The sequence below is a fragment of the Homo sapiens genome, chromosome 1 (genome assembly GCF_000001405.40).
Source record: "Homo sapiens chromosome 1, GRCh38.p14 Primary Assembly".
In the NCBI taxonomy this organism is placed as follows: Eukaryota; Metazoa; Chordata; class Mammalia; order Primates; family Hominidae; genus Homo; species Homo sapiens.
This window is the reverse complement of record NC_000001.11, coordinates 162902994-163047172: the sequence shown is the minus strand read 5'-3', so window position 1 is coordinate 163047172 and position 144179 is coordinate 162902994. Positions and strand designations below refer to the sequence as shown.

The window sequence follows — 144179 nt, the reverse complement described above, 5'->3', positions numbered from 1 at the left end:
CAAATCAAGGTGTCAACTGGACCAAGCTGTCTCCAAAGCCTGTAAAGGAAGATGCTTCCTTGTCTTTTCTAGATTCTGATGGTTGCCAGCAGTCCTTGACATTCCTTGGCTTGTAGATGCATTGCTCCAATCTCTGCCTCCACTGTCACATGGCATTCTCCTTCTGTGTCTGTGTCCACATCTTTGTCTTCTTATAAGGACACCAGTCATATTAACTAAGGGACCACCCTAACCTGGTGTGATCTCATCTAACTTGATTACACCTGCAAAGATCCTAATTCCAAATAAGGTTACATTCAAGATGCTGGGATTTAGGACTTAAACATATCTTTTTTGAGGGCAGAATTCAACCCACAACAACTGACTAGGTCATAGCTTCCTACTTATAGAGGTCAAGCCTCTCTGACCTGGGACTAACAGCTTTTTGCTGGGACCACTGATCAAAGGACAATCTACCTCCAATTTTATACTTGTGTTACAGTCTGTGAAATGAGACAAACAGAACCTGTGCAAGGTTTGGAGAAATTAAAGGAAATCGTGTTAGAGACAGTCCAACTAAAGTGATACTTTACAAAGCTGAGTCTGATAGAATAAACTGTGGTCCTATATTTGCAGGACTGTCAGCCTGGCTTTTTTAGCCATGTAAAATGTGTTACAAAGTGTTTTTATTCCTAAAGAAGTGGTCCCACAGGGGAGATTAAAAGCAGAATTTATTATCATCATTATCTGAAACAATGTAGCCACATTGTCACTAGGTAGTGCCTTTAGAATGTCATTGTTGTTTTGTTGTGTTGGTTTTCTGTTTTGGTTTCCAAAGCTGTCATCTAAACAAAAACATTGCCCTCAGGAACATCCTGTAGTTTGTTTCATGACTCGTGGGGCTCTAGCTTGTCAGAAAGCACAGTGCAGTGACTAAGGGAACAGTAAAGCACATTGGAATGGACTCCAGTCTAAGAATTTGGACTGTGTTGGAGCTGCCATGAATTTACCACATGACCTTTAACAAGTTCCCTTCCTCTTCTAAGCCTGTTTCTCTATCTAAAAATTAGGACTAACACTTAACAGCATCATGCAAAACTGATTCTTCAACTTAGGCTCTAACCCGGAACTTGATGGTAGTTAGCAACATGGTATTTGTCTTTCATTATTGCCCTAAATATACTCTCACCTCATTTATTCTGTGTAATTAATCACTAATTCTTCTTTGTACAATTTATTAACTTTCTTAAGGGGAAGTTGACATCTTACTTTAAAAAATCAACCTGGACCATCAAGCATATCCCCCCATATATCTCAATATCTGCTATCACTCCCCAGTCCTCAAATTTCACCCCATCCATATAAGAATGCCTCAATACCAAGTGTTCTCTGAGCAAAGTGAACTATATTTTAAAAAATGAAGTTATAATAAATTCTTAATCCATTCAGTTTACTGTTATGTATCAAAAGGCTCAAGGCAGTGCTTCTCAATTTTTACATGGCTCCGGGACTGAAACCTCTATCTTCCCACTTAAAATAAAGGGCACACCCATGGGAAATTTGGCAACATTAAAAAGTCTCCCAACTTTGTTTTCCATCCTCTCCTCCATGCCCTTTAGATATTCTGATGCCCCTTTAGCCTTTAGCCCCATGAAAATCAGAAAAGAACTTGATACTATTTATTTACTTTTAAAAATGTTGCTGAGAACTTACTGTAGTACTGGGATTACAAAGACCAATCAGATATCATATTCAAATCAAGAAGACCACACAGTCTAGTTGGAGCAAGGAGTCAAGAAAATTAATAAGGTTCCACAGGAGTGGGACAGTTGAGGGCTCAGATAATGGTCGGTGATTTGCCTCCAAGGATGTGACTCTTGCATTGAGTTCTAAAACACAGTCAGATGTTTCCAAATGTGTAAGCTAAATAGAAAAATGTTTCAGACAGAAAGCATTCCACGGGAAGGCAAAAGGCATTGAACTGCATGTGTATTCAGAGAGTGGTGAACCATTTAGATCATGAGGCAAGAGTAGAGCAGCAGGTTAGTCTACAGGGTTTGTCTAACAGACACAGCAGGCTAAGAAACATGGGCTGGGCATGGTGGCTCATGCCTGTAATCCCAACACTTTTGGAGACTGATGTGGGCTGATCACCTGAGGTCAGGAGCTTGAGACCAGCCTAGCCAACATGGCAAAACCCTGTCTCTACTAAAAATACAAAAATTAGCTGGGCGTGGTGGTGTGCACCTGTAATCCCAGCTACCTGGGAGGCTGAGGCAGGAGAATTGCTTCAACTTGGGCTGCGGAGGTTGCAGAGAGCCAAGATCATGCCATTGCACTCCAGCCTGGGCAACAGAGTGAGTCTCCATCAAAAGAAAATAAAAGGAAGGAAGAAAGGAAGGAAGGAAGGAAGGAAGGAAGGGAGGGAGGGAAGAAAGAGAGACTTGTTCCTTGTTCACCTTCAGGTTTTATGCTTTAGAATGATATCTCTGGTAGAACCGCAGTAAGAGAATAAGAGTCGAAGCCAGAAAACAAGTAAGAAAATGACATACATCTGATCCTTATTTGGAAATAGCATCTTATTAGTGAGGAGGGTAAGGAGAGAAAATAGAGGGAACGGGAAGTAAGAGCCAGTCACAAAGCTTTGAGTGATCTTAGGTAGGCACACAGGGGAAGCATTCTAGGAACTGTCCTGGATGCTGATTTTACTTCTGGACAAATTGAGATTGAGTTGTCTGAACATCATTGAGTGGAAATACTCATGGGGTGTTGAAATTTGGGAGAGAAAACAGGATGGGAAATCTTAATATATGTAGTATAAAAGTTATCTTCTTCCTCTCATTCCCTTTGCTCTTTCACTTTTCTAAATCTGTTCATCTTTACAAAGATCCAGATAAAGTTTCATTTATTCTTGAACTTTCTCTCAAATACTCCAGTCCATACTGATATTGCTATTCTTTAAATTCAGTTGTGCTTATAACCAATACTATGGCAAAGTACATCCTTATTATTTAATTATATTGTATATGTTCATACAATATATGTGTACACATATAATTTATTAATGCATACAATACACACATTAGTAAAAATATGTATATTTAATTATATTGTATATGTTGATTTTGACTTTCTGTAAGCCACCTTTGGCAACAGGCTCAAACCCTAACATTTATTTTCATGGCTTAAGGCAAAAATACAAATGGCAGCACACATATTATGTGTCTAAATCAGCCTCTGGTCCACAGACTCCTAGGGGTCCCTGAGTCCTTTTTAACTCTGTTGACATTTAAACTGCTACTGCTGCTTGCAAAGAAATATAGTATAAAAGTGCTGATATTTTTGCATGAATTGAGGCACTAAATTGTTCTTGTAGTCATATCCTTTACTCACAGAAAAGAAATAAAAAGGTTTCTCTAAAAATTTTCCTTGGTAAAAACAGTAAATAGTAAAATTAATTTTATTAAATCTTAATCTTTGAGTTCTTGTATTTAAAATATTCTGTAAGATCTTTTAAATACACTGTAAGATGAAATGGAAACTTCTCATAAAGCACTTTGCTGCAGCCTAAAATACAATGTTATCTGGAGGAAAAGCACTTGTGCAATTGCTTGAGTGGTGGGTGACCTACTCCTCATCCCCCATTTTTAAGAAACATTTTTACCTGAAAAAAGGACTGACAGACAAACTATAGCAATTCAGACTTGAGTATTTGTTGGAAATTTTCTCAAATATGAACGAAATGAACCTATCACTTCAAAGAAAACAACTGATAGTATTTGTTGCCTAAGATAAAATTGGACCTGTTAGTAAAAATAAAATTTTAGAAAACTTGTATCTGTTACCATGAGCTTGTCAGCTTCCCTATACTGAATGACTTTTCTGATGAGATGAGTGGTTATATTAGTGTTTTCTTTTCTTTCAGTGTTGGTACTTAACAATTAATGGATTTTTAAAATATTGTACTGCCTAACAATGAATTATTCAAAAAGGAAATTAAGAAAACAACTTCATTTATAATAGCATCAAAAAGAATAAATACTTAGAAATAAAATTAATACAGACATGAAAGGCTTATACACTAAAAACTAAAAAACACTGATGAAAGACATTAAAGCAGACACAAATACATGCAAAGATATCCTGTGTTCATGGATTGGATAAATTGATATTATTAAAATATCCATACTACCTAAAGTGATCTACAGATTTAATGCAATCCCTATCAAAATCCCAATGCTAGTTTTTACAGAAATAGAAACAACAATCCTAAAATTTATAGGATTTTAGGAACTATCAAAGGAACTACTAAAGATCCTATATAGCCAAAGCCATTTTGAGCAAGAAGAACAAAGCTCAAGGCATCATACTTCCTTATTTCAATATAGATTACAAAGCAACAGTAATCAAAACAGTATGATACAGACATAAAAACAGGCAAATATACCAGTGGAACAGAATAAAAAGCCCAGAAATAAACTAACCTACACATATACAGACACGAATTCTGAGAAGAGTGCCAAGAACACATACTGGAAAAAGAGTAGTCTCTTCAATAAATGGTGTTGGGAAAATTGTATCCGCATGAAAAAATAAAATTAAATTAAACCCTTATTTTACAACCTTACAACATAAACAAAAATCAATTCAAAATGGATTAAAGACTTAAACATAAAACCTGAAACTATAAAACTCCTAAGAGAAAACATAGGGAAAACCTTCCTGACATTGGTCTTGGCAATGATTTATTGGACATGACACCAAAAGCACAAGCAACAAAAGCAAAAATAGACAAGTTACATTAAACTAAAAAGCTTCTACGTAGCAAAGGAAAAAAATCAACAATATAAAAAGGCAACTTATAGAGTGAGAGAAAATATTTGCAAACCACATATCTGATAAAGGGTTAATACCAAAATATATAAGAAACTCATGCAACTCAATAGCAAAATAATATTAATAATAACCCAATTTAAAAAATGGACAAAACAAACTGAATAGACATTCCCCACAGAGGACATACAAATGGTTAACAGGTACATGAAAAGGTGTTAAACATCACTAGTCATCAGGGAAATGCAATTGGAAACCACAATGAGGTATCCCCTCACACTTTGTAGAATGGCTATTATCAAAAAACAAAAGATAATAAATGTTTATGAGGATGTGGAGAAAAGGAATCCTTGTACACTGTTGGTGGGAATGTAAATTAGCACAGCCATTATGGAAAGCAATATGGAGGTTTCTTTAAAAAATTAAACATAGAACTACTACATGATCCAGCAATCCCACTTCTGGGTGTATATCAAAAGGAATTGAAATCAGAAGCTTAAAGATATATCTTCATTGCCATGTTCATTGCAGCATTATTCACAACAGCCAAGATATGGAATCAACCAATTGTTCATTGACAGAATAATGGATAAAGAAAATATAGTATCCACATACAATATTTAGCCTTAAAAAGAAGAAGAAAATCCTGCCACTTGTGGCAACTTGGATGAACCTGAAGGATATTATGTTAAGTAAAATAAGCCAGATACAGAAGAACAAATATTACATGATGCCACTTACACGAAGAATCTAAAATAGTCAAACTCACAGAAGCAGAAAGTAAAATGGTGGTTGTCAGGAGACAGAGGAAAGGGAAAATAGGGAGATATTAGTCAAAAGGTACGAAGTTCCTGATGTACAAATTGAGTAAGTCCTAGAGATCTACTGTACCATATACTGCCTATAGTTAATATTATATTTTATACTTAAAAGATGCTGAGGGTGGATCTTATGTTGTGTTCTTATCACACACATGCAAATACTAATAATAAATAAAAAGGTGGGAGAAATTTTACAGGTAATGGATAGGTTTATGTCACAGATTGTGGTGATAGTTTCATGGGAGCATACTTATCAAGTTGTACACTTTAAATATGTACCACTTTTTACATGTCAATCATACCTCAATAAAGCTGTTTAAGAAATATTGTGTAAGGAAATATATCAATGTTTGGGAGATCTGTGTAACTTAGTGAACCAATATTTACCAAACAACTAATTAATGCATAATGTAACAAGTATTAAAATTTATTTCACATGGTTTCAGAATTTACATTGGGAAACATCTTTAAGAAATTACTATTTGTCAGTATTGGTGTGGAAGCAAAAAAAAGAATATACATAATTATGTAAAAAGGCTATAAAAATATTTCTTCTTTTTCCAACTATGTATCTGCGTGAAGCCAGATTTTCTTCAAATATGTCAATTAAGACTACGTATCACAACAGATTGAATGCTGAAGTGGACAGAAAAACCCACTGTCTTTCTTTAAATCAGGTGATGAAGTTGCAAAAATGTAAAACAATACCACTCTTCTTTCTAACTTTTTGTATTGAAAAATATAGTATCTTTCATAAGAATATGTTATTTATATCAACTATAAGTTCTTAACTGCTTTTTAAATAAATAAATTATAAATACTTAACATATTTAATTCTGCTTTTTAATGTGATAAATATAAAGAAATATTACCCACATATATACAAGCTCTTTGGGGGTCTTCAATAATGTTTAAGAGTATAAAGGGGTCTTAAACCCAAAACTTTCAAAACATCCAGCCAACAAACTATTAGATAGAATATGTTCTATTATCCTATCTTGACAATTCAGAATTAAATTTAAAATTCTTCTACTCCTCAGAAAACTACCTTGGACTACGAGGGTGTGGGGTGAGCCAGCCATTACCCCCACCCTGAAGCCTGTCCCCCTTTTCTTCTCCATGGACTACAAGGGGTCTTGAGGGCATGCAGGTGAACACCCAGATCACAAGTCCAAGCAGATACCCACCTGCTGCAAACAGCTACCTATTGGCCACCTTTTGGGCCTAGGGGTATGCATATCTACAGCGACATCCACTTTCAGAAGGACAGACACTTTGAAGAAACCTATGTAGGCCCTGGAGGCAGGATTTGGACCATTTGGGCAAGAAATCCAGGGTTCCAGGTACTCATGGCTTGGTCAAAATAGAAGGTTCCAGCTGGGCCCTTCTCTACCTTGTAGATTCTCCATTCCCAGAGGAACATAGTCAGAAAAGGGCCATAGTGGAGCCCTTTGAATCAACAAAAGACCTCTTCCCTCTGTTTCTTGGGTCTAAAGGCAGTACTCTGTCAAATCCTTTATCAACTCTGAACCACAGTTTTCTCTCTATAAACTCAGATGGTCAGAATAAATTCAATCTCATACCAATCCTTCAAGAGTCTGTCTTGTTCCTAACCCAAGGAAGGTAGCATTAAGTTCTTGCTGAGTAATCAAAACTAATTTGTAAAGCATAAAACCCTCTAAAAATTGGATACATTAAGTGAGCTTGATAGAAGGGAACCCTTTCCTTCCCAACAGTAAACTAAAATGGGGAACTCTAAAGCCACTCTAACTCTTCCTTTTTACTAATCTTAAATTCCAGATATTAATGAGAAAGAGTTCGTCCTTCCCGTAACGTTTTCTCTGTGAGTCCTGCCTGTCAATGGAGTCTTAGTAAAAGCAAGTATAGGGTAAAAATGTGTCATCTGAAGGGTAATAAAATATGACTAACCTCATTCAGCCTTTATACATTCTACTTTAACAGTCTGTTATGGCTTCAGCTCCTGGCCTGGAGTGAGAAAAATAATTCAGTTGCATATAAAAGCAATTTAGGGAAATGATCAGTTGCATCTATCTCCACCTCCTCCTCTGAATTCTTCCCCTAACTCATTCTCATAAATCAAAGTTAAACTATTTCCTCTGTGCTTCCATAACACCTTATACCTCTATTAATAGCATACATTGATTTTTTCTGCTTGTTAGAGTTATTTTTATATGCCTTTCTCATCATTACATTATTAATTTCTTTAGGATGATGACTGTGTTTTCATGATTCCTATTCTTCCCAATGAGTTGGAATGCAATGATGTTTATTGGCTTGAATTAGTCACATAATTTCCACTGATTGCAACTGTGAAATATCTGGAAGAAAGTGATGAGGATGTTGTTGCACATTAAATTATGTCAAATAATTACTCTTGGAGATGGTTCCATTTTGCCTACTTGGCAAATATCTATTCATCCTTTAAGACTCGGCTCAAGGATCTCATCTTGCCCCAGTACAATCAACCACATTGCCCTTTATACATTTTATGCTCAGGTAGCATTGGATCCTCTGAAATAGTACCCCCTCAACACCAGGCTTTTGGAAGAAATATTTGAGTTAGAATTTAAAGCTAAATCTTTCTAGAAAGATGCTTCATAACAGCCTTTTTGCTGCCTGAGTTCAACAGAACTCAGCTCTTTGAGGTGTTTCATGCAAAAGGCATCTATAGTCAAGTATGAGTTGAAGACTCATATTATATCTCCCTAAGAGTTTTACCACATAGAATAGTATTGTGAAAAGTCTGCTTAAAGAAAAGTAAGGAGGACTGTTTAAATTTATTTGGTCAAGTCTTTTATACCCTTTTGGCCTAAAGGTTTTTTTTTAATTTTTTTTGTTGTTGTTGTTTTTAATGTTTTTCTTCCTTACTTTGTATCTTTTAACATACTAGGGAATGTCAGTACTGTGGAAAATACTTTGGGAAATGGACAGGAAAAAAATAAACATCTATTGCTAATGGTTCTATGGCACCTCCCATTCATACATCAAAACCCAATAGTAATGATAGGATCAAATGTGATTTCGTGGAAGTTGACAGGTGATTTGTCTAGGTTCCTTCTGGGTGGTATTTTTAAATCATCTCACTAAGTAATTTATATAAACCTAGACTTATTTCTGTTTGCAAGGACCTTGCAAAATGGTAGTAAAGTATTACTTTCTTTATTTTACAGAAAGGAAAAAGAAGATCTGATAGGGTTAAGTGACTTCTCCAGGGCTCCACAGTGGCAAGTGGCAAAGGCGGGGTTAGGAGACCAGACTTCTGACTTTACGGGGCTATGCCTGTGTTTCATGCTGCTTCCCCCTAGTCTGATATTGTAAAGGAGTCACCAAATCTATGTCTCCAGCTGAGATGAGAAGAAATTGGATTTCCTGAGAATCATGATAGCTGCCTCTTACTAAACCCTGGCTATGCTCAGGCACCATTCCAAGAACTTTAAGTATATGATCTCTAACAATAACAACCTGGCAATGTAAGTATTGTTATTCTCTTCTTACATATGTGACAATGACAATTCAGAGTTGTTAGGTAACTATTCCAATTATAAACTTCAATAAATGTCAATATGTGTGTGTGTGTACACATATATGTATACACATACATATATACACATATATGCACACACATACATATATACATATATGCACACACATACATATATACATATATGCACACACATACATATATACACATATATGTGCACACACATACATATATACACATATATGTGTACACACATACATATATACACATATATGTGTACACACATGCATATATACACACATATATGTGTACACACATGCATATATACACACATATATGTGTACACACATGCATATATACACACATATATGTGTACACACATGCATATATACACACATATATGTGTACACACATGCACATATATACACATATATGTGTACACACATGCCCATATATACACATATATGTGTACACACATGCATATATATACACATATATGTGTACACACATGCATATATATACACATATATGTGTGCACACATGCATATATATACACATATATGTGTGCACACATACATATATTTATATATTCCTGCCTATGTTCATGTAAAATTGTGACAAGATTCCACCAAATTGCCCTTCAAAAAGGATTGCACAAAATCGATTGTGACTTTTCCCCACACCCTGGTAATATTGTTTATTATATACTTTATTTTTTTTCCAATTTGATGGGTAAAAATGACATCCCATCAAGGGTTCTTTAGTTTATATTTCATGAATCATGAGGTTTAGTAACTTTTTAATACATATGCTGGACACTTAGAGTCTTTTCTTTTTAACTAATATATGCTTTCCTTTGGGGTTCTTTTTCTTTGGCTATTTGTTGAAGACAACTTGACTCTATCAAGTATTTGGCAAATATTTTTGTGAATTTAAAACAAACTGAAAACAATCTAGGTTTCTATCAATGGAAAATGAATTTATAATTTATGGTGTATCCATACAATGAGATACTGCTATGGTTGAATGTGTCCCCCAAAGGTCATGTGTTGGAAACTTAATCTCCAAGACAACAGCCTTGAGAGGCAGGATTTTTAAGACATGACTAGGGATGAGGGCTCTGCCCTCATAGGTAGGTTAATGTCACTGTGGTGGAAGTGGGTGAGTTATCACAGGAGTGGATTTCTGATAAAAGAATGAGTTCAGCCTCTTTCCCCTCTTTCTTGTGTGCACTCCCTTACTCCTCTGCCACCCACCACGGGATGACAAAGCAAGAAAACTCTTTCTGGATGTGGGCTCCTTAACCTTTGACTTTCCAGTTTCAAGCACTGTAAGAAATAAATATATGTTCTTTATAAGTTACCCAGTCTGTGATATTCTAGTTCACAACTGTTACAGAAGTTATTGAAAAAGGCAATGGACTGATTTGGAAAGATGCTCAAAATATATTGTTAAGTGAACTAGAAAATGGCAGGATTATATATATAGTAGACTCCCCACTAAAGCACTTATGCATATACTTATATACACTTGTGAATTTATGGACAATAGTAAGATGTGGGTGTGGATGTTTCTAGTAGATAGAAATGGCCTTGAGGGCAAGGTTAACTTTTACTTTTTATTTTTTGCTTTTTACTTTTATTTTTGTATAGTAGCATGTATTACTTTTATAATAAAAATAATTAATAGTAACTTTGTAACATTGGCTTTGAAAAGTAATTTGCTTTTTAGGAGACACAGTAACAGGTGAGTCAGGTTCTGTCTTCTATACCATGCTGCCTCTGGGCAGAAACAAGGCTTTTCTGCAGCACATTGATGTTCCCAAGGCAGGCTTTAATGGCCCCCCTGCTTTCCATCAAACAAAGGGAAACCTCTGTGAGAGGTGGCAGAGAGCCATGGAAGGAAGGGCAGGAGGCTGAGAAAGTATCTGAGGATGAAGCATCACCAACCATGAGGCTGCACATTGCTTTCTCTTACTAATGATGATAATATCAGCTCTCATTGTCTGACAAAACTGAGGCTTTTCAGAAGCTGCATTTCCCACACTGAGGTCAAGATACTTCTATTGCCAAGGAAGGGTAAATGGATAGGAGGAGGCAAATTCTCCAGGGATGAGGATAGTGCCGGAAGTGGAGGTAAGTGAATTATGGGCTGATGATTCAGCAGCAAATCACCCATGGAAATGTCCCACCCACCTCCGGAGGCTGATTATTTTTCAAGGAACTTTGAGGGTCAAGACAACCACCTATGTTCCCAGGAGGTGGTAGAAAAATGTGCGTCTCAAACTTTTTACTTCCTAAGAATTCCTAACATTAGATGTGCCTCCCTACAAATTGAACTTGGTGTCTCATGTTTTCTTTAAATCCACATGATTTTTAAATCCTATTCTATGACTCATCTGTGTTGGTTATAGTAGAAAAATAATTTGTGTTCCCTGTATTTTCAATGATATCTGTTGAGTAGGAAAATAAGCTGTGTGTATTCCCTAAGGCATATTCAATTATTATTGGGTAGAAAGGAGGTTTTGAATTAGGCATACCTGGCTTTGATCTGCTTGTCACATATTTTTGCTCATGTTATTTAATACCTGAACTGCAACTTTCCTAACATCTATAAAGGAAAATAGTAATTTCATCTCTCTAGAATCTTATGAGAGCTAAATAGAAAAAAATATATCTCAGTACCTTTCACATAATGGGTATTAATTTAAGTGTTAAATTTTTCACTTTAAAATTGTTTTAAAATCTGAAAAAAACACCAATATTTATGAGTTCTACATTACTTAGAATTAGTTCCAGCAGTGTACTTAATAAAATAACAGTGGCTTAAACAGGATGGATTTTAATTTTTCTCTCATGTAAGAGAAATTTGAAGGATTATAGTCCAGAGCTGGTTTCAAAAGAAGAGACTCAAAATTCCTTCTGTATTTCTGATCCGCCATTTTTAGCACATTGCTTTCATGCTCAAGAGTGCCTAATGGTCCATGATGGTAGCTTCAGCTACAGCCGTCATATGCAAATTCCAGGCAGAATAAAGAAAGGTAGAAGGAAAGGGCAACACCCAATTACCCTGATTTGATCATTACCCATTATATGCTCACATCAAAACATCACATGTACCCCACAAATATGCACAACTAGTATATATCTATAATAATTAAAAATAAAAAACTTTAAACAAAGACTGAGAAATATTTTAATTAGGTACAATGCTTCCCCAAATATAGATGATATTCTGTTAGTAAGGATGAAGGAGAGAACTGATATTAAGCAAGCAATCAGTAGTCTCTGCCACAACTAGCTATTATGACACGCTAATAGCTAACGTTTATTGAGTGGTTACTATTAACATAAGCATTTGGGGCTCATGATGTAGGTACTCTCTTCTTCCTTTTAGAGATGATATAACAGAGGCTTAAAGAGGGTAAGTTAATAAGCAGCAAAGCTAGGATTTGCACCAAGGCAGGGTGTCAGGAGAGCCAACTTTCTTAAGTGAGCTGCTGTCCAGTGCTATGGCTGGGGATTCTCACATATAGTTTTAATAGATTTTCCAAATACCAATAGGAAAGTTGAAATTCTAAAGCATAAAATGGTCAGTTATTTGATGGAATTGCTGATGCCAATCAGTCGTGTGTTTGAAGATACTGGTTTTGCTAAAGTGATTGGATCTCTGGCTGGCACTTCATTCTATAACTATGACTAAAGCATAGTCAAATATAGTCTCCAGTCTTGGTATTTTGATCTTAAGGAAGAAACTTTCTCTGGCTTGAAGGCAAGTTATGTATATTCATTCAGTCTTGCATTCATTCTTTCATTGTACCATAAAGAATTTTTGAATTGATTCTATCTAAGAACCTAGGAATACAAAGATTATAAGGCAGCATCCCTATCCTTAAAGCTCATAGATAGAGCAGTTGCCTTTAAGTAATTCAATCACAACCCAAAGGAAGAAGGTGAATATAGTTAATAATTAATAATGTGTTGAATATTTTGAAACAGCTGAAAGGGAGAATTTTAAATGTTCTCACCACAAAAAATGATAAATATTTGAGATGATGCATATGCTAATTACCCTGATTTGATTATTCCACAATGTACACATGTATTGTAATATCACCTTGTACCCCATAAATATATACAATTATTATTTGTCAATTAAAAATAAAACTCAAAAAATACATTTTGTATTGCAGCCCCATACACTTCCTACTCACACAACACACTCAAAATTTTATGAAACATTTATTCTTACTCTATGAAATGTACTCTGATATTTTCTATGTATTCTATTCTGTTCTTCCTTTTAATGTGGAATGCCATAACTAAAATTAATTCAAGGTACTGATGAGTTGTGACCTATAATTTTAAGAACACACATCTATGGAAAAAGAAAGGCAATTAAACTAATAAGTTCAATATAATATGGAAATACTCTAAGAGCTGTATGAACAATGAGGCCTTGAACTGCAAAGAAAAAGACTAACTCTTCCTGGGGGATGTTGGGGTGCATTCTGAATTGAGTCTTAAGGGATAAAGGGGAAATTGTCATGTGGAAAATGGGAGGAAGGACATTCCAAGCAAAGGAAACAGCATGTGATTTGTGTGTAGGTGTGAGAGAGAATGGTAGAAAGCCAAGCAAGTGAGTCCAAGTATTGCAGGAAGGCTGGGAGAATGCTGGTTTGGACTTACAGGAAAAGTACAACTGTGCTGCGAAATGGCCTTAAGTAGACTGAGTACTTCTCAGAGTTCAGAAGTAGTTGATTCACACTCATCAGATCAGTTTCTATGTCTAGCAACAATGTGCACTGAAGACCTGACCAGTTCCAGTCAGCATTTATGTTCTGTGCTAAGGTCACAGAGGAGAGAAAGACTTGACCTTGACCTTGAGAGATTTGGTTTAAAGAAGCAGCTAGATGTACAAATAATTTTGATACCCCATGATTAGTTCTATCACAAGTTATGTACACAGAGAAGTGGGTGCACAAAGGAAAAATATATGAGTCCTGCTTGTGAGAATTGTGAATACTTTCACAGGGCTAAGTGTGGAAACAAGTAGTGGGAGTTTCAGCTTATTTTAAGAGTCAGTGCCTGTGAGATGGACAGTCTCATACACTGCTAGTGGGAGTCTAAATTAATATAACACTTATGGGAAGGAACTTGGCAATATGTTTCCATAGACATAAAAATATTCATAGCTGGCCGGGCTCGGTGGCTCATGCCTGAAATCCCAGCACTTTGGGAGGCCAAGGTGGGTGGATCATCTGAGGTCAGGAGTTCAAGACCAGCCTGGCCGACATGGTGAAATCCCATCTCTACTAAAAAAAAAAAAAATACATACAAAAATAATTAGCTGGGCATGGTGGCAGGCACCTGTAATCCCAGCCAGTCGGGAGGCTGAGGCAGGAGAATCACTTGAACCCGGGAGGCAGAGGTTGCAGTGAGTCAAGATCACGCCATTGCACTCCAGCCTGGGCAACAAGAGTGAAACACCATTTCAAAAAAAAAAAAAAATCATAGCCTTTTGCCAAACAATTGTATTTATAAAAGGCTATCTCAAATGTAATTTAAAGAGAGACCCAGTCCTCATGGGCCCTCTTCATTTCACCATGGTGTCGCATTCAAAGACATATAATCTAGCAAACAAATGTATTTGAAATTAGTGCCAGTTTTAACTACACCACTGGAAGAACACTAAAGAAGCTCCAGCATAGCTTCAGCTAGATCTGCTATCACACATTGGAACAGAAGGGGTGTACCATGTCTGTGTGTGCATCCCAGAAGAGGCCTAAGCTCCTTGCCAGTGTTAAAGGCATGAAGAGGGGGAGGCGTGAAAAGAGGGGAGAGAATAAAGTTATCCAGAAATTAAGCTAGCTTGGTATCTGTAACAGCAGAGAGCCAGAGCTGGCCATGAGAATGTGATCTCCATAGAAATTTGTCCAACACTATAGAGAAACAGCTTGTAACTTCCACAGGATGTGAAAATGGGGAGAGGAAGTCAAGAAAATCTTATCTAAATTATCCCAGGTAACATCTGGAATTTATTTGTAAAAATGGAAAGTTGCTCCAAAGTAGGAGCAGAGTAGGAGAACAATCAATTAAATGATTGATTAAATTACATTCTTATGATATAATATTTGCATTTATTGACTGTTACATTGTAGAAAAATTGTTAAGGAATGGGGAAAGCAGGGTATACAAATGAATGTTTGTAAAAATATATTTATATGTAGGAATATAAAAAATAATAAAAAGTACATAAAAATGTTAACAGTGGATATACGATATTTAAATTTCATTCTTTTTATTTTTCTACATTTTCTACATTGCATATAAGGAACTTGTATTCCTGTCTGTATTCAAAAAAATTTTTAGTCATCGGCTGAACAAGAGAAATTACTAAAATATGGAATTAAGAAATAATTACAAGGCCAAGTTTTAACATTCTAGAAGCCTGCTAGGCTTTCTAATTTCATTTCACTGTTATAAAAACCGAGGCTTAGGAAGCTAGCAAGGTAATAATTGTATTATATAAAAATGGAGCATTAAACTTTAGTTATGCAAAGTATAAAAAGGTGTTATTTTAAAAGAATCCTGTAGTCAAATACTTACTTGTATAGGTTACTTAAAAGCAGAATTTCATGGAGCCTTTATCATTAATAGTCACAATTATGGCAACTAGATCATCTTATTTTATTTTATTTTTGTCCTTACAGCAATGTTATGAGTTAAGTATTGTCTACATGCTTCAGATAAGGAAACTTAATCTTGCCATGATTAAGACATTTATGCAGGTTCACAGATAATCAATGAAGCCAAGACACAATGCTACCCTTGTCCTTTCAGCTAAGCTAAGTAACTATATCAGGGCAACTTCAGGTCATTTCCAAGAAGAGAAAGGCAAAAAGCCTCAAAATAAGCAGATGTGATACAGGCAACAAATTCACAGAAAAGTAAATCCCTTATTTGTTCCTTTCTCTGGGCAATGGTGCCAATAGAGCTGAGATATCTATTCTGTAGAGCAGTGTGGATTAAGAAGTGGAAAATTCTGTCTAAATTTTTAACACAATCCTTAGTACTTCCTACTTTTTTAATGGAAAATTTTCTATTATCACCATAGCTGTTGCATGGAGGTTTTAGAAGACAATTTAAAACCTGATAGATTGATATTTAAGTTTATAATTCACCTTGGAAGAAGTCAGAGCTGATCACCGCCACCAGTCCCTACCTTCCTCAGATTCGCTAACTGCAGTCACTAAAGCCTATTACATTATGCTCTGTCCCACTAAGTAACTCAAGCAAATCTTGGCCAGGAAAATAATACAATGGCAACCTCAACTCACTGGCCAGAGACACTATCCAGTGTGATAAAGATAGGTCTTGAGTATGACCACACGGTTGGCCCTCTATGTCTCCCACTTTCAAATGGTGTGGGCCAAGTCTTGTTTGTAAGGTTGACCTCTGACTTGCTTTTCCTGACCAAACGCAGCTTGTTTTCTAGGACTTTCGTCCACTGCGATTTACTTAGTTGAGGCTTTACTTTTTCCCCAACCTCTTCCCTGACACCATACTCAGCATATATTCTCTGTCACCACTTGACTGCCAAGGTTCACTGTATGGCTAGTATTCCCGTTAGGACACCCACACATTACCAACACTACTTAAAATCTCTCTCTCAACCTTGGAATGCCATGGTGCTTGGTCAACACTTGCCTTTTAATCTCTCTGGCTTTGAGACCTCCTGTCAGGACCACGGTTGTTCTGATATGATTTTCCCTAATGTCTTCTCTTTAGTGCTCCTCTCCAGAAATCTTCCCTGTTTGTTTCCTAAATCCACCCAAGAGAGTCCCTGCTAATCTCCGTTTGTTATTGTTTCTCATTCTCCTGCTTTCTTAATATGAGTGCAATGAGATGAGGAAGCGGGTTGGAATTAAGGAACAGCCTTAAATTTCAATCAATATTTTTTTAGCTTCCACTATGTTTCAGACATTGCGCTAAGTCCCATGGGATGTGGAAATGATTGTGGCATACTCGTACCCTTATTGTGTGGAGTTTACTGACTTTCAAGTAAGGAAAAAAATGAATAAAAGCAATTCTAAGACAAGTTGGAATGAAATATGTGCTAAACAGCAATGTGGTTTGGAAATAAATAACAATAAACAATTGTTTTATCTGTGGCCATCAAGAAAGCTTTCTGGAAAATAAAGCATTTGAGCTAAGCTTTGAAGAAGAGGCAAACTATATGCAGGTGAAAAAAAAATATTCTGGGCTCTGGGAATGGAAAAGATTAATATATGAGATAGTGTATGATAGATTTGGGGTTTAAGAATTCTCTATGTAGCAGGGAGTGAAGGCTTTTAGAGAAAAATTTGAAAGGCACCTGGAAAGCTAGCTTCGGCTCCATATTGAATCTTGTAGAATCCTAAACATTGTGGTAAGGACTCAGCTGTTTTTTCTAGATTCACTGCCACGTTTTGGGAAAAAGATGTATGTGATTTTTGCGTGATCATTTTCTAAGGCCTTTATGCTCAGTGATAGGAGTCTACAGATTTAGGTAGGTGACGTGGGAGCAAAAGAGAGTGTGGCTGGGAGCAAGGGAGACTAGAGGCAGGGCAACCAGCAAGAAGGCTGTTCTGGTAATCAAAGTGGGAGGATGAAAGTCTAATCAGAGCAGAGGCAGTGGGAGGGTAACAGCTATGACTATACTGGGCAAAGGAATCTCTATCACCTGCAGCGTAATTTAGCAGATGCTGCAATTAAGTTTGCAAAACATTTTCTATTTTGGCTGCTCATACTTATTTATCCTGGTCCCAGTTTTTGAAGGGAAATCTCATATCTGAGGCAGATTTTTGAAAATATTTTTGAAAAAATTCCACTCGCTTGATGTCAACAAGAATAAAAAACACATTTTAATTGGGAGAAAAAAAGAAGAGAGAAAAGTTTTTTATTTGTTTAAATATTGAATATCTGAAAGGCATATTTTAATATGTAAGAACCACTGCCTTAAACTGGGTACAACATAAGGAGTAAGATTTGGTGGTCTTCATTCCAAACAATAGCTTAAAATAAACAAAAATTTAATTCTTGGGGTTTAAAAAAATTGTTTGCTTGTTTTTTTTTTTTAAGATCACTGAAGACTGACCAAATAAGCTTATGAAATGGCCACTTGGTATAGATAGAACTCTTTCATTCCCAGAGAAGGAGTTAGGAACCAGTTTTGGGGTATACGGCTCTAGATGAGAAATACCCTCCATTAAGTTGGAAATGCCACAAATCCTAAATCTAGAAGGTAATGTGAGTAGGTGGATAAGAGAAATACATTAGAAACAAAGACTCACAAATCTGGAGGAAACGTTAGAGGTCATGGACTCCAATCTCTTCATCCCAGAGATGAGGAAATTGGATCCAAAGAGATTAAATAACTTGCCCAAAGTCTATTGTTAGTTTTTTGCAAAACCAGGGTGTGGATTTTCTTTATTTCCCAATTATATCCCTCTTCTGTTTAAACCATTCATCGTTCTGCCTGAAGCTTCTCAGTGCCCAGACAAGCAGGCTATTAGGAAAAGCACTTTCCATACCCAGTGACCAGCAGCTGTCGTAGGCTGGGAGTAGAGATGTGGGTCCTTAAGATGATATGAAAAATGCTAGGACTCCTCTCGATGTACAGTCTACATAGTCCCTCTCACAATGTTCCCCTTCCTCCACAGTCAGATCCCCTTTCCCGAGCTACGCCTCTATGACCTCCTGTGCTTTTCAGAGTTACCCTTACTGTTCGTTTCTATTTTAACTTGATTTCACCTTTCTCTTACTATTTTTCCTTCCACCACCCTCATGTCCAAATCCCACCAAAACTAGGACAGTATCTGCTTCCATTTCAAGAGTGACAGCTTCTCTGGAAATTTCTAGAGGCTTCTCCACACTGATGGAAAGCTAGAGTTGTAAGCATTGGGGAAGTATCTAAGCATCTGCTTTTTGAACAATTTGGAGACTGATTTCCTAGACAATGTAGGCAAAAATAAGAACATAATGAATAGACTTAAATTATTTTTTCTTATGGCTCCACTGTGAATTCCCCTGTCCTTGTTAATTACAGAAGGGCCTCCATGAATATAGGTAAAAATTATAATGTCACACTTACTCCTCCCTGTTGAGGTGGAAAAATAATATATCTATCAATGCATGCATGAAAACTAATACACTGCTATAAGTAGACAAGACAAGGAAATCAATTGCTGCAATTTTAGATGTCAGTGTTCCTAAATATCAGAATGGAATGGTGGATAAGTGAAAGAATAATGACATGTCTTAAGAAAATGAAGCATTATAATGTGCCAAGTCTATTATGCATTTTTACATACTTTATCTTATTTAATATTCATATCAAACCTTAGTGGTAGTTTATTAATTATTATCCCCCACACTTTTACAATTATTAGAAAAAAATTAAGGAGTTCAAAAATTGCTCCTACAATAGTAACTGTCAAACACGAGATTCAACACTAAGTTTATTTGATTAAAAATTCCATGTTCATCCTACATACTCTGCTGCTTCCTGGACTAAATCTTTAAGAACAGATTATAATAGTCAAAAGTTATTGAGTGTGTATTATAGTCTAGGCACTATTTTAAGTGCTTTATATGTTCAATTCCTTTAATCCTCATAACTACCCTATGAGGTACATACTATTATTTTTCTCATTTCAGAGATGAAAGAGGAGAATAAATAACTTTCCCCCAACCACATAGCTATTACATGGCAGCCACAGTACGATTTAAAATTAGATACTCTGGCTTTAAAGTAGAAATTCTTGACCATCAGATTATAATATACCATTTAATTTTATTCAATTTTGTTCTTTTCATTCCATTCTATTCCACTTATCCTCCTTTCTTTCCCTCTCTCTCCTTCTACTGGCTTTCTGTCTCTCTCCCTTACTTTTTTTCCCCAAACATTCACTGAACCACTACAATTTCCAAGGGATTGAACATAAGATGAATGATGTAAGGTTAAGGAACTCAGAGGGAAAGTGACACATAAATACATCATTTCAATGGATGCGATAAAAGTGAATACAGAGTATGTATTTATAGATATATATTATGTGAATATATGTGGAATATATAAGTATATACATGCAAGCACACATGCATATATACACACACACACACACAGAGACACATGATTGGGGTTAATCTTGTGTGGGTGGTCGATACTTAGGAAAATGCTAACTTAGACCAAACTGAAATAACTAATAATGACTCAAATCTGACCAGTCACAAGGCACTCTCTGACCCCCTCCCCATCAATCTATATCCAGCTTTACTTATCAAGCCTTTGTGGTGCACTTCTAACATTACCTCCTCAAGCTTAATTAGCATCTGTTAATTATACTTTACTATTGTCACATTTAATTCTCACAGCCTTGACAAGTAGCTATTATTTGTAGCATTTTGAAATTGAAGAAACTGAGCTCAGAGAATTTAAATAACTTGCTCAAGATCCTTGATCTAATCGATGATAGTGGAAAATCATATCTACACCATCACATTCCACCTGGCTCACCAGGGGCTTTCTCCTTGAAAAGATAAAAGAAATAAGAACCAAATTGTATTGAACCAGGACCAGAGAGAATGACTAGATGATCTAAAACTAAGGATCATTAAAGCAAGGCCAAGAGATTAGAGAGCTACAAAGTTGTTTTACATATGAAGAAACAAAACGCAAGGAAGCCTTTTCACCCTTATTGATCTGTAGATCATTCCTCTCAAAGCAAAAGATATTAATGAGAAAGAACACGTGGTACCTGGCAAAATAGAAAGGTAGCAGTCCTGTCATATTTAGAGGAAAATAGCAAGTTTGGGTTTCAGGTTTATGTAAATGAAGAAAGAAACCATCCCCAAACAATAATCAACTGGAGACCTACATTTTATAAAATGTAAGCAGCAAAACTTCCTCAGAAATCAAGTCGATGGGGCCATTTTATTTAAAATCTTAGAACTTGAGCTACTTTGAAGTGCAGAAATAGTTGTCTGCAATGGACAATATATAGATTTATTAAAGGAAATAGGCAATTCAGGGCCTGTAAGCAATGAAAAACAATATAGGAAGAAAGCACAGAATTTTCCTCATCCACAACTGGCTAAGGGTTTTCATTAAGAATTTTAAAGCAGAACCGCATTGTTTATTATTTAAAGATTGTTAGATATACATTAGTAAAATATCTTTTGTTGTCATTTCATGGTTTGGGTTTGTCCTTCTCCATTCTTTCATCTTTTCATTGCCATTGCAAAATCATAAGTCTACAAGCACTCCATGCATAATCATTATTCTATACTGGGAACTAGTTGAACCCTGCTTGGAAATTTTAGGTAACATTCTGATGTTATGAATGAGCAAACGAGGCATACAGTATCCTCAGCAGCCCATGTTTTTGGCTAAGCTTATTACTGTCTAAATGTGACCAGAGAATGTAACATATTGAACTTATGTTCAAAGTAAAAACATGTTTTCTACATGACCAGAATACTAATTATATTAGTTCGTTTTCACGCTGCTATAAAGAACTGCCTGAGGCTAGGTAATTTATAAAGGAAAGAGGTTTAATTGATTCACAGTTCTGCATGGTTAGGGAGGCCACAAGAAACTTACAATCATGGCAGGAGACACCTCTTCACAGGGCAGCAGGAGAGAGAAGAAGCAAGGAATGAAGGGGAAAGAGCCCCTTATAAAACCATCAGATCTCATGAGAACTCACTCACTATCATGAGAACAGCATGGAGGAAACTGCCCCCATGGTCTAATCATCTCCCCCCAGGTCTCTTCCTAGACACATGGGGATTGTGGAGATTACAATTCAAGATGAGATTTGGGTGGGGACAGAGCCAAACCGTATCACTAATCCAAAGGAATTGAAGAATTCAAGATGCTGTAAAGATTTAAGAATTCAAGATAGTGGAAATATTAAAAGCAAAAAAGAATCTAAATACCCAATAAGAGGGTTTAAAGACAAACCTCAGAGAAAACAGAGTTTGAAGACAAATGCAAATAAAATGAAACTATTGCAAAACTCAACTTTTACTAAAAGATGGCCCAGACTTGCTCTCCTCTAGCCTCACTGACTATGGTTAATTTGAGAATTATTAATATGTGTTAAGTTTTAAGAATTATTGTGGAAATGTGTATGTTTTGTGCTGTGTGGAAGTGTGTCTGTGTGAATGCTCTTTTCTGTAAAAAAGGAGACACAAAAGTGACTAGAGAAAGATGTCAGCAAGATGTCAGCATAAGACTTTCCAATGCTCAGTCCCCTACAGAAACATTAATTTGAAAAACTATCCACACACACAAAAAAAATGCATTCATAAGAGCTAAAGGAAATAGGTGAGAGACTACTGTACCTAGATGTAGCACAGAAATAAAGAGATACATTGAAGATGGTAGAAAGGACAGTTTTATATTGTTTGAATGACTCTTTCCTCAATTCCAGGTAACACACATAGAAAGAGACACCCTCTGTGAGGGGAAATGAGAATGAAGTGAGCATCAGACGTTGCCTCAGAGCCTAGTACCAGACCCATCCTAGTAAACCCAGTGCCATGCAGGCCACCACTGGTCCCAGACTCTAGGCCAGTACCAGAGGATTAAGCTTCCAGGCCTTTCCTGGTGCCAGACAGGATTTTGCAGCCTCAGGCTCCAGAATCCAAAGAAATTAAAGAATTCAAGATGCTGCAAAGATTTAAGAATTCAAGATAATGGAAATATTAAAAGCAAATAAGAATATAAATACCTGACAGGAGGGTTTAAAGACAAGCCCCAAAGAAAACAGATTTTTAAGACAATTGCAAATAAAATTAAGCTGTTGCAAAGGCCTCAGGCTCCAGGCTCTGCCTAGTAGACTTGGTCTCTGGCCTTCCCCACTGCTGAGTGGGGCTCTGCTGAGCAGAGCCAACAGTCTCAGGCTTCAGATCAGCCCTAGCCCAAGCTTCAAGCTCACCCCAGCACCAGGCTACCTCCCAAAGCCCTAGTCATCAGGCCAGCACTCATGGACCCAGACTCCAGGACAATCCCTGTGGATATAGGATCCAGGTCCACCCACTATCAAGCCAGCCCCTATGGCCCCTGGCTTTAAGCCTGCTCCAGGTTTCAGACCAGCCCAGGGCCATGTTGGCACACATAGACCCAGGCTTTGGGCCTACCCTAGTGCCAGGTTGGGATCCCTGGCTTCAGGCACTAGGCCAGAATGCACAGACAGAGGGTCCAAGCCTTTCCAGTGTCAGGCTAGTCCCTGTAGCTCTACTTTCCAGGCCAGCCCCTGCCATTCAATGCTCTAGTAGACTTAGAGTACAGGTATTCTGTAGCAAACCCAAGGTCCAAGTCCCTCCCAGCAGACCCTAGTGTCAGGTCAGCCCCTACAGACTGAGGCCCCAGGGCCACCCTTGCAAACCTTGGAGTCAGGCCTAACTTTGTGAACTCAGTCCCCAGGCTCATCCCAGCATCAGGCTAGCCCCCATGAATTCAGGCTCCAGCTCATCCCAGTGAACCCAGGTGCCAAGCCCACCATACCATGTCACCATCTGGCTGCACCCCGCCAACTAAGGTTCAGGGGCCACCCCAGTGCCAGATTAGCCCTCATAAACCCAGGCATCAGGCTGGCCCCTACAGATATAGGCTTCAGGCCCATCCATGTGGACCAAATTAACAGATCTATCCTAGTGTATCCAGGTGCTAGTCTCATCCACCTACTGACCCAGGTACCAGGCCAGCCTGCCTGAAGACTCCAGTAGCAAGTTTGCCCATGAACCATGCCAGACAGCCTTCTCAGAATCTCTGAACAACATGACTGGTAAAGAGATTTCCCAGACAACTCCAGTCTGCAAAGACTGAAATCAGTCTGTACTTCTTCAAATGTGTAGAAGTCAACATAAGACAAGAAACATGAAAAATCAAAGAGATATAAATAACCCTAAAAGAATACAATAATCTCTCAGCAGCTGACCTTTAGAATTGGGATAAATGAACAGCCTGACAAAGAATTCAAAATAAATATTTTAAAGAAGTTTGGTAAACTTCAAGAAAATACAGAACATTTCAGTGAAATCAGGAAAACAATGAACAACCAAAATAAAAAATTTGTCGGAGACATTAAAATAATATCTTTAAAAAAAAAAAATCAAAAAAATTCTGGAGCTGAAAAATATAATAAATGAAATGAAAAATAGAGAGCATCAACAGCAGAAATGATCAAGCAGAAAAATCTGTGAACTCAAAGACAGTTTATTTGAAAACATACAGTCAGAGGAGAAAAAAGAATAAAAAATAAAGAAATATTGCTGGATTTAAGGGACAATATCAAAAAAGCAAATATTTCAGTTATAGGAATTCAAGAGGGTGAAGGAAGAGTGAAAGAGGTAAAAAGATTATTTAAAGAAATTACAGCAGAAAACTTTCCAAATTGGAAGATATAAATATCCAGTTATAGGAAGGTCAAAGGTCTCTAATCAGATTCAACCCAAACAAGATTACAGCAAGACATACTATAATCAAACTAACAGAAAACAAAAGGAGAGGATCCTGAAAGCAACAAGAGAAAAGGAGAAAATCACATGTACCAGAGCTCCAATAAGGCTAGCAGCCAATTTATCAGCAGATGCTTTACAGGACAGGAGAGAATGGGATGATATACTCAATGGGTTGAAGGGAAAAGCAAAGCAAAACAAAACAAAAGCCAAAAAACCTGCCAACCCAGAATACTGTACCTAGCAAAATTATCCTTCAGAAAGGAGAGTTAAAGACATTTCCTGACAAACAAAAGCTGAGAGAGTTTATCACCACCAAACCTATCTCACAAGAAATGCTAAATGGAATTCTTCAAGCTGAAAGAAAAGGACACTAATAGGTAATAAATGAATGAATGAAAAAATGAACATAAAAAACACTGGGAAAATTAATTTCAAAGTCAAACTCAGAATACTCTAACACTGTAATGGTTGTGGGTAAATCACTTTAGTATAAAGGTTAAAAGACAAAACTATTAAAAATAATACATATAGTAACTGTTCAGGGATACATATAAAAATGTCTAAATTGTGACATTGAAAAAATAAAATGTAGAGGACAGTAAAAGTGTAAGTTTTTAAAAAGTGATCAAAGTTAAGGTGTTATCAGCTTAAAAGAGCATATTTTATTTTTATTTATTTTTTAATTTTTCAAATTTTTGTGTGTACATAATAGGTGTATATATTTATGGGTTACATGAGATGTGTTGATATAAGCATGAAATGTGTAGTAATCACATCAGGGTAAATGGGGTTTCCATCACCTCAAGCATTTATCCTTTGTGTTACAAACAATCCAATTATACCCTTGTAGTTATTTTAAAATGTACAATTAAATTATTTTTGACTATAGTAACCCAGTTGCATTATCAAATACTAGGTTTTATTCATTCTTTCTAACTATTGTTGAACCCACTAACCATCTCCACTTCCCATTCCCACCAGCTACTATCCTTCCCAGGCTCCTTTGACTCTCTATCTTCCTCAGTTCAGTTATTTTAATTTTTAGCTCCCGCAAATAAACGAGAACAAAAATAGCATATTTTAACTGTAAGATATTTTATAGAAGCCTCATGGTAACCACAAAACAAAAATCTATCTTAGATACAGAAAAGACGAAAGAAAGGAATCAAAACATAACACTAGAGAAAATCACCCAGTTACAAAGGAAGACAGCAAGAGGGGAAGAAAGGAACAAAGATCTGTAAAACAACCAGAAAACAATTAACAGAATGCCAGTATTAAGTTTTTATCTAACAATAATTACCTTGAATGTAAATGAATTAACTTTTCCAATCAAAAGACCTAGAGTGGCTGAATACATTTACAAAACGAAAGACCTAACTGTATGCTGCCTGTAAGAGGCTAATTTCTCCTTTAAGGACACACATAGACTAAAAGTGAAGAGATGGAAAATGATAGTCCATTCAAATGGAGACCAGAAAAGAGCAGGGTAGCCATACTTATATTAGATAAAATAGACTTTAGGTCAAAAACTGTCAAATGAGGCAAAGAAGATAATTATGTAGTAATAAAGAAGTCAATTCATTAAGAGGATATAACAATTATATCTATCTAATCTATCTATCTATATATACATACACACAAACATCAGCAATAAATATATAAAGCAAATATAAATAGCTATGAGCGGAGAAGTAGACGATAATACAATAATAATAGAGAACTTCAAAATCTCATGTTCAACAATGGACACATCATAAGAAACATTAAACACAAACTACACTTTAAACCAAATAGCTCTAAAAGACATATATAGAACATTCCCTCCAACAGCTGCAGAATAATATTATTCTCAAGTGTATTCTTGAAAATAGATCATAAGTTAGGCAAAAAACAAGGCTTAACAAATTTAAGATTGAGGGTTCTTTCTTCCCAGCAAAACCAAGTCTCTCATATTTCAATTCCTGGAAACAATTCATCATGCCAGAATAACATTTACTACCAATGCATGATATTTAAGACATTCATTTTTCCAATTCTCACATCAGAGTGGTCAGTGCTGACAATCCTTCTAGAATATTCATATCACCATAAACTGAAATGAACCATGAACAAAATGATCCTAATTTTTAAGTAAAACAAAAGTTAAGAAAGTCATACTGTGGATGAGGGTAACAGTGTTTTGAGTATATCATCATGTGAATAGACTGGAATTCATAGAATTGCATAACTGAAGGGAGTTTGCGAGTTTCTTTCTTTCATCACCATCACTTTTATTAACATCTATATTGAAATCACCACTTCAACCAGTTGGTAGTGTACATGTGTACATATGTGTGTGTGTGCATGTGTGTGTGTTGCTGAATATGCTAAGAAAGGAAGTCAAGCTTCTTCATATATATGGCAATGAATTTGGAGATTCTTGAATCTTCCAAAGGTTAGTATATTAATGGAGACTTTAATCATTTTTCTCTTTCAAGGAGTGAAAACTCAATTTTATTAACAAACAGGTACATGACCTGTTGAGTGGTTGGTGAAAAAAGTATTGAGCTAATGAGAACACACAAGCCTTTCCACTTACCAGGTGTCCTACCCTAGGCAAATTACAATATCTCTCTGGAATTCATGTTTGGATAATTGCTAAGAATCTTTTTCAATTTAAAATTCCGCTATACTATAATTTTTTATGATACAAAAATATTTTTATTTTTAACTTGTAAGTTCAGGGGTACATGTGCAGGTTTACTACATAGGTAAACTTGTGTCATGAGAGTTTATTGTACAGATTATTTTATCACCCAGGTATTAAGCCTGGCACCCATTAATATTTTTCCTAATCCTCTCCTTCATCCCATCTTCCACCCTCCAGTCTCCAGTAGGCCCCAGTGTCTGTTGCTCCCCCCCTCATTGGTCCATGTGTTCTCATCATTTAGCTCCCACTTATAAGTGAGAACATGTGGTATTTGGTTTTCTGTTCCTGCCTTTATTTGCTAAGGATAATGGCCTCCAGCTCCATCCATGTTGCTGCAGAGGACATGATCTCCTTTTTTATGGCTGCAAAGTATTCCATGGTGTATAATGTGGCATATTTTCTTTATCCAGTCTAGCATTGATGGGCATTTAGGTTGATTCCATGCCTTTACTATTGTGAATATGCAGCATACTTGAGAAGGGTGTGGGGAATGAAATAGCAGACAAGTTAGTGGGACACTTCCCAGGACCAGCAAAATGAGATATTCTATTTTTATCTTTCTAGCTCTTAGGGGGCCTTTAATTTTATTTTTATTGAATTTAGTAACTGTTCACACCTGCAAAGAGAGTCTATATGGATCAATAAAGCAAAAAACAATAATCAGATGATCCAATGGCATGTGGGAAAGCAATCTCCCCAAATGCCTTCTCTGCTCTCTCTCAGCATAATGTCTAAAATAATGAGTGTTCGCAGCATAATAGAGTCCTCCATTCTAGGAGAAAATCTGATAGCGAGTAAGTATTCTCAGGCAATGTGCTTAATAACCAGTATAACAAAGAGTCAACACAGAAAATGACAATTACTTGGCCTTTATTAATTTAAGCTGGTTTCCAGGATTCAAAAATAGTAATAGTAATAGTATGCTAGTAATAATGAAAGAACACTAACAATCTCTTTTTAAATAACTCATTAAGTGCAGGTCTCTGTTGGCTAGTGTAAATTTTTACAACTAAACACATACAACCCCTTCATTAAAGAAACAAATCATGGCTTCTTAGGAGAAATATTATATCCATGGGATATTACATTAGGGAAAAAAGAAAACAGGCCAACAACCGTTAACCTGGAAGTTTCTTGTGGAAAAGACCTCAGTTAAATTGATAAATAGTATACAGATGGGGTTTATTTTGGGTTTTCATAAAGGAAAGGCTATTTTAAAAACATTATTCAGCTGCTCAGGAGGCTGAGGTGGGAGGATCACTTGAGCCCAAGATTTTGAGGCCAGCTTGGAGGCAACATAACAAGATTGTGTCTTTAATTAAAATAAAAAATAGATCGTGCACTAAATTGGGATGTTTTTACAACCGCTTCCTTGGGAGGGGAAGCAAGTGTCCTGAAAATACAGAAATACATCAATTGAGCATTTATTATGTGAAGAACTTTACACAAATTTATTTTATCCAATCTTTATACCAAATCTATGAGATAGATACTCTGAATAATAAAATGCAATGTGTATTTAATATTTATTTTAAAAAGACTGAAATCATATCAAGAATCTTTTATGACCACAATAATATAAAAGTAAAAATAATAACAGGAGGAATTTTGGAAAATTCACAAGTACATGGAAATTAAACAGCATGCTCCTGAACAACAAATGAATCAAAGAAGTTAAAAGGAAAATTAGACATATCTTGAGACAATTAAAAATGGAAACACAACATACTGAAACTTATGGGATGTAAGAAAGCAGGTTGAAGAAGAAAGTTTATAGCAATAAATGCCTACACCAAAAAGAATAAATATCTCAAATAAACAATCCAATGTTAGACCTCAAGGGACTAGAAAAAGAACAAACTAAGTCCAAAGTTAGTAGAGTAAATAAACGATAAGGATCAAGCAGAATTAAAGTAAGCCTAGAAAAACAATAGAAAAGGTCAATGAAACTAAGAGTTGGTTTTTTGAAAAGGTAAACAAATTTGGCAAACCTTTAGTAAAAACATTTTACTAAGAAAAAAGAGAGAAAACTCAGATAAATAAAATCAGAAATCAAAGAGAAACATTATAACTGGTACCACAAAAATACAATGGATCCTAAGAGACTACTATACACAACTATATGATAACAAATTGAATAACCTAGAAGACGTGGATAAATTTCTAGACACATACTGAAGAAATAAAAGACTGAATCATGAAGAATAAAAAAATCTGGACAGACTTACAACATGTAAGGAGATTAAATCAGTAATAAAAAGTTTCTCATCAAAGAAAATCCCAGGAACTGATGGCTTCACTGTTGAGTTCTACTAAACATTTAAAGAATAACTAACAACAATCATTTAAAAACTCCTCCAAAAAAATGAAGTGGAGGGAATACTTCTAAACCCATTTTATGAGGCCAGCAATACCCTGATACCAAAGCTAAACAAAGACACTACAAGAAAAGAAAATTATAGGCCAACATCCCTCATGAATATAGATGCAAAAATCCTCAACAAAATACTAGCAACCAAATTCAACAGCACTTTCAAAGAATCATACGGCATGATCAAGTAGGATTTTTCGAGGGATGCAAAGATGGTTCAGCACACAAAATTCTATAAATGCAGTAAACCATATTAACAGAATCAAAACCTAAAACCATATGATCACCTCAGAAAAAAAATTTGACAAAATTCAATATCAACTCTTAACAAATTAGATATAAGAAGAAATATTTATTAATCCAATAAAGGCCTTGTATGACATAACTGCAGTTAACATCATACTCAATGGTGAAAAGTTGAAAGCTTTTTATTTAAGATCAGAAACATGACAAGGATGTTCACTCTTACCACTTCTACTCAACATAGCACTAGAAGTCTTAGAGCAATTAGAAAAGAGAAAGAAATAAAACCCATCGAAATTGGAAGGAACGAAGTTAAATTGTTGCTGTTTGCAGATGATATGATCTTACATGCAGAAAAACCTAAAGATACCACCAAAAAGCTGTTATAACTAATAAATAAATTCCATAAAGTTACAGATTACAAAGTCCATATATAAAAATTAGTGGTATTTCTATACACTAACAGCAATCTATTTGACAATGAAATCAAGACACAATCCTATTCACAATAGCTATGAAAATAAAATAGGAATTTTTTTTCAGAGTCCATATTTTCAATGCAATTAGGAATAAATTTAACCAGAGAGGTGAAAGAAAGAAAACTGTAAGACACTGATGAAAAATATTGAGGAAGACATAAATAAATGGAAAGATATATCACTGTTGTTAAAATGTTCATACTGACCAAAGCAATCTACAGATTCAATGCAATCCTTATCAAAATTCCAATGTCATTTTTCCCAGAAATAGGAAAACAATTGTAAACTCTGTATGGAATCACAAAGGACCCCCAAATAGTCAAAACAATTTTGAGCAAAAAGAAGAAAGCTGGAGGCATCACACCCCCTGATTTCAAAATATATTATAAAGCTATTGTAATGAAAACAGCATAGCACTGGCAAAAAAACAGACACATTGATCAATGGAGCAAAATATAAAACTGAGAAATAAATACACACATCAATTTAGTCAATAAATTTGCAAGAAAGGTGCCAAGAACATACAATGGAGACAGAACAGTGTTTTTAATCATTGGTTTTGGTAAAACAGAATATCTTCATGAAGAAGAGTAAAATTAGATCCTTATCTCACACTATATACAAAAATTAAGTCAAAATGGATTACAGACTGAAATATAAGACCTGAAGCTGTAAAACTACTAGAAGAAACATAGAAGAAAAGTTTTATGATATCAATCTGGAGAATAATTTCTTTGGTTATGACCTCAAAAGCACAGACAACAAAAGCAAAAATAGACAAACGGGATTACGTCAAACTAAAAAGTTTCTGCACAGTAAAGAAGACAAACAACTGAGTGAAGAAACAACCTACAGAATGGGAGAAAGTGTTTGCAAATCATACTGCTGATGATGAAAAGTTAATATTCAAAATATATAAGAAACTCAAACAACTAAACAACACAAAAAAAATCTGATAACAAGCAAAGGACCCAAATAGACATTTCTCTAAAAAAGACTAGCAAATGACCAACAGCTATATGAAAAAATGCTCAACATCATTAATTATCAGGGAAATGCAAATTAAAACCATGAGACATCACCTCACACCTGTTAGAATGGCTACTATAAAAAAGATGAAAGATAGGAAGTATTGACAAGGATGTGAAAAGAAGAAGACTTCTTGAATATTGTTAGTGTGAATGTAAATTAGTACAGGCATTATATAAGACAGTATGGAGGTTCCTCAGAAAACTAAAAATAGATTACCATATGATCCAGAAATCCTACTACTAGGCATATATCCAAAAGACATCAGCATGTTGAAGAGATATCTGCATCCCCATATTCACTGCAGCATTATTCACAATACCCAATACACAGAATCAATCTAACTGTCCATCAAGAGATGAATGGATAAAGAAAGTGTGCCATATATATATGTGTGTGTGTATATGAAATGTGTGTACACACACACACACACACACAAAATAGAATACTACCTAGGCTTAAAAAGAAGCACAACTTTGTAGTTGCAACATGGATGAACCTAAAAGACATTATGTTTAAATGAAATAAGCCAATGGGGAGAAATTGGGGAAAACGGTGGATAGGAGTGCAGTTACCACTCGGACAGACAGAGCAGCGTGTGGAGACTCACATCGTGAACTTTCGCTCCAAGAACTAACACAGGAACATACCAGGAAAGCCAAGAGAATTCATAAACCCTTTTAAAGAAGTGAATTGCTCATGCAGGCCCTGGGAGACAGCCAAAAAACTGTGAGTGCCCAAAGTGTGAAAGTGTGAAAGGAGAATCGTCTACCCTCCAAAACACACCCTCAATAGGGAACCTGAAGGTTCAGATCATGGGAAAAGGATTTGACCTTACCTGGACCTGAGACAAATTTTGAGAGCCAAGCAAAATTCAGGGGTAGAGGAAGCAGCAGGAAGAGCCCTGTGGGCTCTCTCTGTCCTTAGGGAAGCCATTTCTGACTTTGTCTTGCAGAGGTCCTTGGGGAGGTTTGCCAGAAACACTGGGAAAGACCATGGGGAAAAGGAAACTTCCAACTGAACTTTGTAATAATTTTGACTAGACATGGAGTTTCCTGGACAGAACTCGGTGGAGGGGTTGAATCAGGAGTGCAGACACAGCACAGAAGCCACAGCAGGAAGGGAGGTGCAAAATCTGAAAGCCCCCTACTTAATTTCTCAGCCAAGAGGCTGGTGGCCTCGGGCAAGTTTTCAGCCCTGCTCATCCACTGCCTGGAAATAATCCCAGTGTTGTTGGGGTGGGGGGCATGGTGGAAGTGAAACCAGCCTTTTGGGCTGTGTGGGAGCTGGGTGAAGCTTGTAAACAGCTGACTTCCCCCTACTTCCCTGGCCACCTGCATGACACAGCAAAGGCAGCCATAATCCCACTGGGAACATAACTTCATTGGCCTCCTAACCACACCCTCATCCCCCTCAGCGGCTGCAGCAGGCCCCACCCAAAAAGGGTCTGAGCTCAGACACGCCTAACTCTGTCCCCCCAACCTGATGGTCTTTCTCTACCTACCTGGCACCCGAGGACAAAGGACATAATCTCTTGGGAGCTCTAGGCCCCCACCCATGGCCTGATCCTCCCTATACTACCATAGCTGATGCTGTCCTGAAAGTGCTACCTCCTGGCAGGAGGCCAACCCACAAGAAACTAGTTCAATAAATAAAACCACAACTAAGGGCCCTCACAGAGTCCATTTCACTCCCCTGCCACCTCTACTGGAGCAGCTGCTGCTATCCATGGCTGAGAGACCTGAATGAAGATGGTTGACATCACAGAACTGTGCAGACAGCCGCCAGTACCAGCCCGGAAACCAATAGCTCTGCTGGGTGGCTAGATCTAGAAGAGAAATAACAATCATACAATTTAGCTCTCAGGAATCCACATCACTAGGGGAAGGGGGAGAACCTACATCAAGGGAGAACCCTGTGGGACAAAAGAATCTGAAGAGCAGCTCTTGGGCCCCAGATCTTCTCTCTGACATAGTCTACCCAAATGAGAAGGAACCAGAATAAGAATTCTGGTAATATGACAAAATAAAGGTTTTTGACACCCCACCTCCAAAAAGCTCCTAGAACTGATACATGAAGTCAACAAAGTTTCAGGATACAAAATTAATACACACAAATCAATAGCTGTGCTATACACCAACAGTGACCAAATTGAGAATCAAATCAGGAACTCAGCCCCTTTTACAATAGCTGCAAAAATAAAATATTTAGGAGTATACCTAACCAAGGAGGTGAAAGACCTCTACAAGGAAAACTACAAACACTGCTGAAATAAATCATAGACAATGCAAACAAATCAAAACACATCCCATGCTCACGGATGGGTAGAATGACCATACTGCCAAAAGCAATCTAAAAATTCAATGCAATTCCCATCAGAATACCACCATCATTCTTCACAGAAATAGAAAAAAACAATTCTAAAATCTGTATGGAACAAAAAAGAGTACTCAGGGCCAAAGCAAGACTAAGCAAAAAGAACAAATTTGGAGGCATCACATTACCTGACTTCAAACTATCTGATAAGGCCATAGTCACCAAAACAGCATGGTACTGGTATAAAAATAGGCACACAGACCAATGGAACAGAATAGAGAACCCAGAAATAAACCCAAATACTTACAGCCAACTGATCTTTGGCAAAACAAACAAAAGCATAAATGGGGGAAAAGACACCCTATTCAACAAATGGTGCTGGGATAGTTGGCAAGCCACATGTAGAAGAATGAATCTGGGCCAGGCGCGGTGGCTCGTGCCTGTAATCCTAGCACTTTGGGAGGCCAAGGTGGGTGGATCACGAGGTCAGGAGATCGAGACCATCCCGGCTAACATGGTGAAACCCCGTCTCTACTAAAAATACAAAAAATTAGCCGGGTGTGGTGGCAGGCGCCTGTAGTCCCAGCTGCTTGGGAGGCTGAGGCAGGAGAATGGTGTGAACCAGGGAGGTGGAGCTTGCAGTGAGCGCGATCGCACCACTGCACTCCAGCCTGGGCGACAGAAGGAGACTCTGCCTCAAAAAAAAAAAAAAAAGAATGAATCTGGATACTCATCTCTCACCTTATACAAAAATCAACTCAAGATGAATCAAGGACCTAAATCTAAAACCTGAAACCATAAAAATTCAAGAAGATGACTTCAGAAAAAAACCCTTCTAGATATTGGTTTAGGCAAAGGCTTCATACCAAGAACCCAAAAGCAAATGCAACAAAACCAAAAATAAATAGATGGGACTTAATTAAACTAAAAAGCTTCTGCAAAGCAAAAGAAACAATCAGCAGAATAGACAACTCACAGAGTGGGAAAAAGTCTTCACAATCTATACATCTGACAAAAGGACTAATATCCAGAATCTACAAGGAACGCCAACAAATCAGGAAGAAAACAAACAAACAAACAATCCCATCAAAAAGCGGGCTAAGGACATGAATAGAAAATTCTCAAAGGAAGATATACAATTGGCCAAGAAACATGAAAAAATACTCGACATCTAATGATCAGTGAAATGTAAATCAAAACCACAATGCAATACCACCTTACCACTGCAAGAATGGCCATAATCAAAAAATAATAGATACTGGCACGGATATGGTGAAAAGGGAACGCTTTCACACTGCTGGTGGGTATGTAAACTAGTACAACCACTATGGAAAACAGTGTGGAGATTCCTTAAAGAACTAAAAATAGAACTACCATTTAACCCAGCAATCTCCCTACTGGGTATCTATCTACCCAGAGGAAAAGAAGTCATTATATGAAAAAGATACTTGCAAATGCATGCCTATAGCAGCACAATTTACAATTGCAAAAATATGGAACCAGTCTAAATGCCTATCAATCGATGAGGGATAAAGAAATTGTGAGATATATATATATATATATATATATACACACACACACACACACACACACACATACACGCACACCATTGAATGCTACTCAGTCACAAAAAGGAATGAAATAATGGCATTTGTAGCAACCTGGATGGAATCAGAGATCATTATTCTAAGTGAAGTAACTCAGGAATGGCAAACCAAAATCGTATGCTCTCACTCATAAGTGGGAGCTTAGCTGTGAGGATGTAAAGGCATAAGAATGATATGATGAACTTTGAGGACTCAGAGGAAAGGGTGGGGGTGAGAGATAAAAGATTACACGTTGGATACAGTGTACACTGCTCAGGTGATGGGCGCACCAAAATCTTAGAGATCATCACTAAAGAACTTATTCATGTAACCAAACACCACCAGCTCCCCAAAAACCTATTGAAATTTAAAATAGAAAAAAAAAGAAATAAGCCAGGCACAGAAAGACAAATATTATAGGACCCCACTTATATGTGGAATCTAAAAAAGTTGACCTCATAGAAGTAGAATGGTGAATATCAAGGACTGCAGGTGGAAGAGTGCAAGACTGGGAGATGTTGGTTAAAGGATACAAAATTTCAGTTAGATAAGAAAAATAGATTCAAGAGATTTATTGTACAACATCATGACTGTAGTAAATAACAATGTATTTTGAAAATCACTGAGAGTAGATTTTAAGTGTTCTCACCATAAAAAAGTGGCAAATATATGAATTAATGCATACATTAATTTGCTTGATTGAGTCTACCATACATAGCTCCAAACATCATGCTTCACATGATAAAAATATACAGTTTTGTCAGTAAATATATATACAAATTTTTTTGAACTCAAGAGAAACTAATCGAACAGCCACACTAATTGAGGTATGGAGGAGATGGTCAAGCATCTATTGAAGGAATCTTATAGTGACTATTATCTTAGCTTTTTGTTTTCTTTTTAAATAGAGACAGAGTCTTGCTATGTTGCCCAGGCTGGTCTCGAACTCCTGGGCTCCAGTGCTCTACCTGCCTTGGCTTCCGAAAGTGCTGGGATTATGGGCGTGAGCCACCATGCCTGACCTCTTTTTTTTTTTTTTTTTAATGTGAAAGCAAGTTTATTAAGAAAGTAACGGAATAAAGAATGGCTACTCTATGGGCAGAACAGCTTAACTGTTATTCAAAGCAAACTGAATGAAAAGGATATTGCTGAGAAAAAAATGGCGACCAGAAAGGAAAAAAGAAATAAGGGGTAGAAAATTTTTAACATTTAATAAACCTTCAAATAGGTAAACTATGTCTGATCATCCAATCTCCCAATTTTGCTCGTTTGATGACATAACCAGTATTACTTGTTCTTAAGCCATCAAAGTCACACTTTGTCAGTTTGTCAGGGTAGAGTGTTAGCATACATATGTAGGAGGGTGAAAAAAAATTATCTTTTCAGCTGGCACCAATATTTTTGTTAGGAAGTAACAATCTTAGTTTAAGAAAATACTCCGATAAATATGTGGGGAAGGAAGCTAAAACTTTGGGCGTGGCTTGGTAAGAGATAGGATTAAAGTAAATAAGCTGCTTTTAAGGATAAATGAACAAGAAGGAGAACAGAAAATACAAGGACAAACAAAATGAAAATTTTTCAGGTGAAAAGTCTGCTACTAAGTTGGTAGAAATGGGAGGTGGATTATTATAAAATATTAAGAGATATTTTAGTAGAGTTTCAGATTTACAGGATAACTGAGGACATAGAATGTATACTTCCATATATCCATCCCCTCCATCTCCCACCTCTGCAGTTTTCCCTGTTTTCAATACTTTGACCTAGAATAATGACTGACATTTGTAACATTTGTTATAATTAATAAATCAATATTTAAGATTATTAACTATACTCCATAGTTTACATTAAAGTTCTATTCTGTGTTGTACATTGTATGGGTTTTGAGAAATGCATAGTGATATATATCCACCATTACAGTTTCACATGAAATAGTTTCCCTGTCCTAAAATCACTTGTGCTCTACCTATTCATTTCTCCCCTCCCTCTCACATCCCCTCACACCTGATCTTTTCACTGTCTCTATTGTTTTATCTTTTCCAAAATGTCATATAGTTGGAATCATACAGTATATATCCTTTTCAGACTGGCTTCTTTGACTTACCAATATGTGAGCAAGTTTCTGCCATGTCTGTGTGTGTGTGTGTGTGTGACAGAGTCTCGCTCTGTCACCCAGGCTGGAGTGCAGTGGCGTGATCTTGGCTCACTGCAACCTCCGCCTTCCAGGTTCAAGAGATTCTCCTGCCTCAGCTTCCCGAGTAGCTGGGATTACAGGTGTGCACCACCATACCCAATTAATTTTTGTATTTTTAGTAGAGTTGGGGTTTTGCCATGTTGGCCAGACTGGTCTCGAACTCTTGACCTCAGGTGATCCGCCTGCCTCAGCTTCCTAATGTGCTGGGATTACAGGCTTGAGCCACCATGCCCCGCCACCTCCATGTCTTTTCATGGCTTGACAATTCATTTCTTTTTAGCATTGAATAATATCCCATTGTATGATGTACCAAGTTTGTTTATCCATTCACCTACTGAAAGATATCTTGATTGCTTCCAGTTTTGTGTGATTATTAAATAAAGCTGCTATAAACATTCATGTGCACGTTTTTGTGCGGACAGAAGTTTCTCACTCAATTGGGTAAACAGGCATGTGATTGCTAGATCAAATGGTAAGAGTATTTTACCTTCATAAGAAACTGTCAATCAGAGGATTTTTTAAAAGAAGTTTTTTTTTTCATTTGCTCAAAGAAAGTAGCTCCACTTCGAGTTGAACAATGAGAACACATGGACACAGGGAGGGGAACATCACACGCCTGTCGGGGGGTGGGGGGCTAGGGGAGGGATAGCATTAGGAGAAATACCTAATATACGTGACGGGTTGATGGATGCAGCAAACCACCATGGCACGTGTATACTTATGTAACAAAACTGCACGTTCTGCACATGTACCCCAGAACTTAAAGTATATAATAAAGAAAGAAAGAAAGAAAGAAAGTAGCTCCACTTCAAATCCTTCCCCTCCCCCTTTCTAAAAAAATATTTAAGCAAAATTTTCTATATGTCCAAAAGCCATGTTGGCATGGATGTGTTGAAAGGTGAGAATATGGAGTAGTCTTTGGGAATGGAGGTGGCAGGAAGTGAACTGGAAACTAAGTGCCTGTCTGGATGGATACAATGTAGAATGAAGAAAGCAGGGTGTGGACATCAGGACAGCTGATGAACTTAACTAATCTAATCAAAGCAGAAGTTTAGAATCTGAGGCGGCCATGAAAATACAAGCCTTCCACCATAAGCTCAGGAATTTGCAGAAATCCTGGGAGAAAATTAAAGTTTTCTCAGGATATGGAAGAATGTTTCAGCTAACTTGTTTTCTTTGTTTTTTGTTTTGTTTTGGTTTGGTTTGGTTTGGTTTGGTTTAGACTGAGTCTTGCTTTGTTTCCCAGGCTGGAGTGCAGTGGTGCAATCTCAACTCACTGCAATCTCTGCCTCCCAGTTTCAAGCGATTCTTCTGCCTCAGCATCCAGAGTAGCTGGGACTACAGGTGCATGCCACCATGTCTGGCTAATTTTTTTTTTCTTTTTTAGTAGAGATGGGGTTTTACCATGTTGGTCAGGCTGGTTTTGAACCCCTGACCTCAAGTGATCCCCCCACCTCAGCCTTCCAAAGTGTTGGGATTACAGGCGTGAGCCACCACACCTGGCCAAGCTAACCTGTTTTCACTGGTTCTGATCAGGCCCCTCTGTCAATCCTTTTTCCACACTATGGCCAGAGTAATTTATCTAAAGTTCCAATCTGATCATATAGTTTTAGGGTACTGTCTTCCTGAAAATGGAAGTGCATGCATCTACTTGGTCAATAACCCTCAGTGACTCCCTGTGACCTAGAGACAAAGTACTGTATTCTTGGTCAGGTACATGGTGCTCCCATCCCTTTCCTGTGGCATCTAGTTCACTATCCATCTCCTACCACTCTCACACTTGGCACTGAGCACTCCATGCTGCTCAGCACTGAACATACTTAGTATTGGGCATGCTTAGCACTGAACATGTTTGACACTGAACATACTTAGCCCTGAACACTCTATGCTTCATGCTCCTCATACTCTATGCTGCTCCGGGACGTTGCAATTTTGCTCATGTTGTGCCTGGAATGTCCTTCTCACTTTTCTTTACCTGCGTAACGCTTGCTTATCTTTGGGATTCAGCTTCGACATCTTTTCTTCTAGGATATTCTAAGTGTTTTCTGCATTTTCTTTTTTTTTTTTTTTTTTTTTTTTTTTTTGAGACGGAGTCTCGCTCTGTCGCCCAGGCTGGAGTGCAGTGGCGCGACCTCGGCTCACTGCAAGCTCCGCCTCCCGGGTTCACGCCATTCTCCTGCCTCAGCCTCCCGAGTAGCCGGGACCACAGGCGCCCGCCACCACGCCCGGCTAATTTTTTGTATTTTTAGTAGAGGCGGGGTTTCACCGCGTTAGCCAGGATGGTCTCGATCTCCTGACCTCATGATCCGCCCGCCTCTGCCTCCCAAAGTGCTGGGATTACAGGCGTGAGCCACCGCGCCCGGCCTGTTTTCTGCATTTTCAAAGGCCCTTTTGGATATCTTTATTCTTTTTTTTTTCTCATGTGTTTGCTGTCCACAATTATATAGACTTCTTAAAAGTAATATCGTTTCATACCATCTTAGTATTTCTATCATGCCCAGCACAGTGCCTTATTTATGTTTGTCACTTATATGTCTTGAAAATAAAGTTAACTCAATACAGGCTTTAAGGCAGGGCTTCATTAGTGACAGTGAATTACACAGGAGGGAATTCAGACACCAAAGAAATCAGGGATTGTGCGGCTTAGGTCCTTTAGGAAGCAGATGCCAAGAAGAAGATAAAAGTCCAGTAGATTATTGGGGACAATCCTTGTGAAAGATAAGAAAGAGGAAGCAAGGAACTTTCCAGACTAGAATGCAGTTTCAATACTATGAAAATAGAGAGGGTAGGAAGGAAGATTGGGTAGGAAGATGCTCAAACAGCTTTGAGGTCTCAGCCAGCCCAAAATGAGGTTCCAGAGCAAATTATCCTTTAGAGAATTTCCACATGGCACAGAAATGAGCAATCACTAACACACCCACTATGCGCAGGCACTGGTTAGCACTGCTTAGGCAGACTGTGGCTTAGGCTTGAATACTGCAATGGATCCTGAAGGTGCTGCAGGCTGTAAACTGACTGCCCTCCGTTTGGCACATTCTCTCTAGAAGTAAGATCTGAGAGGAGCTCCATCATGGCTGCCACAGAGACTCGGAGAAGTGAGAAGAGCTAGGCAGCTTCCTCTTTATCCAAAGGCAAGTATTCACATCGTACTTCCATTACGTTGTTGGAAATACTGTGGATTTCCAAAATCTCAAAATAATAAAATCTGAAAGTTGCATATATAAATACGTACCGTAGTCAAATGTGAAAATTTTGATCATATCTGTTGTTTTTAATTATGACTTCCAAAGCCTTTGAAATAGAACATTAAGAGCTAGCTGCCTGCCACTCCACTGCCAGTCAGTTTCCCCACCCACACGAAACTGAAATCTACCTATTTATCTATTCCTTCTTTAATTTTTATGCGTAGGAATTTCTCTTGGGTGTTCGCTTCCTATAAATGGAAATGCATGAATTTTTTCTAAATTTTCAAAGTTGAATATTTATGAAAATATGTCAGTGCAAAACATGTATTAATAGCAAGATTTAAACTAAAAATAATGATGCTATTTCTATTCACTAGCTAACATCTCTTAAAGTTCCTAAACAAAGAGAAAAGAAATCATGCAGCTTGGGGAAAATTTATTTATCGGGCAAAGCATATGGATAGTGTGTGCAATCAGAGATTGTCAGAAAACACAGTGATATTCTATTTCTTCTTTTCGCACTTTTTACATTTTTGTTTTGCTACCAGCCTTGTTAATAATGGATGTACTCAATGACACCTGCCTACCTTAAAGCATTTTTGTTGTAAATATTTTAATGGCTGTTATGGAAACAGCTGTGAACAACTCATTGTAAAGATCTGGAGTTAATGATCATACTGAAGTCCATTGCCTTGGAGCCTCGCAAAGGTATTTTTCAATTGTGCTACCATCTTTTATTAATAGCCTTTAAATAGGATCACTTTGTTGAAACAGTTATATAACATAAGATTCTAGTTCATTATGCATACCAACAAATTATTAAATTAGCTTAGGCTCACTTATATTAACTGATATCAAATTGCACATGAAAAGTAATTTTCCAGACCCAGTTTCATTAAGTAATGAGAAAGGAGGCTTGAGATTTTATTCAACCTAGTAGTGTGCTAGTATCCCCTCTTTTTTAACACTTATAAATAAATGATATTCTTGATTAAAATGAAACCTATCCCTTAAGTAATTATTACTAATTATATGAACGTTTCATTTATCAATCTCTCCCAAACATGTTTCTCCTGTAATGTTTTCTGTCTCAGAAAATGACATCTCCTTCCAGAAGTTACCAATTTCTACTAATTTTTTCTGCAACATGTATCTCATATTTTCATTTTCTCCTTCACTACTACTAAACCAGTCACAAAAAATTTGTCTCTTGCCTGAACTATTGCAATAACTTTAAAAATAATTTTAATATAATGATTTCCTGCTATACAATTTCCATATAGCAGCTAGAGTAATAATTTTCAAAAAGCAAATTTATCATATCACTATTGTACTTAAAACATTTTTATGGCTTCTATTTACAGTTAGAATAAAATCCGAAATTCTTCATCTGATACCATGCTCTGTGGTATCTGGTACCTTTCTCTCTCTCCAGCATCATTTCCCACCTTTCTTCAGAATTACTAGTCTCTTGACATACACTCTCTTTCCCTCCTCGAGCCTTTCCTGCATTCTATCCCATGTGTTCTCCCTGGATTTTCCTTCTCCTTTTCTTCTCTGCACTGACTGCTACTTATCTTTTAGGCGTCAACTTCAGTGTTGCTTCTTTAGAAAGAAAATCTTCCCTAGCATGATAGAGTGCATTATTGACCTAAATTATTTTCTCCCTTCTGCATCCGTGCCCTGTCTATGTCCTCATCATGGGCAGAGAATGTTCCCTGCCTTGGACTTTGGGCTTAGCTATGTGACTTACTTTGTCTAATAGTGACAATTTTTTAGGTCAAGCCCAGGTCTTAAGAGATTTCAATGGATATGTCAGTCAGGGTTTTCCAGAGAAACAGAACCAATACTGTGTGTGTGTGTGTGTGTGTGTGTGTGTGTGTGTGTGTACGTGCACAGACACGTATACATATATATAGAAAGAGACAGAGATTGTAAGAAGTTAATTGTGGAAGCTGTGATTCTTGAAATGTTTTCAGCAGGCCAGCAGGCTGAAAATTCAGGTAAGAGTTGATGGTGCAGTCTTAGTCTGAAATCTGTAGGGCAAGACAGCAAGTTGGAGACTCCAGCAGGATTTCTATATTATAGTCTTGAGGCAAAATTCCTTCTTTTCCTGGAAACATCAATCTTTGCTCTTAGACCCCACCCACACAGGGTAATCAGCTGTACTTAAAGTCAATAGATTGTAAATGTTAATCTACAAAATATCTTTACAGCAACAGTTGTACTAGTTTTTGATCAAAAAACTGGATACCATGGCTAGCCAAGTTGACACCTAAAATTAACCATCACAATGAGTTTGTGCTTGACTCTGATACCTGTACCAACTCTATGAGAAGAAGATGCCTTGGCTAGCCCACTGGTCCACGGAGCATGAAGAACATGTGGAGCACAGCCACAGCAGTGGAGCCCAGCTTGGGCCACCCAACCCTTAGTTGACCAGCAGACACCAGAGAAAGTTCTGCTAAAATTAGTCACGGCAACCAGCAGAGCTCAGCCAGGATCAGTGGACTCCAACTGACCTGCAGCATGTAAGAGGTAATAAATGGTTCTTCTTACAAGACATGGGAGGTTAGCACAATGCAGAAAGGGAAGTCTCTTCAACAAAATGTGTCAGGAAAACTGGACATTCACATGCAGAAGAATGAAATTAGACGCTTATCTCTCATGATATACTAAAATCAATTCAAAATGGATTAAAGACTAAAATGTAAAGCCTGAAACTATGAAACTCCTAGAAGAAAACATAGGGGGAAAGCCCCATGACATTAGCCTGGGCAATGATATTTTTTATATCTCCTCAAAACACAGGCAACAAAAGCAAAAATAGAAAAACAGGATTATATCAAACTAAAAAGCTTCTGCACAGCCAAGGAAAAAAATCAACAAAGTGAAGAAACAACCTACAGAATGAGAGAAAACATTTGCAAACTATACATCTGATGAGGGGTTAATATCCAAAATATATAAGAAATTCAAACAACTCAATAGCAAGAAAACAAATAACACAATTAAAAAATGGGTAAAGGACTCGAATAAACATTTCTCAGAAGAAGGCATACAAGTGGCCAACAGGAAATGGAAAAGTGCTCACCATCACTAATCATCAGGGAAATGTAAATCAAAACCACAATGAGATATCACCTCACTCTAGCTAGAATGGCTATTGTCGAAAAGACAAAAAGTAACAAGTGTTGGCAAGGATGTGGAGAAAGGGAACACTAGTGTATTGGTGGGAATGTAAATTAGTACAGCCATTGTGGAAAACAGTGTGAGGTTCCTCAATAAACTAAAAATAGTACTACCATATGATCCAGCAATTCCACTACTGGGTGTATATCCAAGGGAAATGAAATCAGTATATCAAAGAAATATCTGCACTTGCATGTTTATTGCAGTATAGGCAAGATATGGAATCAACTTAAGTGTCCATCAGTGGATGAATGAATAAAGAAAATGTGGTATATATGTACAAGGGAATACTATTCATCCATCAGAAAGAAGTAAATTCTGTCACTTGTGACTATGTGGATAAACCTGGAGGACATTATGTTAGGCGAAATAACCCAGGCACAGAAAGACAAACGCTGAATGATTTTATTCATATGTGAAATGTAGAAAAGTAGAGTAGAATGATGCTTACTAGAGGCTGGGACGGTTGGGGGTTGGGGTGAGTATGGGGAGATGGGGAGATATGGTCAACGGATACAAAATTTCTGATAGATAAGAGGAATACATTCAAGAGATCTATTTCCCAGCAAGGTGACTATAGTTAAAGATAAATATATTGTATCCTTGAACAATGCAAAGAGAGTGATGTCGCCACAAAGTGACAACTATGCTAGATAATATATATGTTAATTAGATTTAACCATCCCACGATGTTTATATACTTCAAAATGTCATGTCGTACATGATAAACACATACAATGTTATCTGGCAATTTAAAAAAATATTAAGTGAAGAAAATGACACCGAGTTTAGGAATGAAGTGTTCCATAACCATAGTTAATTGATACAACCAGTTTTAGAATTCAAAATAGGCACCCAGCTATATACTCTTGTAACTCCTTGTGTCTTTCCATCACAGCATCTAGCACACTTGCCCAGTCATACATTTATTCATGCAAGTGATTACTGAATTCATGTCTGTCTCTCCATTATGCTCTAAATTCTGGAGGATGGAGAACAGGAACTGTGTCTGTCCTGTTCTACTCTCAGAGCCTAATGCCTGCTGTATGATAAATATTGATAACACTTGGCTGATACTGAAATGCTTCGTATTGAATGCTTTCCATCTAAGGTTCATAAAAGTGAAAAATATTGGCCAAGATATTATGGCTTTTAAGTGGAGGAACCAATATGTACACTCAAGTCTGTCTTTCCTTTTAAACAAAGACAAATTCTAGAGGAAGAAATTATGTTGTTAGTGCTAGCATAACTTCCTTTTAATGCCCTGATTAAAATAAAACTTCAAACATTCGAAGGTAATACAGCATAGTTACTATTTACAACATGGTCTCGAATGACCACACTCAGAAGATACTAAACCTGGGACATGACGAATGAGAAGATGCCACCCAGCACAGAGTGGAGGTAAGACAAACATCCCAGACAGAGGGACTAGCAAGGGCAAAGACCCAAGACAGGAAAGTGTCAGCTTGTTTGAAGAACTGAACAGAAGGGCAGTGTGGCTGCAAGAGGTTAGCAATGGGACTGTGTCCTGAGGCTGGAGAGGGAGTCAGGAGCCAGGGCCTGTAGGACCTTATTACCTAATAAGGTGTTTGGATGTTAAGCACCACAGGAGCCTGTGGAAGAGTTTAAATACTGAAGTGACATGATGGTTTTGAAAACATCACCTTTCATGTGAAGAACTGATAAGGAGGCTTGAGGGAAAGCGAGGAAGAAAGGGTCTTCAGTGCATGGTTATGGCTGAGGCAATGACATCACAACAAGGAGAAGGAATAAAATGAAAAGAAAGCAGGGCCAAGAGGAAAATCAGCTTCACCTGGGCTGGGTGATTGTATAGGTGGCTGAACTGGAGGTCCTAAACCTAGAGTGTGGTTAGGATATAGGAGGATGTATCTGGTGGTCTGTTCAGGGTTCTGGCCTTAGCCATTGTATCAGAATGATTCCCAGAAAGAAACAAATGGCATAAATAACTGGGTAATTTGAGGAGAGTTTAATAAAGGGATATTTACAAATATGTCGCAAGTTTTTTTGTAAACCAATAGAGAATAGAGCACTGCCCCAGGGGCTAAAAAGAGCTGGTTCTGTCACCACCCAAGGCCTGAAAGGGTAAGGGGAGGGGATGGTTACCCACACCTAAAGCAGGACTGCTGACAGGAGCTATAGTCGTTGGCCTTGGAAATAAGGCAGGGATGGAGCCAGAGGGATAAACACTCTGACCTCAGGTCTCTTGCAAGTGCCTCCGATGGGAGGCAGTGAGCAGAACCCTCTGGAAGTCAGAGCTCAAGGGAGTCTGTTGATGCAGCCCAAATGAGCCAGCCTCCCAGGGCACAGAGCAAGGGGAAGAAGGAGAGTATGGGGGCAAACAGAACACATTCAGTATAGCCATTATCTTATTTAACAATTTTATTCTCAAGTTGAATGTGAATAATTAATATTATCTTATTATTACATTAAGTTAATGACATGCTTATAAAAATAATAATTACAAAGCGAGAAAAGAGGTGAATACATTATCTGACAGTTTTCTAATACTTTAAGCTGGAGTAATATCCAACGTAGCAAATTGTTAATTATAGTCCAAATATAACAAGAGAAAATATACTGTACATACAGGTAACCTCCCCCTCTGGTTTGGCTGAAAATCTAGTTGTACAATTTCAGAATGCTAAAGAAAAAATAGCTCAATAGCTACACACAAAACAAAAAGGTGTCAAGTTTAGTTGACTATAGTCTTAGGTAAAAATGTAACATGGGTTTAGAATAAAAGAACTTTTATTTTAGAATTATTTCTTTTAGGGACACCTGACATTGAGATTTTGGTTACATGTCTGAGAACTCAGCCATGCTGCGCAATGAAGGGTGTAATAATATTTCTTGACCAACGCAACTGGTCTACTGACATAAACATGCACCCAACTTGCAGAACACAGAGAGCTAGTAGCTACAAGAAATGGTATTCCTGGTTAGTTCAAATTTTGTTTTATCCAAAGAGCCAAAAGTTAGCTCACTCTGGTCATTAGGATTAAGGGATGGCATTTTACAGTAAAAATGGGCCAAATTGAAAGAGCCAGTTATAGCTAGGATGACTATCATTATTGCCCAAACCAAGCACATTTGCAGGTAGAAGAGCATGGTATTAACAGTTGTTCTAGGACAACAAACATAAACTGGGACTTCCCTGTAGAAGCCGTGATGTATGGTCACCCTAGGCTGAGCATGGTAATTAAGAGTATGGCCTCTGAAGATGGACTGTGCTGGATTCAAAATTGTGAGCCATTATTGGCTGTGTGGCCTTGGGCCATTACCTCACATCTCTTTATTCCTGTTCCCTTACCTGTAAGGCTGAGATTTCTATAATAGTACCTTCCTTATAATATTGCTTAGGTTTAAATTAGTTGACACATGCATAGCATTTATAGTGCCTGATATATAATAAGACCTATGGAAACTTTTGCAATTATTGTACATATTGAATGAGCAAGTATACACCTAGGTTCTAACATTGGTTCTACCATGTGTGATCTTGCTGTGTGAACTTGGTCAAGTAAGAAGGACTCTCGGTCTCATTTTCCTCACCTGTAAAATAAGGCTAATGAGTTGGTATATGGAAAGATCTACACATACAGCAGAACAGATATCAGACATTACATGGATTTTAATTTTCTTTTTTTAAAAAATGTTTTTTCTCCTTGCTGCCTGCCTTTCTTTCTCTTTTTAAAAATATTTTTGTTCTCCTATGGTAGAAAAATACAATAAAACTAGACAGTTAAACTAGTAGGCAAAGGACAGAGAAAGGGATGTTTTGTACTTACTTATTCTTCTATTCAAAAATATTTATCATTCTACTATTTGCCAAACACCATACTGGGGCCTATGACTCCTCTGCCAACAGAAGTATTCATTTGTAGTAATCTTACCTCCTTCTAGCTAAAATTAATGCTTGCTGTCTTACAGCCACCACATTCAGAATGAAGCACAATACAGGGCTGTGAACTAGTGGCTTCTGCCTTTGGTTGCACTTGCATTGGAATCTCCTTCGAGTTGCTATTCTGAAATTCAAACATCTGTACTTCCACTTGCCCAGATCTATGAGGTCTGCCTCTTCCTTCTGTTTCCTTTTATTTATCTCTGAGACCCCTCCAGATAACCAAACACTGCATCTTGGCCCATTCTGGCCAGCCCTCGGTTATTGCCCTACCCTGACAGGTTATAACTGAACGAGTCTATTTATTGGACAAAGCCTTCTTCCCTTCTCATCTACCTCCCCCTAGCTGCCCTTCTCCTCTTCCACCCTCCATTCTGAAAACCTTGTCTTCACCAAATGGCTATTGACCATCTACTGTGCCAGGGAATGTGCTAGAGATACAAAGATGAATAAGTTATAATTCTTGACTTCAAAGTGTTCATAGTCCAAAGCAGATTTTTTTTTTTTACTTGAGGAATATGGGAGCCTATGGATGTACTTCCAAGGCCCTCTAGATCCCTTCATGTATACAAAATATGGTGATATACATACATACGTTTTTTTCTCCCTGTAAAGAGAATATAAAGATTTCATTGGATTTTCAAAGGTGCCTGTTAGCTAACAACAACAAAACAAAACAAACAAACAAAAAACACTTAAGAATCACCTGGGTCTTGGGATCTTCTGCTGCAGCAAAACTGATTTTAGTTCAGTTGTTCTCAACCATGGCTGCACACGGGAATCACCTGCAGAGCTTAAAAAATACTGGTGCCTGGATCTCAACACCAGAAATTCAGATTTTATTTGTCTAGGGTACAGCCTGAGTTTTGAGATTTTTTAAATTAATACACTTTATTTTAAAAAATTATGTTTAATAAACTGTATTTTTAGAGTTATTTAGATTTACCAAACATATTAAAAATATTAAGCTACTAGTACAGAGTTATACATGGTACAGATGGTACAGATATACCATCACTCCCTTCAGACAGTTTACCCTATTATGAATATATTATATAAGTTACATTTGTTGCAATTAACAAATCAATGGTGACACAGTTTTTAACAACAAAAGTTTATACTTAATTCAAATTTTCTTAGTTTTTACTTAATTTTCTTTTTTGTTCCAGGATCTCATCCAGGTTACCATATTGTATTTAGTCATCATGCATTCTTAGGCTATTCTTGGCTCAGACAGTTTCTCAGACCTTCTTTGTCTTTGACAATGTTTACAGTTTTGAGAAGTATTGGTCTTGTATATTATAGGATGCCCTTCTACTAGAATTGGTCCGATGTTTTCCTCATGGTGAGACTGGAGTTATGGGTTTTGAAGAGGAAGATTACAGAGGTAAAGTGCCATTTTCATCTGTTAAGGGTGTATAATGTCAACATGATAAATGTCTGTCGATGTTGATATTGATGACCTGTCTAAAGTAGTGATTGTCAGGTTCCTCCATTGTAAAATGTGTTCCCTCTGTCCATACTGTCTTTGGAAGGATGTTAACATGATCATCCCACACTTAAGGAATGGGGAGTTATGCTTCCTCTCCTCACTGGTGGAGTAATTTCTTTGGAATTCAGCACATAATTTATTTGGAATTCTGCACAGATTTGTCTCTTTTCCTCTATTCACTAGTATTTTTTTCAAAAAATTTGCTCAAATTATTCCATATTTGGACATTGGGAGCTCTTTCACATATGGATCACTCTAGCCTCCCCACTTTGCTTGTCTTTAACCTCCAATTCCAACAGTCAGAAACCTGGCTCCCACCATAGGCCATTTACTTAATTGTTTAATTCAAAGTATACATGTACAGTGGTATCAAAATTTTTAACCTGTACCTTTAATAGGAAACAGTTTTATCAACAAGAATAAAGTGCTTATCTGTAGTTTTGCCTTTAGTCTTACAAACTCCATTTATTCCTAAAGTCACTTAGGTTAGCACCTTTTCCACAGCCTCTTTAGTGAGGTTGCTTCATATATTTATAATACAGTTAGATTCTCTTGTCACAGTCTACTAGGTGATCCTAGACCGCTTAAATATTTTTTAAAATTTTTGTTACTTTAAAGTTCACTCTTTATGTTGTATAGTACTATGTATTTTGACAAATGCATAATGTCGTGTATCCATATTACGGTATCATACAGAATAGTTTTATTGCCCTAAAAATCCCCTGTGCTTCACCTATTCATTGCCATCACCTGCCACCCACCTCCCAAATCCCTGGCAACCACTGATCTTTTTTCTATCTCTATAGATTCACCATTTTCCAGAATGTAATATAATTGGAATAATATATAGCCTTTTTTTTTTTTTTTTTTTTTTTTGAGACGGAGTCTCGCTCTGTCGCCCAGGCCGGACTGCGAACTGCAGTGGCGCAATCTCGGCTCACCGCAAGCTCCGCTTCCCGGGTTCACGCCATTCTCCTGCCTCAGCCTCCCGAGTAGCTGGGACTACAGGCGCCCGCCACCGCGCCCGGCTAATTTTTTGTATTTTTAGTAGAGACGGGGTTTCACCTTGTTAGCCAGGATGAATATATAGCCTTTTAAGACTGGCTTTTTTCACTCAGCTATGTGCCTTTAAGTTTCTTCCATATATTTTCATGTCTTGATAGCTCACTTCTTTTTATTGCCGAACAATATTCCATTGTATGAATTTGCCACAGTTTGTTTATCTGTTCACATATTAAAAGGCATATTCATTACTTCCAGTTTGGGATGATTATACACAAAGCTTCCATAAACATTTATGTCCAGGAATTTGCATGGACCTAAGTTTTAAACTCAACTGGGTCAGTATTTAGGAGCACAATCACTTGATTGCATAAGACTATGCTTAACTTTGTAAAAAACTGCCAAACTGTCTTCTTAATGGCTGACTTATTTTGCATTCTTTTCTGTAACAAATAAGGGTTCCTGTTCCTCTGCTCCTTCCCAATATTTAATATTGCCAGGTTTGGGGAATTTTAAACATTCTAATAGGTGTATAGTGGTCTCTCCTTGTTGTTTTATTTTGCAATTCCCTAATGATGTCTAATGATTAAGATTTTTTATGTGAATTTTCCATCTGTATATTCTTTTTGGTGAAATATCTGTTCAGATCTTTTGCCCATTTTTTAATAGGGTGGTTTGCTTTTCTATTGTTGAGCTTTAAAAGTCTGTATATTTGGGATTCCAGTCCTCTATCAGATATGTGTTTTGCAAGTATTTTACCTCAGTCTGTTTCTTGTCTTTTCATTCTCTTAACAGTGTCTCAAAAATATTTTAATTTTCATGAAGTCCAGCTTATCAATTTTTTTCTTTCATGGATCATGTATTTGCTGTTGTACATAAAAATTTATCACCAAGCCTAAGGTCACCAGATTTTCTCCTGTGCTGTCTTCTAGAAATGTTATAGTTTTGCATTTTACATTTAGGTCTATGATCCATTTTGAGTTAATTTTTTTGAATGGTGTAAGGTTTGAGTCTACATGCTTTTTTGGGAGAATATGGATTTTCAGTTGTTCCAGCACCATTTGTTGAAAAGATAGATTATCCTTTTTCCGCTGAATTGCCTTTGCTCACTTGTGGAAGATCAGTTGACTATATTTGGTGGGCCTATTTCTGGATTCTCAAGTCTGTTCCACTGGTCTATGTGTTTATTCTGTTGCCAATATAATGCTTTTTGGAATTATTTTCAACTTTTCATGTTAATATAATACATATCAAAAGTGAATAAGGCACAAGTGTCCAACTCAATGAATTGTCACAAAGTGAACACATCTGTGAAACCAGCTCCCAAATCAGAAAACAGCATTACCAGCACCTCAGAAGCTCCCTTTCTCCCTTCAGTTTCTACATCTTCCAAGGATAATCACAATCCTGACATCCAATAGCATTGGTTAGTTATACCTTTTAAATTTTTTACTTAAATATCAGAGAATATGCATTTTTTTGTGTCTGGCTTCTTTCACTCAACATTATGTTTTTAAGAGTCATCCATATTCATGTATACAGTTTTAGTTCATTCTCACTACTGTTTAATATTACAGCAATGGGCATTTGATTAGGCTTAGTTTTGACCTATATAACAGTGCTGCTATGAACATTCCAGTATGTGTCTTTTGGCAAACAGATGTTTGCATTTCTTTTGAGTATATGCCTAGGAATGATATTGCTGAGTTATCAGAGACACACAGGGACAGCTTTAGTAGATATTGCCAAACTTTTTTTCAGAAGTGGCTGCACCAGTGTTCACTTGGCATTCTCAGTATATGGTTGGGCATAGGGCTTTATTAAAGTTCCTCAGATGATTTTAATGTTCAGACAAGTTTGAGACCCACTGTTTGAAAAACCTCCTAAAATAGATTTTTTTTCACTTTTTTTTTAACTTTTAAGTTCAGAGGTATAAGTGCAGGTTTGATACATAGGTAAACTTATGTCATGGGGGTTTGTTGTACAGATTAATTTCATCACCCATGTATTAAGCCAAGTTCCCATTAGTTATGTTTCCTGATCCTTTCCCTCCTCCCACCTTCTACCCTCTGAAAGACCCTAGTGTGTGTTATTCCCCTCTATGTGTCCATGTGTTCTCATTATTTAGCTCCCATTTATAAGTGAGAACATGTGGTATTTGGTTTTCTTTTCCTGCGTTAATTTGCTAAGGATAATGGCCTCCACCTCCATCCATGTCCCTGCAAAGGACATGATCTCATTCCTAAGATAGAATTTTCTATGTCTGTTTACTATACCACCATTCATTGGCACACACACACCTCCACCACCACCACCACCACCAAGTAATGATATATATTTTTAAAAAATAGGACATCATGTATTTTCTGATCTTAACACCTTTAAGGATTTCTACCTCCATTCATATTTGATTACAACCACACTGTCTCATGGGCTTCCCTCAAATTTATATAGATTGGGGTCCACACGCAATGTACATTCTCTAGTAAGTTCAAAAGACTCTTGACTCTGCCATGTAAAGTTGCTCTCAACTTTAATGTTACTCTGGGTGTGTCAGCAGGGACAGATTGTCCCTCATACAGATCCTGGTAGAGAAGGATCTGTTTGTATTATATTTTAGAAGGACACAGATACAAGAGTGGATAAACAATAATTGATCTTTCGAAAACAGCATTAGGTTGTGCTGTCTCTGTGGCTTAGCAACCAGACCTCGTACATGTGGAAAGAGTGTCACATGGAGACTATGAATCCCTAAGGTTGGAGACTCAGCTCACAGAAATGAGAAGGAAGGTCAGATACTGCTCAAATGCCACATAATAAAATTTTGTTATAATGGTTGCATTTCTAAGAATCACATTCTTGTTTTGCAACAGCTGGAGACGAGTTTGTTTCTCTGAAGTGAATTAGGAAGCAAAAAGAAGTATTTTTCCTGTAGTAAGAGGCATAGGAAAATGATACAGAAGCCCCCATTCCTAAGCTGTTTCTCCCCTAAGCTCTTTGAGGGGGAGATCAGATACCTTTTATTACGGAAAGAAACTGGGATGTTTGGGCTGGAAGGAGGTCCATAGACTAAATGGAATTTTATAGGACCAAAGAGTACTGTGCTAAAGCCCAAATTCTTCATTTCAGTTCAAAAACATAAAACATAATTTACATTCTCAGGAGCAAATAGTAAGAAAAAGACTCTCTCTTGTTCCCAGTTTAGTACAAACCCATTGTATTTCAGATCTTCCTCAATCAAAACCCAACTGCTATTCCATGCCTCATCTCTCTCTTTATACTTCCTCCTGCTATGTTATCTTGTCACACTACTACACTTTAACTATACATACATAGATTTGCATGATTTTGTGACTTTTCCATATTCTCTCCAATTGGAATGCCTTTCTCCTTTCTTATACCCCATTTAAATTTTCTCTATCTCTTCAAAGCCAACTCAAATGCTACCTCCTCCAGGAAGTCTTCTTCAGATTTTCCTAGCATTAGAAGGCATTTCTTTCTTTTTCTCTAATCATATTCCTTTATACTTATGTTTACTAATTATTTCATTTGGCCTCAGTTTATGGTTAGTCTGTTTATAAGCCTCTACATTTAATGTATGGTAAGCTTCTTAGGAACAAGGTTCTGTTTTGTTTACTTAGAGGTTGTATTTTCCACAGCATCTGGACAATGTCTTGGACGTAGTAAATGCCATGCTAACTTGAACAGGATTTGTCCAAGAAAAAAGAGAAGGATTTTTGGTACTAGGTTAACCGTTGTAGAGAACGCCTTGAAAAAAAAAAAATGAGGAGAAAATGAGTCATCTACTAGAGTATGGGAATGACTTTCTTTTATTGTTACTCTCACAAACACCTATTTGTGCCTATGAGATTTCACCTATGCAATATTTTCCTTCACTCATCTTCACTAGTCTCACCAAGAATAGCTAGTGACTGCATGCCAACCCCTGATTCTATGAGAATAAGCTTCCCCTATGGCTGAATATAACAGAGGTAAGGCATTGGCATGGCTGCAGGGGGGTGATAGAGAAGGATTGGGGCAATTCACTTCCCTATAGTCAGGGAAAACAGAGGGAAAGATTGATCATTAAGTAGTCTTAACGAGATTTAGATTACTTTTGTCATGATTAATCCCTAGAGGAAATAGGTTTCCAGTTCAAGAAAATAATTATTTTCTTTGCAGCAGCTGCTGCTAAACAGCAACACACACGTGCAAGGACTCTCACATGGAGAATGGCTTGGGCCTCCTCCATTGCCACCCCGCATCTCCCCCCACAACTCCTGGGTGAAAGAACAGGCAGTCGAAGATTCCATGGCCTAAATTAATTCTATTTCATCCCCAGGAATAATGAAGGCAATAGCCATAAAATTTCCATTGCATCTGGATAAATAATCACAAGAGAGAATTATAGGAGTCTCAGTAATTGTTCATGGGTTTATTTCTTTGAAGGCATGTCTTATTCTATGCTTCTCTTGCACCTGAGATAGAGGGTTGCTCGAGATAGGGGTTCCATCAACTTTTGTTAAACGTGTTGATTTATTTATTTGTTGAATATCTACTTGTCTATTGGCCTGTGGCTTTATCTACTAAATATTCCCTGTCTACTTTGTCTTTCTAAATTGCACCCATCGTTCAAATAACATTTCTTCATAAAGCCTTCTTGCTTTATTCTTAAAGCACTTACTGGCAGAATTCTGTAACTCGGTCCAAAATTGAGCAAATAGAATGAGGTCTTTGTTCTATTTAACCTCTCCAATGCCTTGCTTATTTGCCTTTCCCAACTAAACTTTTTCAAAGAGCTGACTGATTTAGACCAATGCCTCTCAAATCTGAACATGCACTGAAGTCACCTGAAGGGTGCCAGCACAGGCGTTTCTGATTCAGCAAGTCTGCTGTGAGGTGGTATATCTAGAAGTCCTAGATGATTCTAATGCCTCTGGTCCAGTGCCTACCCTTTGAGAACCCTTGATTTGGGGGAACCTTGTTACAGCATTAAAGTGTGTCAGCACCACTCTTCTTTCTAAATCTCTCGCTCACCTGCTTAATGAGACCCCTAATACCTCATAGAGATTCCAGTCTTCTCGCCACAGCACGCACATGGGGCAGGTGATCGCCTGTTGCCCTACTCCATCTCACACCAAACAGCCCCCTCCAGCTCTGCTGGGCCTTTTGTGGTTTCCTGAAGATCTGCAATGCTGTTTCAACTTGTTTGCAGTACCCGTACCTCTGGTTTGCAGTACCAGTATCTCTCCAGCTACAGAGATCTAGCTGGAGTATTCTTCAACAAGTTTTTGTTTAACCTTCAAAATTCAATTCCCACGGCCACCTCTCCTGTCTGCTTTCTCTAACTCCCATTTCTGCCTGCTTTGCCTCCCCCCACTCTCCTTCTTGAACCTCTCCACATTTGCACACATGAAGTTAACTAATTTGTCCTCTAGCCTTCGCATAACATAGTATCTGCCTCCATTTCCACTCACCACATTACTTCAGTTTTTTGTTTTTTTTGTTTTTAAGAGATGGAGTCTCGCTCCATCACCCAGGCTGGAGTGCAGTGACGACTCAATCTTGGTTCACTGCAACCTCCGCCTCCCGGGTTCAAGGAATTCTCCTGCCTCAGCCTCCCGAGTAGCTGGGACTACAGGCACATGCCGCCACACCTGGCTAATTTTTTTTTTTTTTTTGTAGTAGAGATGGGGTTTCACCATGTTTCCCAGACTGGTCTCAAACTTCTGAGCTCAGGCAATCCTCCCGCCTTGGCCTCCCAGAGTGCTAGGATTACAGGTGTGAGCCACTGCACACAGCCTGGATTTTTTAAATGTTAGTCAGCCTCCCGCTACTGAGTATGAGTTCCTTGGGGGCTGGAATGATACCTTCTGGATTTTTTAAGGGGAATGGCCATTAAGTATTAACATAAATGAACATCTGAGGTTGGATATGTGTTTTACGTTGCCCTCTTGAAATAAGATAAGCGGGTATGGTGAAGGAGTCACAGTGATTAATGGATAAGAATACCAGAAGCCATGGTCATGAGATTAGGGAAAATGTTGAAAAACTCCCTGAATAATGCCAGTGTTCATGGCTGTAAAGTTTATGACAATAAACTATGACAAACACTGTGAGAACAGTGAAAGAAAAGCCTAATACTTTGGGGTACACTGAAAAAATCAGGGTGCTGCACCTTGTGATGGCTTTTCATAATGAGCATCGAATGCCATGAACTGCACTTAGTTCTCTCCAGAAGTCACCCTTCTTCTTTTTCTCACAGAATTTCCACTGATGCCATTGCTTGAAGGGAGGCTTGGTAAGTGCTTGAAAAGAGTGTCCTCATCTTGGCTCCAGAGAGCCCACTGACAGATGACACACAAAGACAATAAAGGTGGGCTGACGTAAAACCTCACAGGACAGGAGACAGGACGAGGGCAATGTGTCTCTTTAGAAACGTGAATTCTTGAGGCTCTTCAAATACACATTTAGTGAGATTAAAAAGAACATCTCTAGCTTTTTGTAAAATGTAGAACCTTGAAGTCAGCATCTTTACTCTCAGTGTGGAAGGTGCCAAAGAAATAACATTTAACAGAAGTCTAGAAATGTCCCCTCAGCTTAAGAGAATGGGTCCAAAAAGGTGACATCGAGTCCTTTTGTCTTTTCACTTGGATCCCACATTGGACACATGGTTTGTCTGTGCTATCCACAGCAAGACTGGAGTGGGGAGGATGTGGCTGGAGCAGGGAGGATTTCTGTGGAGAAGCCTATGCTCAAATATGGATCTGCCCCTATAATGTGTTCCCTAGGCATGAAATGAGGTTAAATTCCAAAGCCTTCAGTATAGAGTACAATTTTAATGCATATACTTTAGTTGGAATGAAGAATTTGTGCAGGGAAGGGCCTGAGAGCAGATTTTAGATGGAGCAGGGCAAAGAAGAGAATATAGGTTGGGGAGAAGGAATCACTGTTTAGGGGAATAGCTCAACAAGAGACTGTGGTTGACAGAGGAAAATGCCATAACCTGTCCTAGGGGTAAGAAGGCACCTGTGCTTTCTTCTAAAGTCCTCCAATTCCTGATCTGAAAACTGGCAATGATGACCGGCTCTTGCCTCTTTGATCTAGAGATACACATTTTCTTCACACAGCGAGGGAGACATCCACTGCACAGCTACTGCCATTTTCTTCCTGGGACCCATTTCAACTCTCAAGTTCTATAACTTCACAATTCTTCAAGAGAAAAAAATAGGAGGAATAAATATTAAGTATGTGCTAATTCTTTCTGATGAGCTGAATTTGGGGTGGTGATGAGGGTTTGTAGGGGGTTGCATGGGAATGATCATTTACACTCGTAGGATATTAGAAGTGTTAAGGATTTTATTTCTGTTTTAATCCTACAGGCTTTACATTGTATATAGATCGCTGCAGAAAAAGTATGTGACTTATCCAAGATCACTAAGTAGTGGCTGTGTTTATTCTAGTTAGAAAACCTCCTGAACTCACTACCTTATGAGATTTCCATTAGAACTTTAATTGCAATTGGCTTAGAGCATTCTAAAGCTGAGTGATGAAATGGGGAGAGATAAGCTGGAATTCTAAACTACTTGGAAACCACATGATCCTTAAACAACCTTGACCCAATGCCCCGGGGATGGGAAAGGATACTGAGATCAATCGTTTTATCTCCTTTCATAGGACGCATGTGAGGGGCAGCAGTGTCCCTGATCTAAAATCCACCAGGTGCCTCAGAGGGTTCTGCAGGTCTTTTCCCAAGATAGAGCATCCCCTGGAGGTGGGAAACTTGTAATGACACCTTCCTTTACCTCACTCCCCATTAGTGTCACCTGGGGAATCCAGTCTAGGGGTGGAGGAACAGGGTCTGACAAAGGGATTTCAAAGTCTTGCTTTGAAAACAGCTTTAGAATGCTCTAAGCCAATTGCAATTAAAGTTCTAATGGAAATCTCATAGGGTAGTGAGTTCAGGAGGTTTTCTAACTAGAATAAACACAGCCACTAATTAGTGATCTTGGATAAGTGACATACACACACAGGTATAACTGGTGGCTATTTTGTCATGATGCACTTCTCTACCTGACTCTCCAAAGCCTACTGTCATAGCTGTGTGCTCTGCTGAGTCCACTACCCTGTGCTGCCTACTAGCAAACAGCAACCTGGCTTTTCAGATAGCATAGTTCAGAGTACCCACACATCTTGCCACCATGCATGGGTGCCCCACCTTGCTTGAACTTCTCCTAGGGTCCCTTTAAGGCATTCAGAAACAGGAACATAGTTGTCCAGAGCTAATCATGAAGATGGCTGTATGGCTGTAACTGAGAGCTGTGGCGGGGGACGATGAGTGGGCTCTGTGCTCAGAAGCCTCTGTAGCAGATCTGTTGTTCAAGGCCAGAAAGGGCCAGGGAGATAGGCCAGGCAGGTAAGACATTTTTGCCCTCCTTTTCCTTCTTCACCCTCATTAGTCAAAGAAGTTCTCCAAAATAGCAAACTTTTCTTAAACCAGGACTCCACATATGGGCCAGGGAACTGAGATATATCCAAAATATCAAGGGTTACCAGGTGCTTAATTTGCAATATGAGGAGGAGCTCCTTGGAATCTCATTTTCATGGGATGAGAATGGTGCTGGTATAGGTAAAAATTCATGAGAGGGAGAGGAGCTGGAGAAGCCCTTCTCACGGCAAAGCTACTGAAGAGATCTCTTTGCCTGAGACAAGGCCATAAGCACCTGGATCACTCCCAGGGCTGCAAGCTTATTCACCTCTGACTCACAGGATGACTGTGATTAAATTTCATTATCCATTCAGTCTCCAGGTCTAGAGGTTTTTGGTTTTAGGTAGACTATAAGCTTCAGCTCCTCTAAAGGGTTTTTGACTAATGTGCACTGTTATTGAATCACAGTAGATTTTCACACATTCATAATTATTCCTCTGAAGCAGCACATATTCACTGTTATCTCTGGATAAGAGGAGCAGAGAGAACAACAATGTCATTTCACTCCTTTCTTCTAAGAGATGGATGCAATTTGTGACCTAGTTTTTTGAGTACCCTGAATTCCCTTGGGGCTGAAGAAAAGAACACAGCTTTGAAAGGCTGAAGTGAGGATCAAATGAGAAAATAAAATATGTTGCCATAGACCCCCCAGGACTCCCTCACACTAATGAGGGGTGCTGCAGGGAAGTCGGGGGGTGGTTATTCACTGTGCTATGCCTAGTGATACACATAAAAACAGAAAAAAAATGTGCATATAGGAGATAATGATGAATCCTGTTATTATACTGCCTAAATTTGTAATGGAATAGATCATTTTGATTTTCAATCTGCCTGAATTCCTTATTAAGAGATGCCTAACTTATATGTCAGTTTTAAATTATGGATGCCAAGTACAGGGTAATAGTAAAATTGGGTTTCCAGAGGATGCACAAACCCATTTAAGATTTTGGGGAAAAAAAGGTTAAATAGCTACTCCTATGTTTAGGCTGAGCCAGGAATAAAACAGACAGGAAAACTGGTGTTCTATGAGTGATCAAAGAAGCCCACATGATGGGGTCTATACCCATACTCACACCATTCAACATCTCCAATCTACATTTGAGTAACTGATTTTCCAAACATCTAAATGCTACAGGGCAGTTCAGTATGGGGTCTATAGGCTTTCAGTAACCCCCTCTTCCCCATACATTCCCTCCCAAGCTAAGCTGCTTCTGTCAGTAGACATGGAAATTTTGCTGTGTAATTGGAAATGTAGAAGGAAATTCTTGTTAGAGAAAGAGGGGCGAGGTAAAGATGGAGAAAGACAGAGGAGATGGTACAGAATCTTTTTCTACATTTCTTCATCCATGAGAATGCATACCTTGACCTCACCATCCCAAATGCTAATATTTGCTGTTTTACAGTTAAGAGATATTACTAGCAGAAAGGAGATACTCTAGCAAGACCTATTCTTATGTTTCCATTTTGCAGGAGGCCGAGAAGAAGGAAGTGATTCCAGAAAGGTATCACCATTCCTCAGTTACGAAACCCAAGTGAGACCACAATATCCTGACTTCCAGTCTAGAGCTATCTGTAATGCAATAAATCTCTTCACAGGAGCATATACACTGGGAACGGGAACTCTCACAGGTAAGAAAATCCTTCAAGCTCCAAATAAATGAAATAGAAAATTTGCATGCTCAATAAGTGACAGGATAATGAAGAAACAGTTGTATTCTGTCTATACTAACACAACTTAGCAGCTTTCCAAAGTGATGGTGAAATGGCGGCAAGGTTCTGGAATAAAAAATGTATATTTTTATAAGACTAAAATATGTCTGGCCGGAACTAAAAAGCAGCATTGCAACTCCCATAAAGAGGGAATTTCATACAAGGTGAGTAGGGTGAAAGTGGGGGTGAAATGACAGATTGTGCGGCCAACTACTTATTTCTACTTGAGGATGGCCTTAACTACTCCCTCTCCAAAACTAAACCTGTTCAGTGTATCAGTAAAGCTAAATTGATCTGAGTTGCTATGGGAACACAGAAAGGAGTTCCTGGAAATGTAATAATAATTGCTGTCATCTAAAAGGGCAGTAGCTTTCTACTTCAATATCCTCCCATATGTCTGCATTAAGCTGACATTAGCAAATGGGTGTCAAAAGTCATTTGCATGCTAATTGCTAGGAGGATAACTTGCAGTGTTGGGTGCTGCTCTACTGAGCTGATTTGCTAAAGGAAAAGTTTTTCATTGTTTTTCCAGATTCAAATTCTTTTTGCATGGTATGGTTTGGCTGCCTGGGAAAGAATCCAAATGTTACCTCTCTCACAAGACACACATCTCAGGGCCCACGTAGGTCAGGGTAAGAGCTACACATTTGCATGTGGTCAGTGTATAGAGCTTGGTTTCTTAAGCTTGACAAACATCTGACAAACATTGGAAACTTCATAAGCATCTTTACTTGGTGAATTATTTGTGTTTTAGAGGAGGTAGTAGGGAAATGGAGTGTTCATGATTTCGAGAGTCAAAGAATGGAATCAGAATCACGAACCTGAAAGATGGCCTAAGGGAATCTGCTGGTTGGTCCCTTGCTACTCAAAGTATGATCCACTCATCAGCAGCACTGGCATAATCTAGAAGCTTGCCAGTGATGCAGAATTTCAGACCCTGCCCTAGACCTAATATATCAGAATCTACACTTTAACAAGATCCCTAGGTGATTTGTTTGCACATTGAAGTTTGAGAAGCATTAGTGTGGTCTAATGCTTTTACAAATAAGATGACTGAAGCCTGGAGAAGAGAAGTGACTTGCTAATGTCTTGTTGAAGATTAATAATAGCACCAGAACAAAACTCCAGTGTCTCTGAGAGTAAGACTTCTGCCATTACTCCACGTAGGCTCTCAGTAGCTGTGGTTGGGGCACGATGTTAGAAGTGGCATCCAAGACTTTCTGACTTTGTCCCTAGTTTTATGCCATCCCAAGCACTGTCCCTTTTCCAATTTCAAATTTGCACGTATTGCTGGCCCTGGTAATGTGCTCAGATTGGCCAATTTGAGTGCCAGTTTTGGGAGTGCTCCATTGTCCTGCAAAAGTAGCTGATGATAGTTGCATTCCAAATGAAAGAATAGATCTCTAGTCTTTACCTTTCCTGTATCCTCTTTCAAGGCCTCCAACAGGGGCAATCAATATGTCTTTGTGAATTACTCCAAAGAGGAATGTTTCTCCCATTTTCTAAAAGCTAGAAGCAAGGTCTTTTTCTGATAATTATAGGAATAAACAAGTGAGAACCAATAGGGAACCCAAAGAAGTATCAGATGCTTCCTTCCTCCCCAGTGCTCATAAAGCAAAGCTCTCCCTAGGCTAGAGCAAGCCTGGGTCCGTGTTCCATGTTTCACATATGAATCAGTGTAGACTGTGATTGTTTTTGCATCTCCCTTAATACCCTTTACTCCACCTCACCCAAAAGATAAGCCTATTAGAAAGTGACGTACATCCTGCTTCCAGATACAAGAGATGCCTGAGAACACAGTAATTTCCTGTAACTCTTAAAGCCTAGGATGAACTTGGCATGCCTCATTTCTACTATCCTACTTCTCACATAAATTTCTGTGTTGACTCTTCTAGGCCCATTAATCTTCACATTATTTTTGGAACATAATTCATTTAATTCCCAATTTCTTATTTTTGTTCTAGCCATTTGTTTCTGACATCTACTGCTGCATAACAAATCACACCCAAAACTTAGTGGCTTAACACAAGAATAGTTTTTATTATCTCTCATGATTTTATGAATTGACTGGGTGTCCAGCTGGACATTTCTTCTCCACATGGAGTCTGCCGGGGCTATAGTTATCTGGGGACGTCACTGGTGGGAACACTTAAGATGGCTCATTCACATGCCTTGGCAGGGCTGGGTTCATCTGGGTTGTTGGTAGGACTGAGTCTCTCTCTTTCTCTCTTAACTTGGCCTCTCTAGATGTTCTCTCTAGTAAGGTAGACTTCTTATATGGCAGCTTAGGGCTCCCAAAACCACAAAAGCACAGTTTCTGCACCTTATTATGGCTTCAGTCCTGAACAGGCACCATATTAACTCCACCATTATTGTTGGTTAAAGTGAGTCACAAGAGAAGCCCAGAGACTACCAACCACAGGATTCTCAAAGAGCTTGCAGGGAAAACCAAATTTCCTTCTTTTTGCTAATCATTGTCTCTTATCTGCTCCAAAACCAGGGGAGTTCTTAATCTAGAAGTCTGTAAGTACATTTCAAGAGAGTCTATCAATATCTAAAAATTGTATTTTTACACATATTTTGAGTCGTAATGCATAGGTGGTGCACTTTTCTAGGTAAAGGATCCCTAGAATTATTGTGCTAAACAATTCTAAAAATGAGATTCTCAAAGGGTGGGTCTATGACCCAAAGAAGGCTGCAACGTTGGAATGAATGAATCACACCTGATTCTACATGCCATCTGCCCAATAATTATGTGTTGTTGTAGGTCTTTTGAAGATACATGATATGTGCTTATAATGCCTCCCACCAACTAGTTTTGAAATTCTGCTAAGGCAAGAGTCATATCTCTTCTTTATCTCAAGACTCCCTAGTTTTTAGCACTGTCTTTTAAATAATATTAATATACGCTGCATAATACATGTAGACTGATTTCCTATGAAGGGTTTATCTGAGTCTTTGTGTAAGAAGAACATAGACACAATAACCATGACTAGCATCATTCTTACCATACATTTTCTCACCCCTTTCAGTTTAAAATGCTTTCATGTGTCTTATTTGATACTTATCTAATATGAGTCTATAAGGTCAGCAGAACAGATGTTATCATGATATTATTTTTTGTGCTAAGGAAACTGAAGTTTGCATAATCTCTCTCAAAGATTTAGAGCTAGTTAGAGAAGGAACTAGGGCTGAAGTCCAATACTTCTGATTTCCACTGACCCTGGCTGTGTAGCATGAGCCACTGCGATGAGAAGGAGTGAGCACAGCGAGATAGATGTGAAAAACCAGAAGAGCAAAAAGAATAAGAATTCAAGCTTTAGCATGCATCAGGATTACTTGGAGGGCCTGTTAAGCTACAGATTGTTGGCCCCACCAACAGAGTTTCTGACTCACTAGGTGGGGACAGAGAGTTTACATTTTTAATAAGTTCCTAGGTAATGCTGATGCTGCTGGTCTGGTCTGGGGACCACATTTTGAGAGCCACTGGTCTAATCTGTAGTCACATATGATAAGAGAAACTTCCCTGAGCCTAGTGCTTCCATTAATATGAATTCATTGATGGTCCGAATATGGTTGTCACTCATTTCTGGTCTGTATTTTTTACACTCAAAAGTGAGTAATTAGAAACTCTCCCTCATCCAAAATGAACACATACCAGCACCCTTACATACCACCCTCTGCTCTGAAATGAAGGAGATCACCCTGGTAGTCAGATGCCACAAAAGTCCTTCACTTTTCATTGCCCTGAGTCAAGAGGAAAGGTCCATAAAGGAAAAGTTAATAACATGAACCTTTTAGAATGGGGAAATGAGTGTATGCATCATCCACTTACCGCTGACAGGGAATAGTTAACTGCATCAGAATTTGAGAATTATGTTCATCAGGTTATTTGGATCTTAATAATAACATAACAGAATATATCAAGGGCTAATTTTTTAAAAATACATATTTACATGAAATTATTTTATTACCAGTTTTGTAGAAGAAATGTATCCTCTTTATTTCTTAATAAGCATATTTAGGTGCTCTCTTACAATCCCTCCAGAAGCAGGTCTTGCACAATCCCCATCTTTGAATTCAAAAAAAATTCCTGAAAGACTTATTGAGGCTGGTGAACTGATAAACTCTTCATTAATGAAAAGGAGAAATGAAATTGGCCCAGTGACATGGCATTATGGAAACCTTCCTTTTTAGCCTTAAGGTCATCTTGCAGAGCACAGAGCATACTTTGAGGGGCAATGACTGTCCCTTGCCCCTTTAAGGGCTCAGGCTGTCACAAGATTGTGGAAAGCATTTATCATTTGCATTGGGAAAGGTTAATGTATTCTTCCCAAATATAAGCTCCTGTTTATGCAAAACCATGTCTCTCCTATTTGCCCTGCCAGAGCTCTGATCCAAGCTCGTATTTGAAAATTGATGGTCTCAGGTAGATATTAAAGGATTTCTAGGGCAGAACACGCTGTTGTTAATGCAATAGGGAGGAGTCTTATGTAGTCAAAATCATCTGGAATTGAATTGGTCTTTATCAAATAGAACACTTAGATTCCTATTAAATGTTCCTGTGTGGTTAGGGAAATGGCAGTTCTTCCAGAACTGCAGGCAAGAACTCTTTACTCTTTTACGTAGAGCACCTAGGAGTGGCGAGGACTGCCAGACCTGTATGATTGCTTGTTAACAGAACTGTCAGCCAAGTCAGGATGACTTATGGGCCTTCCCCTACACAGGTCCACCACTAAGAGTCCAGGGATAGAAAGAAGGAATTTTTAAAAAGACATACTTTCCAGATGAGAAAACTGAGGCATGTTAAAAAGAGATGGTTTCAAATTGTCACAGTTACAATTTAAGATAGAGCCAGACACCCTCCATTTCCATTAGTTGCTTCTGACAACAAACATTTGAGAATGTGATCATTTTAGAGCATGTAGTCAAATATACTCACTTAACAAAGTAGAAAATTAAGGTTTCACAGCACCTAAGACACACGGCTAGTTAGAAGCAGAGTCTGGAAAAGACGTAGGTGTCTTGACTCTGAGTTCATTGCTTAATCCATGCCTCTCTTTCTCTGGGCTTAAAATATTAGTTATGAGAAAGGTGATTTTGTAATCAAACAGACAATTTCATGGTGTGACTTAAAGAAGTGCTGGGTAAATCCTTTGTTCCAAAAATCTATCCTAATGCTTATTAGTTCATTATTGGAGTTTTACTCTTTGGGTCTCAAAGCCTTTTGTTCTCAGTTTTTCTATGCCAAACCTCTGGGAGACCTAAGTCTTACCAACTTTCACCTTATATCATTGCTAATCATCAGCAAAGAGCAAGACCCAAAAGGAACCAAAATGGTACCTCTTAAGGGGCCCAACAACAGCCAAAATGAAAAAGAAAACAAATAGGTAGGGCCAAAACAGATCTCTCACGTTCTGTAGTTTTCTTCTCTTTACGTTCTGCTTGGTGCTAAAACCTAAGCCTCTGAAAAGCCTAGACTCCCTCAACAAATAATCTTGACTTCCATTGGCTTCATCTGCTTATTGTTCTGAGCTGCTTGACCACAGAGCAGGGTTTCTGTGGAGGCTGAATTATGAGTCTCTCTGGTTCAGGCCCAGGAACTTTATATAATGTGAGAGTCCCTGAACAGGGCATACTGTAGCTGTCTCTCTGCTCCCACATATTTACATTTTATCCAAACAAGTAAACTGCTTTCAATTATCAGGGAATCAAAAAGAAAACACTTATCACTAAAGGGTAATATGAGGGGTGGGTATGGAAGAAGGGAATCCCTTTGCTAAGGGAGTTGGAGAAGGTGTTTATAGACTGACAGCATATTTCTATTCTGTTCTATTTTACTACAGATTAACTAAATCATCTTTTCCACAGCTGTATGCCCCTCAGACTCTAGTTAACCTACGGCAAAAGAATCCCACTAAGTCACTGCTCAGAGTGTCACCTCAATTGGCTGTATGGTGATTCTGCTGGGCATGAGTGCTCACATGTTTCTATAGGATGGCCCAAAATTTTAGGGACATTTTCCCCTTTTTGTTTAAGTCCTCATCTATCCTGAGCATTCAGATGATGGAGTAAGAAAAAATGGCAGGTAATAAAACAAGCACGGGAAGGTAGAACCGGATTCAAGTTCAGAGTCTTTGCTCACTTGCTGGGTGACTTACCCATGCATGTCCTTCAACTAAGATGTAAGCACTTACTATATTAGAGCCATTGTTCTTAGAACTGTTGCCCAAATCTACCAATAACTGTTCCCTCATATGTAAAATGGGAATCATTTATCATTTTATCAATACTTTGTAGGACTATCTGGGGATTAAATGAGACAACATGTGAGTTCCTTATCTACTGTAGGCACACAATAAGTAACAAATATTATTTTGGTGGTGCATGTTATTTTATCCTTAAAAGTAAAGTTTGAAGGCAGGGTGCAGTGGCTTACGCCTGTAATCCCAGCAGTTTGAGAGGCCAAGGCAGACGGATCACTTGAGGTCAGGAGTTCTAAACCACCCTGGCCAGCATGGTGAAACACTGTCTCTACTAAAAATACAAAAAATTAGCTGGGCATGGTGATGGGTGCCTGTAATCCCAGCTACTTGGGAGGCTGAGGCAGGAGAATCGCTTGAACCTGGGAGGTGGAGATGGCAGTGAGCTGAGATCACGCCACTGCGCTCCAGCCTGGGCAACAGAGGAAGACTCAGTCCCAGGAAAAAAAAAAAAAAAAAAAAGTAAAGTGTGAGTGGTTTTTGTGTTTCAGCACTCTTCAAAGGTACCTGAAGTGAATTTGCACCAAAGCAGCAGCTGCATTTCCTCAGTTCTATCTTCACCTTCACGATGTTTCCCTTGGTCAAAAATTCACTAAGTCATCTCCATGTTCCAAGCATTTGGCAAACAATGGCAAGGCAGAGCCACCAGAAACGTATATCTGATTTTCATGATAAAGACGGTAACGCTGTATTAGCTAGTGGAGACACTATCTGTATTGCTGTATGGACATATGTAGCAACACAAATCACAATAAAAGGGAACCTGTCCACTGTTGGCAGAGTCACCCTAAAGAAATGGAGAGATCAGTAATCATCCCAGCTGGTATAGTATTGAATTGTTTAAAAAAATACCTCATAATCAATGCCAAGTGAAAGCACTGTATACCCTTAAGATATGGCATTATTGAAGAAATAAATTTGAAACCTTCAAAAACAAACAAACAAAAATGGTAAATTCTAAGTTCTGCCTAGACCATGAGCTTGTTAAAAATCAGAGTCAATGTCTCATTCATCTTTGTTTTCCAACCCCTGTCAGAGTAACTTGCACATATCAAGCTCTCTATCCATCTTTGTGGAAATAAATGAGTAGTTAGAAATTAATAGATTGTTTAGTAATAGAGAAATACATAATTTCTCAATTCAAAGAAGTCACTGAGAACCTGGGAAAAAAGTAAAGAGTGTGTGTGTGTGTGTGTGTGTGTGTGTGTGTGTGTGTGTGTGTGTGATGAGGGATAAGAAGACAATAGGGAAGGCTGGGCGCGGTGGCTCACGCCTGTAATCCCAGCACTTCTGGAGGCGGAGGGGGGCGGCATCGCAAGGTCAGGAGATCGAGACCATCCTGGCTAACACGGTGAAACCCCCGTCTCTACTAAAAAAAAAATACAAAAACTTAGCAGGGCATTGTGGAGAGCGCCTGTAGTCCCAGCTACTCGGGAGGCTGAGGCAGGAGAATGGCGTGAACCCGGGAGGCGGAGCTTGCAGTGAGCCGAGATCGCGCCACTGCACTCCAGCCTGGGCGACAGAGCCAGACTCCGTCTCAAAAAAAAAAAAAAGAAGACCATAGGGGATACTGTGAAATCTCTATCAAATTCCCTCCCATCCACAAGTTAAACATTTAGTTTGCAGACAGTAAGTCATTAAATAATTCTTTCTAGGTCATTGTGGACTATTTGCTGTTCCATTTTTTTCACATGTGATTAATCTGAATGTGCAAATTAGGGATTTCAATGGGATTTGACTCACTTCCAGAGTCCTTGAGCTCTTGATGATATTTTTTCTTAAAATGAGGACCCCGCCTCCTTGTTTCCCACCCGCTTACTCTCTGGTTACCTTAAGTAATGAAGCCACATGGGAACACATCAGAGATTCTGATTCGGAATGCATCTGATTCCTTCCTGTTTGGATCAGTTTCTCGGCACCCAGTTCATTTCTGAAAGCACATCAATTCCAGGATGTGCAAGACCCTGGGACAGAGTATTCTCTCACCGTCTGCTAATGAGATAAGTGCCGCAAGTTAACAGGCGGCCACGGGAATAACAACAAGCACTCCAGTATGCATTTCCTCTAATTACCCATGTTTGTGTTCTTGCTAATTTGAGAGGGATTTCTGTGATGAGGCAAGGCTTCATTCCTTTTCCTCCCTCCCCTAACACTGGCCTTCTAAGGAATATCTATAAAATTTCCTCCTCTGCTGGTAGGACTGTACCACTAATTAAAGCACTGTGGACTAACATGGCCATCTGGATCCCATCTGTTGTTCTTCCAGAGACTGAGAGGGCAGCATGGAGGGCCAGAGTTGATCACTAGTTGATCAACTAACCTTCATCTCTGGTACTTTACATCTTAGTGAGAAGGTCAGAGATCAAGAGGGCACAATTGAATGTCACTTATGGGGCAGTGGAAGCACTTCCTCTGTTATATTGGTATATTTACATGGACTCAATTATACCAAGTCTTTACAATAGATTTAGTGCCATGTGGATCCTACAGATGGCATGAAAATAATATATGATATGGAGGCTGGCAGAGAGAGAAAGAAAGAGCAAGGACAGAGTCTTCAAGAAGAACAAGACCCATGTGGGCTTATTTCTATACCTCCAATAGCAGCCTGTAGGAAGTAACAAGAGTGACCCACTATTAACACCTATCATATACCAGGTGGTTCTTCTAAGCCTTGTATAACTTAAATGTCAGCCCCTGACTGTCCCTAAGTTCTCCAGCTTTTTGAAGTCATCTTGTCTTTTAACATTTAAGTAAAAATGGGCTTGAATGTCCCTCTTATGTACATTAGGAAACTTGGGGTCCTTCTCAATATCTCCAAGGGTTCTTAGGGTGCTCATATTCCTTGTAACTCCTCCTGTTTCTGAGTTCCTTCTCCCAAATAATGTATTTGATATTGCCTTGCATTTTATTATGAAAATTAGCAAACAGATGCAAAAGAAAAGAGTGCAATCAATCGGGTACTTAGCTTCAACAAGGGCCAATGTGTGATTAAAATTTTAAATCAATGTCTCTCACTTCCTACCATAACTGGATCATTTTAAAGAAAATCCTAGACACATTATTATTCCCAGGAATAATAATACTTCATTCATTAAAAATTCAGTGTGTATGGTGAACAGAGTGTAAGGTGATTCTCACCATTCCTATTTTCTGGTGTTTCTATTTTTATGTAGTTCCCTCCTTATGAGTGTGGGCAGAACGTGTGACTTCCCCCCAACCAATTGTGTGTACATAAGACTGTAATATCCATCCTTCTAGGAGATTCTCTCCCTTGTTGATTGGAAAAAGCCAGCTGCCATGTTGTGAGTATCCCATTTAAAAGGGCTATATGGCAAGGAACCGAGGGCAGCCTTCAGCTGACAGCCAGCAAGAAACCAAGATCCTCAGTCTGGTAGCTTGCAAGGCACTGAATTCTGCCAACAACTGCGTGAGCTTGGAAGTGGATCCTTCCTCAGTTAAGCCTTGGACAAGACCCAAGCCCTGTTGGACGCTTTAATTACAGCCTTGCAGAGAACCCAGCTAAGGCATGTTCAGACCTGATCCACAGAAACTGTGAGATAATCCATGTGTGTTGTTTTAAGCCTCTAAGTGTGTGGTAATTTGTTACACAGCACTGGTTAGCTAACACAGATACCTAGACAGCTGGTAAAGCATTATTTCTGGATGTGTCTGTGAGGGTGTTTCTGGAGGAGATTGGCATGTGAGTCAGTGAACTCTGTGGGCAAGAGCTGCCCTCAATGTAGGTGGGCACCATCCAATGTTGTTTTGTTGTATCTAGGGGCCCAGATAAAACAAAAAGGCAGAGGAAAGGTGAATTCACTCTCTCTCTCCTGAAGCTGGGGTACTTTTATCTCTTGCCCTTGGACATCAGAACTCCAGGTTCTCTGGCCTTTGGACTCTGGGACTTGCACCAGCTCCCGGCTTCTCAGGACTTCAGCCTCAGATTGAGAGTCACTCCATTAACTTTCCTGGTTTAAAAGCCTTTATACTTGGACTGAGAAACACCAACAGCTTCCCTGGGCTTCCAACTTGCAGATGACCTATCACAGGACTTCTCAGCCTCCATAATCGCATGAGCCAATTCTCCTAATAAGTCCCCTTTCACATATCTATTTATCTACATACGTATATCCTACTGGTTCTGTCTTTCTCAGGAACCCTGACCAATATAGTATGTATCTCTAAAAGATAAGGACATCAAAAAATATTACCGCGTCTAAAAATAAAGTGATTTCTTAACGTCATGAAATATCCAATTGCTCTCCAAATTTTCACAATTACAAAAGTCCACATGTTGCATTTAATTTTAATGCCTCTTAATTCTCCCTTAATTTTGAGATTGCCTTTTAAGTAAGGCAGTTTAGCTCCCTAGTTTCACTCTAGCCCATCCAAGGTGTTTCCAAAAACCTCACCTTCACACTAACCACATCCATTATAAGCTGCTTCTTAAACGATGAGAGCTCTCACTCTCTAAAAGGAATTCTAAGCATACCTCTTAAAGTAATAACATATTATATCTCTACTAAGTTTATAATCATAAAGAATGTGGGTATTTGCATTCTCATTTTACAGATGGGAAAATTAGTGTAGGTAACACATATAGAGAGGTGATAAATAGCAATGGTTTCCAAGAATGATGACGATTTCAGTGTGAAACAGAGAGTAGCAATGGCAAGAGATACAGCTAAGTAAATGTGGATGGTGAGGGACCCATTCTGCCTTGTTAAAAGGTTTGAACCCACCCTATAGACAATAAATCACTCAGTGAATCACTGAGCAATTTTAATTATGGAAGCAATGTGATCAGATTTATATTTAAGGCAAGAGGATTGGTGGCAATGTAGAAGGCAAACACAAGTCAGAAAGAGTTAGAAGTAAGAAAAGTGAGTAGTCTGAAGAAATTGGACACATAAGAGATGAGGGGGCTGGAATGACTAACTATGCATCTTATTCTGAAATATGTCTCTTAGGTAATTGATTATTGATACCCCACATCCAAATAGTGGGACAGTTAACTGAGATGTCAGAGCCAGCCTTTTCAACACTTCTAGAGAGAAATTTTGCAAAGACACATCTCTTGTACCTCCATGGACTTTTAATACAGATATGTTTATCATAAGATAACCTTCTAAAGAGCTCATGATAGCATATGATCAAACTCCTTATTGTACAGTCAGGAGGAATCAGCCTTGTTGAAGGAAGGGGCTTACCCAAAGTTACAAGTTGGGACAAAATTTTTGCTTCCAATTCACTGCTGTTCTTACTAGAACTGTTTTCTCCAGTCTCATAGAAGTTCTGAGAAACAATTAGGCCCACACTATCATCAACAGGCAAATATGTGTGCCTGACCAGACAGACAGAGAGGTATTTTGAGAGAGGCCAGGAATGAAACTGGTGAAGAGGCCCAGAGTTTCAATCCTGTTCTCACTCAAGATTCATCATCATCATCATCTTTACTATAAGGAAGAGGGCATTTAAAAGCACAAATGAGATTGTTAGTGATAAAAAGGTACTTATACACCAGCCAATTCCATCCTCCATTTTGCTGAGGCTCAAAGAGGTACAGTGACTTATCTTCGGTTATGTATGCAACTATTGCAGAGCTGGATATTGGACTTAGGCCTCCTGAAGCCCAGCACTGTGCCTGCAGGAGCATTCCCAACTCCTGTCTTTCTGCTCAATACATGGGGAAGAGACGAACAATTTAGGCTACTCAAAATGTGGTGGGCATTTGGGCTCTGGGGAGAGCTTCAGCATCTCTTCTCTCTTTTCATGTTCTCCAACTCCTCAAGCAACATACACACATAGCATAAAGATCACTAGCCAGCTATTTTCTGTCTTGAAAAATTTTTATGATAAGAGTTTTCTAATTAGGGAAAGCCACAGTTCATACACAAAACACAAATTACTAGGCTCTTTGTCTTTTTCAGAAGAAGTATTAATCCATAAATAAATATACTCTGTTGCCAAGTCACTACCATGCTGTATCACATGGCCAAAGGATGCCAAAAGGTATGAGCTCTTGGTGAATCCCAGCTATTGACAGCCAGGTGCTGGACCTTAACCAGAGGCATTGCTATAGGTGGTTAAGTATATGGGCTCTGGTCAGTGGTGACAAAGTTCCTGGGTTCAAATCCCAACACCCCCAGTTACTAGTTATGTGACCTTGGACAAGTTGATTAAAATCTCTGTACTTCAACTCCTTTATTTGTAATATGGAAATGATTTTTTAAATTACCTATCTTCTGGGTCTATTGCAAAATTATCTTATTTAATAATAAGATAATCCACTTAAGGCACTATATGTGAGTTTTTGCATGTAGTGAGCACTTGAACCAATAGAGTATATTTCCTTTTGAATGTAAGAAATTCACAGAGACAGCTTCTCTATAGTAAAGGTAAGAATCAAAACTGAGTTTCTATAAATTACTTTGTATTGCTTAGAGAAAGAAGTCATGGCAATAGATTGAATATATTTTAATTTAAAGTAGAAAATTATATAGGAAAAATAGATATATCTTCCAGAGCTCAGTCTCAAAGGCCACATTTTCTTTTGAGTATTTTAACCTCCAAAACATACTTAGTATGTGGTGAAATTGCCTACTTCTGGGTTGAGTAATGTGAGCTATCATTACCATGGTAACAACAAGGCCAATAACTTGAACTCCAGTCATAGTAGCTACAATAAAGGGGACTCAGTTTGGAAATAATTAGAATCCATCCTTTTTGAGACTGAAATTCATTGCCTTTAAGACTCAATCAACATTCCTGGTGGTAGTCTGGAATCAGCTCAAATCAAGATACATCTATCTTTAAAAAGAATATAGGACAAGAAATCCAAAATAGGAAAAAAATCAAATCATCTTATCTTTCTGGTGCATTTACTAGTCTGATGAGTCATAAGAAAATAATAACCCAGAGGTTAGAAACAAAGACATAAGCACAATTCCTTTCATTCCATGGGTAAAATTGAATTATAGTGAGTCCCAAACTTTTTTTTCATAAAAACAAGGCAAATGGACCCATTTTTAAGTTGAAAGTATTGACCCGTTGTGTTTTTGCTTCTATAGTTTTGTAGAATTCAAAATTATAGAATGTTGAAATTATGAGGAATCTTTCAACATGATTTTATAGATTTAACAAAAGTCCAGAGGGATACGTGCGACTATAGTCCTAGTACTTACAAAGGATCCACGTGAGATTAGAACTCAAGTCATAATTTTCTGTCTTGTCTACTATATTAGGTTACCCTTGTGGAGAATCTAACATTTCATGTTATGCTTCAATAAAACTTTTCTATCTAGTAAGGAAGTAGAGATAATTATTAAATCACTTTCCAACTGCCCTACAACACGGGAAAGACAAATAGTGATGAGTGGGTGTTGACAGCATCTCAGAAATGCCTGAAGATGCCTATGATTTGAGAGAGGCTAAAATCCTGTTACTTAACACTCTAAGGCATATTTATATTCTGCAATTATTCTTCTACACCCTCTAACTTCTGCTGAAAAGGGTCCCTTCTCGGTAGCTCATTTTCTCTCATTAACATCCTTCCAAACTTTCTCTCCTCTCCCACCGCATTTTCAAACATCTTGCCAAAGGGAGATGCCAGTTAAGAGAGTCCTGGCTGTTCGAAAGAGGTTGAAGGGCTCACACTCCATTCAGACGTCTCTGCTCCTCAGCTGCAGGAATGTGGGCTCTTTGGGAGGTAAGAGACTCTAAAAGGGACAAAGAGGCCACTGGAGCCTCCATTCGTGATGATGTTTTCTTCCTAGTTCTGCAAACCAAAAGTTCTGTTTTGTTGGTAGATCCAAAGGAGAACTCTCTGGAAGCCTCTGTTCTGCACAAGATTAATTGAATGGAATAAGTACCTGAGCAAGCAAAGAAAGGGTCTTGAACTAACTCTCAGAGACCCGTGCTGCTCCAACTCTGGCCTGGGTTCCAAATGTTTTACTTTTCACAGTAGTATCTAGAACTGATCACAACCTCCCTGATCTCCCCAGTTGCAGTCCTTTGTTTTTTTTGTTCATTGTCTCTATACTTGTAATCCTTCTATCTCCCAGCCAATAACCTAGTTTTCATCAAGCCACGTTTTTCATTGTCTCTCTCTTCTTCTTTGTTCAACTCCTACACTGTTGTTCCTTTGACCAATTTGATAAAATCCAAACTCCTCCACCTTAGGACACATTCTCCTTTCCAACCATGCCTATGGATTTGTTCTTCCTTGCTACTAACTCATTGATGCACACCTCTCTGCTCTTGCCATTCCTGCCAGCAATGTCTTCCTATCAGGCCCACTTCCTGGCCCCACCCTCTCGGTTCAGCTGGGCCCCCTTATCTCCACACCAGCAAGGAGGTGCTGTTCTTCTTCAGCTCCTGGCCCATTCAGTGTGAGGCCAACAGCATGGCAACAGCCCTGACCCCTCTCCATCTGCCACTAAATCACAGCAGCTGACTTTCAGACCTTGGGTGTTGGGCCTGCCCAATCTTCTTGTCATCTCACCTGCTATATCGGTCCTGTCCCTAGAACTGATATTTTGCCTTGGTCCTTGCTCTTAGGTCCTGGCTGAGTTATCTTCCTGACCGGATTGTCCTCCCTGTCATTCTTCTCTCTTCTGAACTTTAGCCAATGTATGGGCCCTACTGTCTGTGGACTGATCTCCAAAACACTGCCCAGCCTGCAGACTCCCACCCACCTTGTGCACTTAAATAAATTTGTTCGAAGCTCATAATAATGGCTTCCATCAATTGTTTATGTATTTAACTTTTGTTATTTTCTAAAGTTTTATTTTGGATTTTGGATTTTTATTTAATTTGGTTGTATTGGTCGTTCATTTATATGCTTTTATTATCTTCTCTTTATGAAGTATTTTATGAACATTATCTTATTTAAACCTCATAATAACCCTAATCAGAATATATTAATATTTGAATTTTTATATGAAGAACTTGATGTTCAGAGAAATTAGGTAACTTGCCCAAGGTCACATAGCTTATGAGTTGCAATGATCTTTTGTCAAACCTGACCTAAATTCTGTCTCTTACGAGAAGGCTTTCCAATTAATACTTAACTCCTTGGCTCATGCTTTCAGTTTGTGGTGCAAATTGATGGACTCACTATTTTGTGTGCTTCAACTGTTTGTATCTCAACACTTAAAGATTCTCAAGGACAAAAATCTTTTCAAAAGTAAAATAATATTGATTCCTCCAAATGACAGAGAATAGATTCATAGAAAATGATGTTGGCTGAATCAGTCTACCTTCACGTACGCTTAGAGTGAATTGGGAGGCATAGTAATATAGTGTTTAGAAGTATGGATTAACCGCTCAGGTGACCTCTTTGATCTATGACTCAAGCTTCATTATTAAATGGGCACAGTAATGGCCAAGCCCTTGCTGCCTCATAGAGACAGAGGATATCCCACCAGAAAAAAAGGCCCACAGCTTCTTACTCATGATGGCTTAGATGAGAACAACACTTTACAGCTCACAGAGTAGCATCACAAACCTCCTCATCACAAACCTTTGCAGTAGGCAGCCATCCCTATCACTATTTTAAAAAGAGGTGATGACGGTTCATAGCAAATAAATAATTTGTTCATAATCATTCAATAAGAAAGAGACAAAATTAGTACTCAAACCCAAATCCCCTGACTCAAGCCCAGTACTCTCTCAGTCATGCTACATGGCTGCCTCTTCTTGCATGAAACAATTCAATGATGCAGGCTCCAGATAAAGAGAAAAATCAGCATAAGAAATTTCTATTTCTAAAGATAAATAGATGCCAATAACTTTCACATTCCCCAGCTAAAAATACTTCTTAAAAAGCCATGGCTGGACCCCATCCTAATGTGGCCTTAATGAAAATATCATATTATGCTGCAGCCTCTTAAACCCTTTTGTCCTATCAAATGTACGTCTCCCTTTGCCTTATTTCCCTTGGTCACAGAAATCACATAAACAGTGGCTAAATGACTGAGGCTACCAGGGATCTATAATAATTCAAATACACAAACATGAGGCCTAATTTTAGACTGTTCCAGGATAGTAGACATTCTGGGAGTCTGCAGTGCTTCTGGTTTGGTTGCCGTGTTTGTGGCTCCGTGTTAATTAGGAGGGATGGCTTAAAGGTCACTCAGAGCAGTCAGCCCCATCATGTGAAATGGAAGAAGGACTGGGGCAGTGAAAATAACTCGAGCTATGAATTGTATTTGGAAACTGCATTTTTACTAACAGACAAAAGCTCTGTGTTTTGCTGGCTGAGTTCTAACACAGAAATTTCATTTGCTGACCCTGCCAGGGACAAAGAGAACCTGTTTCTTAAATGCAGAAAGGGTAAATGAGTCTCTGCTCACCTGCAAAGGAGCAGGCAAGCTATTCATGCCAAAAATACACTCTTTGCCTTCACATTAGTCACTGGCATTCTGTCTCTGGTCTTCATGACCTTTCAGAAATATTTCTCCACTGACCCAAGGACAGCAGTGACCTTCATGTGTTTTCACTGCATTGCTACAACATGAGAAGCCAGGACAATAGTGGTGGCGAGGACATCTTTATTAGAAGAGAAGGACCCTATATATACTAATCCTTACCTCCAGATAAATAGAATCTCCAGAAAAGGAGCATACGGTGAAGAGGAAGGGAAGTCCCCACAACAACGCCCACCACCAGCCTACTACTCCTACCCTGGGGAGCGCAGTCAGCTAATGAGCAGGATCCATTTAACAAATTTCGTGAAACTCTTTGTATTAGTCTGTTCTTACACTGTTAATAAAGACATACCCGAGACTGGGTAGTTTATAAAGGAAAAATGTTTAATAGACTTACAGTTCCACATGACTGGGGAGGCCTCACAATCATGGCAGAAGGCAAAGGAGGAGCAAAGTCACGTCTTAGGTAGTGGCAGGCAAGAGAGCTTGTGCGGGGGAACTCCCATTTATAAAACCTTCAGATCTCATGAGACTTATTCACTACCATGAGAATAGTATGGGGGAAACTGCCCTCATGATTCAATTATCTTCACCTGGCCCCGTCCTTGACACATGGGGATTTCTACAATTCAAGGTGAGATTTGGGTGGGGACACAGCCAAACCATACCACCCCTATTGTGTGCCAGGAATAATACCAGGTAGTGTGAAAGCTGAAAGGAATCAGTCAGAGTCTCCACCTTCACAGATGGCATAGTGTAACAGAAAAAAAAATAGATATGCACTTTAAAAACTATTATAGATATTTATTTGTAAAATCATTTAGGAGGATAGAGACATGAGCAATCTGTTCTGCGTGGGGCTGGGTGGAGGATTCAGAAAAGTCTTCATGAATAAGAGGTCACTTGAACTTAGCAATGAAGGGTAAATATAATCACATTTTAGGCACAGAATAACACAAGGAATGGGCAGGAAACAAAGAAAAAGTATGAAAGAAGATAAAGAGATACCAAGTACCTGTATGGAGGATAATGACCATTTTGTCATAGCCTCAGCCAACAAAAGAATTTAAGCAGAAGGCATAGGGTCACCTTTGCATGTTAGAAAGGGGATTCTGAAATGTGGAAGAGAAAAAGCAAGCACCTGAGCCAGGAGTGACGATATAGTAAACTACTTAAATAGACAAGGGGAGAAGAGATGAAGACCTGACCAAGACTAAGACCATGGGGATGAGAGGAAAAATCTTCTGCTCATAAAGACACTGAATGCTGTTGATAGATTTTTCAAATCCCATTTTTACAGTGAACTCAATGTGTATGGTTCTAGAGTCAGCAGAGCACTTTCATCTTCATGATCTGATGCCCATCATTCCCTAGACTCAGTGAGGTAAGCAGAGAAATTATCTAATGATGCCGTTTTAGCATCACTAGAAATGGAAACGATGCAGTTTTATAAATTGGAACTTTTAGGAACTGAAACAAAAAACAAATGAAGGTGAGGGGTGGAGGCCAGGGTGTGGGGAGGGTAGCCCAGAGCATGGAGGAGCCAGGATAGCCAGCCTCAGAGACACAGGCAGGAGCAAGGGTGCCTGAGGGCCAGGGGACCAGGAGCATCAGGAGAACAGAAGGACAACCAGAAAAGGGGGTGGGGTGGCAATCTCCTTTCCGACACTTGAGAAAACAGAAGAAAACCTTGCTTGACTCCACTCTTCTTACATGCTACCATTCCATTCCTCAAAAGCATTCTCTTTACTTGCTGTTCCCAAATCCTCCCTTCCCACTCACTCTTGAACCCATACTAAAAAGGCTTTCTCCGCCACCACCCCATAGCAAGTCTTGTCAAAATCATAAAAATGCCTCTGTTTCTAACCTAATAATCAATTATCAGTCTCCATGTCACCTGTGCTATCTGCAGCCTTTAACACAGTTGATCACTTCCCCCTTTTTTACTGCACTCTTCCCTTGGCTTCCAGGACCCCTCACTCTCTGGATTTTTCTCTTACCTCACTGGTTTCTCCTTTATGGGTTCCTCCTCTCCTATCACCTCTTCATGCTGGAGTGGCCCAGGGTTCAGACCTTGGTCATCTTTTCTATTTGACCCCCTTCCTTGGTAACCTCAGTTACTTGGCTTTGAGTTTCCTCTATATGCTAAAGACTTACAAATTTAAACCCTTGCACCTTCAGCCCAGACCTCTCTCCCAAATTCTAGACTTGTATATCTAACTTCCCATCCAACATTCCTGTTTTTCTACATAAATATTTCAAACTCAATATAAAAAAAAAAAGCTAAACTTCTAATCCTCTTATCTCTCCAAAAACTTGTTTTACCTTCTGGTATCTCTATCCTTCCAGTTGTTAGGTAAAATATCTTGGAGTCATCTCTGGCTTCTTTCTCACTCTTTACATCCAATCTAGCAGCAATTTCTGCTGGTTCTAGCTTCAAAATGCATCCAGAATCTAGTCACTCCTCATAGTCCCCCTGCTACCAACCTATTCTAAGCCTCTACTACTTCTCATCTAGATTACTGCCTGTTATGGGTTACATTGTGTTTCTCCCCCTTCCCTCTCTGCTTTCTCCAAATGTGTTAAAATCCTAAACTTCAGGCCATCAGAATGTGATCTTATTTGGAAATAGTGTCATTGCAGATGGAATCAAGTTAAGATGAGGTCACATGGACATGACCTTTTTTCAACATGACTGGTGTCCTCAAAGGAGGGGAAAATTTTGATACAGAGAGACACACACAGAGGGGAAATGATGTGGATACACCTAGGAAGAGGACAGCCATGAGAAGACAGAGGCAGCAATTGGAGTTATGCTGCCACAAGCCAAGGATTACCTGGAGCTACCAGGGGCTAAAAGATGCAAGGAAGGGTCTCACCTAAACGCCACAGAGAGAGCACAGCCTGGCTGACACCTTCATTTCAGACATTTCACCTCCAGAACCCTGAGATAATAAATTTCTATTGTTTTAAGTCACCAAGTTTGTGTTATTTTATTACAGCAGCTCCAGGAAATTAATACACTGTAATAGCCTCCTCACTCCTCCTTGCTTCTACTCTTTCCCCCGGCCCTTAAATTTGTATACAACAGAGCAGCCCAAATAATCCTTTCACTGTAAATCATGCCCTGTCACTTCAAAACAACTCAACATTCTCAAATGTCACTACTCAGAACTCTCCCATGGCTCTCCACCTCATTCAGAAGAACACCAAAGTCCTCATAATATAATGGTCTATGTGGCCCTACATGTTCTCTCTCCCATGGCCTCTAATCATCTTTTTCTCCTCTCCCTCATGTCCTCTGATCTAGCCTCTTTGATGTTCTTTATACCTATCACATCTTTTCACATTTTAGCAGTCTTTGCCTGGAAAAATATTTCTCCAGGTATTCACATCCTTCAAGATTTGCCTAAATTTCTCCTTCTTGAAGTGCCTTACTCTGACCATCCTACTTAATGCTGTAAATTGCCCTGCTCTTCTCCAAATCCTAATGCTAAATTTCTCAACCTTGATCTTTCTCTCTGTCTTTTATTTATTTATTTATTTTTAATTTTTTTTGAGACAGAGTCTCCCTGTCATCCAGGCTGGAGTTCAGTGGTGCAATCTCGGTTCACTGAAGCTTCAACCTCCAAGGCTCAAGTGATCCTTCCATGTCAGCCTCCCAAGTGGCTGGGACTACAGGTGCATGGCGCCATGCCCTGCTAATTTTTTTTTTAATTTTTTTGTAGTGAAAGGGTCTCACCATATTGCCCAGGCTGGTCTTAAACTCCTGGGCTCGAATGATCCACCCACCTCGGCCTCCTAAAATGCTGGGAATACAGGTGTGAGCCACTGTGCCCACCCCATCTCTTCTTTTATTCCATATTACTTATTATTTATTAGAATACCTTATTATTTTCTTATCTATTACATATATATTTTTGCCTGTCTCTACCCACTAGAACATAAGTTTCAGGAGGCAGGGGTTTTTGTTTGTTTTTATTTGTTCATTGCTTTATCTTAAGCGTCTAGGACAGTATATAGCACATAGTGGGAGCTTCATAAATATTGGCTGAAGTGTTAAATAAATTTCTTGCCTTATTATTTTGCTTAGAGAGAGTGCTACATTAAACATCGACAAAAACAGTGATGTGTATGAGTGCGCATGTGAGCATCCATGAGCACTGGTGTGGAGGAGAAGATGTAATTTGGAATTGGGTTTAATTCTCAATTCTGGCCATTTCTAGCTGGACAACTGAATATGAGTTACATCAACTACCTCAATTTCATAATCGTAGAATGCACGCAATAATTTCTACAACACACAGTTGTGAAGAACAAATTAGATAATATGTATAAAAGTGCTTTGGCAAACCAGAAAGCACTCTAATACTGTAATTAGTAACATTTTGTGTTTGTTGAGACTTATTTTTTCTTTGTGGTTCTACTCGTTGTTAACACTTTCTGATTAACCCGGAAATTTAGTTAGCCAGGAGAACATGATGTAAAAGAAACAGAATCTGGTTTGGCATTAGACCTATGTTTTGGCTTACAGACTTGAAGTTGCGGGCAGCAGCTTTTAAAGCCCCTTTGCGTAGAGGAAAGCCATCAGGTGTCTGCTGATTGAAGCGAACTAGACAGTACACCATTGGCTTGTACTTTCCGCTATTTTACCTCTGACGTCTATAACATAATTATTTTTATCCTTTATATCACTTTTAAATCACTAGGAATAAACCTAAGCAAACCATTTTGACTTGTGCCTTTAACTTATCTCCAAAGTCAGAGGTGCAGTCTAAGGAAATCTCTGAATGAAGTGAAAGGTTCGTTTAAAATCATGTTTACTTAACAGTATTTTGCTCAGTTATATTCTTGCCAGACAAAGAAGAAAGTTATCCTGATAAGAAGGAGCAGTGTCAAATAGCTCTGGAGCAGTATACCAGAATAAAGATTATCATACTAGTCTTTTTCCAACATGTTCTGAAAACTTTAAATAACTTTGCCTGCTTGATTTAGATACCTTTGATCTTCTTTGCAAATCCTGAGGTTACCATGCCTCTTTGGATTTGGAGTCTTGGCAGATTCTGCAAGTATGTGGCTCAAGGACATGGGTTGAGTGGAGAGAAGTGCAGGAGTATGGGAGAGCAGCCAGCTTTGAGAGACCATCCAGATTTGAGGACAGGGGTCTCTGAGCTGGATGATCTCCTGCTCCAAAATTTAGTTCCTTCTTCTATAACAAAGAAAAATAACGTTCATCCCATTAAATAAGAATTAAATGACATAGTATATATGACATATCCACTACAGGGCTTAGCATGTATTAGGAGCCCCCAGAATCGTAGCAATTACTGCAATTGAAATGAACCTGAAGTCACATTTCTAATCAGCATTAAGCAAAAGAGACACATTAATTAAAAGAGCTAAAGTACTTGGGAATTTTTTTTAATGAGTTGAGTCTTGTATTGAGCCTGAAGATTACACAGGATTTTGGCAAGTAGAGAGAAGGAAAAATGGCCTGTTAGGCAGGACAATCATCATGATCAATGTTGTGAAGGTAGAAAGAAGCACAGGGTACATTGAAAAAAAAAAGTGAAAAATCAAATGAGTTTGAGGATAAGTAGTAGAATCATTAGAGACAATATCAGATAGCATGTTGGATATTTATTGTTATTGTCCATCTAGCACCTATCCCCCACCCCTTAGACAGGTAAAGAACTTCCCTTGTTATAAAAGAAAAAATCCATTTCATGCTATTCAGACACCTCCCTCAAATCAAACAAGGATTATCAAAAGATAACTGAGCAACCATCTATCATAAGACACTTGAAGGAACTAAAACAATTAAAAAGAGGCAAAAAAAAGTTCCCCAAACTGAAGAACTAAATACTTCAGGAGGTAAAATAAAGTAATGCAGTCACTTGAATATAAATCTCTTCAGAAATATATAACATAATGTTATATCCATAACAAATCGACTTCAGAGAGACTACAGATTAATAGTTAAAAGTGGGCCAGGTGTGGTGGCTCACGCCTGTAATCCCAGCATTTTGGGAGGCAGAGGTGGGTGGATCACGAGGTCAGGAGATCGAGACCATCCTGGCTAACACAGTGAAACCCTGTCTCTACTAAAAATACAAAAAAATTAGCTGGGCATGGTGGCAGGCGCCTGTGGTCCCAGCTACTCAGGAGTCTGAAGCAGGAGAATGGCATGAACCCGGGAGGCAGAGCTTGCAGTGAGCCGAGATCACGCCACTGCACTCCAGCCTGGGCGACAGAGCGAGACTCTGTCTCAAAAAAAAAAAAAAGAAAAGTGAAAGAAAAATCTCAATAGACAGATAAACAGTGAATTAGAGGACTAGAACATCAAGTAAGGATAATCTCTTAAAACACAGCACAATAAAGAGATGGAAAAAAAAGACGAAAAGTGCAAACATGAACCAAACCAAGCAAATTAGAATTCTTACTGAGACTTTTCTAGTGGACCATGTAAGGAGAGAAATTCTTTGGGTTTTGGATATTCAGGAGGATGAAATAGCTGCCCACTGTTGTTTGGCCCACCACGTAGAAGATGAAGTAGAGCAAGTAAAAGGAGGACTAAGCAATAAAAAGAGACAACACTATAACCATCCAACAGGTTCATTTTGCAAGCTGCCTGGATAGAGCCAATTTATCCAGACAGAAGAAACGCAATAGAGAAAGAGTTTAATTCATGCAGAGCCAGGTGAATGGGTGGCCAGAGTTTCATGACTCAAATCAGTCTCTCTGAAAATCCAGAGGCTATGTTTTTCACAAATAGTTTGGCAGCCCAGGGAATGGGTACTGCTGATTGGTTGGGGGTGCAATCATAGGGGTGCGGAAAATGGTCCTTATGGGTGCCTGAGTCCACTTCTGGGTGGGGCCATGGGACTAGCTGATGGGTCCAGGTAAAGGCATTGGTCATCAGAAATGCAAAAACCTGAAAAGGACATCTCAAAAGGCCAATAGTGATATTATCTGCAGGAGTAATTGGGGAAGTTGCAAATCTTGTGACTTCCAGAATAAAGTCTGGTAGTCATTTATATCTACATCTTAGCAGAATTCAGGCTCTTCTCATCCTCCCAACCTGGTGGTCTTTCATTAGCTTTTCAAAGTTGGTTAATTTTGAGGACAGGCTTTCATCATTTAAATTATAAACTAAATGTCTCCCCAAGTTAGCTTGGCCAAAGCCCAGGAATGATGAGGAGCAGTTTGGAGCCTAAAAGCAAGAGATGGGTGTTGGTTAGATCAGATTTTTTTCACTGTCATAATTTTCTCACAGTTATCATTTTTGCAAAGGCAGTTTCAATGCTACAATTCCATTTCTTACAATAATGCAGTAGCAGAGACTGGGTTTATCCTCCACATACAACAATAGAAAATGAAGCAGACTATATGAAATAATTATTTTTAAATGCTGAAACATAAGCAGGAAAGGTCTCTTATCTCTAAGAGGAAAACAACTAGAAGCATTTTTGAGGTTGCCATACAGAAAGGAAAAACTCAAAGCCCAGCACTCCTACTAAGTTAAGGAGACAGAGATGGGAGTTCAAGGAGACCAGGTCAGCTAGATTTAATGAAAAAGAATATCATAAATAAGGGAGATGCACAGAAAGAAAGCTTCACAGATCTGTAGAAAAGTCTCCTTGGCACTTTGGTTGAGTACTTATCTCTACATGAGTGAGAAGAAACTTCCCAAGGTTAGGGAAACAGCAATGGAAAAAACAGTCCACTAGATAATTTCCATACGTCACACAGGGCCAGGATTGGTTTATGTTCCCAAAAGCTAGAGTGAAATGACCTCATAAGACAAGTGGCATCCAGTAGTCTTTAGAAGATAGTGGCTTTATTAATAGTGTTAGATTTTCCCTAGAATGATAACAGAAGTGAGGGACTGAGGGAAAGATCTCAATCAATTGAGGTTTATTGAGCCAGCTTAAGGGCATGTCTGGGAAAAATATGAGATGCATCTGTGGCTTTTTTTCTGAAGAGATTTGTCAGGAGGTTTAATATTTATACATTCCCTTAAAGGGTGAGGAGAGGCAAGTAGGAAGATGGGCAAGTAGGCAATAAGGTGAATAGTTACAATCTTGTGGGACTTTAGCTGGTGCCCAGTAAATCTACATTTTACATAAGGTAAGGTAAATGTTTTAAGATTAAAAAAAAAAAAAGGAGTAAAGGAAGAATCAATTATGTAGACATCTCCAGGTGGGTTGAGAAATTATTAATCTTGGTTTGTCTTTGTTCTACCCCTGGGAAGATAAGCTTAAAATCAACATCACCAGTGTGTAATGGAACAGACTTTTGTTTTTGAAGCTAGGCTTAGTTTATAGACCTAAAGTTACTATGTCCTTGGCATGTCCTTTTTTATGGGGGGCAAGCAAAGAATTTACTTATGAATGATCTGTGGGGGCAGTCATTTGTAGATGCCTGAGGCCTTCTATATTTCCATGGGGATCTGGCTGATGCATAATGCTAGTAACAGCTATTGATTTGGAAGAGGGTGTTGCATGACTCAAGCCTCCAGACTTAATCTTTCCGTTGGCATAAAGAGTTTGAGGAGCCTGAGATTTTGCATTTTTCTTTGCAAGACCAAAGGCAACTCTGGAAATGCTCTAACAAAGGTTAGAAGTAACTTTGAAAAAATACAACTGACTCCAGGTAACGTAAACAAATGCCATTACACATTCCAACTCTATTTAAAAGAATACAACAAAATTCAGCACATAGTGACATAAAATTCACAATGTCCAGCATCCAGTAAAAAGTTGCCAGACATATAAAAGAAAAATGTGACCCATAAGCAAAGAAAAAATAATCAATTACAAGAAACATAAATGACAGAATTGATGGAATTAACAATCAAAGACATTGAAACAGCTATTTTAAATATACTCTATGAAGGGGTGGCAAACTTTCTGCAAAGGTCACATTATTGGATAAAGGACAGATATTATTAGATTTGAAAGTTATGTGGTATCTATCAGAACTGTCCAACTTTGCCACCGTAATGCAAAAGCAGCCATTGACCAGGCACGAATATCCACACCAAAAACTGCAAACAACCCAATCATTGATGAGTGATTGGATAAATAACTGTGGTATATCCATGCAGTGGAATACTCCTCAACAATAAAAATAAAGAAACCACTTAAATACATAACAAAAGTCATGAATCTCAAAGCATTATGCTAAGTGAAAAAAAGCTAGTTTCAAAATGTTACATAGTATATAATTGCCTTTATGTAGAATTTTAGAAAAGGCAAAACTCTAGTGACAGAAAGTATACCTGTGGTTGTCAAGGATTAGGGATGAGAGGAGAGGATTGACTCCAAAGAGGCATGAGGGAACATTTTGGAATGATGGAAATGTTCTATATCATGACTGGTGATAATTACAAAGTTGTTTAAATTTTTTGAAATTCCTTAAACTGCATATTTAAAAGGTATATATTTATAAAGTAGATTTTAAAGGAACTAAGTATAAAAATGGAAATTAACCATTCGAGAATTGAAGTACAAAGTTGGGCTTTACAGTTGAATTAAAAAAACACAATGGACATAAGCTAGAAGATAATATAATGAAACTCTCCCCCCAAAACTGCATAACACTCAAAGACTAGAAAGTATGGTAGAATCAGGAAATGTTCAGTATAGACCTAAAAATTCCACCTTATTTCAGAAGGTGCTAACAGAGAAAAGAGAGAACAGGAAATGATACTGTAATTCTGATCGTGTATCTTATTATTTTGATTAGCTTCTTCCTTTAAATAACGAAAGGCTGAATAAGAAAACTTAAAAGACTCGGCTGGGTGCAGTGGCTCATGCCTGTAATCCCAGCACTTCGGGAGGCCGACACTGGTGGATCACGAGGTCAGGAGATCGTAGCCATCCTGGCCAACACGGTGAAACCCCGTCTCTACTAAAAATACAAAAAGAAATTAGCTGGGCGTGGTGGCGGGAGCCTGTAGTCCCAGCTACTTGGGAGGCTGAGGCAGGAGAATGGCGTGAACCCGGGAGGTGGAGCTTGCAGTGAGCAGAGATCGCGCCACTGTACTCCAGCCTGGGCAACAGAGCAAGACTCCATCTCAAAAAAGAAAAAAAAAACAAAAAAAAAAAACTTAAAAGACTCTAGGCTGACCCAGGCCTACAAAAAAACAAAAGGAAGAAAGAAAACTTAAAAAACAAGACATATACTAGTGGGAACATTTGCAAAGTATGTGACAATGGATCTGCATTTAGAATAAAGAGCAAACTAAAATGCATGAGAAAAAAATACATAAATTGATTAAAAAAGAGAAAAGGAAATGAGCAATTTACTGAATAAGTAATATAAATGACAAATATATGAGAAGATGCTGACTTTCAAAAGTGATGAGAAAAAGGCTAATTAAGATATAATTTTGCCATCATATTTACAAATATTTAAAAAATAAAATCAAATGACATCAAAAGTCAAGAGTTGAGATTTTGAGAAAATGGCATGGCTAGAAACTGCTTATGCAATATTGTTTTATTCAAGCTACAACTTAGTACTATTTATCAAAGATTAAGATGAAAATCTTATGATCCATCAAGTTACTTCTAGTAATTTGGTCTAAAGAATTTTTTTATCTATAGACACACAAGTACAATGATGATTGCATATAATAGCAAAGAGTTGTAAACAACATAAATGTCTAACAGGGAAGATTCAACTCCATTCTACAGAATCTTATTCAGATAGAAAAAATAACTGGGGTAGATCATCATGTAGTGACATGGAAAGATCTTCAAGATGTATTATTAAATATAAAAATCACATATATGGATATTATACAAACATACATATATGGTCATATTATTTTTCAATTGTATTTTCAAATGTGTATGTAAATGTATGTATTTGAATATTAATGTAGAGGCAGTCCGGAAGAATGTATGCCAGAATGTTCTACTAGTGATGAGGAATAGAGGGGAGATGAAGGAGAGTTTTCCCATTTTGTTTCATTTGCTAACCAGTAATTCTTCTACCTATGAGGTTCTGGATGAACATGAACTTACAGGAAAGAGTGGCAAAGGAAATTATTAGCAGGGATTATAGTTGGAACTCCTAATCAGAACTATGATAGTTATAATAGCTCTGATAAATGATACGGATCTAATCGACTTAAGAACAAGGCCTAAAAATGAATTTGTGAGGCTCCTTTATCTTCTTAAGCCCAAACCCCAGATTTCCAGTTAGTCACAAGGGATAGGAGGTCAAAGAGATAAGTGTCTGGGAATATTGAAAGAATAAAAGAGGGAGACCTCTCAATGTCAGGCTCTTCTTCCTTCTCCTGTAGTCTGGACTCTATTACTTCAAAAGCCACTTGGAAGGGGAAAACAGAAAGAGAAAGCCCGCAGGTGAAGAGCAGCTGGAGCAACAAGAAGCAAAGAAACCCAGGTATCTATTCCTGGGGGTAAATGCGACCCAGGAACCACCTTAAAATAAGATTAGTATTTCTTCTTTTGGGGAGAAGAATGAGAGAAATGTGGAAGAACTTTCCCTTAGGAAAAGAGAGTAGCTAAGAACTTGTCCTCTCCTTCAATTCTATGTTTGCTCATAGGTCTGGCTACCTTATTTGCAGAGCCCTGTGCAAATTGAAAAGGCAGGACTTCTTGCTCAAAAACTATTAAGAATTCCAAGGTAGCAGCAGCAGAGCATTTAACCAAGCCCAGAGTCCTATTCTGTGCTAGGCCCTTTGAAACTACACAGGTTGCATACCTATGAAGAAAACCTGTATTTTCTTTTAAAACACTGCGCTTTACAGACAAGACTGATTAACAGGGATATGGCTGGAGGAAAGAAATGGAGACCATCATGGAAGTCTCTGCCCACATCTCTGCACCCAACACCTACTTCTGCTTCCATGTATTTGTATTTGTCAGGGTTTCAGCAACAACAAGCAAAATCCTCAAAAAGGGGTTGTTTAAAAACTATTAATGAAGAGACTTTGTACAGAAGTGTGGCAGAGTTAAGAGAAAGTGGAAAGCCACTGCCATCCTTAGGCCTGAAAGAGCAAAGGGAAGTTTGGTTACTAGAATTCAGGGTCGCTTGTAACTATGAGAGAAGACCAAGGAAATGAGCACCTCCTTAAGTAAAAGAAAAAGCCCCTGTCAAGCAGAGGCCCTGGAGAGGGTAGCCAGGAGAAAAATATCCCTCTCTTTCTCCCTCATGGGCCTATGCTTCCCACTGGTGGGATTGAAAGCCAGTGGGCAAGGGAGGGAGCTGGTCAATGCTGCCCATGAAGATCTGCCTTCAGGGAGCAAACCAGGTTAGAAAGGGGATCTGGACAAATGGGAAGTACCCTTGATGGTGCTCCTAGAACCAATGAGACAAACAAGGAAAAGGTAGCCCTCAGAAGCTTCTGGAAAGAGCTAGAAAGGAACATCAAAATAAGTTCCAGGCCACACTAGTCACAAATAAACAACATATTCACTTTCCTACCTTCAATTACACCGAGGTAGGTTGTCCACTTCAACTCACCACAAGGTTATACAGTGAGCACCAAATGGCACCAGAGACCAAATAATCAGCTAGTAATGTAAAGATGCCTCAGAATTAGACAGTACAAGCCCTCTCCCAGAAAAACAAGAAGTCAGAACCTAGAATATTAAACATGTGATGAGAGGGAATAGTGCCCTAGGAACATTCACCTGAGAAAATGTGAATTCAGGGGATTTCTTGGTGAGCACGACCTCTTTAAGGAGTATTCAAGAAAAAAGGATGGCAAAGATTCTCAGTAGCTGATTTCAGAGAAGAACAGTCAATTAAGCAATTCCAGGGGCATGAGATCATTCTGCATCCCATAAACACGGTCAATGTTCCCCTATGTTGGTAACAGCCTGTGCTGAAAAATCTAAAGCAATTAGTTTTGTCCTCCCAGGCTTCTGAGCACCTACTTCAATCAGATGAAAAGGTTAAAACAAGAGCTAAATATGCCTTGTTGTCACCATCAGGGCAGCTTTGTCCTTGATGGAAGCATTCACTGGGGTCAACTCATTCAAGATTTGGGAGCCCAGGTAACAAAAGAGCTCACCTGGGACACTCAAAAACAGCAATTGCCCAAAGAACTGGGGACAGGAACATTTGAAATCAATATCACTTGAAAAATAAAGCGCGGCTCATTGCGTTCCTATTATAATTTTACTTTGCCTCTGCTTTAGCCAGGAAACGGTCAGTAATAGCTGAAAAACATTTATTTACTCATTCTTTCCTTCATGGTATTTTGTTTCATTGCACTTATTTTACTGCCTTTTCATCTCTGGTTATATGTGGAACATTTTTATAATAAAAATCAAGGGAAAATACTTCACTGTAATGTCACCCTCTAGCTGTGTGACCTCAGGGAAGCCAATTCATAGAAAAATAACCTTTAATAACTGAAATAAATTTCAACATCATCTTCAAACTCTCACTGCACAGATGAGACATAGAGGGAGCGGATATCAAAGTCTCCAAGTAAGCAAGGGTAACAGTTCTCTAGACCTATCTACCACCGTTCAGTGATTACTCAGTTCAGTTCAGTCCAATTCAACTCAATGTTGTAATTTAATTAACATCAAAGGAGTGCCAGCCACATGGAGGGCACGCTGTTCAATGGTATCAGAAGTTTAATGATGAGTTTAACAGTCTCTGTGATAACACAGTAGAAAAGGTATAGACTTTGGTACCAGAATCATTTCAAGTCCTAACTCAGCAACTTACAGGCTGTGAGATGTTTGGAAAGTTACTGGGTCATTCTTACTTTCCACATTTGTAAAATGGGAATCATACCACCTAAACTCACAGAGTTGTAAAGAATTTAATAAACGAATGGATGTAAAATCCCAGCACAATGCTAAAATGGTTGTTTTTTCTAATCCCATCTTCCTCCTTAAAGGCCTCCAAGTTATTCTTTTTCCATATTCCCATAGCACTTTGCAATATCTCTATTATAACATTTCTATAACTGTTCTATAATTACATGTTTCTGTCTTCCAATACAAGGTACTACATGTTTCTGTAGTACCTTGAGGGGAGGACCATGTATTATTTATTACTGGTAACCTAAAGTGATAAGATATGCGAACACACTTAATTAACTATAAAGCACCTGTGATGGTGAGTTTCATGTGTAAATTTGACACATAAAATACAAGTTATTTCATTAAACACTAATCTAGGCACCGCTGTGAAGCTATTTTGTAGAAGTAAGTTGACTTTGAGTTAGGATGAGCTTCATCCAATCAGTTGAAAGGTCTTAAGAGGAAAACTGAAGTTTCCCAAAAGTAGAAGAAATTCTCCCTGTGACCTACAGTGTTGATCTACAGCCAGTGGGCCTGCCCCACAGATTTAAAACTTTCTAGCTCCATGATCACATAAGTCAATTCCTTGAAGTGAATCTCTTTTGACATAGATATAGATAATATAGATAGACATAGATATAGACATAGATACAGATACAGATGGATACCCCACCGCTTCTCTTTCCCTGGTAAAAGCCCAACTGATACAGATTTACCCTAATACAGTATCACACAAATACTTGTTGTTACCTATTGTCTTAGCCTTTAGGGCTGCTATAACAAAAAACCATAGACTCAGTAGCTTATAGACAACAGAAATTTATTTCTCACAGTTCTGGAGGCTAAGTCCAAGATTAAAGTGCTGGCATATTTGGTGTCTTAGTGAGGGCCCACTACCTTAGACAGCAGTCTTCTCATTGTGTCCTCCCATGATGGAAGAGGTGAGGTGTCTCTCTGGGGCATCTTTTATAAGTGGACTAATCCCATTCATGAGCGGTTCACTTTCATGACGTAATCACCCCTAAAGGCCCCACCTCCTCAAACAATCATTTTGTGTGGGGCAGGGGTGGTTAGGATTTCAACATGTTTTCGGAAGGCGGGGAGAACATACACATTCACACAATAGTGGCTACAATCCTTCTAACTTTAAAATTCCATGGCCTTCTCTTGAGTCATTACTGAAGATAATGACTCTATCATTATTGCTCAATAACTCTTTCTAAGACATTCATTTCATGTTTTTACCCTCCATTCTGCCATGAACTTTTGCAGAATTGTTTACACTTTCAAAGTCTTGTTTCTTTATATGTCAAATGAAATATAAATGGAATAATGTAATGGTGAAATAATGTAATCATTCTTTATAGCAGTGTAAAAATGAACTAATACAATAATAATGAAAAAATAATAAAATAATGCCTAGAACATAATGAGTATTCAATGAATGTTAGCTGATTTTTTATTTTTTATTATTATTGTATTTGTCCATTTTTACACTGCTATAAAGAACTGCCTGAGTCTGGGTAATTTATAAAGGAAAAAGGTTTAATTGACTCGCAGTTTCACAGGGCTGAGGAGGTCTCAGGAAAGTTACAATCACAGCGGAAGGGGAAACAAACACGTTCTTCACATGGCAGCAAGAAGGAGAAGTGCTGAGCAAAGGGGTAAAAGCCCCTTACAAAACCATCAGATCTCATGAGAACTCATTCATTATTACCAGAACAGCATGAAGTGTCTACTCCCATGATTAAATTACCTCCCTCCGGGTCCCTCCCACCACACATGTGGATTATGAGAACTACGACTCAAGATGAGATTTGGGTGGGGACACAGCCAAACTGTATCAATTACTATTGTTGCTGTTAGTCTGAGACCCTGGAGGAAGTCCATAGTGTTACCTTTCTGACTCACATTTTAGGTTGCAGAGCTCATCTCCTGAAAAGATGCTACGAAAGGAGGCTTGGGAAGTGAGTTTTGACATTATCTCCAATAGCTATCTCTGTGAACCTTAGGTAGTCACTTTATGTCCCCACAGCTCAGTAACTCAGTGGGTTAGTTATTGGCCCCTTCTTTTTCATTATTCTGAAGTTCAAATAAGTCAGTGTAAGAATACACCACAAATGCACATATACATACAAAAACAGTAGATACTGAAGACATACTTGTTGGAGGAATGAATAGTCAATGGAATGACTGTTGATGGGGAAAAAAAGCTTTTAAAAGTAAAATGATACATCAATTCATCATAAGAAATAAGGCATTCACTCTGACCAAGTTAGCCTCTAAAGCAAAGCGTGAAATCTGAAGTTAAGAGTTCATAGGCAGATGCAAAAGCAGATACATGAACCACACAATAACACGATGTCATGTTTATTTATATCACTGATGTTGGTAAACATGCAAGGAGGAAATCGGAAATAACATGATTGAAAATAAGAGACTAAGGAGAAAATGATGTATTTACCACAAGAAGGAAAAAAAAAAACCAGTTTTCTCTGTGATAGGTTTTTCACACAGACAATAGCCTGTACTTAGAGGTGGAAAAATGACACAAAAAAATACAACAATATAGAGAGAAAATGAAAATCCACTACAGTTGGCTGGGCACGGTGTCTCACACCTGTAAATAGCTGCACTTTGGGAGGCCGAGGCGAGCGGATCACCTGAGGTCAGGAGTTTGAGATCAGCCTGGCCAACATGGTGAAACCCCGTCTCTACTAAAAATACAAAAATTAGTTGGGTGTGGCGGTGGGCACCTGTAATTCCAGCTACTAGAGAGGCTGAGGCAGGAGAATCACTTGAACTCAGGAGATGGAGGTTGCAGTGAGCGGAGATCACACCACTGCACTCCAGCCTGGGCAACAAGAGCGAAACTCTGTTTCAAAAAAAAAAAAAATCCACTATAGTCATATTCAGTCTCTGCTATTTTAAATAAAATGTACATATGCACACACACATACATGTGCGCACATGCACACTATGCCACTCAAACTAAAACGGCAATCAGTAGAGCTGTAGATTAGGCAGCTCTAAGTTCTATAGTGAGTGTCACAGGCCAGATGCAGAGAAAGCAGGACTAGAACAAGGTAAGCCCAGAGAGCAAGGCTGGTGGAAAAATCTTTGGGGCAAGCACTTCAGCCAGTGGATATCCTGAGTGAATGAGGCAAGTGCAAGCAGGTAAAGGCAAACAGCATCCAGAAAGGGTAGCAAGAGATGCATGTAACGTGGAGGGGGATGGAGGGGGAGTTAGAGAAGGAGGTATGGGAGTGGGAAGATGAGGTAGGGGGTTGAGGGTGGGAGGGTGGAAGGGGAGGCTGGGGAGAAGTCAGTATATGTTTGGATAGCTATCTCCTAAGATTCCTTGGACAGGACCCCAGCTTCTTTCCTGGGTTGAGAGTGCAGACTTTTCTGTTTTGTTTTGAAACACTTTCGCTCCTTCCCTGGAGGCTGGAGTGCAGTGGCAGGATCTCAGCTCACTGCAACTTCAGCCTCCTGGGTTCAAGCAGTTCTCATGCCTCAGCCTCCTGAGTAGCTGGGATTACAGGCATGCATCACCACACCTGGCTAATTTCTGTATTTTTAATAGAGACAGGGTTTCACCCTGTGGGGCAGGCTGGTCTCAAACCCCTGACCTCTGGTGATCCACCGGCCTCGGCCACCCAAAGTGTTGGGATTACAGGCGTGAGCCACAGCACCAGGCCAAGAAACCAGACTTTTCTTTAGTTCCCTGCTCCTATTCCTCTGTTTCTTCCAAACATTCATTCTCAGCCATTTACTACTTTCACTTTATCTACCCTCTCTGAAAATCTCACCTCCTTCCATAGCTTCAACTATCTCCTATATTTCCATTGCTCACGAATCTCCAGTTTTAGTCCAGATCTACATCTGAGCAACAGATCCACCTACCTGCCTACTAAACATTTCCATTGATATGCCCTACAGCTTTGTTAACCACACCATTCTCAGTGCTGAATAAGTCCTGCTTCTTCTCTTACTTCTTGCATTTTCTGTCTCCATTTGGGCAATACCATCCACCCAGATAGTGAAGTCTGAGTCATTTCTATTTGTTTCATTTCCTTTACCACTCTGGTTCTTCCACATGGCCACTTCAGCCACTGGGACATTTCTATCGCATGTATTGACCTACAATTAGTTATTTGCATGTTTTTCTCCATCCCTCTCAATGAGATTTTCAAAAATAAAAAGTTAATAATATAGCAAGAACTTAATGGATTAAGGTAGAGCAGTTAGGGTTGCAGGATACCATTTCTGCCATCATTTCTTTCATCTAGTTGACAACAGATAGTAAAGTTGTGAAACCTGCCTATTTGAGCTCAGTCATCCACCAGAGTCAGACACTTGTGTGCTGCTAATCCAGCAGCAGCACCTGTTGAGTGTTGAGTGCCCCAGGCAGTTTGGCCTATGGGAGACCCTGGTGTTTTGCTAATCCAGAGATACTTGAGTTAAAAAGGACACAGTTATACTGTTTATTTGTGCAATGGTATTTTCCTTTAAAATATATGTAACTAAGTAATCATTCTGAATGGCAGTTGATTTGTATTCCTACTGAGATGCAAATTCGTTATTTGAGCCAAGAAACATAATCTCACTTTCTTTTGCCTCAATATCACCATCTAATAAAAACAATAAGCTATGCACACGTAATCTGCTATTTCCTGTCACTTGGTTTACTCTCTTCTACAGGTGCAGGACCCAGATCAGCATCAACTTTGAAATAAACTACAGCTCTCCTGTGAGCTAAAGGCAGAAATGTGGAAACGCTGAGAAAAATTATTGTCTGCATCACAGTGTGTATATCCTAGGACTGCTTTCTTTTAAAAGAAAGGAACATATATTGCACATAGGACAGATTTGATTGGGTCTAAGATAAACCTCTCAACTTTGAGAACCAGGGTTTCTCAGAGATTGAGAGGGGCTCATCCAAACCATCTTCAGTTTTTGAGACTCACAGTATATTAAAAATTAAACGTAACGAAATAGGGTTATAAACATTGCAATACACTTATATTCAACATTTCAAATTTTTTAACATAAAACATGTAATATCTGTATGCAGAGCTGCATTTGATAATATGCTCGGAGGATGTGAGGCCTGACCAAATAGGCCTTCTTTCTTTTCTTCCTCAGCTCACTCCAAGAGGCTCTGCCAAAGATCATTGCATCTTTTTGAAGAGCAAGAGTCTGATCTATTTCTTCCTTATTCATTTCCCTATTAAAGCCAATTCATATTTTTTAAAAAAAGAAACTAAATCATTTGGCATTTATTTGTTGTGTAAACCTTTTTGTTAATAATGATTAAAACGGTCATCTGGTAGATTCTGAAACCTAGTTACCTCCAGAAAATTTTAAGAACATTTTTTAGTGAGGCAGTATTCCTTCTGTGTTTCACATCCTTGAGTACAAGAATGCATTCAAAACTTCCTCTCCTGGCTCTGATGGAGCATAACAAAAATCTAATGCTCCCAATGAGAACAACAAGAAAAGCCAGACATAATATTTTAAAAATTCAAAAAAAAATCACCTTTTTAAAAGCATCAGAGAACTGTCACATTAGCTACAATCACTGAGGACAATATCCTAGAGAGAAGGAAAGCTCATTGAGATAAGCTCAACTTTCTGCCTGCCACTTTTCCCTTTGGAATATTTGCCACATTTTGACTCAAGGTTGAAAGCTGAGGAGCTAGCCAAAAGACAGCTGGTTAAGAGGCAGAGAGGCAGCAGAGCTTTCAGCAGTTGTGTGAGGTTGAGAAGATAAAAATGTGAGCTCTTGGCTGGCAAGCCATCCAGACTTGAGGGCCCCAAATCTCCAAGAGAAAGGAGATGCAGAGAAGTTCCAACACTGATCACCAGTTCTTTCCTGGGGAATTTGGTGGTTCTTAAGCTACCTAGAACAGAAGGTCAAGAAGTCAAACAGAAAGTGACTAAAAATCATGGCAGAGTTTAGGGGAGCCTCATGATACTCTGGAAATGAAAATCGGAGTTCAGGGCCTACTCCTGACTGGAGATACTGCTGACTAGCAAATAGCATGGGTTCACACTTGGAGTCCCTGGAATGCTCTATGCGAGGAGTGGGAGTGAACTAGACTTGACTACACATGAAAAAATTGAAATTCAGGATTTCTACTTCTACCTTGGATGTAAAAATTTAACAAAGTGTTGGTTTCACCCTAACAGTGAGAAAAAGCTGAAGAAACTATGAAATTGTAACTTTTCCAAGCCCACTAGGGAGCTAAGGTAACAGAGCAACCAAGTTGCCTGAATTGCAAGGAACAATAGACTCCTCCAAAGGTAATGGGATGTATGGTCTGAGTCACCTGTGGCAGAGCATGAAAGGACCAGGTGGCTGAATTGTTGAAGGTCGAGTGTGAATAACATGTCAGTCTGAGGTCCTCAGACACTGAGAGTTTACACTCACTCACAGGCTCTTCTTTATGGGCCTCTACTGGTGCTCATGAGAGAGACCCCTAGTTTGTAAGTGGAACAAGTCTGCAGGAGTCAATTGGCTGTTATTTCACAGCCACCCCATGCCGAATCCTTGTTTCACAGGAAGAATAATACTTAAGCTACTGAAGGAGAGATAGCAAACAGCCAATATACCCATGAAAAGGTGGCCCATAGCATTACCCATTAAGAAAATGTAAACTAAAACTACAATGAAAAATCACTACATACTCACCGGAATAGCCAATATCAAAAAGGTTGACCATAGCAAGTGTTAACAAAGGTGCTAGGCCAACAAGAACTCCTATAGGTTATAGATATAGTCCACCGTATTACATACTGTTAAACAATATTACTAATCTTTGAAAAACTGATAGAATTGTATATATGCATTTTACTCTGACCCAGAGAAGCATTCTACTTCCAGATAAATACTCAATAAAATGAATACATATATCCCTCAAGAGCTATATATAGAAATGTTCAAATCTGACCAATTCATAATGCCCAAAAACTAGAATGTACTCAAATACCCATCAACAGTAAAACAGTATATTCCATGATACATTCCCACAATAGAATGCTACAGAGCAATAAAAATAAACAAATCACTACTACATGCAATCACATGAGTGAATATAATAAGCATGATGTTGATTAAAGAAGTCAGTCATGAAGGAGCACATATTATTCCATTTACATAAAGTTCAAAAACAAGCAAAACTAATCAAGAGTGATAGACATCATATTAATTTTGGGATGGACATAGCAACATGGAATAAATAGGAGGATGGCCTCTGGGATGCTAGTAATGTTCTATTTCCTGATCTGAGAGGTATTTACACAGGAATTTACTTTGTGAAAATATATTGAGCTATAATTTGATAATTTGTTCACTCCTCTATTGTGTGTCTTACTTAATACAAATTGACAATAAAAGTGTTTTCAAGCAGAAAATAACATTTGCAGTACTGAAATACAGATGTACATTATTCTTTAACAAATTTAAATTAAGCTTACAATTTAGCAAACCCTATTCTAACTACTTTATAAATAATAATGCATTTAGCCTTCATAGCAACCTTATTATTACCCCCATTTTACAGATGAAAAGACTGAGGCTTAGAGAGGTTGAGTAAGTTTTCTAAGTATAGCTAACTAGTGTCAAACCATGAATTTGAACCCTGGCAATTTGTGTTTTACCAGTGCCTAACATTACAAGGAGTTGTATCCTCTTATCTCCTTCCTGCTCTAAATAAACTTGCTAATTTGTACTTTTTTTTTTTTTTTTGAAATAGGGTCTCACTTTGTCACCCAGACTGGAGTGTAGTGGCACAATTTCGGCTCACTGCAACCTCCAGCAACCAGGCTCAAGCAATTCTCCTGCCCCAGCTTCCCAAATAGCTGGGATTACAGGCACCTGCCACCACACCCGGCTAATTTTTGTGTTTTTAGTAGAGTCAGGGTTTCACCATGTTGGCCAGGCTGGTCTCAAACTCCTGACCTCAAATGATCCACCTGCCTCGGCCTCCCAAAGTGCTGGGATTACAAGCATGAGCCACTGCACCCGGCCATTCTTTAAAGTTCTCTTAAGTATGCATGTATTTAGATTATAAGATCATCAATATTAGTAAAACTTCCGTTTGTTTTTTATTCTCCTCAATATTTTCGATGTTCTGAAATAATAAGCAACGGGTTCATGAGCAATGAATGAGTGACATTTATAATTTCAGACAATTTCATCCATATAAAGGCAGGGAGGTAGATGTTGATCTCTCAATTCTCTTCTAGTTCTATGATTTTACAAATTATGCCTCAGAGTTACTCCCGGGGCAAATGAGATTGGTCTAGTCTAAGTCATTCACTCATTCATTCATGCATTCATTTACCAAATAGTGTTTGAATACCTGCTACATTCCAGGTACTGTTTTAAGTGTGGGGGAATTTTATATAGGATGACAAGGGAAGGCCTCTGTAAGGAAGCACCTGCTGAATGGAGGACTGAATAGAGTGAGAGATTAAAGCCCAGAGATATTGATGAAAGATAGATATTTAGATAGATAGATAGATAGATAGATAGATGATAGATAGATAGATAGACAGATAGATAGACAGATAGATAGATAATCTGGGTAAAGAGTGGTCCTGTCAGAGAGACCAGAAAGTGCAAAGGTTCTGAAGTAGGAGGCATTTGGAAGTTTGAGGAAACAACAAATAGCCCTGCATGCCTGGAGTGCAGTGAGCTAGGATGAGAGAGGAAGAATGAAGTGGCAGGATTCATCAAAGGTCAAATCCTGTAGGGCGATGTAAACTCTCTTAAACTTAGAATTCTGTTTCCAGTGTGACATGAAGCCACTGGAGGCTATTGAACAGAAATGAAGGATAATCAGATTTTCATTTCCAAAATATCACTCTGGCAACCATACAGAAAATATATCCCAGGAGAGAGGCAAGGGGGTAATAATGCTGGCTCACATGATAAATATTGTCAGGCAGCATGCGTTTGTGAATGTTTTAATAGCTGAGGTTTAGTTCAACTCCTCTAAATACTGTGTTTATTGGTCTAGTCTCACTCTGTGATCTGGAATTCAATTCTGTTTTAAATAAGTGAATAGGTGCTCTCGTTATAAAACAATGAAATAATGTTGAGCCATTTCTTCAAATTGCCACTAAGACAGCCTTACTATAGTAGCTTGCTAGGGCTGTGGTAACAAATTCCCACAAACTGGATGGCTTAAACCACAGTAATTCATTGGCTCGCAGTTGCGGAGGCTAAAAGTGAAAAATCAAGGTCTTGGCAGGGTGGTTTTCTTCTGAGGGCTGTGAGGGAAGAATCTGTGCCAGGCGCTCTCTTTGGCTTGTAGGTAAATGCCTTGTTCCTGTGTCTTCACATCATTTTCCCTATATGCTTGTCTCTGCACATGATATTTGTTTTATAAAGACACTGGTCAAATTGGATTATGGCCACCCTAATGACCTCATCTTAACTTCACTAATTACATATGTAATGACCTACTTCTAAATAAGGTCACATTCTGGGTTCATGGGTGTTAGGACTTCAACTTCAACACTCAGCGTGAGGGGTAAAATTCAGCCCATAACATTTACAATAGGCAAAGAATAGAGACTTAGGAAAATAAAGACTTCAAAAATAGCTGTTGCATACATAGGAGCCTTGTGTTATTACTGCCTTTTGTGGATTGTGGTGGTGAAATCTACCTTTAACATAATTATAGTAATATCCATGACTTGAACACCTACTGTCAGCCAGACCCTGTACAGTCTTTCACATGTTTATCTCATTTAGTCTATACACACTCTCTATGAGATAGATCTTATTATCTATATTCTACAGATGAAGAAACTAAAACTCAGAGAATATCAGTAACTTGACCAAAGTTTGGGCAAAATAAAATGCCATCATAAATTCTTAGCCATACTATTGTTTTAATTACTCATTAATTAGGATTATATGGCAATTACAACAAAAAGTATGAGCACTAGGTATTGGGTTGGTGCAGAAGTAATTGCAGTTTTTGCTATTGAAAGTAATGGCAGAAACGTCAATTACTTTTGCACCAACCTAAATAGAATCAGAGAACAGCTTATATCAAACAATATTAAGCAAAATAAAACCCCAAAATTGTATATGTGCTATAATGATATCTATACAAAAAGCATCTATACATCTAAGTATACACTGAATGATTGTCAGAGAGGAAGATACATTTTGGGAATCTGAGTAGTGGGATTATAGTATAATTTTTTTTCTTAATGTCATAAATGTATAAATGTTAATATTAACATTTAAAAGCAAAAGTATAATTAGAAATTGCTAATATCTTAATCTACTTTTCATACTAATTAGAACGATGATTCAAATGCCAGCATGCATCTCCTGGATGAAATCATTGTAGGCCTTCAAGGATATATAAAACTACACTTAATCTCAGCATCAAAACAATTCATAATGCTATGTTTTTCCCTTCACCCTGACTTCAAGGGCTACACAGGAAAATCTGAAGGGCTTCAAGGGCTTCCTGCTCTATAAACTCTAAATATTAGAGATCAAGTACCATGAATGAAGCAAGCATAAATCCACGTCTAATTAGATGTGTCAGAGAGGACAGCCAGCCCTCTGGCTTAGATTATACTCCTGCAAATTCAGCTAAGGTGGCGCATCAACTCAGAGGCCTGCACAGAAAGCTTGTTTTATCTTTCTTTATCTACCTCCACCCCTTCCCCTCATCTGTCCGTTACTGAGAGGGAGCTTGCAGAGAACTCCGTGAGCACTATCTGGAGATCTTTTTGCCATTCACTGAATATACATGGACATTCCCTAAATATTAATATTTATGACAATTCCCTAAATATGTGTGCGGTGTGTGACTATGAAAGAATCATAGAAATTAATTACTTTCTTTGAGTTGCTACCTGTTAGATCAAATTTGCATTCTGCAGGGAGAGCTGCTAGAAGTGGGTCTCTGGCAGGAAGCCTAGTGGAGCCCTCTGGGTCTGATTCATCTCCCTTAAGGGCAGATATCTGTTTTAGTTGATAATAATGCCTCTAAAAATTGGGTCACCAAACAACTCTTGCAGTTTTTCTGGCCACATCATGGGGAGAGAGAATCTAGTAAGTGCTAATTTCTCTTTTTCTCACCAACCTATATTAATCCAATCAACAAATATGTGTCTGTAGCTGCAGGAGTCTCTAATCAACACATTATTTTTTTTATTCTGAACTGCCTCTGGATATCTCTATTTCAGAATATCTATGAAATAAATTTCTTAGAAGGGGAAGGGTGTTCTGAAGTGATGTCTTCGCAGCACCATAGTTGTCCAATTAGCAAGGACTGGAGACATAACGAAAGAAATCATAGATCTAATAAGTAAGGAATAGGAAGAAACTTGAAGGATCAGACTACTGTGTTTCCATCATAGAGAAAGGAAAAACACTGCCACAGTCTTTCATTGCAGGTTCCTTGAGAATGCACACTGACACATTCTAGTCCAGAGTGTTACATAACATCTAGATCAATAAATCCATAAATTTTTGTAGATTGAAAAATTAAAGATGCCACACTCCTCACCAGCCCAAGAACAGAATACTGGGTCTAAAGGACTTCATTATGTTTTATATTATTCAATTATTATAATAAATATTCCTTCAATTGGTGTTCCTTGATTATTCAGTTTTCAGATTTTGCCTCTACTATTTTCTAGTCTCATTAAGTATTCATATATTCATCTTTTCCGTAAATTTTATGCTGTTTCTCAAGTCTTGGGCATCCAGACTAGTGTATAAGAATAATTTGATACTTTTCTAAGAGACAGAAAATCACTTTCGTTCATTTATTGCTTTTTCATAACTTTTCTGTACGATTTTCTGCATCACAATTTTTCTTTCCATATCCTAGAGGGCAGGGATCACGTAGGTGTACATTTTTGAAAATTTAACCTAGAATTTTGTTTCAGGTTTCCAGACCTAATAGATAATCAAATATTTTCTGTGTAAAGGTTATTTTTCTTTTAAGAAGCAATAATAATTTGTAATACTTTTATATATTTTAAGTTTTACATTCAAAAAATAAATCTCATGATCTTACAATTATTAACTATAATTAAAGCTATCATTTATTGAGCATTTAAAATATGCCATGCATTTTTCTAAACACTATAATGCATATTCATGGACTCAACCTTTCTAAGTGGCTAACTAACTCAAGGTGCTACAGCTGTTACCAACCAAGTTGGGATTTGAACACTGTTTCTTTAAGTGTAAAGCCTTGTTCTTAACCACTGTACTATACTAACCTTCAGGTATTTCAGGAGCCCTGATGGTATATTTGGTTACAAACAATCTCTGCATGGTGCAGCTGTCCTGTGCATGACATTTATGTGAGTTATGACCTTCTGACTATGCTTGCCAAGACACAGGATTGGAAGAATCTATTCCCATGGCCACAGAGATCTAGTTGCAAATTGTTATGTTTGGGTGTCTCATATGGATTTAATTGACTTTGGGATTAAGAGATGCTATGTTGGGGAGGACGTGAAACTCCTGGATTATCATGGTGACTCTAATTCTAAAAACATTTTAATTTTATTTCACAAACCCAATGTTTTAGGAAAACATTTTAATTTTAAAACACAGATGTCTTTTGTGGGAATGGAAACTTCACACAAATTCTTAAGATGAAACATGAAACTTCAAAGAAATGTCTTGTTCTTAACCTACTCTTTTCCAACCCCTCACCCCACCCCCGGCTCCCACAGGGTTTGCATTTAGTTCCCCTGCAGTTAGGAGAGTGGAAAAGTTTGACACACTCTTTGATGTATTTTAAAGTCTCTGCCGTTACGCAATGAAATTTGGCTCTCAGAAGCTAGTCAGCTTCCTTGAGGGAAAAGAGAATATTTATGAAAAGGAAACCTCTGCAGGTAAGTTGTACACAATTAGCACCTTTACTGAAGCTTTTACTAAGCTACAGTTGTGTCAAAGAAAGTCTCCACCCATTGTACCCAGAACAGCCTGTCTAAATCTCAAGCTCAGCCTGAAACATCTCATGCCAAGAACTTCTTAGCCCAGGCAGAGACATTAACATCTGATCTAGTGCTCACATGTACAGGACAGTCAAACATCTGGGACAAGAGAAGTGTTAGCAGTTCACTGCTGCTGCTTCTTTTCAGCTGCACTTAAATGGTTTTATGTAGGAAGCTGTACTGATGAGGATACTCTTGCTACTGAGTGACAGGGAGAGCAGTGAGAAGCAGCATGGTATAAGGGAAAGCTTAAGCTCTGAGCAGTCACACAGACCTCCTTACATTCTAGCCCTACCACTTAATTGTTATGTGTTCCTTAGCTCTTGGAACCTCACTTTCTTTATCTATAACATAGGGATGATGATAATAGTACTTCATAAACTAATTGAGAATATTAAGGAGGTAAATACATGTAAAGTGCATAGATCAAAGCTGAGTGCATAGATACTTTCCCAGAAAGACAGCCATCACCATTATCATTAATCTGGGGACACTGGGGAAAACGTCCCAGGCAGTCATGCAGTTTCTAGTCACTCTCCTATTTTCCATCTGGTACACAGACAGTAAAACCATCTTTCAGCCCACTACCTTAACCATGTCCCAACCTTCCTGAGACCATGCAATAGATTCCCTCAGCCAGGAATATCAAACCCCAATTCCTCTACTTTGGCTTTAAGACCTATCCGTGACTTTCCCTCCCAATGCTTCACTCTCTTTCCTTACTTCTCCCTTTTTGATCACAGCGTTTCACCTTTATCAAATTTTTCTTTCTGTCTTTGTATATTTGACTTATTTCTCTACCCTGGTACTAATGCTCCTGATGGTTTTCTCAGCTGAAATTCCCTCTCTGTCACCTCTGTGAAAGTCACACACTTGAGGGCAGACTGGGTTGGAATCCACACTGATCTTTAGTAGCTGCAGGACCATCCATGCTTAATTTTCTTCTTCAGTCTTCAGTTTCTTAATCAATAAGGTGAAAATTGAAATATTTGATTACATGAGATTGTTAGAACTAAATAAGATTCTATATGTAAAGTAGCCAGTAGACACATAATGGGTGCTAGGAGAAAGTTTCACAACCATCAGAGCTTAGTGCACACTTCTTTTCTTCTGGGACACACATACTCATTATTGCCAATAATATCTGTGGTCCTCAGCTATAATGTACTCAACTTGAGGGTGGTGGAAGATCTCTGTGAATACTGAAGTTTGAATTTTAGCCCCAGAACTTGTTTGCTGTGTGTGAACTTGGATAAGTTTCTCAATTTCTCTTAACCTCTATTTCCATATCTATTAAAAATTTACAAATCACATACAAAGAGTATAAAAACAAAATGAGAGAGTGCATATAAACACAGCATTGCATTTTAGAAATGTATTCCAAAAGTAGCACCTACCAGATATTATATTAGTTTGTACCCAGGATACTTTTGATTGCAAGTACATATTTTGACTCTGTAGCTTGACCTTTTTAAGGGCATGAATTTTTTGTTTTATAAATTTTTTGTAGAACTTTAAGCTTCTTGCCAGTGAGGATTCTATACTTTATGGTAATTTTAAATGAATGAAAAGGATTTATCCCATTGGAATGGCTTGTTTCAGATTTAGAACTAAGTAAGAGATCAAAGGGTGATAGAAGGGAAAGGTAATAGAACAACTTAGACAGTGAATAGATGAAAAAGCAGGATAAGGAAGGAGAAAGCTACCATAGCCCATCCTTCTCTGTAGAAGACATGGGCTAAGACTCTCTGTTCTCTTCCAGGAGACACTGCTCCCAAGTTCTTCCTGTCAGTACCCCACTGAGGTGTTGCTGCTGCATGTCGACTTCCTGCTCCAATGCCATCCTTCTTCAAAGCCCAGGACTTCCATCCTTCCACAGCAGGATTAAAAGTAATGGCAAAACCGCAATTACTTTTGCACCAACCTAAATACGTGTTTCTGTTTTAGCCTAATTGTGCTCACCAGAGACCTAGCCATGCCTGCTTCTCTTGAGAGGCTTGGTGGCAGGAGCTGGGCTACAGAGCTCCTTGGGAAAGAGCTAGCCTAAGTCAAAATCCAAGAACACAACTCAAGACCTGGGTTAGATAAGAGGGATGACTATGTGGGACTGTGAGACTTGTCCATCCTACACCAAGTATGGAGGGTTTTTTTTTTTCCTTTTCTAACTAACATTTCTTCAGTACCCCTTTTTGCACAAATAATCTGAATAACACATCTGAAAATGAAGCTCTCGTCATAAAAGACTTACATTTAATAAGATAACTATTTAGTGTTGAGTATCGAGCACCAGACTAAGAATCAGAAGACCTAAGTTTGGGGTCTAATTTCTCCCTCTGACTTGGATCATATCTTTAACTTTTCAAAGGTCTCTGATTCCTCCTCTATCAAAGGAAAGGATTAGGCTGGATGGCTTTAAGTGCCTCAGAAGTCCAGCTATCTAGCCATAGTCTCTAACCCAGAGAGCCTGAGGCTAACTTCAGACCCACTCTAACCCTATTTGTGGAAACCATGGCCCAAAGACATGTTTCACGTTTGCTTGTGAATGGATTACCCTGGTTACTTTAGTCTCCCATGATTTTCCTCTTCTGCTGGGGGCTCAGAGGTGATATCTCTATACTTACCAATGCTGATGCCAAATGTGACTGCTATATATGCGAAGACCCACTGATATGCCAACCACCTAAGGCTACTAGTGACTGAGTTCATAAGCACTGAAATGGCTTCTGCTAAAGTCACTAGCAACATCTTTTGTTGCTGCTACAGGTCTAGAGAATAATGTTGCTATACCTTGGGCTCGCAATGTACCATAGAGAATTTTAGGGAGACAGCTTCTTTACCTGTACTTTTACTATATCTAATTCATTCTAAGACTCAGGTGTAGTTCTTTGTGGGTTGGGCTGGTTTGCAGCCTGTACCTCTCAAAATCACTTCTCTTCTTCAACCTTGGCTTTCTGGCCTTGAAGGAGTGGATAACACTATTTTTTCTAGCATTCATTTTTTTCTTACCTACAGTTCATGGAGGCTTCTGAGTCCCTCATATATTGGGCCTCTTCTTCTCAGACCCATTTCATCACCACAACATATCTAAATCTTAGGGTGATTAAAGTTTAAATTCAAACTGAGACCTCTGATATGATTATATGAGATAAAGGCTGGATGATCTGAGGATGGGGAGCAAAAATTGAATCTGGTTGGAAGAAGCACAGTTTCCTAAAACCCTGACAGGAGGGAGCACTGTTTTGTGCTTTGGAAAGGCTAGAGGTCACAGCCCACCTCTGCGAAGTGAGACAGAAGGAGGAGTAGAAAGGAAGGAAAGAATAAAAAGAAGCCAGTCTTTTTCTTCTCTCTCTTTAGACATCCTATTGTACTTCTCCATTTTTGTCTCTCTCTAGGGGATCCTAGCCTGCCTATTAATAAATATTCCCTTCTGGAATTCTAGAATATCATAATCTACTTTCTTAAGTATTTCTACATAGGAAAACAAGCAAATCAATTAATATTTCATCACTGTTGCTAACACATGTAATTCAAGATCTCTACATATTTGTCCTGAGTTTCTAATCTCACTAGGATTTACCTTAGCACTGAGCGAGTATTCACTGGGATCAAAGAGCAGTTTGTCTGATTACTCTTTTCTAATTAGCATTTCTTCCAGTATAAATTTTTGATGCCCTCATCCCAGGAGTGTTTGATAATGCCTCTGTGTCTATAGGTTAACGTATTTCTTAATAAGATCCTCAATCCTGGTCCTTCCTACTTCTCCACATTCACTTCCACTCACTCCCAACATCCCCACAAAACAGCCTTCCCAAACCCCCAACACATATGCACTTCATGCACACATATGCACATGCACATAAGCTATCACCTGTGAAACTGCATAGCGCACCCTCTACTGGTTATTAGAGTTCAGAGAAGAGATACGTCTCTACAGTCTGGAAAGACTGGGAAAAGAGGGAAGTAACGTGTTAACGAGAATTAAGTCTGGGAAGTGGAGGTCAAAAGCTGGAGGGCCCTTAATGGTAGGATAGGGGTCTGTTTTAAGACAAGGGTTTGGGCAAGGGAATGAAGCAAGGAGAATTATACTAGGGAGACTGATAGGAATTGACTGTAATAATATAGTGCTGGCATAAGGAAGGAATTTGAGTTGCGGCAGGAGCATGGAGGTGAAATGTTATAAAGAATCAAGAAAACACAGATAAAGTTTACACAGACATCCCCATTGTTCTCAGGTACTCCTGAAGCAAAGTCCCCTCTGAGGCAGATATTCCTAATTGTTCCACTGCAGCCATCCTCCTCTTCATCCAATGAAGATGGATTTTGAGTTTTAGCTACACATATAATGAGTCTGAATATAGATTATATTCTCCACCACCCATTACCCCTAGGTGTGGCCATATGACCAAGTTCTGGCCAATGGGATGGGAGTGGAAGTAATGGAGAACTTCCAGGTCCTACCTTTAAAAGCAAGGGCCAAGAACAAAAATTTTTTAAATAAACAAATAAACTAAAAGCAAGGGCCATGCCTTTCACTTTCTTTCCCCCTTCCTCCAGTGGAATGAGGATGTGGTAGAGGACCATTGTGAACTATGCTGAAAAGGGCTACCCTGGGGCCCCTGCTTTTCCCAGAATGGAGCTGCCATACTAGTTTAGGTGTTTAAGAGTGTAAGAACTAAACTGTCTCATTTAAGTCCCTGTAATTATACATCTCTGTTTTGGGCAACTGAATCTGTAACCTGATTAATACACTTTTTAATCTCACAAGTAGAAAGCATTTTGAAAACAATAAGGTTTAAATTAATTTAAAATTGCACATTTTAAAAACAAAGAGATTTCACACATCAGAAACTATGTTAGGAATTCCACTATCTTATTTTGAAAACTGTGTTGATAAGTGTTAGTGTTAGTAGTAGTCAACACTACCACCCCCCGACTAGGTCTTCAGGGATCAGTGGAAGCCAAAGTTTCAGATAAGGAAGTTGCTTTTCCACTAGATAGAGAACAATCTAGAGTTTTTTTTTTTCTTCAGGTAAACTAAGAGGAACCGGATGGGAACAGAGATGAGAAAGATAAAGAGAAAAGCTGCATTGTGCAATTTTATTCTCTATGATTCTTCAGACATTTTCAGTGAAATACAATAAACCCAAAAATGTCTGATGTAAGTGCATTTTATTGGGTAAACCTGTTCAGAGGCCGAGTTTTCTGTCTAGATTAACAAAGCAGACAGCAGCTGCAGAAAAAAAGAGACAGAAAGCAGACAGAAACATGAGAGTGTAAGCCCATAGGTATTTACAGAAATTGAGTAGGTTTTTCCATTTTAAAACTATGGACATTTGGGACTGAATAATTCTTCGTTGTGGGGACTATTCTACGCATTGTAGGGTATTTAGCAACATCCCTGGCCTCTACCCACTAGCTGTCAATAGCCTTCTATCTCCTCCCAAGTCTTGACAATCAAGTTTCTAGATGTCTCCAAATGTTCCCGGTGGGGCAAAATTGCCCTAGGCTGTTCCTGGTGGGACTTATTGCCCTAATCCTCCAATTTATGTGTTATTGGGGGACACAAGTTTATGGGTCCCCCAATATGAAAATCATTGTTAAAGATGGGACTCAGATTGGCTCATTGAAGGAGAGAAGAGGAAAGGTAACAGACTTGACATTGGCGAATTCCTACCATTTGAGGTAGGAGGAGAAGCAGCTCAAAAAGACAAATTGTATATTACTTAGAAACTATTTTATGAGATTGGCCTAATGGCCAAAGATTTTTCTCTCTGGAGAAGAAAGAATGATGAAGGAAGTGTTAGGAAGAGAGAAGCAACAGGGCATGGGTGATTAAATACAAGGAATAAAAGACAGGGAGACTGCCTGCATCTGTTCCTTATCTGGCCAACTCAATCTATTATATCTCTAGGTGATCTGTCCAGAGCCCCATCCTCCAAGGCTATGTAAGGTCTTCCTGTCGTGTGTTTGAATATCTCTTTCTTCTAATTGGGAAATGATTCCACTTTATGGCAACTGCTTATGTGATGACCTGCCATCTGGATCCATGGAAGGAAAAAGCATGTCCACCTTACTCACTGTTGTATCTCTAGCACCTAACACATAGCTGGTTCATAGTAGATGCTCAAAAAACATTTGTTGAATGAATGAATGAGTAAATCAACAAACAAACTAATCTAATGTGACAGTATTTATTATCTTCATTTTATTGGTAAGAAAACAAACATATATAGGTTAGGTGATTTTCTTGCATAGGTTAAGGCCATATGACTAGTAAGCAGTAAAGTGTGACTGAGATCTAGACTTACATGATGTTAAATTTCAAGTCCTTTCCACAGTACTTCATCTATGTCTTGTTTTATAATGGCATTTTGGGAGTCTCCAGGGCCTCTCTGTTGCACAACTTTTAGTCTCAGCTACTCAGGAAGCTGAGGCAGGAGAATGGTGTGCACTCAGGAGGCGGAGCTTGCAGTGAGCCGAGATCGTGCCGTTGTACTCCAGCCTGGGCGACAGAGAGAGACTCTGTCTCAAAAAAAAAAAAAAAAAAGAAAGAAAGAAAGAAAGAAAGAAAGAAAGAAAGAAAGAAAGAAAGAAAGAAAGAAAGAAAGAAAGAAAGAAAGAAAGAAAGAAAGAAAAGAAAAGAAAGAAAGAAAGAAATGTAATTCTCACTGTGTGTGGTGGTTTTGGGGATGTGCAATGCAGGAGTCCTGAGCCTCTCACTTCTAAAATCTCCAACACAGGTGTTCCGGTTTCTGAGAACCTGACTTTTATCAGGCTCTACTCTATCTAAATATGATTCACACTCCAATTAAAATGCTGGCTAGATACACAGCTGAGTCCTTTCCACATATTCTCCTCCCTTCAAGTTCTTCCTAACTGAAAATTGGATTGAAAAGTAGCGAAAAAGGAAGTACAGGCAGTCTCTCTTTTACTAGCAGGCTATGTTCCCAAAGCTTATTTAAATGGATTGTTTGGAATTTATAACGTACTTTTTCCTTTAAAAAATAAAATAAAAACTGTTATAAGGAATAAATCAGTTTCCAGGTTAGACCATGGAGGTCATTTCACAAGTAGGTAAAATGAACTTCAATACAAACAGTCTTTGTTCAGGTGCCTAGAAGTTGAAATAAAAGTTTCCTAAGTGAGGTGACAGATCCAGAAAAAGCCTTAAACACGATGTTTGAAAACCTCTTGTCTTGTCTAATGTGCTAGAATAAAGGCTCAATAGACAATATACCCTGTTACAAAACTACTGGCAGAAAGAATGGTTTACCACAAACTTCTCTAAGACTCAAATCGTAATGTTTTCAAGACATTCTCCAAAATGTAATGCCTTACCCCAAAAGTTCTATACTGCATAATCAATCTTTCATTATTGAGGATTACATTTTGAAACAAACTTGACTTGGTAGTTTCATAAGAATATTACATTGATGCATGATTACCTTTCTGCCGACTTGCCATCTCACATGTGTGTCTAATATGCCTCTAAAAACATAAGGCCAAAACAAAATTCTCTAAATTTCCTCCTTAAATTCCTATCTGCCCTGCCCAAACCTCTTTTTTCTCTAAAACCATTCCCCTTTTCACAAAATGCTACATCATCCACTTTGGTTGCTCAAGTCAAAAATCTAAAATTCAGAGTTAATTGCTCTTTTTTCTTTATTACCCACCCTTCATATCCAAACCACAATAAAATTTTGTTTGTTCTACCTTCAATATGTGTTCTTAATCTGTCTACCTCTCTGCAACTTCACTGCTCCCAACATAGATACTGTTATCTCTCATCTGGACCATTGAAAAAGCCTCTAAACTCATTTCCCTGACCCCATTTTTCCTCTCACGTTTATCCTCCCTCCATTCCCTAGTATGGAAGAGCACGGGCTTTGGAGTAGAGGTACCAGGCATAAGCTACAGCCCTTTGCTATTAATGTAGCCTTCCCCAAATCATCTCGCCATTTCGTGTTGTTTCCGTTCAGCCCAGAGAGATGATCATTTGCACTCTCCATTTCATAAATCCAGTTCAGTGTTGTCCTGACTCTCACTGAGAGTGACCAGCCTTCAGTTTCCTAGGCTATTCAAGTGCAAGAAATCTACCAATCCTTTGAAAATATGTAACTTAGAGTCAAGCACACCATTGCATTCCAAACACAGAATCATCTTCTAAGTTCTAACTGCTCTATCATAACCAACTTGAATAAGTCTGCATTTGAGAATAACCTGATGAACAAAAATGTTGCTGTGAAACAGCATTCAATTGGAAGGTCCCAGTCTCCACAAAGCAAACTGTCCTGTTGAGTCCTTACCAAGGCAGCTTTCTAGGTTCTTTCTACGGCTCCTCAAAAACATAGCTCACATTGTCCATTCTGCTTTTTTCACTCTGATCTCTTCAGACAGGGTACTTCAGACTTCAGGATACCATACTCCACATTATCCCCAGGGCCCCGGCTTTGTTCTGGCTTACCCCTTGGCCCACTTGCGCAGCCCAGCGTGGGGAGGAAGAGGTAAAACACTTAATTAACATTAATTTCCACCAAACCACTTTCACTAAACTTGATTGAATGAATAAGTACTGATGGCCCTTTAACTTTTCCAGATATGTTTATATTTTTAAAGATAATGTGATCTTCAGAGTTAGTGAGATCTCAGAAAATATAACTGCTTTTCTAGCAATGTATACAAAGTTATTTGGGGAAAGAAGACCTTCAGCTAGGCAACTTAACCCTTAACCCTATTTAGAAGTCTGGTCCCGAAATTAGCTCTGCTAAGTTTTTGTTTGTTTGTTTGCTGTATTTTCTGAACCCAGAGTACTATATTGTCTGTAATCTACTTTGTCATAAGATTTTAGATGTAGATTAAACTATACTGTAGAGACAATCAATTGCTGTAGTCAGTTCTAATTTACAAGATAGGGGCCAGCTAATATTTACTTTAAAAAGCCAAACTTCATAGGAAATTACTACCAACAGTTTTAGCTACCAATATTGTCCATTAACTCCAGAGGTTTTTAGCATGATGAATGCTAGAAATGAATTTTTTATTGGTGAAAGTACTGGCATTTTATTTAGCTTAACATATACTAGATCTGGGTTGCCACTGATGAAAGCTGGTTCTCAAAACATCTGGATTGTCTATAATATTCTAGAGATACTTTATTTGTATAAAATTAGATATAAAAATTTAGAGAGGTCTATAGCCTGTGCACTTAGAAATAATGGCTGATGCCTGCTCCATAAAAGCTACTATGTTGAGCCATTTTGTAGAAAATTGTGGTTGCCTAATGCCCACAATAATTTTGCCTCTAGAATAGTACATAGATGATCTGTAACAACATTTGAAGTTGCTACTGATTATCAAGAAATTTCTATATCATGTATTCCTCTTATCTGTGGAAGCCTGGATAATACACTGTGGCCAGCTAGTAAAAATGGGTCCTCCCTTGATTTGACATGGCCAAATCATCTAAAAGAACAGAGGCTGGATCTTGAGTCAGCTTATAGGATAAGTTTTGTAAACTGTTTGCCTGCTTGCTAATACATGTTTATTTAACACGTAAATGTGGAAATTTAGGGAGAATTTGGTCTACTCTTTATTCTTTTTTTATTTATTTTTAATTTTTTTTCATTAAATATCAAGATTATTGGGACATATTGAATTTCAACTGCTTCTAACCAATAGTGCCTACCATTCATGACCATGAAAATGAATTCATAACAAGTCCCACAAATGATTCAATACAATACAATTAGAACCAGAGGCTACTGTGTATGCCTGAGGTCTTGCCTTGGATTTTTTTCTGAAAGACATAGAGCTGAGTTAATCAATCTTCAATCTCTTATGTCCCTCTCCCCACAGAGAGAAAAATCCGCATATGGGCTGCCATGTTCACGGGAGCCTTTGCAGATGGTCTGTCCGTATGCTACAGTAGAACAAGAGCCGTGCCACTGAGCTCCTAGTGCCAGACAGAGGAAAAGAGGCAAGTTGGGAAAGAGAGAGGAAGAAAGGTATGAGTGAAGTTTGGCCGTGGAAAGAAAACAGCATCTGTAGAAAAGCTGTAGACAGTTCCGCTTCCTTAAAGTGGAGAGTTAAACTCACCTTTTGAGAGCATACTTCGTTTGCATAGGAGAATAACCTACAGCGGCCTTTAGACATATGAGTTTTACTAGAAATGTGACTGCACAGTATGGAGAAAGTCTGGGAAACACTGTTTATCACAAATGGCTTGGTTTTTGAATGGACTTTTTAAGTATTTTATTCAAACACAAATATTTGGCATCAAATATTTAAACAAATGAAGTTTTAAAATGCAAAAATTAACTTTACATTTGATAATTCCAAGATCATCCTCAGTAACAAAAACACCTAAAACTTTCACCACCAGTGAGATGGAAAAGGATATTTTGACACTGGGGGACAAGGGAGGGGAATATGAGATTTTGCACTAGGACCCATTTTTACTAACTGGCCACAGTGCATTATCCCGGCTTCCACAGATAAGGGGAATACATGAAATAGAAATTTCTTGGTAATCAATAGGAATTTCAAATGTGGTTACAGATCATCTGTGTACTTCAAAACAATCCCTAATGCAAACAGAAGATGAAATGTGTCCTAGGCAGAAGTTTAACTGGGGACCAAAAAGGGAAGAAGGACAGGAGGCAGAAAGGGAGAAGAAAGAGGCCATCTCAGTCTCTTGGATTACGAAAACACAAACCACAATTTAAAAGTTGTGGTAGATTAAACTAAGAAGTAAGAAGGAGACCTGTCAACAGAGACTTATGGTCACATATTGAGGTTTGGATATTGGTAGGTAAAGAGACGCCACTGAAAGGATTTAAGTGGGAAAATGACAAATCAGATTTATATTTTTGGTGAAATACTTGGGTTTCAGTGTGGAAGACATCTACTCTCAAATCATGAGAAACACATTTGGGTCATAAAAGTTATTATAGTCTATTTACAGTCTAATGAACTACATAATCATGTGCACACACACGTGTGTGGGTGTCAAAAATCTATTAGGTTATATAGCATTTGGTAGTTTGTTGACAACGATTAAAAAAAGGAGTCTGTGATGTAGGCAGGCATAATTATCTCCACTTAACAGATAAGAAAACTAAGACTTAAAAGATTAATGACTTGCCAAAGGTCACAAAAATAATAAGGGCTGAAGTCAGGCCTATGAAACGCCTCTCTTTACTTCTGGTCTTATATTTTCCTGTGACTCTGTGTGTTTAATAGTGCAGCCTTCTAATAAATTTACTATTTTTTTCAATTTACTGAATTGGGAAAGGGGTAGGGAATCACTTTGTTTTATCACAGGGAAAAACAGATGGGAAACACTTCAGGTTTTCCTGGCTATACAGGCAGAATGAGCAGGGGCCTCCCTGCTCACTGACTTTGCACATGCTGTGTCTCTGCCTAGAACACCTTCCTCCCTCAGATCTTTTTCTGTCCTCCCTTCATCTCCATATCACCAAGTCATCATTTCCAGAAGCCTTCCCAGATTTCCAATGCTGGAAACACGCTCTTCCTCTGCATTCTAATACTCAGAGGTCAGGTTTATCATAACACTTATTCTATATCATGAAAGCCTGTTTACCTCTGTGTTTCCTCACTAGACTGTGAACTCCTAAACATAGCAAATGTACCTCTTTTCTTCCTATATCCCCAATCCTGGCACAAGGTTTGGCACACTTAAAGTGCCCAAGAATGTTTGTTAGTCTGAATTTGTTGAATAACATTTGCTGAAGGAGCTACGTGCAACCTACCAAGGTTAAAAATAAGATCTATTCCTTATGAAAAGAATCCCTGCACCTTGTACCAATCGGATCTCTATTTAAGCTCTAATCTCCTGTGTATGATTTATCACCAGAGCAACTGTCTGAAAATGCTTTTTCCTTATCTTACAGAGCCATAGTAAAAGCTAGTTGACTTTAAGCAAATGGTATTTTTCTCCTTCTATTTTTTCTCTTGCTATTTTTTTCCTTCTATTTACTTATCTACTGGCAGAAAGAAAAGAAAAATGACTCGGATCTCTATTTAGATATTTGATAGACAATGTTTAGATAGGGATAGCTATAAATTGCTGGCTAGGCACAGTCTGAATATCTAAAACATGTTTATTCTATTTTGGATTCCATTATGGCAGAGAAAAGAAGGGGAAAAACACACACCACATATATAGATGGACTTTAAGATTTAGATTTTTATTATTTCCAAAGCAGTGTTTGGATTTATGATCAGCATTAATCACTGAAAGAAATGTGTCTGACACCAAGAAAACTGGAGTTAGCAGCAATCTTCAGAGTTCAATGCAACCAGCCTTGGTCCTGCCCTGGTTCTGACCTGACTACAAACTGGCTGTTTGTCTTGGCCAGGTGCATGCTGCACATGTCTCAGTTTTGTCCCTTGTAAAAGAAGGAATTAGGGACAGATAAGACTTTGAAAAAAATCCAATTCCATTTATTTCTCCCTGGATTCACCTCAACATATGTACACAGTTTGCTTTTTCATTGAGCAATTTGATGGAATCACATGTTGAATGGCCAGTCTGATCTCTTCCTATCAGAAACACAGGTTCTCCTTACCTGGAAATGTGCTGACACTATTTCCAATATGAATATGAATATGTTCTTATGGAAATCCATATGAATTCCAAACATATGAATATGTTTTTATGGCAATCTTTATGTTTTTTTTATGAAACTGAACATTCATATTTCACAGACTTAATATAATTTATTCTGTGTTCAACTACTTCCTAATCAGGGATGAGCCACAATTAAAATGCCTTCCCAAAGTTGTAAATCAAATTGATTATTGGTTCAAAAAAAGGATATCTTGAAATACTTGTCTCTCTTAGTGCTTTCAAAATATCAATTGTTAAAATAGGTTCATGACATTTGATTTTCACACAATTCTGGAGAAACACATGAAAAGCAATATAACAATGACTTCATAGAACCTTAGGAAATTTCCTTTCCCAAATGATAAACAGGTTTCCCATATACTCTTCCAGAGCTGAATAGACATTAAGCAGCTCCAAAACTTTCCTCATGCCCAGACCTTATTACTCAAAAATGTTCCTTGGCCTCCATTATCATCGGCATAAAGTTCAACTTTTCACCTCTCCCTCTGCAATCTGGTCTCAACCTACTTTCCAGGTACATCATTCACTAATGCCTTCTCTTGCTGTTAAATTGAACTAAACCATGTGCCCCACTTTCCTCACATATCCTATATTTTCTCACCTCCCATCTTTGTTCACATAATACTGCTTCCCCTGGTGCTACCTGTCCCTAAGTCTGCAGACATTTAGATGACGCGACGTACATGACCACTGTTAACCCAGTTTCTGAGACAACATAATAGGCTCTCAATAGATGATGGGTGCTATTCACTCAATCATTCATCTTTTGTTCATTCATCTGTGGATCTCTTACTCTGTTCTAAGCAAGGTTCTGGTTACCTTTAGGGTCAATAAGAACAGAATGACTACATAATTTGTAGGTATGGTACAAAATGAAAATTCAGACTCTGTTTTAAAATAAGAATTTCAAAACAGTGATAACAGTGCCTTAGACGCACAGGGCTCTTCTAACTACAGATCCCTGTGTGACTACACAGACTGCATACCCATAAGGCTAGCCCTGAATAAGACACAGACTTTATGAGCTCCCCAACCCAAGGAAGCACGGGTTGGGGGTAGACAGGCAAGCAAAAACAATCACTATATAAGAGCTGTGAAATGTGTAAGCACGGATGCTGTGGGAACATGGTGATGGAGCACTCAACCCACACTAGGATAAAGATGGTGAGTGGGAGGGAGTTGAGAAAATCTTATGGAAAAAGGCCATGCCTAAACTCAGTTTTGCAGTTCATACTGGAGTTGGAAAGGCAAGAAAGAGGGAGTAGCAACAGAAGGGTACCTCAAGAAATGAAATAATCCAGTGCAAGAGACAGGAAATCAGAGAAATGTGTCCAAATCTTACCAATCTTTTGAGGCAATGACTTTCAAACTTTTTGACCATGAATTACAATAAGAACTGTACATTTTGACCTAGGACACACACTGAATCAAAAATTCCAAAAAAACAATACTCATTCTTGCAATGTGCAGTCTCTCATCTCTTCCATAATAAATTTATGACCCACAATCTGAAGAACCCTGCTTTAAGGACTGTCTCAAATGTCACCTCCTTGGCAAACCTACTTATATCCTTAGGCCCTAGCCATTTGAACTCCTGCAGGGGTCCTCTCTTGACACTTTGCTTTCTAATGTCTAGGATGTGCCATGTGTCTCCTGTTAGATTATAGCTTGAAGGCCCCTTCAGATGCTCTGCACATAGTAGGGCCCAATACATGTTTATTGAGTGACAGGGCAAGCAATCCATTACCTTGCTCAATCCTCAGATCTGACATCCTTCTTACGACTACCAGTGCTTTGTATTGCTCTTGTTTTCCATCATTTTAAGAAACTGGGCTCTATTTTATTAATCTAATACCAAATTCCAGTTCTAGCATCCTAAGACTTTATACTGCCAAAGCAGTCTCTCTAACAGGTCTTTTTTACTTAAAGAGAAATTACTCTTGCCTTTGCCAGTTTTAAAATATTTCAATGACAGTAATCTTAGTTTTTTATAACCCCCAAGGTCCAGGAATTTTTACATGCATTTATTATAACATTATTAAATCAAATGAATCAAGTAACATTGTTATGACCATTAGTTCCCATAAGTTCAAACAGACTTAAGTGTGTCTGATCCAAAGGCCATGCTCTCTCCGTGATGTTAGTTAAATTAAAATAGTGACAAATTTTATCTACTGATGCACATTTGGCTGATAAAGGGCCAGATGGACCCAGCAGCCAGCAAGTGATCCTAGGCATGGCAGTAACTTTGTTAGAAGAAGTCTTGTGGTAAATCACAGCTCCTTAATTTCTGGGCTTTGTGTGAGGCCCAACTTCCTGCCTCCCTCACTGGCTTGGCATTGATGTCCCCTGATGTTTTCTCATGAGCACTGAGCTATTTCCAAACCTACACTGGATATGTCACGTCAGATTCTAAAGGTTAGCCATCCTTTTTCTGTCACTTACTTGTTGTTATGTGGAAGTGGTCTGTTTTATTGCCCCTTCGGGGACAGGAGCAAGAAAGTACTTCCTTGCTTTCCTGGGAGGCATGTAGAGGATTTAATGTAAGTTAGAATTAAGTCCAAATGTTTTCAGAGATTTTCCCTTGGCACATTGGCTTACACTTACTGTTAGGTTCCAGCACCAGCCAAGGTCTGAGGGGAGTTGGTGGGGTGGCGGGTAGCTGAAAGAACACTCACAAGACCACAGGTAGGTGGGACATGGCTTTATTCAGCAGCTCCCTCACACTGTCGGTGCTGCTTTTATGTACCTCACAGACAACAGTGGCTCAGAGGCAGGCAATGAGCACCCCCATGTTATGGCTACAAAGCTGTGATTACATAATGCACAAGATTGTGCACCTGTGCTCCAATCCCACTGTGTCATGCTGTGCCGGATGTGTACCTCCGCCTTTGCTTGACTGCAATGCAGCCATTGTCCTTACACTTACTTAGACCTCTTCCATCACAGAGGACATGTCTGCGTACTACCTAGGTCTGCTGAAGCAGAGACAGCTCTTCAATGTCTCTACCTCACCTGTACACTTGAGACAGGAAGTCTCCTGTAGAGTAAACCCAGAGTATGAAAACATTATGAACAGGAGATAATATGAAGCTCATTTCTAATCTATAACAAGAAAATGTTTGCCAGAAGACAGTGTGGTGAAGTGGGAGGAGCCTAAACTGGGAGCAGGAGGCCTACTTTCAACAATTGCAGAATGAAATGTTATAAGTGGAAGTGCTTTGTGAGCTTTTTATACCAACACCGACAGAAAGAATTGAGACTTATTTTTTGACTCCTGATACTGAAAGGTAACTTGGGGAATCAGTTGGGTCAACTCCCTCATTTGAGGAAGGTGAGACTCGGAGAAGTCACAGCTGCCTAGAGCTAAGCCCAGGCTGCCGCCTGGACCTTCTATTTATAGAATGAGACCAGGTGTCCCATCATGCAATCATGCACATTTTTTTCTGGGATTAGTTATGTGTACCTCCTATTTCTCAGGCCACACTTTTTTTCTATTACCCAAGGTCTCATGTTAAAATAAACATTGCACTGGATTCAGGATACTTCAGATACTTGGGGCTCCAATTCTAAGAGAACCTGGCATTAGCAAGGCCACTCCCAAGCTCCCAGGTGAGAGTCCATGTCTATGTCCTCTGTAGATCAAGACTTACATGGATCCGTGTCTTTTCTAGGCATTGTCTGCTTCTGATGGGGCCTCAGGGTCCTCCCTACCAATGCTTTAATAATGCCAACAATTCTATCTCTTCCCAGAAGCCAGTGACCTGCCTTAGCAGATACCAGCTCCCCTATGAAATACTCCATTTAGATCCTTGAGTACTCCCCGTGTTAAAATCCACAGACAGACCAAAAATATCCTCTTTCTTGAACAGTTACTGTTTCCTCCATGGAGTAACTTAAACTAACCTCATAGAATCCATAGTGACAGATCTCACATGGAGCTCAGCCTTGCTTCATGGACCTGTGAGCTGTGCCCACATCAGAAGGGTGCTGAGCTTGGTTTGATTCTCTGCTGCTGCCATATTAAAATTCTCGCAATTTTTTTTAACAAGGGGCCCTGCATTTTTATTTTGCACTGAACTCCACATATTATACAGGTGGTTCTGCATGGAGTTGAAGCTTTCATGTATTCTGAAAATGCCACACATAACTTCCAGCTTTCTTGTGCTCTCCCATGCTGAAAACAACTTGATGTATATGGGTTGGGGTGGGGATGGGGCTAACTATGCAAAGTTCTCACAGTGTCTTTCTTACATGACTTATGAATCTTCAGAGAAATGGGTTTCCATAGTGGAAAATATTCAGAAAGGGCACCAAGTTTTCATTTTGGACTAAATATGAATTATTAATGTTGCATTTTATAAATAATTTATCACAGTCAAAGTATCTCATGGATTCCAATTCAGACAGAGTGAGTGTCTACTACCTGTCTGGCCTTTTATATAAATATCTTATTCATTGGAACTTCTTTACTAAAGTTCCCGTTACAAACACTATCAACTTATTCATCCAAAAAATAGTTGTGCCAGGCATTTTTCTAGGTTTTTGGAGATAAAACAATGAACAAAAAGGACAAATACATTAACAAATGTTTGCTGTGCAAGTGCTTTTGCTAGACATACAAGAATACAAAATTAAAAAGAAATGGCTCCTGTTCTCAAGGGGCATGTACTCTAACAGAAAAAAGATGAAAATAATGCAAGATATATAGATCCATAAGTACTGGATGAGATATTCAAATTAGAGAGGCAAAGGAGAGCTTTCAGAGGAAGGAGAGAGGAATAAAGTGACTAATCTGTTTTATAACTGGATGGAAAAATTATCAGATTTGTACATAAAGTGTGACATTTGACATTGAAAATCTTCACACTTTACGCAGAAAAATGTTGATTAAAATGGAAGGCTCATCAAAACTTCAGATATTGAATTTGCTATAAACAATGATCATGAAAATACAGGCTTGTGGAAATTTAAGTTGGAAATGCTGCTTTACAAAGACAATCTATGGGGTCAATTAAGTAGGGAGGTAATTCAGCAGATGTTAGTCCTTAGATCAAGCAAGAAGAAAACACTGAATTATAAATAAATTACTGGCCCTCTTTTCAGAAAACAACTGATTCATCCATATAAGAAAAGTGAGAGGTTGGGGATTTGATACTAGAAAGTACATGGAACTCAGATTTAATTGGGAAACTGTTATGAGACTGTGAACGATTAGATAGGAAGGTGAATGAGAAGCAGAACTGCTGGGTTGCACAAATCCAGAGAACATTATTCATATCATTCATATTAATTTCCTTTGTGAATGGTGAGTGCAATGCAAATGATACCTCTAGGATAGTGCAACACAGCATCAGTGACCATAAATGAGCAAATCTGAGACTGCCATGTTTAATTCTGAGGAATAGTCAGGTCGGAATGGCGAAGATAGAAAGGTAAATCAGATGGCCACGCTACTGTCGAACAGTGACCTGAAAGCAGGGAAGACCTTCAGATGACACAGTGCAAATGCAAATGTGATGTGGGTCACCCACAGAGAGAAGGAGTGTTCATTCTAGTCTTGTTTTATAAGGGAAACATGTCTCTGGTCCATTCATTCTGGGAACCCAAATCTTGAGGGTTATTATCAACTGCAGTCTACCTGCTGCAGATACATTTTAAAAATAATAACTTAGGGAAGATTTTGATTTGGCCTTCAAAAAAAATAAAAACATCAAAGCAGTTCAATGAGAATGACTTATGTAACATCGTAATATGAGTTCTAATGCAGAGCCCATGCTGGTCCTAGGTTGGACATTCACTTTTTTTGGACAAAATTCAAACTTTGTTAAAAAAAAAAAAACAAAAACTTACCTTTCTCAGCTGATAACATGGGGAAGAAGGCTAAGAGGCTTTATTTACAAGAGTTTTTGGGAAAATTAAATTAGGTAATGCATATAAAGTGCCCAACAGAGATCCTGCCAAATAGTTATTGTTCAATAAATGTTAGCTGTTTTTATTATCTTCGTTTGCTAACAACTAAAGTACTTGAATATAAACACACACATGCAAAAGGGTGTGTGTATATATATGCACATGCATACATACACACATATCACACATGCACACACCCAGGACACTCCAAAACCTTCTCTCAGGGAGTAAGTAGGAAATCAGACAATTGGGTGGACTAAGACAAGTAACTGCCATCATTCTGTATTTGATTACTCTCTACTCTTCATTAGTACGCCTGTCTATACTGAATTGATGTTTCTTTGAATGAGAAAAGAGAATTATTCATAATAATAAAAGAGAGCTCTTGGTTTTCCCATATGTAGTTGTTGAAAATTTCTAAGTGAAGTCATCATTAATTATTTGTTCTCAGCACTAGCTGGTATTTCCAGTCTTAAAGCTCAGAAATATACAAATCAAGAATTTATAGAGTCCACACTTCCCACAAAGTGCAACATCAAAAACTGTCTAACACAATGTTTTGGTTTGTCAATGGGTTGCTTGGTTGGTTTCTGTTTTTCTTACTTGAGAAATATTAAGACAACTGTGGCTATTGATGAAAGAAAAACCTTGAAGTGAGTGCTACCTGAATAAATCTCTCCTGGACAGGAATTTTAAACCTAACTACCCCTTACTAATATAGTAGCCTGGTTTTGCTGTTTAGACCCCTTAAGCTTCATTTCTAGTATTAGGAAAGTGCTTTGTAATCTCTTCAGTGTTTTATTACTATTACTATTCTTATTATTAACTAGAATCCAATCAAAAATAGTTCTAGAATGTCTTAAAGGCATATTAGCAGATGAGAACTACACACACACACACACACACACACACACACACACACACACACACCAGAAATAAATCAGAGAGTAGAGGCAGTTTTCAAAGAGAGCAATTTAAAAACTATATATCCAGGATTTATTTCCAGAGGATGAAATCTGTGCTTCTGAGAGGGTGATGTTGCAGCTGGAGTCTCAGAGGAGATCATCAGAAATATCAAAAAAGGGCAACAATACAGAGAGGTCACAGAGGGGTCACAGAAAGATGGCTCAAGGTCCACCTGGGGACCTTCTGTTAAGATGGTGCATAGACTTAGAAGCATCATCATATTGCAGGTGACAAAGACTTTTCACAGAAATCAATTTAGTGTGAAAGAAAAGCTCCATCTGGCAGCCAGAAAATGCAGCACTATGAAAGGTGTTGCTTGCAGACATGAGGGACATCCTGTGTGCCCTAGACCTGCAGGGAGGGTCAGAACATTAAATAGGAGGTTACTAAAGGCAATGATTGGAACCAAATAAAACCATATATTAAACCCTGAAGTCTTACTTATTTGTGAGGTCTAAATAAAAACATTCATGTATTTTTGAACCATAAACGAAGGCAAAGTTTTTTATGTAGTTTTATTTTTTTAATTGCTTTGTAAATGCCCATACAGCAACAATCCAATTTAGTGAAACAGTCCTTGAAGCAGGTGCTACTAAATTATACGTGTTTCTTTTCTTTATTCCTCCCATTCACTTGTTGAGATAGCTTGGCCTATTCAAGGCAACTTAAATGCCCATTAACAGTGCTTTTTGAAGTAAAGGGGGCTATATCCATCCCCTGTCCTGGAGTCTGTGAAGTGAACTAAGAGCCAACAGCCACCTCTCCACCTTCCATAAGCTCTTCAATAGCTACCACAAGTAAACAAACCCCAAATAATTCTATCAGCTTTGGCAGTAAGTTTGTCCTTAATTGTACCGGGAATAGGGACCCTTGCTTTTGGTCCTCCTGGGCGTTGTTTCTGCTAATCGTAGACATACAAAGAAGCCTTCTATACGGAGCCAACCCTAAGGACCATATTTACAAATGTGCTAAGAGTGTGCCCTGTGTTTAACCCATCAATATACAGCCAAGAGTAAACAGCCTTTTCTTTAGACAAAATTTTAGTCATTGTGTGTCCACCAAAGAGCCATAAAGGGGATTTAACTCAAGGGGAACAGAATTTAATTGCCTCTTGTCACAAGACACATTTTGATTCTTTTAAAGCCACTTCCTTCCTCCTTGTGAGTGAATCACAGTTATTTCAAAGAGATTTTGGCAACTGGCAAATTCTGGATTGGCTCCCTTTAATTGGTTGCTTTCGTTTTCTGCCTACCCCACCTTTCCATGGCAGCCATATCCTTCAAAGCTGTGTGGTTTCTAGAAAGAGCAGAGACTTTATCGGCAAAACAACAAATTCCCCTCCTTCCATTTGCCAGTTATGTGCCTTTGGGTAAGTTACATAATTTCTTGGTCACAATTTCTCATCTGTGATGTGGGGATGAAAGAAATCCAGCAGGATCTTTGGGAAGATTCTAAATAATTTAGTTAAAGGTATTAACTATAGCAGATAAGAATTTTAACCGGCAAACTGAAAAGTATTTAAATGCAAACTTATTTTTCTATAACTCAATTCAAAATCTACTTGTACATCTTTAATCTGCTGAGAGGCAGAAACTTAATCAATTTGGTTATCAGCCCCATCCCCCAACTTCCTCAGGGTTTTCCTGATTTCAGAGGACAGATTATGCAAAGCTAAACAATGGGTTCAGGGACAAGGTCAGTGGGGCCTAGGGGAGGCAAAGAGGGCTGTTACCCACCTGAACAGGTACATGTTTGTTGGTTTTGTGCCTAACCAGTCTTTGGTTTAGTGCAGGTCCCTGCTGCATCAACCCTCCTTCTCCATCCACGATCCTTGGTGACCAGGGCCCTCTCAGATAATCCCAGTGTCCCGCTCTGGAGTGAATGTGCTGTTGGCCTCATGGCCCATGAGCTATAGAAACCACATGGGACTACCATAGTCCTGCATCAAATTCCAGTTTCTCTCTGGCTCAATTTTCTGCCCCCACATCATGATGAGCAGTAGCAGTTTTCAGAGCCTCTCAGGCCTCTCACACTAGACATTCTACACGTCTTTCCATGCGAGAGTCTTGTTTCACTGGCCTCCATTCAAGAATGGAGCTGTGGGTCCTGTCTGCAGTTAGGTGCTCCAATTCACCAACATAGTGACCTTTCGAGCTTCCTCTGTGACTGTCACCTCCTTCATGCAGCCCACTGTCTTCTTTATTCTGATAAGCTGTAAATAGTTTGGGGGCATGAAAAATAGATCTGATTCATCTCACATTTTCTGTGCTATGTATCTTCTCAGAGCCTAGGCTTCTGAAATTCAAGGCTTTTCTCTGCTTCGAGTGTAGTATGTGTTAATGTCTATGATCTAGCCACCTAAATAAGGGAGGGATTATAAAATAACTGAAAATATTGGGAGGAAGAAAAACACATGATATTTCAGAATACTATTTCACTATATGACCTTTAAATATAATAATAATGTTAATAATGATGGGACACTGTTATTGACTACTTTTCAGAATTCCAAATAAGAAATAACGTGTGGATTACTTCATGCCTTAATAAGAAGGTCGTAAGAAACTTTTTTTTTTAGTTTATAGAATGTTAAAATTGGAAAGATCTTAGAGATCATTAGTTCATACTTTGGTTCCCAATCTGTTATCACCAAGAATCCCTTAAAAGTCTTTTCTCTCTATAAAGTGGACACTGTCTTGAAAAATCATATCTGTAAGACAATGTGTGTTATCAATTGTTTTTTTCCTTATCATTGATCAAAAAAATCTACATTGCCTATTGGTCTTTTAATTCAGCATGAGAGATCCCTTTAGGGTTGGACCTAGGCCACAAATGCAAAGGATTACTGGTCAAAGCTGAAGGTCCAAGAGAGACATACAGAAGCTGCTCTCATGCCCTCCGACACCTTACGTGGCCGCTGTTTACATACTGACCACTCTGCATATTTGAAGATACCTACCTGCGCAACTCCTCTAGAAATAGCATTGAATGTTTTCTGCTCTTGTTTTATAGCTTGTAACCTTTCCCCTGGCATAAGATGCCGACCTTCCTATAACCATCTCCTTGGCTGGGGCCCTAGGCCCTCTCTTCCCTGACTTGCTTAGAAGTGGTTGAGCAAAAATTTGAACATGGTAACTCTGGCTCCAGAGCTCTTGAGTTTATACAATTTTTCAACAGAGGATGTTACACAGCATCCCAAATAATATAATGTGAGTCTTTTCCTATTAAGTTCCTAGACAGAATTTAGAATTTGAAATCATAATTTAAAGTTAAATTCTTTCTTGGCTAAAAGAAAAAATGATAGCAGGGGAGGGGCCAGGATGGCTGACTAGAAACAAATCAGGTGTGCTGCTCTCACAGAGAGAAAAAGGAGTGCAGAGTAAATACTAGATCTTCAACTGGAACATCCAGTGGACACATTGGGATTCATCAAGGAATCAATTCAACCTACAGAGATCAAGAGGAGCAAGACAGGACTATTGTCCACCAAGGAGCGGCATGAGCCAGGGGAGTCTCCCGCACTGTGAGAAAACAGTGAGTGAGAGCCCCCAGGGACCCATACTCCTGCTCTGGACCTTTGCAACCCTGGGATCAGGAGATCCTTTTATGAGCCCACCCCACCAGGGCCTTCAGACTGACATGGAGAGCTATGCAGATTCTGGGCAGATCCACCACTCAGGCACATGCAGAGTCCCAGGAGCCTTGGATCCCCAGGCATCCTGGCATTAGTGGCTGCAGCTCTGGCAACAGGAGGTCAGTCTGCCTTGCACACTCCCAGGAAAGGGGAATCCAGGGGGCTAAGCAGTAATGGACTGCAGGCCTTGCCTCGACTGCACCTGATATGATAAGGCCCACTGGCCTGGGACTCCAGCCACCCCACAAACGGGCTCTTGGGCCAGTAGCAGCTCTGCACTTCTCTGGGAGAGAGCTTCCAGAGGGAGAGGCAGGCCATCATTTTTGCTGTCTTGCAGCCCTCATCTCACCACTGTTGCCCTCAGGCTCTGGAGGGTATGGCTGAATAGGGACTGGCACAGATCTCCAGCGCAGTGTAGATGCCTCATGGAAAAGTGGCTAGACTGTTTTATACATGGGTTTCCAATCTTGCTTCTCCTCACTGGACAGGACCTCCCGACTTTGGACTCCAGCCATCCCCTTCCTGGGCTGTGGGCTGGTAGCAGCTCTGCACTTCCTTGGAGGGGCTCCCAGAGGCAGAGGCAGGCCACCATCTTTGCTGCTTTGCAGCCCTCGCTGCTGTTACCCTCAGGCTCTGGAGTTTGTGTGGTGATTGCGGACTGGCACAAATTCCCAGTACAGTGCAGCCGCCCCGTGGAAAACTGGCCTGACTGTTCTCCATGCAGGTCTCCATTTTCACTTCTCCTTACTGGGCAGGGCCTCCCAACCAGGAACTGCAGCACAACTACCCTTCTCCTGCCTGAACACTTCAGTCAGAGGTGGCTCTGCAGTTCTCTGAGGAGGAAATCCCAGAGACAACCGACAGCCCCCATTGCCGGTGCAGCTGCAGTGATACCACCCTAATCACTCTGGACTGGGGAAGCAACAAAGGGTCTAGTCGCTATGCTGGCAGCTCTAGCACACCACAGCCACCATACCACAGTTTCTCTTCCCTGTGAGCTTCCACCCTGCCACTCTTCACCAGGCAGGGCCCCCAGCTCAGGATCACAGATCAGCCACCCTGTGGCAGGCCAATTCTCCCTGACAATCACACAGACAGGCCTGCATAGCACCCCAGCTACACAGACAAATTTCCACAGCGCTGCCTTAACATTGAGCAAATATTTAAACCTAGAGAATTCGTTGCCCAAACATCAAAGCTAGAAATAAAACGTATGGTCGACATAGGACCCTTGCATGGGCTTCTCCCTTGTGGAGCAAGCCAAACTTATAGAGACAGCCTTACATTCCTAGTGCCAGGACCCATCCCAGGTTGACAAAATCTGAGACAAATCAAGGGAACAGAGACAGCTGTCTGAATAGATTCATTGGAGAGCCTAAGGCAGCTCTCCAGACCAAGCTATAAAGGAGATAAGATAGAAATAATCACTCTGGTACCAGAGTAGACAGGCCTTGAGGTACTGGGGCCCTTTTAATTGGATTTAGCAAGCATTTTTTTTTCCTCTGTACTTCTAGTTGAAACAAAATTAGTTACCAATAGACTTAGGCAAATGCTGTACTGCACGTAGGCACAAACCCCAACCTATATAAGCACTAAGAAAGTTGTAACGCTTTGGGTTGTTCTGGTGGAATTATCTCTGGCCTTCTCCCTGTATCCGGTTACAGTAATAAATTCCCTTCTTTCCTAGTTTGTCTGCTTCTTGTTATTGGGCCTTGAGAAAACACAGCCGGACCCGGCTTGGTTCAGGGAACAACCCCACCCGAGGCTGAGCAGACCCATTGGTAGTGGCTCTGAGTTTCCCTGGGAAGGGGCTCCCAGGGGTTACTGACAGGCCCTCTGCCACTGCCACAGCAGTGACTCTGCCCCTGGGGAAGAAACAAAGGTCCTGAGAGCCTCACCTGTGCTTCCAGCATACCACAGTCACCATACGAGCAGGAGCCCAGTCTCTCCTCCCTGTGAGCCCTGGACCTCCTTCTCCTCAACAAGCAGAGCCCCAGGCTCAGGCCAGCAGCACAGCCATCCCACTCCCTGGCTGAACATTCCCAGTAGCATCAACTCTTCCTTTCTCTGAGGTGGAGCTCCCAGAGGCAACTGAAATCCCCTCTGCCACTGCCACTGCAGAGGTACTACCCTTGCTGCCCTTGGGCTAGGGAAGGAGCAAAGACCCTGAGTGCTTGAACCACACTTTTAGCAAGCTGCAGTTGCCCTAAGGAGAAAAGGATAGTCTGTCTCCCACGTGATACCTCCACCACCAACCTCACCCCCACCACCCCACTTGTCAGGGCCCCCATCCCTCGCCATTTGGGCCCACAGGGCAGCTCCCCATCCCGGGCCAATTCCACTGATTGATGGCAGATCCACATCTCTCTGGGGTGGAGTCCCAAGAAACAAGTGAAAGGTCCTCTGCCACAGTCACTGTCAAGGCCCCTTCCTTAGCAAGGGAGCTGCTGCCTCCAAACTGCGGAGGGAACATAAAGCCTGAGCTCTCCCCAGAGCTTCAGTGGGCAGCCCAGGAGTGCCAAGCCAAGATCTTCAGCCAGCACTCGAGTGGGAGAGGAACCCACACATTCACAGCACTGAGAGGGATCGTGGCTGCAATTGTGAGGAAATACAGGGGAGCCACATGGCTGAACAACAGCCTACCTACTGGATCACAGCCCAAACTTTAACACCAGAAACACTTCACTAACAAACACCCCCTGTGAAACCAAGAACAAGAATTCAGCAACACATAAAGGCCCTGCACAAAGCCATGGCCCTCTAAAAACATCCAGAATAGAAGTCTACTGACTGTACTCAATTTATACCACAGTTAAGGGAACACCAGCCCACACAGATGAGAAAGAACCTGCTCAAGAATTCTGCCAGCTCAAAACCCAGTGTTTTCTTTCCTCCAAACAACCACACTAGTTCCCCAGGAATAGTTCTTAACTGCGCTGAAATGGCTGAAATTACAGAAATACAATCCAGAACATAGACACGAATAAAGAGCATCAAGATTCAGGAGAAAGTCAAAACCCAATCCAAAGAATCTAAGGATTATAATAAAATGATACAGGAGCTGATAGATGAAACGGCCATTATAAAAAGAACCAAACTGATCTGATAGAGCTGAAAAACACACTACAAAAATTTCATTATGCAATAACAATCATTAACAGCAGAATAGACCAAGCTGAGGAAAGAAACTCAGTGCTCAAAAACTGGCTGTCTGAAATATTTTTGTCAGTCAGACAAAAATAAAGAAAAAAGAATAAAAAAGAATGAACAAAACCTCTGAGAAACGTGGGATTACGTAAAGAGACCAAACATATGACTCACTGACATCCCTGAAAGAGATAGGGAGAAAGCAAGTAACTTGGAAAACATTTTTCAGGATATCATTCATAAAAACTTCCCAACCCTTACTAGAGAGCCCAACATTCAAACTCAGGAAATGCAGAGAACCCCTGTGAGACACTGCACAAAGAAACCAACCCCAAGACACATAATTATAAGATTATCCAAGCTCAAAATGAAAGAAAAAATATTAAAGGCAGCTAGAGAGAAGGTGGACAGGACACCAACAAAGGGAAGTCCATCAAGCTAACAGCAAACCTTTCAGCAGAAACCCTAAGCCAGAAGAGATCAAGAACCTATATTCAACATACTTAAAGGAAAGAATTTCCAACCAAGAATTTCATATCTAGCCAATCTAAACTCCATAACTGATGGAGAAATAAGATCCCTTTCGGACAAGCAATTGCTAAGGGAATTTGTTACCACCAGACATGCCTTATAAGAGGTTCTGAAAGGAGTGCTAAATATGAAAAGGAAAAACTGTTACCAGCCACTACAAAAGCACACTTACATAGATCAGTGACACTATAAAGCAACCACACATACAGGTCTGCATAATAACCAGCTAACAACAAGATGACAAGATCAAATTCACACATATCAACACTAACCTTGAATGTAAATGGGCTAAATGTCCCAATTAAAAGGCACGGAGTGGAAAGGTGGATAAAGGAGCAAGACTCAAGATTATACTCTCTACAAGAGATCCATCTCACATGCAGTGACATAAAACACATGCATGTGTATGTTCATGGCAGCACTATTCACAATAGAAAAGACATGGAACCAACCTAAATGCCCACCAATAGCAGACTGAATAAAGAAACTGCGGTACATATACACCATGGAATACTACACAGCCATAAAAAAGAATGAGATCATGTCCTTTGCAGTAACATGGATGGAGATGGAGGCCATCATCCTAAGAAAAGTAATATAGGAATAGAAAACCAAATATTGCATGTTCTCACTTATAAATGGGAGCTAAACAGGAAGAACACATGGACACAAAGAGTGGATCAACAGACACTGAGGCCTACTTGAAGGTGGATGCTGAGAGGAGGGAGAGAATCAGAAAAAATACCTATTGGGTAGTATGCTTATTACCTAGGTAATGAATTAATTTATACATCAAACCTCCATGATATGCAGTTTACCTATATAACAAAGGTAATCTTTGTTTCGATGCTAGCTTTTCATGGTAACCTTTATTTTAGGTTCCGGGGTACATATGTAGGTACCATGTACCCCTGAACCTAAAATAAACGTTACCAAAAAAAGCTATCATCCAAAAAGAACAAAGTCTAAAATTTTCCCCTCCTTCATTTCTTATTCTGCTGGGTCTCAGCCATAACTCTGTTAATTTCTCCTCTCTCCTTTCTGTTCATTCCCCTTAAAGTTTCCTTGCATTTCATTTTGATCACCTCTGTGACAGCTTCTCCAATTCTAATTCCTTTCTCTATTTCTGCACCCCAATACTATTCTTGTTGTAAACAAGTGAACAATCTCATGTCTTCTGCACAAGACTTCAACTGAATGTATCTCAAATGTCCTTGAAGAAAGAAGGGCTGCTTCTATTCTCTGAATTCTCCTTAGCTATTTCCCTTCTCCCATTACAAAGCTGTGGATTAGATATTTCTGGACTTCAGAAGCTCATCCACTGCCCCTCAGATCATAATACATAGGCCATCCTCCTCCAACATCTTCTATGGGAGAATGGCCCTTAATGAGATATTTAGCTGCTGGAAAACTAGTAACATGCACATCATCAGAGAGATATTATGAAAGGGGAGAGAGGATGAGCTATGATATGAGAACCCCTGGATATGGACTTTGACTCAACCATTTCATAATAGCTGTTTATCCTTGAGAATGTCAGTGAATACTTTTCAGCTTTAATTTCTTCACATTAAGAAAAATAAAGCACAGTAACAAATCTGCCTTATCTACTTCACTAGTGCATTATTAGGATTTGGGTTGTGCAGTGTGACAGAAAACCTAACATAACAGTGGCTTAAATGGCAAACACTCCTAATTCTCATGTAGAAGTTCAGGTAGGTGGTCCAAGGATGGTGTGATGGCTCAGTGATCATCAGACTTGAGTTCCTTGTAACTTGTTATCTTACCATCCCCATCGTGCAATTTTCATCTCGTAATGTAAGATGATTGCACCTGCTCCCAGTGATATCTGCCTTCTGGTTACAGGTGGGAATAAAGAGCAGAGGAAATAGATGACCCTGCCTATAAGGACACTATTTTGAAAACTAAAAACAGGAGAGGGCCATCAGAGAAAATGGTAACATAAGCACCTTCACAAATTCTCTTCTCCAAAACAGCAATGTAAAAACTTGCAAAATTGTCAGAATCACCTTTTTCAGAACTTTGGAAACTAACCAAAGGCTTGCAGCAATCCAGGAAGCATTTATTTCAGAAAAGCAACAAAATCTCAGTAAGAACAATAAGCTTTTTGACATTTTTAACTTTCCTTAGTCTCATTCCCCTATCTCCAGCTTCACAGTAGCCGTGAAAACTAGCAGCCTGCATTTACAGTGAAAACTGGCAGCCTGGAACCCACTGGAGGAAGCAGCATAGAGCTGGAGTGACCCCAACGTCTCATTCCCAGAGAATTGTCATTATTTAACTTATCCAGTGGTTCCCTGGAGGACCCCACTTGTAAAGCTGTCTGTATTTGGCATCACTCAGAGCTGTCCTGTATAAAAAGCCTTTTCCCTGGGCTCCTTGGTTAGAAACAATTATAGGTAATTATTTAACTTGCAGCTCCCTAGGGCAGTGGATAATAATTGGAGCAAACAATAGACTAACTGAGAATCTCCAAAGGAAAAGTTGGGAAGTAAGATGTCCATGGAAGCTTTGAAAGTCTCTGATGACATGTTCTTGGGAATATAGAAGGGCACATGTGTGTGTAGGACCACGCACATACCCAGGGTTGTGGGCATGTTCATGAAAGACTTGATAAGGCCTTAAGCTCTCACTTTCGCTCTGAGCAAGCAGGACATGAAGGCTAAGCTGAGTTGCCAGCTATCTACCTGAGTGTTGAAAGCATGATCCAACATGCAAACAGAGCCCTTTCATAGAAACTGGAAGACTGGTTTTGCCTGTTTAAGAAAATTCCTGCCTAGTCATCAGGTGACCACTAAACCAAGCAGAGATTCAGTGGCCACACAGTGAAGAATACAGACTTTACAGAATTCGTTGTGAAAAGTTAGTAAACAAAAAACAACTTCTAGAACAAACAGCAGCAATTTTTTAAAATCCTGTGTATGCCAGGAGGCAGGGATCTGATTTCCACAGTTTTACCACATCATATTATGTAAGATACCTAATTTTCAACAGTAAGAGGTATAAGGCATACAAGGAAACATGAAAACATGACCAATAAATAAGAAAAAAGCAATCAATAGAAATTATCTCTGAGGAAATCTAGACATTGCACTTACTAGACAAAGACTTTAAATCAGTTATTTTAAATATTTTCAAGAAACTAAAGGAACCCATGTCTAAAGAACTAATGAAAAGCAAGAGAATGGTGTCTCATCAAGTAGACAATGTCAAAAGAGACAGAAATTATTAAAAAGAACCAATAGTACTTCTGAGGTTGAGAAGTATAATAACGGAAATGAAAAATTGGCGGGGCACAGAGAGTTCACGCCTATAATCCCAGCATTTTGGGAGCCTGAGGCAGGTGGATCACTTGAGATCAGGAGTTCCAGACCAGCCTGGCCAACACAGTGAAACCCTGTCTCTACTAAAAATACAAAAATTAGCCAGGTGTGGTGGCAGGAGCCTATAATCCCAGCTACTCAAAAAGCTGAGGCAGAAGAATTGCTTGAACGTGGGAGGTGGAGATTGCAGTGGGCCAAGATCACACCTGCCACTGTACTCCAGCCTGTGTGACAGTGAGACTCTGTCTCAAAAAAAAGAAGAAGAAAGAAACATCTACTACATGGGCTCAACAGCAAATCTGAGCAGCCAGAAGAAAAAAAAACAAAAAAACAATTAACTTGAAGATGGGTCAATTGAGATTAACCAGTCTGAAGAACAGGAAAAAAAGAATAAGGAAAATGAACAGTCTAAGAAACCTGTGGGATAGCATCAAGTTCATTGACATACACAAAAGAAGAGCAGAACGAAAAAAGGAAAGAAAGGATATCTGAAGAAATAATGGCTGAAAACTTCCCAGATTTTGATGAAAACCATTAATCTACACATCCAAGAAACTCAACATACTCCAAATAAGATAAACATCAAGGAATCCATATGTCATAATCAAACTGTCAAATGACTGAAATAATTTTGAAAGCAGCAAGAGAGAAGTGACTTTTCACATACACAAGAGATTCTCAATAAGATTAACAACTGATTTCTCATCAGAAACAATGGGGAATAGAAGGCAATGAGATGACATATTCAAAGTGCTGACAGATTTTTAAAAAAAAAAAAGACAAAACTATTAAACAGGAACTCTATATCCAGCAGACCAGTAAAGGTGTTTTTCAAAAATGCAGGAGAAATTAAAACATTTGTAAATAAATAAAAACAAGAGAATTTATTATTAGCACACCTGCCCTACCAAAAAACACTGAAGTGTTTCCTTTAGGCTGAAATGAGAGGATGCTAGACAGTAGCTTGTTTGTTTGTTTGTTTGTTTGTTTGTTTGTTTGTTTTTCCCCAAGACTGAGTCTTGCTCTGTTGCCCAGGCTGGAGTGCAGTGGCATGATCTCTGCTCACTGCAACCTTCACCTCCCAGGTTCAAGCAATTCTCCTGCCTCAGCCTCCTAAGTAGCTGGAATTACAGAGACCTGCCACCACGCCAGGCTAATTTTTGTATTTTTAGTAGAGTTGGGGTTTCACCATGTTAGCCAGGCTGGTCTCGAACCCCTGACCTCATGATCTGCCCACCTCAGCCTTCAAAAGTGCTGGGATTACAGGCGTGAGCCACTGCGCCCGGCTGACAGTAGTTTTAATCCACATGCAGAAATAAAATACTAGTAAGGTAACTACATAAGCAAATATAAAACACAGTATAAGTCTATCTTTTGTTTGTAGCTCTTTTTTCTTCCATTTGACTTAAAAGTCAATTGCGTAAAGAAATAATTATAAATCTATACTGACAGTCAAATAATACATAAAAATACAAATTGTAGAACAATAACATCACAAAGGAACAAGGAGAGATTGGAGCTATATATATTATATACTGTCTCAACTAAATTGGTATTAATCCAAACTAAATTATTAAAAAGAATATGTTCATTGTAATCCCCAGGACAACCACTAAGAGAATAACTCAAAAAAATAGTAAACATTGATAAGGGAATTAAAATGGTACACTAGAAAGTATCTAGTTAATAGAAAAGAAGACAGTAATGGAGTAACAAACAAAAAAAGACATGTAGAAAATGAAGACTGTCAGATTTAAATCCTTTACCAGTAACTATATAAACTATAATGCATTAATCATAATTAATAAGTATAATAATTATATAAAATATAAATGCATTAAGCACTTAAAAGAGATTGAAAGAGATTGGCAGAACAAATTTTTAAATGATTCAACTATTTGTTGTCTAGAGAAAAACACTTCAGATTCAGAGACACAAATAGGTTGAAAGTAAAAGACTCAAAAAAGATGTATCATACAACAAGTAATCAAAAGAGAGTAGAGTGACTGAGCTAATCCAAACAAAATAGACTTTAAGAAAAAATTGTTACTGAAGACTTTCTTCCTCCTGACACCAGATATGTAGTCTTTTGCAATAACACTTCTTCAACTCTCAAACAACTAAGTGTCCTATAATTCAATTTAGTTCTGACACCAACTGCACAGAATTAGCATTAGACTTCACAGGTTTGAGAGCTCAGTCCCACAAAACTGCCCTCACTTTAGACACTAGCCATAGATCCTCAGATTACCCAGACTTCTTTCTGACATGGCTACAAATCTGGGGTTCCTCATAACCTCCCCCATGGCCTCACATTCAGCTCAGTTTTGATAATTTGCCAGAACAACTCACAGAACTCAGTAAAGTGTTTTTACTTGCTATTCACCAATTATTACAAAGGAGACACATCGGAACAAAGAATACAACTTTTTGAGGCATGAAAGAGAAACACAGGACAGGGTATGGAGAGGGGAGGCACAGAGCTTCCATGCCACACTGGGCATGCAAATTTCTCAGCTTCTTGATGTGTTCACTAATCTGGAAACTCTCTGAACCTCATCATTTAGAATAGCTTATGGAGGTTTCATTACATAGGCACGACTGATTAAATCATAGTCTGTGATTAAATTGCTATTGATGATTAACTCAGTCTCTAGTCCTTCTTTTCTCCCTGGAGTTTGGAGTATGGGGCTGAAACTTCTAAAACTTGGCTTTTCTGGAGACCAGCTCCCTTCCTGAAGCTATCTAGTGGCCTTCCAAGAAGAGTCACCTCATTAGAACAAAAGACAGTTCAAAATCCATATCGCTTAAAGAATTCCAAGAGTCTTAGAAGCTCTGTGCCAGAAACTGGGGACAAAGGCTAAACATCTTTCTTATTATGCCACAGGGACCCTTTATAATAATAAAAATCAACTCATCAAGTGGAGATAACAATCATAAACACCAATAAACTTAGCTACTGTAGCAAAAACTATAGAATTAAAGAGCAAAATAGGCACAATTCAATGATAATAGATATTTGAATACCCCACTTTCTTTTTTTTTTTTTTTTTTTGAGATGGAGTGTCACTCTGGCACCCAGGCTGGAGTGCAGTGGCACGTTCTCAGCTCACTGCAAGCTCCACCTCCCAGGTTCACACCATTCTCCTGCCTCAGCCTCCCAAGTAGCTGGGACTACAGGCGCCCACTACCACGCCCGGCTAATTTTTTGTATTTTTAGTAGAGACGGGGTTTCACCGTGTTAGCCAGGATGGTCTTGATCTCCTGACCTCGTGATCCGCCCACCTCAGCCTCCTAAAGTGCAGGGATTACAGGCGTGAGCCACCACGCCGGGCCTGAATACCCCACTTTCAATAACGGATAGAACAAGCAGAAAGAAAACCAACAAGGAAATAGAATACTTGAACACTTACATAAACCAACAAGACCTAATAGACATCTACTGAGCACTCCACCCAACAACGGCAGAACATACAATCTCCTCAAGTGCAGCAGAGCATTATCCAGGAGAAACCATATGTTAGACCATAAAATAAGTCTCAATACATTTTTTTAAAACCCTGAAATCATACAAAGTATATTCTCAGGCCACAATAGAATGAAATTATAAACAGAAGGAAATTTTGGAAATCCACGACATGAGAAAATTAAACAACACACTCCTAACCAAAAGGCTAAAGAAGAAATCACAAGGGAATTACAAAAACTGCACATATCATTTTTTCTTACATTACATTGGCAAGAATTTAGACACATGGCAACACCATGGTCATGTATGGCCTGGAGGTGTCTTTATTCTGAAAAGTCATATAAAAAATGCAGCTCATGTTATAGTGGAAGAATAAGGGGACAGATACTGGGGGCTATGTATCAATCTCTGCCACATATGGTTGCTGTGGGAACAAAATAGAATAACATGTGAGCAAGACCTTTGCCATTCATAAACCATTATACAAATGTGAGTCATTATTATTTCACATTTGGTCAGGTTGAGAGGGACTCAGGCCATCTACAAGGCTGACTCAATCACTAAGTGAAAAAATGTTTTAAAAAACAGTCTGTGGATTTGAATTCAGCGTTTACTGGCCAAGGTTTCAAGCTCTCAGTGCAAGCACAGAAGAATATTTCTCCACGAAATTGATTAGAGAATAAAGAAGAGCCTCTTGCTTCTAACAAGTTGCCCTAAAACCTAGGTCCTCTGGTCACTGGCTCCCTGGGAGCTGGGAGTCTCTCCACAGCAGTTGCAGTTGTGGGCATTGCCAAGCACTGGGGGATTTGAAAAATCCACGTTCTTTCTCTCTGATAAACTCATTTTAATTGAACATGGTCATGCTTCCTAATTCTTCTAGAAGCTTTTAGGCAATTTCACTTTGTGCAAAAGAGAAGCAAGGAATATAGGTGACATAGAATTGAATTTTAAAAAGTCCTAGCCTATTGATTTATAATGCAGGCAGAGACTGGAGCACCTACGAAGTCTAATCACGGACCCATGACATCAGATTGAAGTAAACAAGCCATAAAACACCCTCTTTCTAAATCTGGTGTCCACAAAGCTCTGCTGACAGAGGGGTTAAGAAACAACCTGAATTACAATATCAGAGTTCAAAAGAGTTTCTATATATTAGAGAAACAACAAAAAATAAATAATGTGCTTCTTCCCAGAATTTCTCACTAAGGTATCCTTATAAAAATAAAGCACAATACCTAATATTCCTGTCATGTGACCTGTTATGCTCACCACAACCTAGAAATTTCTTTGGAGTCGATGTTATGTTATAAAACTGTATGTGAATTTTGCATTTAGCTTTAAAATATTTCTGTGTTGGTCTTCATGTTAAAATAGTATTTTAAATTACTTACCTTAAAATAACAATGATATTCCAAGGAGAATCGCCACTTGTAAATATGGCTACAGTACCCCATACAACATTGCACTCCCCTTGTAGAACTCATGGGGTAGGGCAGTGCCAGCGCTTGTGCAGTATTTCCTTACAGGTACCACACACAGGCCAAAAGGATCTCTGTTCTTGCTGCACCTCTAGCATTGTTTCTCTTCTGATGTGAGATTCATATTGAAAATGCTAGTTTTGCCTGAAGATTGTGTTACGAGGTACTCACATCAGAGCCTTGTGTTGATTGTCTGGGACAGCACATCCTCCTGGTCTATTTTGTTCACTGATATGTCCTAAGTGCCTGGAACAGTGTTGGAGACATGGTAGGTACTCTATTAATATTTGTTGGATGGCATATCATCTAGGGATCTCATTTGTCAGCCTTTTAGTCTATTAAATAAAGAAGGTATCTGATAGTACAAAATAAAATATTTAATGAAAGCTATTATTTATTGGGTGCTTTTTTGGTGCCAGGCATGTAAATACATTTCAACTCTACAAGAGATTTTTTGGGTCCACCTTTTACAGAGGAGGAAAATGGGTTCAGAAGGATTCAGTAACTTGTTCCAAGCCACATAATTAATAAGAGACCTTTCTAAAATTAATTCCTTTTCCATTAGGCCTCATTGACTCCTACCTTCAGAAGGGTACCCACTTTTAAGGCCAGTGATAGAAAAAAACCCTTTGCTCCTATGAGACGTCTCAAGGGCTTGATCCAAAGTGGTTTTGGAATTTGAATATCTAACACCTAGTCTGGTCTACCTGGCGTGCATCCACACCTCATTCATCTCAGGAATATTGTTCTGTGCTGTTCAGTGCTATAGTCTCTAACCACGTATGTGGCTAATGAGCAACTGAAATGTGGCTAGTCCTAACTGAGATGTGGAGTAAGTGTAGATTACATACCAGATTTCAAAAACTTAGTATGAAAAGAATAATATAAAATATCTCAATAATTTTCATATTGATGAATGTTGAAATTACAGTATATTATTAAAATTAATTTTCATTGTTTCTTCTTTTTTGTCTTGTGGCTACTAGAAATTTTAAAATTAGATGTATGGCTTGCTTGATATTCCTGTTGGATAGTGCTACTACAGCTTTTTAGTCCAATTCAATGTTCATTGTCTAGGCACCAAGCTACAAATAGAGGGGACACACACAAAATGCACAAGCCACAATTCTTGCTCCTCAATGAGCTTACAGCCATAAGGAAAAAAATGGATACACACACTAACAATTGTAGTACCAGGGAGCATGTGCAATCTATTACAGCATATAGATAGGTAATGTTACAAGAGCCCTCCCTAACCTCAGAGGTCAGTATTCTCCCGTCAAAGTGCTCTCTAATCAACCCATCAACACATGAAACAGTATTGTTGTGACTAAGGGTGTGTGATTTAGAACCACAAAGACCCAGATCCTGATCCCACTATTTACTAGCTCTGTGGCTTTGGCTGAGTAGTTCTCTGATGAGATTTTAGAATGCAGATAAAAATATCTGTTTCACCTGCCTCAGAAGGTTGCTACAAAAGTGGGTTGATAGAGACGTACCTTAATCTCATAAAGATTAAGTGAATTAACAAGAGTCTCTTATTAAGTTTGGGCTGCTATGACAAAATACCATAAACTGGGTGGCTTATAAACAACAGAAACTTATTTCTCACTGTTTTGGAGGCTGGGAAGTCATTTCCTCATAGATAGCACCTTCTACTTGTGTCCTTTTATGGTGGAAAGGATGAGGCAGCTCTCTGGGGCCTCTTCTAAAATGGCGTTTATCCTGTGGATGATGGCTCCCCTGCCCCCACACGACCTAATCATCTCCCAAAGGCCCCATCTCATAATATTATCACATCGGCAGTTAGGCTTTAACATATGAACTTTGAGGGGAGCACAAACATTCAGATCATAGAAATGGGCAAAGCACTTAGCACAGGGCCTGGCACACAGTAACTGGTACTCAGTTAAGTATTCCAATATTGATTTCTAAGTGGGGCTTACCATCATCCCTAATTACCTCACTCATTTACTTGTTACATGTTTTTTGTTTATCTCCCCCACTAGAAGGTCAGTTTCATAAAGATAAAAACTTTACTTAACACCCCTACATGTTCCACACCTAATCAAGAGCTTGACACACAGTGACACACAGGCTTTCAACAAATATTGCTTGAATGAGTCATTGGCCTTAAAAGCTATAAGCTCACAGCATGGAGAGTCTCATGAGGACAGAAAGCAGCAAGTTAAATACCAGGCTAAATCTGGGATTTTTTTTTCATCATATTTTCTTAGTAGCAAATTATTCATTTACCCCTAAACAGAGAACTGTTTGTGGGGGATAAATACCTTGAAAAATTGATAGAGTTGAGCATGAGACCTCCAAGATGCATTCCTAAACAGTGCTATGGGCTAGCTGGGCTGGATTCTGCTTTGCTCTGTGTGTCTGCAAGCAGATGTTTGCTTATAAGCAGAATAGATTAGAGGCCATAGAGGAAGAAAAAATTAGAATGAGACAGCTGCCATCCAGAAATAAATTTGGAACCAAAATTAATGTCTGAGAGGAATGTTTAAGAAACCTTGTCTTGTGGTGCACAATGCAAATGCTCTTTACAGCATCCCCAGCATCCCCACTAAGCCCATCGTTAAAGACCATTCCTTGTTAATGCACTGTGGGGCTGGAGCTGTGTGAAAGAAAGTGATGCAATGTTGGGTCTGGCCTCAGAATGAAAATACAATATGCCATGGCCTCACTAGGCAATGGACCTGCAGCTGAAAGTGGAATTATCCTCTGAGTGAGAGGACAGGGAAAAGGTATCCCAGAAATAAGAGAAAAGGGAATGAAGCAGAGGCACTAATGTCTATCATGTGAGATGGAGGGCATGTGGGTGTCCTGCTAGAGTGAGGAAGGAAGCAGTATCCCTTATTGGGAGCAGAACAATGACCCCCTAGGGATCTATCCAGAACAGAGAGAGACACTCTCACCTCTGAGCAGCAGAGCCTAGCTTAAGTTGCTCAAAAAGCACAGGGCGACAAAGTAGTGGTACCTAGCTCAGGCTGGATGAAAGATTGCTCATCTCCAGACGGTGCAGCCTGACAGCTCTAGTGCTTATCACCAAGGCACTAGGCTATGGCTTGGCTAGAACCATGTGAGTTGAGAGTGAGGCTGTTGTACCAACTAAAGATAGATACAAAGACTGTGCCCTTCCCTAGGCCTGTGGGAAGTTAAATGAGCTGAGGAAGCCGGTTTAACAATGACATTGTTAGGCACCAAGCCAGAGATCACAGGGCTCATTACCCATCCAGCCACCATTAACTGGATGAAGCTTCTTGGCAATGCAGGTTAAAATTTGGCCCAAATGTGATAAGCCTAAGTATCCCGCTGGAGTAAGCCCTTTCTTCTGGGCTGAAGCTCGCCACAAGTTACAACCTCAGACCAGAGCTGGAACATGTGGTTTCAGTACCTGCTTGCTGAGATGATGAATCCAAGCAGAAAAAAGGAGTGACAAACTCCTTGTTATTAGCAGCCAGAAAGAAATACCTAGAGTTTCCCAAACATACCAGGCTGTGTCTGCCGTGCATTTGAACTTGCACAGAACGAACTTTGGATTTGACCACCTGCTTGTCCCCTACTCATCTCCTCTGTAGCAACAACCCTGGACTCCAGGGAGGCCTAAATTCTCTGACCTTTTGGCCCTCATGGTGTTCCGTGAATTCTCTCCATTATAGCCCCGATACACTGTTTGGCTCTTTATTTGTAAGTTTGCCTCTCCAAGACAGTGAGCTTCTTGAGGATAGGAATATGTCTTGCTGTATTAATAGCTCCTGGCCTAAGGCCTGACCCATATTTGTTAGACTGAGTGAAACTAAATTGAGAATTGATGTAGCTTCGCTTGGAGTATTCTGAGATGCCCAATTCCTTTTTCTTATCCTTCCTTTCCCCCATTTCAGTTTCCATATTTTACTTTACACAGATTTCTTATATTTTGCAAACCCCCAAAGTGCAAGAAATTCTTTAAACTGAAAAGTCCAAAGATGTAAGGTTTTCAAGGGGCAGTAGAGAGACTCAGACATAATTGAGATTCAGAAACCTGGGTTCCAGTTCTAGTTCTGCCCTCACGGGCTGTGACACTGACCCAGTTCCTTCACTTTCTTCTGAAAAATCAAGTGGGGTTATTGAAACCTAGAATGTCTGAATTTGGTAGACAATAAAAAGCCATTTTAGGTTAATGAGTCAAAGAATAACTTCTAAGAGGGAGGTTAAGAGAATATCAAGCAAAATACTCTTTATAAATTAAATATTTGTAAATACAGAAAAGTCCACCAATACAGCAAACACATCAGAGAGTGATTGTTTCAGGGAAGGGCAAGGGAAAAGGGGAATTCGTGTAAAAGAAAATAAGTAAACAAAGCAAGTGCGGAACCTTGCTTAGATTAATGATGAGCGTTTTCCTTAAATTAAGGTATGCCCAACCCTCTGCATGTGAGGTCCCAAAAAAGGAGAGGGATGTAATCTACAAAATTCAGTTGGTCTAAATGGATTAAAGAGAGGGAGGAGCAGGGAGTTGCGATGTGTGGGCAAGAGCAGGGAGCAGGAGGGATTAGAGAGATGGGAGGGGCCCATATACACCCAGCAAGGCTGCGGAATGAGGAGCTTGAAGCATGTTTGTCTTGCCTAGGCCCATGGGCTCTACACTTTCAGGCCAGATCCCTTTTCACTAGGCCCTGCTAAAAAGGTAGAGAGACTTAACTAAAAAGCTTTCTCTGACTTTATGAAATGAGACATTATGTAAAGCATGAACTTAATTTAGATAATGGGGTTGACCAGAACAAACAGCAATAAAGCCGAAATGATTAAAAACACGTCAATCACATTTATCCCTTATGGCATATGATGTGTACACAGCCTCTCAATCAGCTGTGTGACTCCAGGCACTAGACCCACTAGCCTGGCCTCTTGGTGTTGAAAAAGTCAAAAGGTAAAAGCCTGAGCAGACCTTGAGTTTCTGGAGGCACAAAGAGGCACTTCTGTCACCACCACCACCATCTGCTGAA

At 38.9% G+C, this 144179-nt stretch overlaps 1 long non-coding RNA gene and 1 pseudogene across 2 annotated transcripts in view, besides 4 other annotated features; both read left to right on the top strand.

Annotated features, from left to right (window-relative positions):
* Positions 1 to 7219, top strand: part of LOC107985223 (uncharacterized) — a 15507-nt gene extending 8288 nt beyond the window's left edge. The window contains exons 2-3 of one of the 2 annotated variants that reach the window (XR_001738274.2): positions 6220 to 6310; positions 6674 to 7219. This is a non-coding gene — a long non-coding RNA (uncharacterized LOC107985223). Of the gene's footprint in view, positions 1 to 5457; positions 6311 to 6673 lie in introns of those variants that run through there. The other variant, XR_007066702.1, reaches the window with a different exon arrangement.
* Positions 10617 to 11816: an enhancer, noted in NCBI's record as "P300/CBP strongly-dependent group 1 enhancer chr1:163005147-163006346 (GRCh37/hg19 assembly coordinates)". NCBI's record gives its function as "activates an origin of replication core promoter dependent on BRD2, BRD4, P300/CBP, MED14 and CDK7 cofactors, with strong dependence on P300/CBP, by STARR-seq in HCT116 cells {active_cell/tissue: HCT116}" and the evidence as "EXISTENCE:reporter gene assay evidence [ECO:0000049][PMID:35650434]".
* Positions 45084 to 45585: an enhancer, noted in NCBI's record as "NANOG hESC enhancer chr1:162971378-162971879 (GRCh37/hg19 assembly coordinates)". NCBI's record gives its function as "activates a minimal SCP1, AML or CMV promoter by ChIP-STARR-seq in naive H9 embryonic stem cells {active_cell/tissue: H9 hESC(naive)}" and the evidence as "EXISTENCE:reporter gene assay evidence [ECO:0000049][PMID:30033119]".
* On the top strand, positions 67380 to 67622 carry LOC107985222 (cytochrome c oxidase subunit 7B, mitochondrial-like; annotated as a pseudogene).
* Positions 67740 to 68415: an enhancer, noted in NCBI's record as "H3K4me1 hESC enhancer chr1:162948548-162949223 (GRCh37/hg19 assembly coordinates)". NCBI's record gives its function as "activates a minimal SCP1, AML or CMV promoter by ChIP-STARR-seq in primed H9 embryonic stem cells {active_cell/tissue: H9 hESC(primed)}" and the evidence as "EXISTENCE:reporter gene assay evidence [ECO:0000049][PMID:30033119]".
* Positions 68416 to 69092: an enhancer, noted in NCBI's record as "NANOG-H3K4me1 hESC enhancer chr1:162947871-162948547 (GRCh37/hg19 assembly coordinates)". NCBI's record gives its function as "activates a minimal SCP1, AML or CMV promoter by ChIP-STARR-seq in naive H9 embryonic stem cells {active_cell/tissue: H9 hESC(naive)}" and the evidence as "EXISTENCE:reporter gene assay evidence [ECO:0000049][PMID:30033119]".